This window comes from Thermobia domestica, chromosome 17 (genome assembly GCF_964235325.1).
Source record: "Thermobia domestica chromosome 17, izTheDome1.hap1.1, whole genome shotgun sequence".
Lineage (NCBI taxonomy): Eukaryota > Metazoa > Arthropoda > Insecta > Zygentoma > Lepismatidae > Thermobia > Thermobia domestica.
Window position 1 is genome coordinate 179,916,188 of NC_137470.1, and position 144,179 is coordinate 180,060,366.

Sequence of the window (144,179 nt, forward strand, 5' to 3'; positions counted from 1 at the left end):
TGTGTTGGAGTGTGCTAGTCGTACAATTTATATTGTAGTCTTTAGGAATTGCTGTGTTTCTATTGGTTGTTTTTGTTGGCCAATGGCGTGCTCTGATTTTGCTGGTGGAAATTGTACGACCAGCACACTCCAACACATAGCTCTGAAGATGTTGCCGTTGTATGGTAACGAAAGCTCAGCACAGCAACACTCACTCTGGCAGCAATCCCGTGAATATAGGATTAAAACAGATTATTGTCACATCAACGTCATGGAATCTTACGTAAACAGAAATATTCTATGGTGAAAAGTAAAAAAAAAAAAAAAAAAAAAACGCTCTATAAGTCAGAGGAACTTGACTAATTTAGTTTTTTTTTGTCTCTCCTGTAAAATAACGTTCGATGGAGATGACTAATTTTTGAACTCAACGATTCAATTTTACTCTGGTATTTAAAAGAGGAAAAAATAATGGAAGAAAGTAAATAAGAACTTTAGGAAACCTAAAAATTGGATTAAAAGATTGCGATCTTGGTCAATAATTAGTTATTGGATCGGCGGCTACAAATTTTTTGAACGGCCCCTAAATTGAGTTTTCGTATTTCTTACGGAATAAGCACATCACACTGAGTTAAGCAATAGTTTGAGTTTGGCTACGCTATATGTAGTTCTCCAGATTTAAGATGTACACGAAAATTTTTGATTGAAATATATTGGATATTTTGATCCAAGAAAGCAAATGAGAAACAACTAATTTCGGAAACATCTCACATGAAATGACTGGAGATTCTTGAGTCGAGAATAAATTGTTTCTATTATCAATACATTGAATAAAAGATAATGGCACAAAAGTACTAAATTCTGAGTATAAAAAACTACTTTTCCTCAACAGCTTCAATTTATGTTTTCAAGTAAAATTCCTAAGTTATTCCTAAATTTAGAAAGTCGAAGTTTATGGACAAATCAGTCATATATTGAAGAAAATTAGTGTCATAGAGAACCCTCACGTTTCATTTTTTAAAAATAAGCTTTTAAATTTTGTGATGTATCGTGGGAAATTCGAGAGCAAAATAAGAATTTCTGCCTCTCAACATGGGATTTCATAAAGTTTCAGGGACTTCTCACTACATTTGTATTGTTATGTTCCTTCCGGTGGAAGCGCTGTGTCCCCTTTACATTTTTTGAACGACAGATAGATGGAACAGACACTATACACACACTGTAGAATCAAACAAGAGCTTATTCAAGAAATAGCACAATACGTGTTAAGTATAGGAGACCGGTAATAATTTGTTAGCGCATTTTAAGTAATGGAATTTGTTTAAGAGACCTAATCACTGTGAAATTAAAATACCGCTAATTTTACAGTAATTATGTGATATCTTCAAATAGATAAAAGATAATCGAATGTGGATCAAGAGCGCACTAGACAATACACGGTGGCCCGAAAGTAGGTATGCAGTACCGTACTGATCAGCTTATTGCATTTTATATAATTTCTTACTGTTATCCATCAGGTAGACTTAGTTTTTATTATTATTATTTGTTCTTAATGTGTTTTTACTTACATCTTAAACTCGGAAGACGCGGAGCAAAGAAAACCATATACTAGAATGTTATACTTGATCAATGCAGGGGTATATACCTACTTTTGGGCCACCCTGTATTATTTTTCATGAGGTACCGTTATCACAAGTCACCTAGTGGCTTTCCGTTTTCAACCGTTTAGAAACGAAAGAATAAATGCCGATTTTCTAAATTGCTGGAAATTGAAAGGAGATAAGTGAGTCGTTATAACAGTATCCCATGTAAAATAATATTGTCTAGGGAGCTCTTGTTCCACCTTCTGACTATTTTTTATCTATTTCAAGATATCACATAATTACTGTAAAATTAGCGTTATTTTAATTTCGCGGTGATGGGGGCTCTTAAGTGGCCATCATTTGGTTAAAGTTAGTTTGATTTTCCCAACCACAATACAGAAACGAACCAATCTATTACTAGGAATGAATGTTAGGTGCATGTTTTAATCCAGTATTGCAGTTTAAGAGAGAATGCACTAGTTAAATGTATTCAGACAGAAACCAGATCTAAGTGTACAATCAGCACTCGTAGCACTGTAACCTGCACAATAAATTTAATACAAAATTAGAGATTGAACCAAACCTCATAAACTGTAAAAAATTGCAGCACATGATTTAAAATCAAATGCTATTTTAATAAATTGCAGCACATGATTTAAAATCAAATGCTATTTTAATAAATTACAAAGCACAATTTAAGATCAAATGCTATTTTAAGAAATTGCAGAACATGATTTAAAATCAAATGCTATTTTAATAAATTACAAAGCACAATTTAAAATCAAATGCTATTTTAAGAAATTGCAGAACATGATTTAAAATCAAATGCTATTTTAATAAATTGCAGCACATAATTTAAAATCAAATGCTATTTTAATAAATTACAAAGCACAATTTAAGATCAAATGCTATTTTAAGAAATTGCAGAACATGATTTAAAATCAAATGCCACTTTAAGAGGCTACATTAATTTCCTACCATTTTCTTTTTAACTTGTAAATGACTCAATAATGTCAAACAACACAACAAATTTGTATAACAGAACAATTAATATAAAATTCTACTAACGTTAATTTGTTAGATCATTCAAATAATGGAACATTTTGAATCTCCAAAAATCGTTGATAGAGGGTAATAAGTCGTATCTCAAGACTTCTGGCCCACAAGAAAAGACCTTGAAAAATAGTAATTGGTTTATTTAGTAACATTTTGTATATATCAACTAATTAATTTCATAATTGATTTGTTCTTTTTTATCTATTGCTTATCTACTATAAGTCAAAAAATGGCTTATTATTTATAGTGCTGGGGATCAAAGTTAACAAGTTGTCACAGTAAAATGTATTGCCAAATTAATGTCTATAGTAATTTCATAATTGACCCACTTCACAAAGAAATAGTTTCTGCTTGGCAAATAAATTTTAAAATTTTGGGGTCAGAAACTGGTTTGGAATAAGTTATCATACATTAAGTTTTTTATGGCATGTTTTGTATTGTAATCACTTGTTGATGTAAAAGTACTAAAGATATACACTCTGGGTAACTTACTAAGTATATTAGGTTCCCGAAAACGACGATGGGACAGACTAGTTCAGTTAGTTTTTCTTATAAGAGATGGACTTACTCCAATTAAATTAATATCTTCTTCGGTTGTCTTCAAAAATTATTACAGCAATTCTCATCCACAAAAGACGATATCTTCTCATTATCCTCTTCCGTGTCAATCCTTATCCACATCATTCAATATCTGAAAGTGAAAATAATAAATTCTAGGTACTCAGAATGAAAGTGGTACCCATGTAACGTTCATTTTACAGCCTTATCTACTGTCCTAAGTTGGTAATTTGAAGTCCATGGAAGATTTTGAAGGCAGTGGTTTCACCAAAATGTTTAGATATTTCGCAAATAAAGTAACATGTGTTTAGTGTATATTAATCGGAAGAAACAAAGATAATGAAATAAAACTAACACCAAGAATTATCTATAGGCCCTATATTAAAATGCTAGGTACGATTCCCGGAGGGAGCTCATGTGGTTCGGATTCCTCGTTAATCAGTAGGTCCACGTCTCATATAGCCTCGCTGCTGAACGGGACGTTAAACTCAAAATCAACTCAACTCGACTAAAATGCTAGGTTTATATGTTTGCCTCCAATCCTTTCGACAATGAGATCTCAAAAACCCCAACTTCCAGAAACGTACTGTTTACAATGATCGATTCCAAATTTTGTGTAGATTGTCCAATTCTAATTCAACATTTTAAAAAAATAGGCGTTATTTCTTTATTACCTTTTTAAGGGGTACACTGAAAGTATTGAATTTCTAAATAAGTAAAGCATAATATCCTAAGAGTTACACGTTCCAACACAACATAATTGCACACAGGGGTTGTATATCTCTCAGTCGTTTGTTTTATGGCCAAATGATAATGAAAAACAAAGGATAACCATTTCTCCAGGATAAGATGAATCTTTAGTGTTTGGAGTGTTTTGCCCAATGAGAACCACATATCATGGACATTATAACTCAAATCTTGCAAACGGTGCGAGATATTGAAAAAATAATCGAAAAAATCTCCCCTTTATGGTAAAATTTGCCGATTTTTATCAAGACGTCTCGATAGGGACATGTACAGATGTTGTGAGGAACGACAAGGAGATTCATGCTCATATATGAATGATACGCTGTGTAGAAAGCTCAAGTTCAGCTAGTATTATTTAAAAATGCATAAATTGATACACCAACGTATACAACTTACAGAAATTTTGATAATTATCCTCATCTTATTACGATTAACCCTTTGGGGATCCTGGCTTTTTGGCCTATTTTTTAGACTTTCATTCAAGCAGCTACTGTTTCGTCACTATTTATCCTAGGATCATGGTTCATACCTCGTTCTCTTCAGAATAGAGCTGGCTTTCAAATGGTACCACTTACATGCTCATACCATATACCAGAAGCGGGCAAAAAAATGTCAAAGTGAAAATTTCGGAGGGAAAAATTTTTTTCTCGAACTTTGGCCCCCCCTGGACCCACCCTGTGTGATCGTAGCCATCTAAAAAAATCTGATAAATAGTACTTGGTGTACTGAATGTGTGTGCCAAATTTCAAGTTTCTATCTTGAATAGTAAGGGAGGGAGAATTTTTATCAAAAATTCCCACAGTGCCCCAACGTACCATAAAACACTATGATCTGAGGGAAAAAAATTCCTGAGACATCCATAATTACCCTAGGACTATAATCCACCAATCATTCTCTTCAGAATAGAACTGTCTTTCAGGCGGTACCATTCACATGTCTCCATCATGTATCTAAGGTGGGAAATTCCTCAAAAAAGGGATTTTTTGGGACAAAATTTCCAGTTTTTCAAACTTTGCTCCTCTGGACCCCCCCTGTTTTTACGCAGAAATCGGAAAAAAACTTCTGGTAAATACTACTCGGTGCACTGAATGTTTGTGCAAAATTTCAATCTTCTACGTTCAAAAATAGGCCCGCCAGAAAAAATTCCCCTACTTTGCCCCACTTTTACCCTATACAGAAGTATATTTGGATAAAAATTCACTGAGACGGCCCTAATTACCCTAGAATAATAATTCGACCGTCGTTCTCTTCAGAATGGAACTGCCTTTCAGACGGTATGACTCACGTGGTCCTATCATGTATGTGTGGCGGGAAAATGACAAAAAACGGGATTTTTTGCGGCAAAATTTCCCTTTTTTCAACTTTTGCCCCTCTGGTTCCGCCCCTGTTTTAACACTGACATCGGAACAAAAAATCTGGTAAATACGACTCGGTGGACTGAATGTTTGTGCAAAATTTCAATCTTCTACGTTCAAAAATAAGCCCGCCAAAAAATATATATACCGACAATGCCCCATGTTTCCCTATATAAAAGTATATTTTTCAAAAAATCCCTGAGACGTCCCTAATTACCCTAGAATAATAATTCGACCGTCATTCTCTTCAGAATGGAACTGCCTTTCAGATGGTATGACTCACGTGGTCCTATCATGTATGTAAGGCGGGAAAATGACCAAAAACGGGATTTTGGGGGTAAAGAAATCCCTGTTTTTACCCCTTCGCCCCTCTGGTTCCCCCCCTGTTTTAGCACTGACATCGGAACAAAAAATCTGGTAAATACTACTCGGTGGACTGAATGTTTGTGCAAAATTTCAATCTTCTACGTAGAAAAATAAGCCCGCCAAAAAATATTGAACGTAGGCTTAGAAAATGAGAAGAGAATTTTTGACTTATGACGTCATCACCTCCTGTGTCTGGACGCAGGACGGTCTGAAACCATACGTAATGTCTTCTACAAGGCCTCTGGACTTGGAAAACAAAAAAAACCCGGACGAAAAAGCTCAAATAGAAGAGAAATAACGCAATGTACCATGAAAAGTGCATATGGTACAAATTGTACCATAGGATCCCCAAAGGGTTAATAACTAACATTTTAAAAAAAATATATTTGTGTAATTATATAGAAGTCTGAACCGCTTCCACTCTTTCCTCTACGTTTTGAAATGAACAAAAATCTTTAATACTCTGATCCCGGGTTCGATCCCAGCTCGCGCCAAGTGCTGGTGGACAAACACCGTGTGCGTGGGTTTCGAATGGCATGCAAGCAGTCACGTCATTGCCAATGACCTAGACATCCACCATCAAACAGTCATCAATGATTTGGAGAAAGTTGACTAGAAAGAGAAGCTCGCCATTTGACAGTCACATGATCTGTCTAAAAAAATACATTATAGAATTTCTATCTGTGATTCTCTACTGAAACGTAATGAACTCGAGCCGTTTTTAAGATGGTTGGTCGCGAGTGATGGAAAATGGAAACCCTAAGACAAGAATGTGCAAAAAGGATCCTGATCAAGTTGAGGTGAAGCTTTACAGTCCTTGGCAAAGCCTACACTAATGCCCAGAAATTTAATATTGTGCTTTTAGTGAGATTGGAAGGACATTGTACATCATGAGCTGGTTTTACCTGGCAGAACGATAGAGTTGGATATCTATCAAAGAAAATTTCCGAGTTCACCTAGGAATTCAAAAGAAACTGTCGGAACTTGTCAACAGAAAAAGGTGTCTTATACCACGCAGACAACGCCAGACCGTATACATATTTAACAACTCGTGTCAAATTGAGAGAATTTGAAAGGAGCTTTCGAAGCATCCATAATCTAGCCCAAATCTAGTACCGTCAAAAATAATTTTCAACGAACTTAAAAAGTTCGTTACTAATTCTCTATGTCTGTGTGTGTGTGTGTCTGTCTGTCTCTCCGTCTGTCTGTTATTTGCGATTCTTTTCAATTTTGAACCCTGCATTCGATAGAGCATCAAAAACTATCACAAAGTGTGATTAAATTTTTCGCGTTACTCATACTGTTCCCGAGATATTGGCCAAACAATGGCCGATTTCCAGAAATTTAAGGACCGATGTCTCAGGAACCGTAAGACATAGAGAGATCACATTCGTGTGAATCAATATCTGAAAGGATGGTAAATATTTGGTACAAAATAGTAGCTGGTGGCCACTGTCCAACTGGTCACTGGTTTCGCCAATGGCCATTTGGCCAGTGACCACTAATTAATATCGGTACCAAAATTCTTACCATCGTCTTATATATTGACTAACACCAATATCATCTCTCTATAGCTTACCGTTGTCGTGATATTGGCCAAAAAATGGCCAATTACTAGATATTAAAGGAGCCATAGCTCGGGAACCATAAGATGTAGAGAGATGATATTGACGTTGATCAATATCTAAGAAGATTGTAAATATTTCGGTGCCAAATAGTAACCGGTAGCTACTGTCCAACTGGCCACTGGTTTTCCCAGTGGAAAGTTGGATAGTGGAAATCAATTAATATCGGCACGAAAATGTTTAACATTCTATTAGGAATTGATTAACATCAACGTCATCTCTCTATGACTTACCGTTTCCATGATATTGGCCAAAAGATAATTCTGATTTCAGGAGATTTAAGAAGCCAAATCTCAGGAACCGTAAGACTCACAGAGATTATATTGGTGTTGGTCAATACCTAAGAGGATACTGAACATCTTGGTACCAAATAGTAACCGGTGGCCACTGATTAACTGTCTACTGGCCAACTGGGCAACCTTTCCCAGATGTTGGCCAAAAAGGTTGAATTTCTAGATATTTAGGCAGCCATATCTCGAGAACTGCAAGTCATAGAGAGATGATATTTTGCCAATTTTTGGGAGAAAGAGAAGAAGTTGCGGATAAAATTATTTACTTTTACATCTAGAAACAATCATAGTTATCCTTCCCGCTACATCTCTCCATTCTTTTTAAGTTCTATCTGGCAATACTCTTGGAGCATTCTCAACTGGTTTTAAATTTAATTTTTATTTATTATTATTATTATTATTATTATTATTATTATTATTATTATTATTATTATTATTATTATTATTATTATTATTATTATTATTATTATTATTTTGATTTGGTCTCTGCAAAACTCCTGGAAATGTGTTAAGTTGGTTCCAAAAAACAAAACAAAAAAAGCCGTGGGATGATCACAAATCACAAAGTGTTGACCTGAAACCGCAGATATTGTATAACAACTGGTTTAATATGTTGCTGGCAGCAAATCGTCGAAAAAAATGTTATATATGTGGCTTCATGTTACTTTAAAATAATAAATATCTTTTCAATCTTGACCTCCAAAGGCTCAATATTTTCTAGACAAATTTTATTATTATTATTATTATTATTATTATTATTATTATTATTATTATTATTATTAGCTGAAATACCCATTCCTCGCATAGGTCAGATAAAATATCTATGTAAACAAACTGAACAACGAAACAAAACAATCTCACTTTTACTATGTTTACATATCCAGTTAAATGCCCCTGAAACAAACCTATTTCGAATTTTGAAAAAAACGCCGCTGGCACCGAGCCGATGGGGACTGTATTTGGAAGTCAGTGCTAGTGGGAGTATCACCATTCATTTCAGTGACCACGAGAACTATGGATTTGACACTAATATCGGTCATTTTGGATTACGCCCTCCACTGAGACCCATTGATTTGAATATTGAAAAAAGCGCTCGTATTGATCTGGTTCCTGGACCAAGGTTCCCACGAATAAAATTTGGTAACTCTTGGTCCACTGGTGCGGTTCCCAGGCCACACAAAGGCACACAGACAGACATACATACAAATAAACTCTTTTATTTATATTAAACTAGCCTTTGGCCAGCGACACCCGCGATTTCTTGGCCTACGGCCTCGCATCTCATACGGTTCCTTTGCTTCTGAATATTCTGCTTAATCACTTGCAATTTACCTTTACAGTAGCCATTGCTTTGTCATTCTCAATTAGGTAAGATGGGCTTATTGGATAATTATAGGCTTATTGTATGATGATGATGTTGGATGCTAACTTCAGAGATTACTGTTTATTTGTCGTTTCTAGTTTTCAGAAAAGAAATCCGGAACTTTTGCTTGAATAGACCTCTTCTTAAAACTGCTCAAAACATTCACCTCTGAACGACTACAACTAGTTGAGGTACTGATTTGACATATAGTATACACCATAAATATTACATATAGCAACCATTTAAAAAAATAATAATAAACAAAATTAAACAATTAACAGTAACTGCAACAATGATAACATAAGATAACAATAACCGTGCAGATTAACAACATGATAGGTGTGACAAAAATAACACGAGGAAAATTTTTCAATTTCCCATAAAACCACTCTAGGCTGACCACCCTTTCCGTCCAAAGATATTTCGTCCAAAGGACATTTCGTCCAGAGACATTTAGTCCAAAGACATTTGGTCCAGGGACATTTGGTCTAAAGGACAATTCGTCCAAAAGACAATTAATCCAAAGGACATTTCGTCCAAAGGACAATTGGTCGAAAGAACATTTCGTCCAAAAGACAATGGGTCCAAAGGACATTTCGTCCAAAGACATTTGGTCCAAATGACATTTCGTCCAAAAGACAATTGATCCAAAGGACATTTCGTCCAAATACATTTGGTCCAAATGGCATTTCGTACAAGAGACAATTGGTCCAGAGGACAATTTGTCCAAAGACATTTGGTTCAAAGGACATTTCGTCCAAAAGACAATTACTCCAAATGACATTTCGTCCAAAAGACAATTGGTCCAAAGGACATTTCGTCCAAAGGCATTTGGTCCAAAGGACATTTCGTCCAAAAGACAATTGGTTCAAGGAACATTTCGTCCAGGGATGTTTAGTTCAAAGCGTATTTCGTCCAAAGGACATTTGGTCCGGTAACGCTTGGGGGATCCGGGGTTTGTTTCTATTAGAAGAGTTAAAAAATGATGCCTATAACATTATGACTCAGTAGCTTCTCATTTCTAAAGGAAATTTGAAATAGAGATTTATTCCGCAATTTTAATTTCGATAGAACAAATATATGCTGAGATATTCAGAAGAGCGTAAACACCTGAAAACATAATGGCTGAACAACAGAAATGAGGAAAAGGTTGGAGTGTGAAGTATGTTGCTACAATAACTGCTAACATGACATCTAAAATTTTAATGTTGTGAATGTAATAGTTTTAAAATAAGTGCTCGTAACTAAAATTAATGAAGTTTAAATTTGAGTACCGTAAGTTAAATATTATGTATTCAAACCCTTGTCTTAGGAAAGTGAAAAATGATGTGTGTGTTAAGTTTCTTTGAAGAAATACTGAGAATAGAAAAATACACATGTGTGAAACATTCTTTTTACCGTTAATAATACTCTTAAACAGTCACATTCTTGGCTGCAACATTGTGATAAGTGATTGACAAATATAGGAAGAAAGTTGGAACATTTCGTGTAGAATATAGGTATATTTTCAGGTTAACCACAAGTCTGGTTTCTATTCGTATACTATTGATAGTGTGTAACTTCGGCAGACATTTCTACATAATTAGTGAGTTGTATGACAAACCAGAATTGTTCACTTTTCTTGTATTTTTATTTCAGTGTTACTCCTCATGCAAATACAGTGTATACTTCGGCTTTCATATTAATTTTCTCGGTAGAGTACAGTACATTTAAGATATCCATTGCAAAGTCTCAAATCAAATAGAATATTCACATGACCATGCGGAGGCAATGTTGTCCTCAAATGAAGAGGGAGTTTGCTCTTCAAAGGGCAGTTTATCATTTCGGGAAGAGGTGAATTTCTTAACCAACGAAGCTACAACTGTTTTTCTGTGAAGCTAAATCTAAATTTTTGTAAAATTATTAATGAAAGCAAAGAAAGGTGGCCATTTTGTTTTCAGGCGTTTACGTTTTTCTGAATATCTCAGCATATATTTATTCTATCGAAATTAAAATTGCGGAATAAATCTCTATTTCAAATTTCTTTTAGAAATAAGAAGCTACTGAGTCATATTGTTATAGGCATCACTTTTACTCTTCTAATAGAAACAATCCCAGGACCCCCAAGCGTTACTGGACCAAATGTCATTTGGACGAATTATGCTTTGAACTAAACATCCCTTGACGAAATGTTTCTTGGACCAATTGTCTTTTGGACGAAATGTCCTTTGGACCAAATGTGTTTGGACGAAATGTCCCTTGGACTAATTGTATTTTGGACGAAATATCCTTTGGACCAATTGTCTTTTGGACGAAATGTCCTTTAGACCAAATGTCTTTGGACGAAATGTCCTTTGGACAAAATATCTTTGGACGAAACAACCCCCATCCCACTCTACACACAGAACCACAGACGCGTTAGTTGACAAAAAAAAATGCATAACTTTTGTGACTCCAGCAAAATGTTAAGATGCGTAATTTGTAAGAATGCAACTAAATGCATAATGAAAACTGTGTTAATTGATGCACTTGTGTGCATAAAATTCATTATGCAGGTAAACGTTTTGCTGAAATCACAATCCAAGGGTGTGGAAACGATTAAATAAATTTAGAACACTACTAAAAATATGTAATCGAGGCTTTTTGGGTGATGCAATACAGAGTGCAAATATTCCATATTACACGAGAACCTCTACGGCCATTTTGGAAGTTGTCTGTGAATCTTTCTATCGCTTTTTATAATATATTTTAGTATACTAATTTATGCCGGTTTGGCCTTTTTCCCTTTCTCCTTATGCCCTCAAAACATTTTGCCATACAACCGATAAGGATGTTATCTTAAGGCGAAAAGGGAATTCCTGTTTGGCCTTTTCCTGCTTGACCTTATAACATACAAGGGAATTTTCATTCTGTTTCTGTAACAAAGAGGGATTTATCTTATTCTCAACTGCAACGCCTCTTCTATTCCAGACAAATTAAACTCAAATATGTTAGAAGAACACAAATTTTATTATCACACCCGAAATAGCATATCGAGTTTCTATGTGGATATAATATAAAGCAGCATCAGTATATGAAATTACATCAATTTCAGTGTTCTTAAGTCTATCTTTTAGGCGGTGAATCCTGTCGTCAAACCGTCTCTACTTTAGCTTTCTTAGTGTTTCCTGATAACCCGCTTGAAGAAGTACTCGCAATCTTTCATTTTCACGTTGCTTGTCTTTCATTAATTCAATGAAAGAATGTATGTCTAAGTGATCCCTTGATGCCTTTCTTCGTAATTTGACGTGCCACTGTCCTGCATTGTTAGTCGTTCGTTCTTGATCGTTTTCCAAGTGATTCCACAAGTCACTACAAATAGGTAAAAATACATCATTAGCACATTAAAGATTCAAAGGATTGCAGGAGAATCTACGTTAGAAAGTCGAAGCAAAATTTTGGGTGAACCTAATTTATTTCTTTTGTAAATCAAAAGAATGTGTTCTTTTGATAATTTACAAATCAGTGTATGCAGAATCTTCAATACATGCACGTCGCAAGAAAATCTATATTACGCTTTACATGAGGTGTTAATGGGGAAAATGCCATACTGTAGAGTGCTCGGAATAGCTTAATTAATGATTTAATACTTTTAAAAAACTTGCACTAAACGCCATTTACTTATGTAGGAAAGAAAACATACTTACAGGGAAAATAACGTATCACCGTCATCCAGCCAATTGTCTACAAGATAATCATGGAACTCCTCCTTACATACAACGTCAGGCGCATCTTCTTGCAAACGTAAAAACACTACATCTAAATGGGAAATTAGAACCAGAGGTACTGCTGCTGCATGTCGAATCCATCTTTCCACTTCATTGCTTTCTTTGTACAACTGAGAAAGTCCTAACTGCTGAACCTTCCTCCAACAGATTGAGAAAAGTGGAAGGAACATCCTCTGATTTTAACCAGAAAATACTTTATTTACAGCATTGATTCCTACTTTCTCAGGATCAATAGAAACTTCTTTCAATTTGAAAGGCAGTCCAAATTTCTCAGCTTCTTCCCTGATTACCTCCTGTAATCTTACATACTGTATGTGTCTTGCTTTTTACTGGAAAATATGCAGAAGAGGAGAACAAATACCTGGCCGAAATATTTTCCGTGCAGGGTATACATTTGGGAGAAAAGGCGAGGTACATTCTTAAGTGTCCCATCCATTACAATCCTGTCGCACTGACAAAGAATCTCCAAATTTCCAAGAGTGCCGAAAACCTGTTGAAGATAGAAATAACACAGACATTCTAAAGAAAATGCTTTAATATTAATATTCTTACTTCTATTACTATTGTCATATCAAATTTTCACGATTTCAAAAAAAAAAAAAAAAAAAAATGCAAGAAGAAAGTAGGAAATGATAATCTATTTTCTTGATTACTAAAATATAACTCACAAGAATTCTACTGGTGTCAACGCCTTCATCCCTCAATAAAAGTTTTTGCCGTCGTGCGTTTCGCTCCACAATCCTTTCACCTTCAATTTACTCAATCATTGTGATAGTGGTGCCCGGTTCATGCTCATACGTTATATAGAGAGTGTTTGACGGCACGAAAAATAGGAACAACAGATGCAGTTTCACTACAGTAATTTCCCTTAGCAATCTTCTTCCTGGAGAGAAGAAATAAAAATTAATTTTAAACATCAACAGAAAATGGTCATACTTTCCCTCGAGAAAGTAAAGACAGACGGAACATTGCTTAACTACGACCGGTTAATTGTGTTACACTATAAATAAAAAAATGGACTATGTATTTGTGTGCTAGATAGGATGCTATTTTAGAAAAGTTCCACATCTAAAGTTCTAAAATAACTTTTGGAGAAGTTGCAAGAATAAACATTAGAAACATGCAGAGAAGCTTCAGTATCAAAATTACTTATACCTTATTACAAATATTATATATACTTGCCTATATGTCTTAGTAATTGTTGATGTTCGTTCTTCCGCCGCTCTCTTCTTTATATGTGAGGTACAGATACAAGGCTACATGAGCAATCTTTTAAACAGTGACGCTAATAACACATATTCTGAATACTTACTTTGATTATACGCTGTTCTGTTCGTTCAAACGTAAATACTATTAGCCTTACAAATGTTTTCCAAAATGACACTAAATTTCCCTATCATGATTTGAAAATTCCCTTCGCTGGTGTAAGGCGAAATGGAAAGGGCAAACATGAATTCCTGTTTCGTCTTACAATCAAATTAGCATATACTATCTTAGCATCATAGCCTGAAGTAATGAAAACAGGCACAAGGTGAAACGGGAAAAGGCCAAACGGGAAGACACCCAGAGTTTCATTTTAAAATCATCTGAAAGAATTGTTCACTTACATTTTCCTGTGTTTAATTATTAAAGATATATTTTGCAAACGGAAAAATACATGGACGTTTCGAATTACGTACAAAAATATGAAAACTGTTTTTGTGATGTATAATTACAATGTTCTAAAAAAGTTATATTTCTGAAACAAAAGTCTGTATGTCTATAGTAATTTACCATGTTAAATTCAAATCTGAAATCAGAATTTCGCTATCAAGGTTACTTTCTCTGTAATATATGATATTCTGAAAAAAAAAAACTGAGAATGGAACAGTAACTAAGACGTTACTGGTTTAGCCTTAGCATGTTTTGTAGTGGGTGCTCTTGTCTCTACTGACACATCATCAGAAGCCTTCTGACATGCTCAGTTATGTTTCTTTCATTTCCCATTCATGAAACTCTGAATTTTAATTAAAAAGAAATAACAGTCAGTTTAAATCTCATAATCAAATTGAATTCATTGGAAGAACATAACACTAGTGGAAAATCCTGTTAACCTCTGAAAATTTAATCTGATAGTGTTGCCAGAAATAACATTTGATATTTCCTTTTTATTAATAAACGCTGTGTTCAAACTGTACTATTCACATTTCCCTATCGTGTCCCTGAAACGGAAAGTTTGAGGGGAAAAAATAAGGCGCTTGGTAGAAAAATCCCTTTTTTCTATTTTGGGTCCTTCCGGAACACCCTGTGTTAACACACAGATCTCAAAATCTACTGAAAAATGGAGCACGAAACGTGTTACAAATTTTCAAGCTTCTATCTTGAATAGTAAGTATGAAAAAAATACCAATCAGCTAAGAACATCCCCACAGTGACCCAGATGACTCAAAAAGAACTGGATGTAATATAAAAGTTTTCTGAGACATCCTAGGGTCATGTTTTACACTTCATTCTCTTCAGAATACAACAGTCTTTCAAACGGTACAATTCATATGTTTCCGTCATGTATCTGAGGCGGGAAACATTGCAAAAAATGGGATTTTTATTAAAAATATCCATTTTTTCTTAGCACCTCTGGACCCCTCCTGTCTGTGTTAACACACAGATCTCAAATTCAACTGAAAAATATTAAGGGCAGAGTGATTATGTCTACAAAATTTCAAGCTTCTATTTAGAAAAGTAAGGTAAAAAAATATTAACATATGTGCTAAGAATATTCCCACAATACCCAAAATTCCCGCATAAAACGGAAAATTTTATAAGACATCCCTATTTACCCTAGGATCATGGTTCGTACCTCATTCTCTTCAGAATGGAAAGAACTTTCAAACGTTACCAATCACATGTCTCCGTCGAGTATCTGAGCGGGAAAATCAAGAAAAAGAAATTTCTTCTTCTTCTTCTTCTTCTTCTTCTTCTTATTATTATTATTATTATTATTATTATTATTATTATTATTATTATTATTATTATTATTATTATTATTATTATTACATTGTTGCACCTCTGAACTGCCCTTGTGTTAATGTAGAGATCTGAAAAAATATTAAGGGGTGCACTGAATGTTTGTGCAAATTTTCAATCTTAATAGGTGCAAAAGTAAGTCACCCAAAAATAGTAAAAATAGGCCTAACAAAAAATTATTTTGTTTTAAGTTATGACGCCATCACACCCTATTTTCGACCCAGAAAGGTGTGAAACCATACGTAACGTGTTCTACAATGCTTCCACGCTAGGAAAGAAAAGCTTTATTAGTACTTTTTAAATCGAATAATGAAAATACTACCCTAACGTATAAACATATACGATATATATATAAGGGTTAATGTCGTGCTACTGTTTTTAATCTTCAATTTATTTCCTGCTCAATAGTAGGCATACCCGTGTTTTGTCAATATTTACTTCAATATCACGAAATCGGGGCTTTTGGCCCGATACTGTAACCAAAACATCACAATTACGTGACCATGTGTGACCTTTAGTAGGTACTCTACTATTAGTATGTGCAGGACAAGGGCGTCGTTTTCTGTGTAACTTTGGGGGGCCGTATGAAAGATATGCATTAGTAAAAGGGAAAAGCTAATGACCATGTATTGTAGAAATAGGAGAAACTGCTTCAACTTAGCAAATTGGGCCCCCTCATTAGAGGGCCATTTCAACTTTGGGGGTCCCAGGCCACTAAACCCCCCAGGATCGGCGCCCTTGGTGCAGAACTACCAACTTATGCAAGCTAAATGATTTTTTTCTGAATAATCAACCTTCACCTAATAAGAATATTAATTATTATTATTATTATTATTATTATTATTATTATTATTAATAATAATAATAATAATAATAATAATAATAATAATAATAATAATAATAATAATAATAGCGCTTCGGAGTTCACGCATGCATCGGATATTTTTAATGAGAACCTAGCAGCCAGCACAATTTTTGTTTTAAAGCTAAAATTATTTTCGAAATAATTTGTACTTTTATGTAAATTGGTAGCATGAGTCACTTGCATGCACTCGTCACGTATTACTGGTGTGTTTATACGATGATTTTTGTCAAGTGATTTTTTTTTTCACTTCTTGGAAATGAATCACAAGCAAGTGAGATTCCTTATTTGTTCACTCCTTTGTGAATTTGTGCAGGAAACGAATTCCTTCTGAGAATCCCATATGGCTTTGTTTCTTTTCATGTTGCTATTCTTGTTTTGCTAACGGTACTTTTCTAAATAACTATATACTTCCACTACCTAACACAGTAATATAGTATTTTAATATACACTTACCTCCGTTTTTCTTAGCAGTTAGCACCCAAACAAACGAACACACACAATAACAAATCTGAATTCGCTCCATAACAACACGAAAACCAGTCGAGCATGCGCAGCAAGTGCTAGAGAGTAGCTTCAAACAAAACACGACAGATGACGCTCTTATCAAGAAGAAATGCATCTGCAAACAGATGCAAAAATCTGCATCAATCGAGTAATCTTAAACCACAACGCATTTAAATGTCTCAAATGACCCGTTTCTTATTTTTGAACGTTCTTTCGGGTTGAAAATGCTACGCATAAGTGACAAAAAACTAAATTTATACATATTAACGCGCCATTTGATGCACGTAAATGTTTCAAATTTCCTATGATGCACTTGTAGTTCTGTGTATAGAGTTTGAAGTCGTTATTTTTATGGATTTGCTTAGTAAAAACACTAATAAAAACGTACATGCATACCGAATTTCAAGTTCTTATTCCAATTTCAAGTACTTAAAACATAGGTCAAAAAAGTCCCCTCCTTTAGACCCAATGAAAATTAAAGATATTCACTTTTGGTAATTTTCTGTCGGTTAGTTCCAAAAAGCTACAATCATGCCAAATTTCAACTTTCCAAGATAACAGGAAGTACCCGCTATTTTATTTCAGTTCATGTAGTTTTATATAGAGTTAGGATATATGGTTAAGTACTTACGTAAAGAGCTTCTGGGATTTTTTTCGAACATGACTAACGCCTTGTTTTTAAAATGGATCGCAACACTGGGTATCTCAAATGGAAAACACTGCATATAGCAGAATCAATATGTATATTAGGATCCGGGTCAGGTACAGCTGGTTACTCATCGCTCAACTCCTTCTAGGATAGACCCAAGAGCCGAATAAGATGATTTTACGGGAGAATATGTCCCCAATGCTTTCTTCAAATTGGGATAGCAAAAAATAGAAATTACTTATATTCTCAGGAGGATAGAGAGTCTAAAATTTGAAAGTTTTAACTCATTTGGTCATTTTTAAATAGTCATGCTTCCTGTCCTCTCTTCGTATGTGCAAATAGAAAATTTCATTTTCTTTGTATTTTATCGTAGAGTGAGGTGCTATGAATCCTGCAAGTTTCGTTCCTATCGCTCAATTCATTCTAGCCTGAACCGAACAGCCGCACCATAGGATTTTATGAGGAATATGCTCCCTATGTTCCATCCAAATAGAGATAGATAAAAATAGGAAAATTATTTCTGTTCTCAGGATGATAGATAGATTAAAATTTGTAGCATCTATTCCATTTAGATAGTTTTAGAAGGCCATGCCTCAATCCTCCCTTTATATGTGCAATTAGAAAATGTTATCTTTTTCGCGTTTTTATTGCAGGGTAAGGGGCTATGACTCCTGCAAGTTTCTTTCAATCGCTTTATTACTTCTAGTCCAAACCCAAGATCTAAATCACAGGATTTAATGGAAGAAGTGCCTTCTATGCTCCCCATAAATAAATAAATAAATGAAAATTATTTATTTTCTGAGAAGGTCAGAGTGATTAATATTTGTAAGTTTTTTCTCATTTGGACATTTTTTAGGGTTATGCCCTTTGTCCCACCTTTGTATGTGCAAATAGAAAATGTCACTTTTTCGCGTTATTATCGCCGGTAAAGATCTATGAAACCTGCACATTTCGATCCAATCGCACAAATTCTTCTAGGTTAGATTCAAGAGCTGAACTATACGATTTAATGGGGAAATGTGCCCCCTCTGCCTCTCTAAATAGGGCAAAAATTATATCTGTTCTGAGGATGTTACACATTATAATTTGAACATCCCATTTAGACAATTTTTAGGGTCATGCTCCTCATCCTCCATTTTTATATGAAAATTCTTTTTTTTTCTTTCTTTTTTTATCGTAGAGTGAGGAACAATGAATAGTGGAAATTTCATTCCAATCGCTCAAATTCTTCTAGTCCGAATCCAAGAATCAAACCATAGAAATTAATGGGGAATATGCCCCTCTGCTCCCTTAAAATGCGGATAGAAAAAAATAAAAATTATACTGTTATCAGGACGTTATACTTTGAAATTTGATAAGTTTAATCCCATTTAGACAATTTTTGAGGGTCCTGCTCTCAGTCATCCCTTCGTGCAAACAGAAAATGTTATTATGTCACGTTTTTATTGTAGGGTGAGGAGCTATATGAAACCTGCAAGTTTCATTCCAATCTCACAAATCTTCCTAGGTTAGACCCAAGAGCAGAAACATCTGATTTAATTGGGGAATATATCATCTCTCTCCTTCCAAATAGGAATAGAATAAAACTTAAAAATTATTTCTGTTCTCAGGACTTGACACTTTGAAATTTGGTAAGTTCTATCCCATTTAGTAATATTTTTGAGGGTCATGCCCCATGGTCCCCACTTTGTATATGCAAATAGAAAATGTTATTTTTTCGCATTATTATCACAAAGTGAAGCGCTCTGAATCCTTTAAGTTTCTCTTCAATTGTTCAACTCCTTCTAAGATAGACCCAAGAGTTGTAGCATTGGATTTTATGGGGGAATATGCCTCCTCTGCTCTCTCCAAATATGGATAGAAACATTTATAAATAATTTCTGTTCTTAGGACGCTAGGGAGATTGAAATTTGCCAGTTTTATCCAATTTGGACAATTTTCGAGCGTCATGTCCGCCCCCCGTCCTCTTTAGGTAGGTGTAAATAGAAAATAGTAACTTTTTCCCGTTGTTATTGAAGGGTAAGGGGCAATGAATCCTGCAAGTTTCGTTGCAATGAATTTCTTGTAGACTAGATCCAAAAGCTGAACCATAGGATTTAAAGAAGCAATATGTCCCCTCTACTGCCTTGAAATAGGGATAGAAAAAATTAAAAATTATTTCTGTTCTCAGGATGTTATACAGATTAAAATTTGTAAGTTTTATCCTATTTGGACAATTTTTGAAGATCTTGACTGCCGTGCCTCCTTTGTATGTGAAAACAGAAAATGCTATGTCTTTTCGCGTATTTATCGTAGGATGAAGAGCAGAGGTGTCATTTAGGGAGAGCAGGAGGGGGCAATTGCCTCCCCCCAAGAGTTTGAGGAATACATATGCATTAATCGATTGTCTATTAACATACTAGTACAAAACATGTACGTCTTATGTCGGTGGTGGTCTTGCCCCCCCCCCAAGCGAAATCTGAAACGACGCCACTGGTGAAGAGCTATGAATTCTGCAAGTTTGTTTCCAATCGCTCAACTCCTTCTATTATCAAGTTTAGTGTTGTCAACACTCAACGAGAAAAAGTGGCTAAAATCAGTAGCTGAAAATGGCCAGAAATGGCTAGAAAAAACAAGTTTTCACGCTGAGACAAAGATAAATAAATCCGAATCCTATAACAACATAAAATTAAAGCAAAACTGCTCTCATAGAGATAAATATCATCACTTGCTTCTTCAAGTTGAGGCCAAGCTTCTTTTGTCTCGGTTGTTTGTACTCAACTGCTTTTGTTTCAACTACGTAGTTGCAAAACTGTGAGTGAAATTCCGTGTAGAGAATAACTCTTTTACACCCAGCGCAACCCAAATCTCAACATTAAAATTAAAGAAAGTGTTTTCGTTTTCAATCTGTACCTGAGCCTGTTTTTGACTTTACTCACCTGATAGAATACACGCTTCATTTCCGCATTCAAATGTGAAAGCATTAGCATAAACAAAACAAAACAAAAAAAAAAAAAAAACGAAACTAATTCTGAAAATAGATTCTCTCCTCCAGCATCTGTGTAGCGATTTACTTCTTGCAAAACTTCAACTGAAGACTTATTTCATGAAATTTATTTTCGCCACTGTTTTTCAACTCTCTATATATTATCTTGAACTTTGAGAGTGAAAGCTGACGCTAAATCAATAGAGGACTGTTTCACCGGTTTCAAATCCTTATTCACACTAAAAAGATACATTTTCTAAGGGACGCATAAATTATCAGGAAGTCTATTTTGAATTTCTTTAAAGAGGCTTTTACTAAAACTTGCATGTCTTCCCTGAAAATTTTACTCAACGTCTACTGGTAATCTACAGGTTTTGAGCTCATTCTCTGCTGTGTAACCAAGATATGAAGAGGAACCAATACGACCATCAATGTTTTATTTTATGGGGACAATTCTAACAGTGGGATTTAGAATGTTACCACTTAGAGTTCGCATCAAACTTCAGAAAATAGTACAATGACACACAGAATATATGAAAAAGTGGCTAAACTCAGAAAATGGCTAGAAATGGCTAAAAGCAAAAAGCATATGCCTAGAAAAGCCACTAGTGGCTATTTGAAATAGTTGTGGCTAGCCAGGTTCTCAAAGTAGCCAAAACTAGCAACAAAGTGGCTAAATTGGCAGCCTTAATCAAGTTACTGAAACTTGGCCTCTGACAGATAACTGCACATGTAAACAAAACGAGAGGGAAGAGTGTTTGCCAATCACAGCAGTATTACTTCACGCTGTTGCTAGGCAACGAAGGTAATTGACCGCGCTGTTGACGGTTGTTGAGACGACTTGATAAACGTCCTAAGTTTGTCGACAGAGCTTCTGTCTTTGTTGCGGAGCCTCTGGCAACAGCGCCTCCAATACTCCACGTGCTCTACCCAATTGTCAGAAGCCACCTTTTCTTGTTCACACAGTAGAATAAGCGAAAGAGACGAACCCTTCCCTCCAAAACATAATATTTTGTGTACAATCTGTGCCCTGAAACTCGCAAATGGACACCACTGAAATAGTTTCTTAATAAGAAATTTTAAACCATAATTAATGAAAAGATATCTCTGTTTCTACTTTCTTTTGTCGACAGCAAGCGTTTCGAGAGAAAATATTGCCTCGCTGCTCTTCCACACCAGCCTTATGTTGTTATTCCTTCCAGAGAGGTTGACATCATACGTAAACAAACTGTGTAATGCAAGTTGTTATTCATACGCGATTAAATATCAATTATTAGTTAATGCCACTCTTTTACACCTATGAAAAGTAGTAAATATCAAAAATAAGTGAGGCACCAAACACACTCATTTACATCATTTTTGTCAGAAATTGAGCAAACTACAGAATAAGAATATTGAGACATTTTAATATTACACAACACTAAAGTATTCCGTAGTTCACAGTCAGTGGCGGCGTTGGATGTTAAAAGTGGGGGGCAGACATGATCTGAATATTTGTATATCGATGTTAGTTTTCCTGGTTGTTTCTAACACTTTGTTTGACGAAAGGTTGTGTAACTAATAAGATACTATTTATTTTAAGTTAAAATACCGTATATCGTATTTCATATTCTATTAAGTAAATTGACAAGAGCAACGTAAGTGGGTACTAGTATAGCCCTTTGTACTCTTAAACAACGAAGGTGTAAGAAGAGATTTGATTCCTTGCTCATGAACATCTTAAAATTATGTCTGGAAAAGTCTGTGATCAGATTATTTAATAACAAATTTGCAAAATAAATAAATAGAAAGTATAATATTAATTATAGTAATGAATAATGAGGCTTGTTTCGCAAAAGTTATATTGAGACTGGGGTTAATGAACAACTTATGTACGGTATTTTATTCCACACATACCATTAAATGTATGTTATTACTCTGAGAAAATGAAAGAGTAAATACTACAAGTACATGCTACGTCATTTAAAGAAATACGCAATTGCAATATTAATTGTTTGAATTGTAATTAAAACGCAATTGCTGTAGCTTTCTTAACTGCACGGGAAGGCAAATACGCAGTACGTACTCAAACAACAGCAAACAGGCCTATATGACACCATTTTTTCTATGAACCAGTAATACATATACTTACAACAACTTTACATTTCCAAATGAAACTATATACATTAAAGGGTCACTTCAAAAAAGTGGGGGCAACTGCCCCCCCTTGCCCCCTTAAGCACCGCTCCTGGTCACGGTTGTTTTTACATAGGGCTAGTTATATTAATGGCCATATTTCAGAGCCAGTGTATTACTGAGGTATTTGAAAACAAATCAACGTGTAGATTGTAGTTGTTATCATGTGAATTTCTTAAAATTATATTTGGTGTATGGGAAAGAAAAATATTTGAAACTTACTTTCTTTCACTTCAGGTCGCTGGAGCTGTGGGACAAAATTTTTATACCACTGAAGTCTATATAATAATCTTCAAAGTAGATTTGTAGGCTCTGAAACGCAGACATCTTTTCACTGTTTTTCGTCCACAAGAACACGCTGAATGAAACTTTTGCACTCATCAGCTGATACTTGAGACAAACCCTTCACTGTAAGATGTCGAACATCTGCAAGCATATACATGTCGGAATGCATCCCAAATGTAACGTCCCCGCCTGGCTCCGAAAATTGGATTTACTTGTCAGCGAGAAGACAAAACACGTCCTCCTGACCACTTATTTTTAAATTGATCAACATGTTTTTCATATCTTTAGCGAGTAGAATTTGCAATGTTCAAAGTCCAATCTTTAAGACCTGATGAATCCTCGATCTTCTTTGCTTATAACCAACTCAAAAGGTTTTGTTTCGTTCACAATTTATTGACTTTTTTAAGTAGCCCAATAGGTGCACTGTTAAGAATTATAACGTTATATATATATATATATATATACAAAATTACAAAGGAACTTACCTATTATATCGTCATATCTTCCAGTTTAATGCTTTCTAGCCTAATTAAGACGATGATTAAAACAAGTGAATAGTGATGGAAATATTGGTCGAATGAGGATGTGGGAGGAACGGAAGTACCCTAAGAAAACCGCGAACCGCGATCATGTTGTCCATCACAAACTCAGTTGGCCGGGGATCGAATGAAGAACCTCACGCACCAGAGGTAATAATCTTCTTATCTATTTCGAATTCTGTAAGAAGAAACGAATTTTCTACAAAGCCATTGTCACTTTTATGTCACACAAAAGTAATTTTCCTGTTGGTGGTTTTAGTTCAGTTGATAATCCCGCCAAGAAAGTCACGTGGTAATCTGTAGCGGTTGTGTCTTGACATTCTCACTATTGGACTGCTCTAACCTAGATTTCACCTTGATAATAAATATTACGCCTTTTACTTCTGTAGTACTTTTATCGTTCTTAATGTTTTCACAAAAGAATCTTATCATTTTCTAAACACATATCTAATGTCTTTCGAAAAACGACACAAAACTTTCCAACGGTTACGATCAGCACGTACACTGCACCGCGCACCGGAATGACAACTTCCCCTGTAGTTTTTGTGTTCTATTGTGTTGCAAAAAAGAACAGTTTCAGAAACATCAGTTATATCTGATCGATTTTGTGTTTGTGTGTGCTTCTCACAAAAACTAGGAAACGCAAAATATTACTTGAACCTTTAGGCGCTTTCCCGGCACGTTCTTCTTGTGAGACTGCAACGCGCTTGCATTAGCCGTTGTACCACTCAGATGAGGGTTGTAAACTTCCGCCAACGGAGGTTAGTAGCGTCTGCAACCATCTTGTGTCCGTTGTTATTTTCAGTTTTAAAGAAAATATTATTAAATTAGAAACAAACTTAACAATAGGGTCTAACAACTTCCTTAATTAACAACAATAGGGACGCGAAAATCAACAAAACCTGTAAATTGTTTTGGGTACCGAAATCAACATCGACGGCACTATTTTCTTCGGAGCTGAAATATGTTCTCCGCCTTCCTTACAGTGTAGCAAATCATTCAAGATTTTAGCTAACCATGAGATGTTATTCTGAATATAATTCCAATACTAATATTTATAGAAGACCATGCAAATACAACATACAGCTTTTTAAAAAATATATATATATATATATATATATATATATATATATATATTGTTAAGCAATATAGTGTAATAGAATAAGGTATGCGAACCTACTAATAATCGACAATACTAATTCGAAACATCCAAATTCCTTACAAAGGAATGTTTACACTTGCAGTCATTTTGTTTTTAAGTAGTGCAAATATACGCCACAGGAAACAACAGAGAGAAATTAACCACTATACACTTAACTTTACGATATATAAGGTTTGCAACCATGACACCATTCAAAAGCCTTCGCTGATTCATCAGAAGAGAAAAAGAGTATATCGACGCGTATATGCATAAAATTACATCAATGACAGATAATGATCGATTGCTTAAATATAATGGAGAGTCAAGAGCGAGGCTATTTACATCTGTCACGACCAATAAATGGGTTAACCCTTTGGGGATCTCATGGTATAATTTGTACCATACGGGGTGTTTCATAGTATTTATACATTGCGTTATAACTCTCCTATTTGAGCTTTTTCGTCCGTTTTTTTTTTGTTTGTTTGTTTTTTCAAGTCCAGAGGCATTGCAGAAGACATTACGGATGGTTTCACACCTTCCTGTGTCGATACATAGGAGGTGATGACGTCATAAGTCTAAAATTTATATTTTCGTGTAATACTTTTTTGGGGGGTTATGTAAAGTATTTTTGGCGGGCTTATTTTTGCACGTAGAAGACTGAAATTTTGCACAAACATGCAGTCTACCGAGTAGTATTTACCAGATTTTTCTTCAGATTTCTGCGTTAAAACAGGAGGGTATCCAGAGGGTCAAAAAGTTGAAAAAGGGATATTTTTTACCCAAAAATCCCGTTTTTCCTCATTTTCCCGCCTTAGATACATGATGGAGACACGTGAGTCATACCGCCTGAAAGGCAGTTCTATTCTGAAGAGAATGATGGGCGAAACGTGACCCTAGGGTAATTAGGGATGTCTCAGGAAATTTTTTACCTGAGATCATGGTGTTTTACGGTAATTTGGAGCATGGTGGGAATTCTTGATAAAATTTCTCCCGCCCTTGGTATTCAAGATAGAAACTTGAAATTTGTTACACACATTGAGTATACCTAGTACTATTTACCAGATTTTTTTAGATGGCTACGTTCACACAGGGTCGCTCCAGGGGGGCCCAAAGTGCGAGAAAAAAAAATTTCCCTCCAAAATTTTCCCTTTGACATCTTTTTTCCCGCTCCTGGTATATAGTATGAGCATGCAAGTAGTATCATTTGAAAGCCAGCTCCATTCTAAAGAGAATGAGGTATGAACCATGATCCTAGGATAAATAGTGACGATGCAGTAGCTGCTTGACTGAAAGTCTAAAAAATAGCCCAAAAACCCCGGATCTCTTAAGGGTTAAAGCGCCCACTGTCATGTCGATTCAGGAAATGCGTGACTTTTGTATGGGCTACGTATGGGATGCTCAGTGCACAAAGAATTCAAGTGCACTTTTGGTAATTTTGGACATTTCTCATATTAAAATTCTCTACTCGAACCTCATTTCAGTCCTTACAAGATTCATGTCTAGATATTGTGAATCCTAACTAAATATAAAACCAGTGTGAGAATTAGATACTCTATATTGGGGGGATAAAATTAAGCCAACAGGACGTAAAGTCTGAAGGTGCAATAATTCAAAATGAGACAATAACCCCAAATACATATGTATATATAAATGACATCTATATATATAAAAGAGAACGTACAAATCCTTTGTCCGCTCATCACGCTAATACGGCTGAACCAATTTCTTTTATTTTTGGGGGGTTATTAGGATTTGGACCCTAGATGGTTTTTATCATATCACTTTAATTTTCAATTACCAGTGTCTTGAGATAATTGACCATTCAGGTGTCCATTACGTACAAATCCTTTGTTAGTTCATCATAGGTATAAAAATAAACGTATTTATATGCAACCCGCATGACCGTGTCACTCGGCGGGTTAACATAAATGACAGGCGTTATAATGGTTTTTATCATATCACTTGAAAGCGAAAAAGTAAAAATTATCTAAGTAACAAAGTTTATTGCGTTCGGGGGTGACCGCAGCGAAGCGGGGCGGGTTAACATAAATGACAGGCGATATAATGTTAACATTTACTGCAATCTTCTATGGTTTTTATCATATCACTTGAAAGCGAAAAAGTAAAAATTATCTAAGTAACAAAGTTTATTGCGTTCCGGGGTGACCGCAGCGAAGCGGGGTGAACGCTGCTAGTCTTTAATAAATAAGAGATTTATTAATTCAAAAATCTACGGACAATAACTATGTACGTATATATTGTCTGACATCACACACACACTGCACCTAATCTTTCTGAACGCGTTTAAATGCTGTACTCACTCTTGACCCTGTAGCTCTCTAAGGTTTATTTACTTAATAATTCGACCATAATTAGTCATGATCACAAGCTTATGTTAATTTTTCCACTGATATTGAAATCCTCCAATTCGCGTTATTACACACAACTTGCAAAAGATTTAGGATTTGGATATCTGGGCTTTCAGCATCTAAGGCCATTTAGCCCGTCACGTTTGAGGGATAACGTCCCTCGGCGAGCACACTTTCCGCGGAAAGGGAAGGAAGGAAGGATTGGGGTAGGAAGGAAGCGGCCTGGGACCTATAACTTAGGTACCACACTTCCATTTGCCTGGCGTGAATGATTAAAACCCAGGAAAACCTTATTCAGGGTGGCTGGCCTGAAAAAGCGTGATACACTTTTTCAACCGAGTGACCCCACCGGGAATCGAACCCGGGACCGCTCGCATCGAATAACTTGTAAAAGAAAACCCACTTCAGTATTATGAAAACCACTACAATTAGCAGTTAAACTGGACGTACTTAAAAAAAAATTCTAGGTACTAGTCTATCATACGAGAAAGGGGTTGTTGCTAGTCCCGATTTCTGGCATCAAGGTCAAATCGAAACGTATGGCAAGATAGCCCCCCCACTTTAGAAAATTGAAACAATGACTAGGTCATTCGTTTGTACTACGTTTGTACCGTTTGTACCGAAAATATTTTCGTTTGTACCATTTTCCTTATAGGGTTATTTGAGAGGTCAACTGGGGGGGCTATCTTGGCGCCAAGATAGCCCCCCCGTATCACAGCACAAAAAATTGAAATACACCATTCGAAAGCAAATCGTTTGTACCGTTTGTACCGAAAAACGTTTTGTTTGTACCCTGATAGTTTTCGAGAAACAGGGGATGACATTTGGGGGGGCTATCTTGGCGCCAAGGTAGCCCCCCGGTATCACAGCAAAAAAGATTGAAATACACCATTCGAAAGCAAATCGTTTGTACCGTTTGTACCGAAAAAAGTTTTGTTTGTACCCTGATAGTTTTCGAGAAACACGAGATGACATTTGGGGGGCTATCTTGGCGCCAAGATAGCCCCCCTATATCACAGCACAAAAGATTGAAATACACCATTCGAAAGTAAATCGTTTGTACCATTTGTACCGAAAAAAGTTTTCTTTGTACCCTGATAGTTTTCGAGAAAGAGCGGATGACACGTATGGCCTCTTTTGTGCTGTGATACGTGAGGGCTATCTTGGCGCCAAGATAGCCCCCCAAATGTCATCTCGTGTTTCTCGAAAACTATCAGGGTACAAACAAAACTTTTTTCGGTACAAACGGTACAAACGATTTGCTTTCGAATGGTGTATTTCAATTTTTTGTGCTGTGATATGGGGGGACTATCTTGGCGCCAAGATAGCCCCCCCAGTTGACCTCTCAAATAACCCTATAAGGAAAATGGTACAAACGAGAATATTTTCGGTACAAACGGTACAAACGTAGTACAAACGAATGACCTAGTCATTGTTTCAATTTTCTAAAGTGGGGGGGCTATCTTGCCATACGTAAATCGAAGGCCAAATATTTAAAACTCTTAATTCAAATTTCTAGCTTGCGCTTCTACTCCCCGGTAAAGCTGCGCTCTTCGCGCTTTTTTCTCCAAATATCGATTCCGTGACGGAATTCAGAAAATCAACACTTACAATTATTTTACTGTTAGATTACAGATGAGTTGCTTCACTATGTGCTACGTTATTCAAATAAAGTAAAACATTACATTGAAGTTTTCCGGACAATATTATTGGCATGGACAGCAAAGTGTACAGCGAAAAGAAAGATGGAAAAATGAAGGGTTAACTTAAAAAGCCCGCTCCAGTTGAAGTGCTTATACAGACACGGACAATGACATGGAGAACCAGTCGTATTAGCAAATGCTGAAAAGAATCTTCAATTATGCGCTTACTCACCTTCACTAATATGTATGTTCACTAAGGGCGCATCTCCAGCGTGTACATTAACTACAGGCCGGTAGCCAGCCCAAAAATGTAGGGGGGGGGGGCTGAAGTTAGGGGGGCCGATCCAACCATATCATAGTTCATCACCATATTATAGTTCATTTGCAAGCCTACCATGCAAATTTTAGGGTGGGGGCAGCCAAAAGTTAGGGGCCGGCCCCCCTGGACCCCCTTAGATACGGGCCTGCGTTAACATATATCCACGAGAGAATACATATATCTCAGATTTTTAGCACAGTTTCAAAAGTTCATTTCCGTAAACTGTAAAAGGCAGTGATTACTATGCAATTACCATAAATAAAATGCAATTTTTGAGTTGGATACTCCTGGAAAATGAAATATAACAAAAATTAAAATAAGATGATAATCGATACAAATGTAGAGGATGAATATGACATGTCCGACATACGCCAAGTATGGTGGAATAAGCTATTTGTTTATTTCTTCTTGGCCAACCGCTAACAGTATTTAAAAATGCATATGTGACTTTGTTATGCGCATTTAGTACATTCGAGTTCACCAACGATGAAGAACTGAAGGGTACGAAGGTACGGTTGCAAGTAACAACCGTAGTCATAATAAAACAGTTCAACTAAACAACGTTGGAAATAGTGGGTAATCAGGTGGTAAGTAGAAATGACCAAAACTGAATAGTTTATATCGCTAGTTTCGAAATACAGCTAGAAGATTAAACTTACAAGAAATGACCAAAATCAGTGAAATTTTACGTTATACTAAGCATACTTTGGGGGGGAAGCGAGAATCCCCGGTGGGGATACTTCAGGTGACTTGTTTGAAGGGGAACAAAATGCAATTGAGGGGGGTAAATCCCCCTCATCCCCCGGTAATTCGCACGCTGTATAAAACTACATGAACTGACATAAAATAAAGGGGTACTTCCGGTTGAGATGGAAAGTTGAAATTTGGCATGATTGTAGCTTTCTGGGACTAACTCACAGGAAAATTGATAAAAGTAAATATTTATACTTTTTAGGGGGTCTAAAGGGGGATGAAGAAATTCCCCCATGTCTTTTAAATTGGCTTTTTTTGAGCCTATAGTCTCATTTTTAGGTACTTGGAATAAAAACATGAAATTAGGTATGCTCGTACGTTTTTGTTAGCGTTACCTAAATAAATAATCAAATTTAAAAATTCCCAACTGTAAATTGGTTTTATGCGGAACTGAAAAATCTTTCCCATGTTATTTATATGGGACATCTTCCACACCCCAAAATGTTTAGACACTTTCGACAGGATTAGAATGATAAAATTTGGCACGATTGTAGTCCTCCGGGACTAGCCGACAGAAAATTTTCCAAAAGTGAATATTTTTAATTTTTAATGGGTCTAAAAAGGATTAAGTAATTCCCATGCTATTTAAATGTGCGTTTTCTTGGGATACAAAATCCTATCTTTTAGATAGTTCAAATAGGAATAGAAACTTGAAACTCGGCAGAAGTTTGGGTTTAAGAGATGCTAGGTCGTAGGCCGAACAAACACGGGGCTCTGGGGGTGGAGCCCCCAGCTAGCCAAAGTCTTTATAAAAGAGAAGTTCTCAAACAAGTCGTATCTTCTTAGTTATTCTTTCCTATATCGAAACTAATGAGTACTTTCTTATATATTTTTCCCTGATGAAAAGTAATATGGTACGTTACTCGGGTCTAAGCCTGGTCTGGTGGATAGTACTACAAACATTCCAAGATTACATTTAAGTCAATCGCGATCCTTAAAACATCAATGACATTTGAGTACTTTTCAAATCCTCATCTTAGAGACATCTATACTGTCTCCTGTATTTTGAAGATCTCCAAAAACGTGTTTCCCAAACATTTACAAAATTTCACATTTGCTCGCTTCTTTTGAAAATCCATTACGACGTATTGGAGCAGGTGTTCACTACTAACAACTGAAGAACGGGTCCGTAATCGCGGCTATTTCTCTTATTGCTAAAGAACCATTTTGATTGTAGAATGGATGAACAGTTGAATGTATTTCATTCAGCGTCACTAACTACATAGTTGTGCATTATCGGATGCACGCTGTAGACGAATTTATGGATTTTAGCCATTTCATGAACTAATATTTCATTAATAACGACTCAACTAACAAGGGGCATCACCAAGGTGTCCAGTTGCGATTTCAATGAAATATTGTTTTCTGATAGAGGGCATGTATGCATTATTTGTGATGACAGAATTTTTTTCCATGGTGCATACTTTCTATTTTTTCATAATTTTTAAGAGTTGTATGTGGTTGTTAGAGAATAGTGCAGAAGTCCCTTAATACCCTTGGTAAACGGAGTGTTAATGAAAGAAAAACCGTGTAGATATATATAACCCCTAGGGGAAAGTCGTACGGTAGGTATGACCTTGACGGGAGCCATCATGAATTAAGGCTAATTTTTTAAATGGGAATAGGGTAATGTGACACAAAATTTCGGGCTAGAATTTAATCAGGAAAACAATGGTGAAGTTAGTTTTAAGATAGTTACAGACATATTAATTCTTTATATTTACTGTGTGCGTAAGTCCATTACCTCCGCTTCTAACCCGCGCATTAATGATAATAAGTAGACAAAAGCTTCCGTAATACATATTATGCCTAGAGGCACGTGTTACAGTAAGGGTAACCTTGACGACAGCAATCTCCAAATCCGCCATTTTGAATTAAAGTGAAGTTTTGAAAATGAAAACCATAACATGTGACACCTCATTTTAATAGTAAATTTTCCCCCAAATGCCAATGGTATGCTTATTTTTGTTCTATAGTTAAACAGTATGAAATTAGGACTGTTTCTGATGTGCACCAAACGTCCATTATTCGACCTTTCAAATTGGCAACACTCCTAATTTTCACCGCAAGTTTTAAAATTCCAACTGCACTTTGCAACTGTCGCCATGGCTCATGCTTTCTAAACTTATTACATTTTTAAGAGTTGCGATTTGTCAGTTCCTGAATAGTGTTGGGATAAGCATCCAGCAATCTTTCTGAATTTTGAAGATTTGCAATGTAATTATTTATTTCAAACCAGAATACATGAGAAGCCTATGGACCTATGTGACGTAAAGAAATACAAATGAAATTACAACAAATTGTTGTTATTTGTGTACAAAAATATCAGAAAATGTAGCCTACATGTTGCGCAAACGACAAAGAATAAAATATTTTTAATAAATACAAATTTTAAAGAACAGCACGAATAGAAAATATCAAAGAGACATAATATAACTGTCCCAACACGTTGTTTGTACCATGAACATATGAAAACAGGTAACTTGTTTATAAAGAAGTGTAACTTAATCGAATTCCCGATCAAAAGTGATTATAAATTTTACAAATATGAACCTTCAACAACAATCGCTAGAAAACGAATGACATTTTTGTTTGACTAGCTAAAAAATTGCAATAGAATATAAATAAATAAATAATAAAGAAATAAATATAAAACAAAAGACCATTGATTTACACAACAATCATATTTCGTTTTCCTTTTCAGTGTGAATTTTCATTTGATTTCTCCTCTCATCTATTATCCATTACAAGCTAAGTCTTCGGTATTACCTGAATGCAAAGTTGGAGTTCTTTCGTTGTGTGATGATTCATGTCAGTAAACGAATTTTTTAAGGGCAGGCATAGGAAATAAATAATTACGTGGCATAGGAAATAAATAATTACATGACAAGTCTTCAAAATTCAGAAAGATTGCTGGATGCTTATTCCAACACTATTCAGGAACTGATAAATTGCAACTGATAAATTGCAAAAATGTAATAAATTTAGAAAACATGAGCTATGGCAACAACTGCAAAGTGCCAGTTGGAATCTTAAAACATGCGGTGAAAATTAGGAGTGTTGCTAATTTGAAAGATCGAATAATGCAAGTTTGTTGCACATTAGAAGCAGTCCTAAATTCATACTGGTGAACTATAAACCAAAAATAAGCATACCATTGGCATTTTGGGAAAAATGCTTTTAAAATGAGGTGTCACATGCTGTGGTTTTCAATTTTCAAAACTTCACTTTAATTCAAAATGGCGGATTTCAAGATGGCTACCGTCAAGGTTAACCTTACCGTAACACTTGTCTCTAGGCATAATATGTATTACCGAAGCTTTTATTCACTTATTATCATTAGTACGCAGGTTAGAAGTGGAGGTAAGGGACTTACGAACATACACTATAAAAAATCGTTGTGTTATTTCAACAACATGCCTATGTGTTAACACGATTGTGTTAAATTATAACACAAGCAGGTGGTTAGAAAAACTCACTCTCCATTTGGAGTTGTGTGTCAAATGCCGGTAGTTGAAATGCCACACAGCTTGTGTGTTAAATTAACACAAGTGTAGAATCTTCGGTGTTGTTTCTGCGTGACTACCAAATATATTGGGCATCTAATTATAAAGGCTTATGTACTGAAACTACAGACAAACACAGTAGAAAGAAATACTTAAACAAATCTAGGTATAAGCAAAATTTCAACGTGTAAAGCGCGCGATGTGTTTTCAATTGTTTTACATATTTTTTCTGAAGAAATATGTCAACAGCGAAAAACAACACCGTATTACTGTGTCATTTCTACACTGCAGCAGAGCTCACTAGTCAACAGCTAGGACTGTATTTCAAAAATGGCGGAAAACAACTAGAAACACGATTGAGAGGCAAACATACTACAAGAATATAGGAAGCAGTTTCCTATCATTCTTGATCAAGATATTGGTGAAGGTTGAGTTTTGCAACACTAAGAAATACTTCACAATAAATGTTGGGGAGGACGACAGAAAAAGTTTGTGAAGGTTTTCTAAATGAAGTGTTCTGTAGTTTACTATTCTTATTTTAAAAGTATAATCTTCACTAATCATAAGTATGCACACCACAAGCTTTTCCAACACAGAAAAATGGTTACATCAACACCGCACATAGTTATTTTACCACCGAAATAGGTGTCACAGTAATACAGAAGTGAAGTCGAACTAACACCAAAAATGGTGTTAATCTGGTGGTCCGACCTTGAATTTTAACGCAGACAGTGTTGAATTAACACCAAAACTGTGTTACTTATATGGCGTTGATCTTGAATTATGACACAGATTGTCTGTTGAAATAATACGAAAATGATGTTGAAATAACACAGGGACTGTGACATATTGATACTTGACATGGTGTAATATTAACACAAAATAATTAACACACTACACATTGTGTTACTTTCTTCGTTGTGGTGCAACACCGGCACAAGTAACACTCAACTTTTCCCCATACTATCGAACCTGACATGGTGTCGAATCAACATCGAAAATACTAACACAAATCAAAATTTAACACCGCTCAACACCAATTAACACTGTAACACACTCCCTGTGTTAATCGCCAACATCGCGGGGTCTGTGTTGTATTAACACCGCATAGTGGTAGTCACGCTGGAACCACTGCCCTGTGTTAAATTTGAGTTGAATTAACACATGCTTAGTAAATATAAACAATTAATATGCCTATAACTTTTCCCCAAATGTGCGTATCTTAAAACTAACTTTACCATTGTTTCCCTGATTAAATACTAGCCCGAAATTATATATCATATTACCCTATTCTGATTTAAATAACTTGACCTTAATTGAAAATCGCGGATTTTAAGATGGCTGCCGTCAAAGTCATACCTACCATGCGACGTCTCCCTAGGCCTTATATGTATCTACATGTTTTTTTTTTCATTAACACTCCGTTTACAAAGGGTATTAAGGGACTTCTGCACTAATCTCTAATAACCACATCGCAATTCGTAAAAATTATATATAAAAAGAAAACATGTACCGTGGCAAAAATGTCTGTCAACACAAATAATTCATAAATGCCCTCTATCAGAAAACAAAATTTCATTGAAATCGGAGCGGGACACTTAAGTGATGTCCCTTGTAAGTAAAAATAATTTCTGTAGAAAACACCCAGAAGGTTTAGTTTATTGGTAGTAGCAAATCTTTATCGAGGAAGTTTTCAGTTAATGGCTATAACTGTTTTAAGCATATCGCATACACATTTAATTCAAAATAATGTAGTATAACCGTTTTTGTATGATAAAATTAGAAACTTTAACACTTGCCTGTCAAAATAATCTTCACCGGGTCCCCTTGTTGAACTTGCAATTGCTAAAAAGAAGGAAAAAAGAAGGAATAAAGAAGAGCTAAATGCAATGAATAAAACAGTATTTATATGTGCACAGAAAGTTCATATGTGCAAAGATTCAGACCTGGAGTGGGCCTCTTCCACTAGCTATTAAAATTTCATTAACAATTTGAGCTCGATGATATTTAAATGCCGCGCTACCACTGTGTCGGGGGATTGAAAGGCTTCCAGGTGGTGTTCAAGTGTTCTGTCCTCTGAGGTTATACAGACACAATTTCTTACACTTCTCTTCTTCAACTTCAACATGTCAACGTTAGATGAATTCGTTGTTGTCAATACCGAAATCATCAGAATACGAATAATTGACAGAGCACCGTCGCGGCTAAGCGGTTAGAGTATGAGCCTTTGGCGTGGGGGATCCGGGTTCGATTCCTGGCGGAAGCTCATGTGGTTCGGATTCCACATTAAGCTATAGGTCGATGTCTCATATAGCTTCGCTGCTGAAAGGGACACTAAACTAAAAATCAAACCCGAATAATTGACCATTTCAATTACCTCCACCTTAGTGAGAGGCCTAGATCGAGGATAATATTTACAAATCCCACTCGGTCACACTTTATCCATCCTTGTTGCAAAATACCAATTAATGAAGTCACCACGTTCAAACGTTTCAGTTGTGTGTGGTCTGTGGTGCATGTCACAAAAATGAATACCTGTTCTTCGCACGGGGACAATAGTTTCATTTTGGATATAAAGGGATAAATTTGGATTTAAATACCATCGGAAGTGTTACTGTTCATCTCAGCGACCCCGGAAACTATGAATTCGTTACTAATATAGGTCATTTTCGATCATTATATATATCCCCTTGCCCCTTCCCCAAGTTGTTGGCCTGAATTTGGATAGACAGACAGACAGATATATAGATAGATAGATAGATAGATAGATAGATAGATAGATAGATAGATAGATAGATAGATAGATAGATAGATAGATATACTCTCAGAATGCAAAACAACCACACGAAAACAGGCATAAGTAAAATATCATGTGGCAATTTTAGCATTTACTTATTTTCTTTAATTATAGTGTTATCCTAGAGATAGCACTATACATTATCGCACATCGAAAGAGCACACATCTGTGTTATGCATAGACAAAGCAGCTGTATTATGTGTATACCACATGATGAAGTTTGGTTTGTTTGACGTTATATTTTCTTAATTAATATTGAAACTAGAAGTAGTAGTAGATCCAGTTGTGGTAGAGATACGAGTGGAGGCGTAGCCACCGATGTACAGGCCTGTGGACAAAAATGTGACGTCATCATCGGTAGGGCTCTCGTTTTACAATGAAGGAAAATTGAAAGCCCATTATATTGAAAACGCTTCTAACAATTTACATGAAATTTGGTGGTGAAACGTTTCTTGATACGAAAAATCGATCTAGCTTGATCTTAACTTTTGAAAAGCTTTTTTAGTGGCGTTTTGGACGCATCGATTTTGGGGGCGCATCACTTGTATTACAAAAGCAATAAAGAATATTCACAAAATTTTGTGAAAATGCGTTTTCTCGTACAAGAAAAGGATTTAGATATGGATCAATTACCCATAATTAGTTTAGTGGCATTTTTGGGCACTTCATTTTAGGGGTGCCTCAATTATATTTCAAAATGAACAAACTATGTAAATGAAATTTTTCACAAATGTATTTTCGCGTACAAGAAGCGTTTTAGCTAAGTTTCCAGTTCCTCAAATTAGTTCAGTGGAGTTTTCGAAACTCGTTTGGGGGAGAGGGAATTTAACTGAAAAGAGTTCTTACGATCATCATGAAATTTTGTAAAACCTTTGACAAAACTTGCTTAGCGGCATTTTCGAGTGTGTTTTATCTCGGGGACGCCTCACTTATATTTCAAAAACAAAAAGAACCTTTAACAAAGTTTGTACAAATGCGTTGCAGCGCACAAGAAAGCGATTTAGTTATCGCTCAACTACCACAAATCACTTTAGCGGAATTTTCAGGCGCTTCAAAATGAACAAACTATCCAAACGATATTTTGTGCACGTGCATTTTAGCGTACAAGAAAGCGATTTAGCTAAGATTCAAGTACCTCAAATTAGTCCAGTCGCATTATTTGTAGATGACAAAATTTTAAGTTATAATAGCTCTTACGATCATTATGAAATTTTGCAAAACCTCTTTGAGTACTAGAAATAGATTTAACTTAGTCCCAACTTTCGAAAAATTAACTCGGCGGCCTTTTTAAAACTTCATTATGTTGTTATTAAAATTATAACTTGGAAACCGGTAAAACGATCTTCGTGAAATAAAAATAATATGTTTTCTTGCCTTCAAGCTAGTTATTCGAAAGGTAAAAGTACGTAATTTATATGTCTAGAATATTTCGGCATACAACACTACTTGTAGGACCTACCCCCTACGTACGTCCCTGCTGTACTGTATAGAACCTAATACAATACGGAATTTAATTTACTCTTCAGGCCCCTCCACACACACTGTGCAAATTGACAGCGGGATGCCAGGAATTCCCCCATCTGTCAACACTTCATCCTCCCTCTGGAGAAGATAATATTCATCCTTGGCAGGGATAACTTTCCCCATTCTCTGTATATAGTTTACATATGATGGTTGGGTGAAACTCATCCCCGCTAGGAAAACTGTTCAATTCGCACACTATCTCCATAGATACAAAAAAAAAAATAGTACAAGCAGTAGTATTATACAAATAATTTAATGATTAGTAATTAACAACCTGTACTGTGCTTACTATTTAACAACCCCTATGTTCTATGGTTAGTATAGTGACTTACTATTAGTATGATTACTATGTAGGCCTATTATTATTATATTATTATGTATTTGTATATAAGTATTATTAACCCAGTGATACTATGTAATAAGTAGTTTGGTAGTAATAGTACCTTGAATTAGCTTAGGTTCTGTTATGTCAAATAATCGCGGCCACTCTTTCATCACGGAAAGTACTCCGGGGTAACTAGCTATGGAACTTTACCCAAAGCGACTACATACCATAAGCTCCTGAGTATTTTTCCCATAAAAGCGTTTTTTTTTTTTTTTTTAAGTAATAACGCCTATGTCTTCCTGAAGGAATTTGTATTGAGGAATGCAACACCGCATATTAAACGCGATCGTAGGTACTAAAAGTGTTTCTTGGTGAAAAAGGAAGGGTAAATAATTAAAGTCAATTTCGAACTAGGTTCCATATCTGCATCCAACTTAATAAACACCGGCAAGTCATTCATGAGAAAAATCAAACTAAATACGTACTCAAAAATTTAAATAACCATGATAGAATTGATACACTATATTAAGGCTGTTTTTCAACCACTTACATGTAATTTTAAAATGATTAATTTTCCAAGTGCATTTACTTAATTTAGTACAGGTATTGTAAATGGTGTAGCTGTTTGCAATGTTCATAATGCACCTTATGCACTAACCACTGTGGACTTTGTAGTGGACAAACACCGTGCTCGTGGGTTTTTCGGGGTTCTCCCGTTTTCTTCCACTTTCTTCATTCCACCATTTCATTCATTTCTCATAATCACCGTCTCCTTTAGCCTAACCAGCATAACCGTGGGACGTAAAACTTAAAGATTTCATTTCATTTCATTTACCCTATGTACTAAAAATTTGTACACATATTCTCTCAGTGTTTCACTGTGCACACTCCTTGCAAACATAATTTTTGTAGGTGTCTGGATGTACCATATTCAATTAAAGCCCATTTCAGAACTTTTGATTCATATTGGGTGCTTACCCTCTATAATAATGAATCTCTCTTATCCTACCAGGCTATAGTACACATGTAATTCACTCTTTTATTTCACGGGCAAGAATAAATAATTGTTTTGTCACTTATGAGTTTTACGATCCTTCTCGATAAATTACAAAGGCAAGAGAAACAGATTTCAAAATTAATCTCTTCTATTTATACTATAGATGAAGCTATGAAATCAAAGATACTGTTAAAGTTATGAACTTTTTATTATATTTAAAGATTAAGCTAAGTATATTGATTTATCTTTTACTTTCAACGCTATCTTCTAATGCGTTTATCACAATTGCTTTACTTTTGATTACAATTATATTTTATTTTCACAATTAACTATAAAACGTCAAACAAGCAAAGTACGATATTAACAAGATTTGGCCCTACCGGTTATTACGTATGAGCCTCGTGACGTCAGCGCTCTCAGGCTTTGTATATCGGTGGCTACGGTGGAGGTGGAATAAGTTCTTGAGACACTTAACTCAGTGCTGTATGGAATGTTCTCAGTTTCAAGGAGGGAGAATTAAAGTTTCAGGAGAAAGTCACATTTATCACCTAGGTACATGTTACACCTATATATTTAAGAAAATGCGGGAATATAAAATTTCCCCTAAAAAGTCTGGATAAATGCTCCCTAATTTATTCCAGAAAACTGCTTCTTCCTACCTATAACCGTTTTTATTCTATAGTCATCATCGATAAATCAGGAACACGTTGATTTCTGACATTTCCTCTTTAAGGTGAGGGTTGGGAGATAAGATGGTACATACGCATTGAACGCTCTATCAATTCAAGAAAAAAAGCTTCTCACTATACCTTAACGCTCTTACTTAGACCAATATTTAAACCGGAAGTTCTAGCATATCTCTACCACTTCCGGTTTTAGTGGATACTTAAGAATAGAGATTAAACATACTCTTAAAACGCTTAATCGATAGCAGGAAATCGCTTCTCGCTTTCGAGTACCTTTCTGCTCTATACTGATGAATGTTAAATCTGGAAATAGTTCCTTTCTTCCACTTGCAGCGCATGCATCACCTCCAATAACAAACTGCATTTCCATCTTTTAACCCTTCATACACTGGCCAAAGTTCATGCTAATCCATCAAGCAGTTTTTAAGTGTTTTCTTTTTCCGGACGGATGAATGGACACATGGACAGCATACATATACAATGGAGTTTTGGTAAACCAGAAGGTTTCACCTATCGAATGATGGAAAAGCTCACATCTATAATGCAGACGGTTCCTTATTGAATTTCGCTTCGCATCTTGTGCTACTGTTACCACAGAAAGTGCAAGGACTACTTGAATGCGTTGGTACTAGTACCACGTTGGGGTTCAAAGTGCTAATATTATCTTGATAATTAGTGGACATATCTCTTACCTGTCACTGTAGATATTCCTTGCGTGTTCACTTCGTGCTTTGATTTTAGTTTTAAAACTTGAGAACCGAAACACCATTCAAGTACAAATGTTTGGCAATTATATTGAATGTTAATGACAAGATTTATAAACAAAAATATCACTGATTTATATCTTGATTCACAAATATATTCCATATAAGTCATTATTATCTCGTGTCAACATTTCTTTAACGGATCTATCTCAGTTATTACTCCTGCAACCAAGCATCCCTAGGTTACAAGCAAGCATGGTAATCTCATTCTTTATATTTGTTTTACAAATGGTTAAAGAGTACCGTGACCTATCAAATACTACCAATATCTATCAAATACCATTATCTGCCAGTTATTTGCTGGCCCAATACATATTTCCCAATAAACATGTATGGAGTAACTAAATGTGTGTTGTTTCCTAGTATTGTCATTAACAAAAAATATAAAATTATTACAGCACTGTACAAAAGCTGACGTGGGCAACTTCTACTTTTCCTTTAATGAAATTTTCACGTATTTTCAGGCAACCTAGGCCGTTAAAAATAATGAATACGCGACAAAACGTACCACTTACCCTGAGGGCTGCTTGTGAAGGGTTTTCTAAAAACAATTTGAATAATCACAAGCGACAAAACGTACCACTTGCCTAGAGGGCTACTTGCGAAGAGTCTTCCAATCAGCCATCAAATAATGTCAGGCGACAAAACGTACCACTTGATAGGACGGTATATAAGTATATATATATATATATCGGCCAAAATAAGGTTAAAAGTTGAACAGATTGGTGGTGAGAAAAGTACCGATGCAAGACCAAGACTAAGACTAAGGCTAAGACTAAGACCATGCCTACAAGATTCTCGCAACACCAAGACCATACCTGTAAGATTCTCGCCAGACCAAGACCAGCAATATTTGAATATTTGAATATTTGCTGATTTCCATCACACTTTATCCAGGCTTTGGTCCAGGGACGAATAGGCATTATTAGAGGGGCGCAGGCGCTTTCTCCCACAAGGGCCACCAGCATCTCAATGTCACAAATCAATTGCACAGTTTTCTTTCTACAGTAAGTCAATAGTATTAACAATTGGCAATTAAAACCTGATATTCTTTCATCAGTATATTATTCTGAATTGTTCAAAATATTATATGAAGTTCAAGGAGAACGTATACTATATTACAAAATTAGCAGATGTTTTAGTGTACTAGTTTTTGATGCTACTGTATCTATCATTTTTGCATTCGAAATATTTTTTAATAAACCGTTTTCAATAGACATCAACAAAAGGTTTTCAAATGTTCCTGAGACATAGTACTCGTTAGCCTATTTTTAATGTATTTCAGTTTATTTCAATTTTGAAAAATTTCTTTCACATGTTACCTGAGTTACGGGCAAAGTCAATAAAAATTTGTATGCTGGAAACCTGGTTAAGTATTACTGCACAAATTACAATTCTGCACAATTAAAAAGCAGCACATTGACCAATTTTGCAACACGTTTTGCATTTGTTTTCCTTGTAAACAAATGTATTTTCTCCTAATTCTGAATTACTTGCACCATCAGCACAGTCATTTTTCTTCGGTTGTGCTCGTCATCAAGACCGACTTTCAAGGATATCCACGTCCTTCAAAAGTCCAAGAGAATACATTTATAGTATCCTTGGAAACTTCTTAACTGAATCTTTTCAGAAAATATGTAAGTTTATCGAAAGGCACGTCTGGAAGTTCTGTTACTTGGTTGAAGTGGCTAGGGTCCAAATAATCCATAAAGTACATTGCTTCTTGAATCTTGAAGAAATACTCAAAACTACCATGTCCAATATTGTATTGAATGCTTCGATGCAATTCCTGGTCATTGGATAGAAGCAGCTTCATCTTCATATTCACAGGAAAAATCTTTGTCCATCTCTGAAGGCGAATTGTCGACAGGTCAATAGAAAAAAAGAAATCACGTTCTAAGTCTTCAAACTTGTTATTGACCCATTCTGCAAAGCTTAATGCTGCATTCTTAACGGATTCAAAATCACCTCTCTACTCTTTCAGTTGGAACAGAGTAGTCTGCACCATCCGATAGGACTACACTAGCAGAACCCTCTATTTGGAGATAGTTTCACAGAGAGGTCGTCATTTGAAATATCTTAAGGAACATTTCTGCTGTCCGAATTGTTTTGAACTTGAGAAGATCTTTTATATATCCTTTCGCTTTACACCTAGCTTTTGGTTTGATATTTTCTGTAGAAGCAATTTTCTTAATTGTTATGGTCAACTCTATATACAAAGCACTTTTTGGGTTCGAAAAATAACCAAACTTTTTCTAAAAAACAGTGTGTTTTCTACCATCTTGTTTCCGCAATAACTGTAAGACGCCTTTGTTAACATTTGATCTTCCAAATGTACATTCGCTGATGAGACTCACGCATAAATATCGCACAGTCATTCAGCAGAACAATGACACAGAATCAATGCAACTTTTTGTCAGATCACATATGACATGATTGAGTATATGAGCGTAACACCACACGTGTAACTGAGTTTCTTAGTAGTTAAGCGGTTAGCCTTTGTCGTGGGAGACCTGGGTTCGATTCCCGGCGGGAGCTCATGTTCTTCGGATTTCCCGTAAATCAGTATGTCCCGTCTCATATAGCCTCGCTGGTAAAAGGACCGTTAAACTCAAAATAAACTGATCCCTGGTTCGATCCCAGCTCGCGCCGTGTGGACTTTGTGGTGGACAAACATCGTGCTCGTGGGTTTTCTCGGGGTTCTCCCGTTTCCTCCCACTTTCTTCATTCCACCATTTCACTCATCTCTCATCATCACCGTCTCCTTTAGCCTAACCGGCATAACCGTGGGACGTAAAACTAAAGATTTCATTTCATTTCATTTCAAAATAAACTGAATCACACGTGTAACTGATCATAGGTGAATTGAAAAAATCCGAATATTGTCCTTGCATGTTACTTGAGCCATCGGTTGAATTTCAAATACACTTCTTAATATCAAGGTTCAACTTCTGTAGAATTTCCAGCAGTAAACCGCAAAGACACTGGCCTGTGGTAGATATGCATTTTACAATGACAACAATACTTTGTTTAACAACCATTTTAACAACATATTGTAAAACAACAGAGCATTGGCCTGAAACTACTATATCTTGAGTAGTGTCTAATAGAACAGAAAATATTGAAGCTTGAGAGACTTCTTTCGAAATATCTTCTCTGATAAGTGTGCTGATAGCATTCAAAACATAATTCACCGTGTTTAGTAAAAGTTATGCGACCACTATCCTGCTTACTTCCTCGTATATGACTCTTCTCGGTGACCTTATCTAAATTACTTTTAAGTGGAAGATCAAATTTGCTTAGGAAAGGAATAATATCCAAAAAGTTTCCATGATCTATAGCTGTGTCTTTCAGTTTATAGGCTGCTACATTTCCTCTGTAAATGAGCCCTCTTTTACCAATGAGTTTCTGCACTTTGACAACTCGATACATTACCTGTCTGTTCTTCTCAACCTTATACTGCCGTTGTTTTACCTGTTCATGAGGAAGTAGTTTCTTAACATGAAGTAGTACGTTTTGTCGCGGATTAAATGTCCAAAATGTTTTAATTAGTCCATTACAGGTTGTAATTTATATAAGTGGTACGTTTTGTCGTGAAATAAATATCAGAAATGCTTTAATTAATCCATGATAGGTTGTCATTTATGACAGGTCGTCAAAAGTGGTACGTTTTGTCGCGAAAATTCAAGTGGTACGTTTTGTCGCTGGTACGTTTTGTCGGGACACCAAAAATAATTTCTTAAATTTGAGAAACCGTTTCTTATCTGATAATACCTTAGAAATGAGATTCGGCAATTCTCATTCATAAGGAAAGTAACAGCATATTTTCTCGTTTTGCTTTATACAACCTCACCTACTTTTCTTCATTTCTCATTAATGAGAGTTACAAACTGTTGTTTCTGAGAAAAGATATTCTCGGTGCACAGATAAGAAATGGTATCTCAGATTTAATATAAAGTATTTTTAACAGTGTAGGCTAACCTTAATTAGCATCACCTGTCATACCACACTTTTGTTTCAATAAAGCCCGTTATAGACGAACAAATATTCCATCATATATTGTATCAAATATTTCATCAAAGTGGAATTTGAACATCTATGATACCAAGTTGTATGCAACTTTTGCGTTGGGTACACCATTTGATACAACTGCTCTAAATTAGAACTTGTCCTATTTCTATCCAACATTGTATCAAAGAAAACAAACAAAAATCGCTATGCGGTGGTACTAAAATCGAGTATGTGAACACGGAAGGCAGTTGACATTCTTTTGGTGCATACTAGCAGTAATCTGTTTTGTATAACTATAAAATTAAAGAATATTAGGGCTAAGTACCACAGGCGACTTCCCAAAATTGGCGTAGATTGAGAATATTCCGTGATTTTTTTTTAAAAAAGCAAATATTTTCTTTCACTTTTCTTGATTTAAATGATTTCTTAAGACGTACTGGCATGTTATTACTTTGGCGCATGCTCAGATTATTGCGTACAGATTGACAACGTGCCTCTATATGATGTGTCTGGAATGATCATGTGCTATCTTATTATATGTAGTTATTTCTTCACGAAATTAATTCGTAATGCCTTAAAAAATTGTTTCTCAGGGTAGGAGTAGCATTCATGAGTTCAGATTCACTTTACGAGGACCTCCTTTAAGGGTCTTCACTTCAGCGAAATTAAACTACCGCTAATTTTAGTTTTTCTGTAATATCTTCAAAACTAATAAAAATATTCGAAAAGCAGAAACGTAGTGAACTAGACAATACAATTCTGCATGTGATACTTTTATTACAATTCACCTATCTGCTTTTGGTATTCCGCTATTTACAGAACCAGCAAAATCTGTTAAATCTATCTACAGCTGCAAATCGAAAGCAGATAGATGAGTTGTGATGACGGTATAACACGCAAAATCGTATTGTTTAGTTCACTACGTTTCTGCTTTTTGGATATTTTTATTTGTTTTGAGGATATTACAGGAAAACTCTAAAATTAGCGGTAGTTTACTTACGCAGTAGTGAAGACCTTTAAGGTATAAATACGCATCGAACGAATATCATTTAAAAAGAGACTGCAGGAAAAGCAACTTATGATAGGTGGCCATTAAAAGCGAGGATGATGTTTAACCGATTCAGGGCAGGAGCACAGCAAGGGACCCACAAGTTAGCACAGGGTTTTGTTCGCAAGAGGCAGAGGCATCAACGACTGAAGGTGAGAGCAAAAATGAGGATAGTGCGAAAAACACTTGGTGTTGCATAAAATCAAAATAGGTTAGATAGAATGCGTATTATTTTCGCATTTCTAAATATAAATTAGTAGTTTTCTACACTGAAAAATTCCTCCGGAATTTAATATCCTACAGAACCCTCTTTAATATGTACTCTCTCATTTTAACTGTAAAACCTACCATTTGGTAACTGTTTAGTAATGGGGGGCCAACACTAACGAAGACAAAAAACAACGTGCGAGACTCTAACCCGCCTTCACTCGTTAACATTCGCTCCAAAATACTGTGTGAATTAAATGGTATTAACCTAATCTAACCGAATGTCAATAGAAAATCGCAAAAAAGTCAATTAAAAACCTGGCCCCCCAAAGCTAAACAATAGCCTAACATTTTTGTGACGGACTATTTATTCTTAATCAGTGCCCCAAAGTTACAAAAGTTACTCGAAAATTAACAGAATTAGACGAAATTTAAGCATCGGACCAATAAATAGAATATAAATTCATACGTATTTACTGAACAAGAAAGGAACCGTGAAAATAAGATTTACTTGAGAATAGCAATAAAGAAGGGAAATAAGCCAGAAGTAACTGTGAATAGTCATTCCATTCATTTCTACAACCTTATTTATTATAGTTACACCAGCAGATGTCACCATAAATCTCACATATACGTTCATGTAACCTAACAAATGAATCAAGAAATATAAACAATTGAGCAATGATATTCACCTTTATATTCGGTCGTTTATAATGGGTGCAAAAGTTTTACCCGATTTATTTGACCAAATTACCGTCAAAGAAAAATTTGATACAATATTTGATGGAAAAGTTTGACGATGTATAATAGGCTTAAATGAGTTCTCTGATGGTTGTATGGTTAGTGTACGTGTCTTCAGCACGGAAAACACGGGGTCAATTTCCGACACGAGTTCATGTGGCTCAGATCCCACAATAATCTGTAAGTCCATGTCGTAAATAGCTTCATTGCTGAAAGGAATATAAAACACCAACTCAACCAACTATAGTTCCAAAATCTTTTCTTTGTAGTGGTGAATTTTATGGTGGACAAACACCGTGTGCGTGGGTTTCCCCGGGTTCTCCCGTTTTCTCCCACATTCATCATTCACCATTTCATTAATTTCTTATCATCATCGTCTCCTTTAGCCTAGTCCGCATAACCGTAGAACGTAAAACTTAAAGATTGCATTTCATTTCAATTTAATTTTCTGAAAATCAGAATTTGGAGTAAATGAGCTATCCCACTTGGTGAAAGATCGGTTAAACTGAAACTTGTCTGATCCTAACTATAACATAACAATTCAAATAATCCAAATTGGATGTAAAACTAAAAGGTATATTCGAACCTGATTCTCCTTCCATGACACCAGAGTCTTCGTCTTGATCCTCCAGATCAGTTGTGGACGGTGTGTTCGCTTCAGCCTGATTACGCTCACCTCCTGTGATGGAGGATTGGGGATCAATCTGGGATGATGGGCCCGCCTGAGCAGCATCGCCTGCTAAATATAAAATTTAAGTTCTGCAACATTACTAGTGTTTAACGGACACAAAGTTGTCCAAAGACAAGACATGTACTAATCCACAGCATCACAGAGCTAAAAATATATCAGTACAAAATCTGATGAATAGTTTTCTAGAATATGCAGAAAAATTATGTGTTTACAAGTCTAGAAATTTCTGTTATACAAAAGCTACCTTTTCTATCAAGCTGAAATTGATACTGATGAATTGAATATCTCATTAACCTCTGCATTGTGAGATTAGCAAGATGATGGTACGTATAGTATGGTTAATGACATAAATCCCGTTGATACAAGTTGATATATCACAATGATATGAACAAAATAGTGCTTGAGGATAAACACTCGTACACAGTGTAAAATAACTTTGATAAAATGGTAGGTACAGTAAGATAGCACAAGGAATTTGTCTTTTCTTACAACTTTTCATTATAAAATTTTTGTTATATAATATAATATAAAGTTATCATAAGTCGTTTTCAATCTAATACAAAGTTTACTGCTTAGTTTTGGTATAAAAATAGGGCGTTTCTAGGCCAGGCAGACAAGGAAAGTATTCCCATGAAGCTCCAAGTAAGCAAAGAGATGTTGCTGTCCTTCACAGCTCCGGAGAACCTAAGAGATTGCAGTTATGATTTTCTAAGAGCTCCAGGCAAGCTAAGAGAGTGGAGCTTTCCACAAAGCTCCAAGTAAGCTAGGTGATTAGGTTGCCTTAGAACTCCAAGCAAGCTAAGAAGATTGTCTTAGGTTAGATCTTTTAGAGCTCCAGGCAAGCTAAGAGAGGAGATTTTACCAGTCGAAACTGGTGTTGGTGGAGATGTTACATTGTGTTTTATATATTATTTTGAACAGTGGTTTGGCTGGTGTTTCTTTTCTGTTACATGACCAGATGATGACGAAGACGCATGTTGTCTGTTTTTCTTTGTAGTAATTGTAGTAGAAGAACACCAGATTTTGTTTATAAATAAGAAGCACGTCTTGGGGTTTTTCAAATATAAACTACGTGCAGAAGATGACACTAAGCTTCGAGACAATTCAGAAAAATAAAATTTTCTGGCTCTGAAATGTATTGTTCATGGCCAATCTGATACAGTTGATAGTTTTATATGTTTCTTTATGTTTGTACGGTATAAAAAAGATACAATATTAATTAACAAATTGCATCTATCGTTGTCTGATTTCTCCTAACACTAACGCACCCACTACTTGTAACCATCCATCACAGTTTAAAATATTATATTGTGATGAATATTTACAAGTGAAATAGTCCTAAAAAATCGCCCTTTTTTGATTTTTATTTTTTCTGTCCAAAACTATCTTTAACTGCTATTTTGAGTTGAGTTGATTTCCAGTACAGGGTCTCTTTTAGCAGGGAGACTATAAGAGAAGGAACCTACTGATGAACGTGGAATTCGAACCACATGAGATTACTATTTAAACGGTATTTATTTATTTATTTACTGTGTTTAAGGGTTTTGTTTTCGAAAATATTACAAAAATTAGGCCTTTTATAGTTTGGGAATCGAAAGCCTGCACAAAAAGGTGTTTTCCGTACTTATATCGAAAGCCAAATTATCCTACCATACTAACTTTGATCCTGATCGGAAAAGGTAGGCCGAATTCGTTGATTATACAAGCGAAAAATCAAACAGAGGACGAAAATAGACTGACTCATTACATTTGACACTAGAAAAAATGATTAATTGAACACTTCTTTAAAATTTGAAACGGAATGATGGGCGCTTCAGCAATCTATATATATAAAATTGAATATCACTATGTTTGTGACTTTAAATCTCCTGAACCGAAAGACCGATCTCGATCAAATTTGTAACAAGGATGAGGTTAGAGGCTGGGCTGGTTTTAGGCTATTCACTTTGATGGTAGAACTGAGAGGCGGGGGGAGGGTGTATAAAAAATTAAAACTTAATAACTCCCGAAACACTCGATCGATCTTGATCAAATTTTCAATATACATGAGGTTCGGTTCTGAAAACATTTTTGTAATTTCATTTTAACGGTGGATCCTAGGGGAGCCGTAGGGAAGGGGAAGTATGAATAAAAATTATAAAACCTAATACCTTTTGAACCACCCAACCAACCTCGATCAAATTTTTAATATATATGAGGGTCGGGCATTGGGTGTTTTTTATCGTTTCACTTTGACGAGCCAACCTAGGGGAGAGGAAGGGGCAGATATATGTAAAAAGAAATTAAAATAAGAATGACTGCCTTTGTGACTTCATCAATCTTGAACTACCCGACCGATTTCAATCAAATTTTGAACATACATGAACCTAGGAATAGGAATTACTTTAGGCTATTCACTTTGACGATGCAACGTAGCAGAGAGGAGGGGGAGAGAAATTTTAAAACGAACAAAATGACTGATATTAGTGTTGAATCCATAATTTTCGGGGTCGATGAGAGAAACTGACACTTCTGATGCTGTTTCAATCCAAGTTCAGAGTGATAGTTTGGGAAGGGGGAGGATACAGCGTAGGGAAGGGGAATAAACATTTTAAAATAATCGAAAATGACAAATATTAATGTCGAATCCATAATTTTAGGAGTAGCTGAGATTAACAGTGAAAGTTCTGATGCCGTGTGCAGCAGCACTTTAGAGAGCGAAAGGGGAGCTATGTATACAGAAGGAGAGGGGAAGGGAGAGAAATTTAAAAATGATCAAAAATGACTGATATCAGTGTTGAATCCATAGTTTTCGAGGTCAATGAGAGAAACAGTGACACTTCTGATGCTGTTTGAATCCAAGTTTAGCCTTGATAGTTGGGGACGGTACAACGTAGGGGAGGGGGATAAACATTTAAGAATATTTGAAAATGACTAATTTTAGTGTCGAATCCATAGTTTTAGGAGTAGCTAAGATTAACAGTGACAATTCTGATACCGTGTGCCGCAGCACGGGGGAGGGGGATATATATATATATATATAAATGATCGAAAATGGCCATTATCAGTGTCGAATTTATAGTTTTCTGGGTCGCTTAAATGAACAGGGATACTTTCGATACCGTTTAAATTCAAATTCAATCCCGCAACTTGAGAGAGGAGAGGAAGATATAGTTTAAAATGATCGAAAATGGCCGATATTAGTGCTGAATCCACATGTTTTGGGGTCGCTGAGATGAGTGAACGGTGACACTTCCGATGCCATGGCCTGCAACATGGGGATATATATAACCGAAAATGACCAATATTATTGTCGAATCCATGATTTTCGTGGTCGCCGAGATGATCAATGATATTTACGATGCCGTTTAAATCGATGCCATTTAAAACAAAAACAGCATATTTCAAAGGTAGTAAACACATGAGATGCGTAGTTGTGCATTTAAATTTTCATATCAACGCAGAGAAACGGGTAATATATGCTAGTTTATTATAATTTACTTCGTTTATGCAACTACTCTGATATTCTAGATGCTATGTCAGTCAAAATAAGGGAAATCGTATACTTGATCTCGCTCTGATATCAATTTATAACCAGCAATAACGCTACCTCTCTTAAATATGTATATATAGGATGTCTCGAAAGTCCCCTGACATAGGATAACTCTGTTATTAGCAGAGTTACAACAAAATATAAGAGGGAAAACTGTCTCCAAATACAATGTTTTCCACCTAAAGTGAAGATTTTTTTTAAATAGGACGAGTCCTTTGGGCTGTACACTCTTTATGAGCCCAATGTTAAATAGAAATGCAACGTTGATATTTACCTGGACTCACAACATAAGTGAATGATGTTACTGTCTTTTACACTAACGTGTCAATGGCCAGAAGCTATTTCAAACATGACCCTGTTTACTTTATGTTGTGTTTGCAGGTAAATGGCAACGTTCCATTTTCAAGTAACATTGGGCGCATAAAGCGTGTACATCCCAAAAGGCTCGTCCGATTTAAAATTTCCTTCACTTTAGATTGAAAACATTATATTTGGAGAGGGTTTTCCCTCTTACATTTTGTTGTAATTCTCATAATAGGAGTTCCCTCATGTCATTTGACTTTTGAGACACCCTGTATATATAAATGAGGGTAAGTCAATAAGTAACTGCAATATTTGTATTTTTTTTTTTTCAAATTGGTTCTACATCATAGTGTGTTCACCTGACGCTAGGTATCACAGGTGGCTTCGAATGTGGTAGGTAACAGCATTAACACATCAGTCTGCTTTGCGCTACTGAGAAGTAAAGATTGCCGCGCTACTCTCTGTGCGTACCAAGGTAGAACAGCGTTCTGTCACCCGTTTATTGTGGTCTAAAGTTGTACCCGAAGCGGAAATTCATAGAAGAGTTTCAGTACAATACGGGAAAAATGTGTTGACAAATCGAAGTGTTTACCAGTGGATTGAACAGTTCAAAAGTAGTCGAACGAGCGTGAAGGATGATGAAAGATCAAGGTGTCCAGTTACAACAACAACTAATGACAATATTGAACGAGTCCGTGCCTTGTTTCTGAATGACAGATCAGTGACTGTTGATAAAGTCACAATCCATATGGATTCATCCAGGGGCGGATCCAGGACCAACTTCTGGGGGGGGGGCGGTCGTTTGTCATACTGCTACTTTAAAGGGCACCAAACTTTGGAATGGGTTTTATTTATATATATATATATAATAAGAAAGTGATCTCTTCTGGGGGGGGCGATCGCCCCCCCCCCCCTTGGATCCGCCCCTGGATTCATCACTTTAAACCAGACATCAATGGTCAGAGTATGGATTGGAAGCACCCCGAATCTCCCGTCAAGAAGAAATTCAAAAGTCAACTTTTGCAGGGAAAGTGATGCTCACAGTGTTTTGGGACTCACAATGGCCAACCATGGTACATTACCTGGAAAAGGGTCAATAAATAGTAAAATGTACAGTAATAAGCTTGTAAGTAAGTTGAAGCCTGCAATTCGTAATAAACGCAGAAGTCGATTGTCGGAAGGTGCTCTTGTGTTGCATAACAATAAACATCCACATACTTCAATATGCCACCGCCCATACAGCTAAATCTCTTCAGACGCTGCGTTTCGAGGTGTTGGAGCATTCTACATACAGTCCCGATCTTGCCCCGTCGGATTACCATGTGTTTGGTCCAGTTAAAGATATTCTCAGAGGCCGTCGATTCAGCTCCGACCTACAGGTGAAGGAAGCAATGCGTCCGTGGCTTGCCACACAAACGTAAACCTTTTTTGCAGAGGGTGTCGAAAGCTTGTTCAAAAGGTAGACCAGCTGCATTGAAAAACAGGGTGACCTTGTTGAAAAATGATACGAATAGAAAAAAGTACTCTTGTGGTAATAAATAATAAAGATTGACAGCAGATACTTATTGACTTACTCTCGTATATATCGGGTGTTCTAAGAATGGCACCCGCGGAAACAGGGTGCTTTTATCCAGGTAAAAATAAAGTGAAAATGCTATATAATGATATACCCTGTGGGACCTTTATCAGCCGATAAGGGGAATCAAAATTTTACTATGTGACAACGTCGCATATTAGTTTGGAAAAATTGGCATTGTTCTTCGAACCCATCAAGAGGTTAAATCGATTTTTACGCTAATAGATAGTGTCAGAGTTGACGTCTATCGGCTTTAACATCCATCTTGAAAGAATTCATGTAACTATTTGATGGATGATCTTCTCTGAGGTTCTTTATCTGCGACGTTGCCAAATAATGCAATTCGTGTCGCCACACAATGACCCAAGAGATAGAAGCCCTTATGCAGAGTAATTCTAACACGTGATTAGTACCATATTAAGGAATTCGATTAACATATGTTTCCTGCAGTAGTCAGGCCTTTAGTATAAAGCTAACCATACGTCAAAAGGGCTCTCCATAAGGCGGATATAGTTATTGACCTATATATCGTTTTATTTTGACTTGTAGAATAATGCTCTGTGGTCAGTGGGCGATATTTTTAGACCAGCCGATATATATATATATATATATATCCGATCCCAAAAACTTTCTACAAATTATCTGCGTACGTTTTGGCAAACGTTGTAAAAGTGCTTGTTGGTGAACCATCAAACTATCAATGTCTTCTAACTCTGGAAGACCATCAAATTCTGTGTCATCTACTTGTAACTGTGCCGGATCAACTTCCAAAAAGCAAGAAAAAATCATGGGGTAACACAACATTTTTTAAGTCATGTTACCAAAACTGTTTATATATAGAGGTAGTTAGTAAGTAAGCAAACAAATATGTCCGTAGCCAAACTTCCTGTGAGTACTACAGGATTCTGAAACATGTATTTATGGATAGCACACATACGTATTAGTTCCTAAGTGAAGTCTTGACCCGACTGCTGTAGGTCCTATAGTATTGGAGATATGTACCTTTAAAGTTTATTTTTTCATATCTTCGTCAGTCTGTAATTCAGAAAGAAAGCATTTGTACAGTCCGCAGCAAAAAACCTGCAACATGAGCATGTAAATTTATTGTGAAACGACGAAGTCTTTTGCTCCAAAATAAGTGTGCAGTTGAGGACGTCCAGATTTTTTCTGGCGTGATTCGTGCCACTTAGCGTTATGTTGATTTCCTGCGCTGATACGCGTAATTTCACAATAAATTAAATGCTCATGTTGCAGGGATTTTGAGGCGGAGTGTACATCCAGGTTTGTCTATACTTTTTCTCTTATCTTGGTGTCAGGAATACGGGGAGTAACATAAATGCATAGCCAAAAGTGACGAAGTGATTGCAGACACCCAAATAAGTAAAAATGTTTCTATAAGCGTGGCTCCGATGCCGCTTCGTTTCCGGGATACAGGATGTTCAAATGTGGAGTCCCTTCAATGGCGCAGTATGGGAAAGTGAACGGAAATGTTCAATATTACAGGGATAATAACATCAAATGGAATTGTTCCTGTGCAAATACATTTACAATAACATAGAGAATTAAACTAATCAACATTTGAGGTTATTGAATTGTCAGTGTTGCCAATCAGGTGCGAAGTGTTACGTTTTCAAATACCACCTGACGTCCATACGTTAGGGTATCATTGCTGACATTTCTATGTTAGCGTGAATGTATTTGCACAGGCTTAATTCCACTTGATTGTATTATCCCTTTAGTACTGAACATTTCTATTCACTTTTCCATAGTGAGACATTGGAGGGACTCAACATTTGAATACCCAATATCTCGGAAATGAAGTTGCATCTTAACCATGTTTATAGGAACATTTGTTACACCTGTATATATATATATATATATATATATATATATATATATATATATATATATATATATATATATATATATGTGTGTGTGTGTGTGTGTGTGTGTGTGTGTGTGTGCCCCAAAACAAAAAAATATCTTTCTACAAACTATCTCCGTACCTTTCGACAAAGGTTGTAAAGGTGTTCGTTGGTCAACCATCGATCTTAGAATCTCTTCTATCTCTGGATCATCATCAAATTCCGTGTCATCTAATTGTTGTAACTGAGCCTGATCAAGTTCTGGAAAACATGAAGAAAAAAAAATCACAGAATCGCAATACTTTGTCAGTCATGTAAGGAGTTTGGTTTCTCAAAAGTGTTTTATTTATATATATTTCTTGTCTCTTCATCCGTCCATCCAGAAGATATAAAAACTTAAGAATTATTTGATCGGTCACCATCAAATTTTGGCCAGAATATTGAGGATTGAAAGTAAGAGACAGAGTTCGTTCATAGAGATAATACTAAAATCGAAAGTGGTATAAAATTAGAGGAAAAGTAGTAATAGATGCCGAGAAGCGGCTTCCTGAAGTCCATTAATCATCGTGAAGTCCATTATTTCCATCCATAAGTCTCTACTAAAACAAAAAGTAATAGAAATTCACTATAACTTACGGTTTCAATACTGATTTACATGAAGCAAAAACCAATCAGAAATAACGAGAAGGTTCTTTTTTTTTTTTTTTTGAATTGATTTAGCGTTTTAAGAATAGGTTCTACTTTCTTTCTTAACCCGCACTTCAAAATAGAAGTGGCAGAAATGGACAACTCCCAATTCAAACGTTGATCGCTATAGATCAGTGATCGCCAAACTTACGAAGCTTTTGAGCTACCGTATCGTTTTTAAATCCTACTGTGAGCTACCGTACCATTTCAAAATCCTACTGTGAGCTACCGTACCATTTCTAAATCCTACTGTGAGCTGCCGTACCATTTCAAAATCCTACTGTGAGCTACCGTACCATTTCTAAATCCTACTGTGAACTACCGTACCATTTCTAAATCCTACTGTGAGCTACCAACCAAAAGAACTACCAACGTTTTATTGAAAGAAATCTTACATTTGTTTATTGCCTCTCAACTGGAGGAAACAAGGTTAGCAACCGGAGCGTTAACGCAATCTACCGAGAATGTCAACGGTTTGGCGATTACTGGTATAGACTAAAAACGATAATAGCGAGAAGCTGTTTTCTACAGTAAATCACATGTCCCTAGAATTTACTACTAATCATCCACTGCTAATCATCTATACTAAGGCCTGTGACAAACATCTTGGCATTTCAGCTAAACGAATAAAACGCAAGCTCTGGCGCGACGTTGCCAAATGGTAAAGGGGTGTGGCTATGGGTAAGCAGAGAAACTACAGCGTGATCAGGTGGCAGGGGATAGACGTGGATGTGTGCAAAATAAACGTGGCAATACCGCTGGCCTGATAATGAGATGGATGGCAATTGTGGAATAAATAAAGTGTTTGTGTACCACAAAACATACTTGGCGGGAGCTGGAATCGAATCAAAGACTCCATGCACTAGGGCGACTTCCAGCCCAATTCTTCTTACGTTCTGGCTCAAAAGTATAAAGGTTCGATTCCCGGCAGGAGTTCATGTGCATCGGATTCCACGTTAATCAGTAGGTCCACGTCTCATATAGCCTCGGTGCTGAACGGAACTCAAAATCAACTCAACTCAAAAGTGTAAGTGTAACATTCAGAAAGAAATATTAATGTGTAAAAGTCAGTGTTTATACCAGCTTTTTCCAGTAAAATACAAATAAGTTATTGGGGACATAAAAATGATTTAAAAGAGCGTTAGAAAACCTTTGAAAAATTAGTTTTAAAACCTTTTTTTAACCAGAAACTATTTACGTTTTCAAAACCTGTTCATTTTTAATGGAAAACAATTTTGGATACACAACTAGTTTCGTTTTTTTAACAGACTGGTTTATATTTTTCTCAAAAAAGAAGAAAGATTAATCTTAAATATTCACGGGCGATAGGAGAGAAAAAAACATATTAGACACTTTTGCAAAAATCGAAGTAGCTATTTTAGCATTTTCACATGATTTACTTATTCATGCAGGGAACTACACTAAATTCCTAGTGGTATGACAAGAAAAAATAACCAATATGTCTACACTTCATCCTGTTTACTATTTAAGCAGATTTTACGAAAATTTTTCCAACTTGAAAGTAAAAAGTTCGTGAATTATATAGTCCCCTCCCCCCCAAAAAAAAGTTATTCCTGAGTAATATTTTCTTACCTTCTGATGATGTTTGTGAAGTTGTTGATTGGTCAGCCACGACAGTTAGAGATACTAGTTCATCAATGACATCCTTTACTAACTGGTCAAAGGCGTCTTTTGCCTGTGGCAACGTTACACCAACTTCTGAAAAAGAAAAGAAAATAAAAGAACTGAGCTTCGAGAAAAAAAACACACTTGAATTAGAATTAAATTGCATATGCTTTCACTGAAGTATAAAGGACTCGGTAAAAAATGACATATTTATTTGATCAGGTTATATGGTTAATTTATTTGTTTAGTTTAATCAAATATTTGGCCATTTGTACCTAATATGTTTAGTCAATACTTATGTTTTTTGAGGAGCCGTGGTGGCTCAATGGTAGAGCGTTCACATCTGGTGCATGGGGTCCCTGATTCGATTCCAGCTCAGGCCAAGTGAACCTTGTGGTGGACAAACACTGTGTGCGTGGATTACCTCGGGGTTCTCCCGTTTCCTCCCACTTTATTCATTCCACCATTTCATTCATTTCTCTTCATCACAGTCTCCTTTAGCCTAGTCGGCATAACCATGGTTCATTTTTATATATATTTTCGTTACAGTATATGGAATGTCAATTTTATCATGTCAACTATATCTTCACTGATTTATTTTTCCTGACAAAAATATTTAGAGACAGTGGCCATGTTTATCCAACTGACTTCTGGGTATTCAGAAGGGAAATATATAGTGAACAGATTGCTACAGAAATAGGTGTATGCTAAACATTAACAAGTTCCTGCTACGCAATTACCAATTCATTAAACTAACTCTATGGCCTATGAAACCCTGGAGGTTCAATGAAGCGTTCACAAAACCTTTGCACTCACTTCTGTCCTTAGCCAACTGGATCCAGTTTCTACTTTGTATTCCTCTTTCTACGGGATCCACCGTAATATTATTCTCCCACCTGCACCTAAATCTTCTTGATTGTCGTTTTTCGATTGGATTTCCAGTTAAAACTTTGAAACCGTTCCTACTTGGCACGTTCCTACGTGCCCACTTGAGTCTCCTAGAATTGATTACCCTAATAATGGTTGGTAAACGGTATAAATTATTCAGTTCCTCATTATGTAGTTTCCGCCATTCCCCATTCCCGTTCTACTTGAGTAAGAATATTCGTCTAAGGGTCTAGTTCTCGAATACTTTCAGTCTACGTTCTTTCCTCTGAGTAAGCGACCATGTTTCGCAACGAAAGCGGACAACAGGCCTGATTATCGTCTTATGTATTTTAATCTTCAATTTTTTTGACAAAATTCGCGACCACAAAAGATTTTGAACTGAATAATAGCACGAATTCCCTGATTTTAGCCGACATTTAATTTATTCGTGAATACGGTTTTCGTCTGTTAATATTGATCCTAGATATTTGAAAGTACCCACTTTGTTTGATATTTTATCACTTCCATAATTTGCAGTATTATGATCCCGACTAACTTCCACGTATTTAATTTTATTTGCATTTATTTCTAAACCCAAGTCCCAACAAACGTTTGATAAGACCTTTGAATATATTTCTTTTGTTCTCCTAACATCCCCTGTTTACATCATCAGCATACGTGATGAATACCATTCAGTTCTAGGCCCTGGCTGCTATCTTTGACTTTCCTTATAGCGTACTCAAGAACAAAGTAGAATAATAATAGCGATAACGTATCTCCTTGTTTTAAGGCATTCTCGACGTAAAAGCCCTTGGACAAGAACTTTTCTACTCAGACTTTACTTTAGGATTTAAACATATCTTAATTAATCTAATTAGCTTTCTTGGTATTCCAAATTCTGCAAGAATGTTATAAAATGTTTCCCTCGTCCTTTCTAAAATCAATAAATAATTGATGTACCGGGGTATTGTATTCCCATTTCTTTTCGAGTATTTGCCGAATGGAAAATTTCTGGTCAACCGTTGATCGGTTTCACCTAAATCCACACTGATGATCTTCAATTATTTCATCTTCAGATGGGGTCAATCTTTCTAATAGAATGTTTGAGAGGATAGGATAGGAGAGCAATGCCTCGATAATTATTACAATACCAAGTGGTTATTAAAATAAGAACTAAAACAAGCAAACTCACCTTACGTAGTAACCGGTAACTCCGCAAATATGCATTTCTGATCCAATCCGTTGCCCATATCTACACATAGTTAAACAGCATTTGCGAGAACTTTTCTTACTTGAAAGTAAAAGATCCGTAAACTAAGATATTTAGGGACCAGAAACTTATTTCTGCAAACAATTTGCTTACCTTCCGGTGATGTTCGTAAATGCGTTGATGGGGGAGTCCGGACAGTTCCCAATAGTACCTCACCAATCACTTCCTTTACGAACTGATCAAAGGCGTCTATTTCTTGCGAGGACGTGGGATCACTTTCTAAAATAAATAAATAAATAAATAAATAAATAAACTTCAAGAAAGAAACACATTTGACTTCTAGGATCAAATACCATGTGTTCTGCCGAAGTCTAATATCCTCTCTGCACAGCTGTGTTTCACGTAACACAATCTAAAATAATTTATTTGAATTGTACATTCTTTAAAGCTCCTCAAATTAAATTAAAACTTTTTTCCTATTAGCTCAAAATGTAAGCAAGTACCAACTACAATAAATAAGAAGTAATCATAACCAGTTTAAAAATTAAAAAAAAAAACTTTAAAAAAATAGATAAATAGAATAATATTCTGGCTAAAAGGCCCTCAGGGACCAAAATTCTTTTCTATTTGGTCTCATATGTGGTCACCACATCGGCTTCCCACGTCCATATTTATTTATTTAGACCGGAGTTAGCTAATTCTTTGTTTCAAGTAGCTCCCCATTTGTCTTCATGACGCCGAGTGAATGCTGCAATGTCAATATCACCTGGTGAGTACAAGTGGTCAGCTATCTCTCTTTTGAAGTAGATTCGATATTGTCTGATTCCGCTGACCTCATGAGAAGCGGCATTCCAGTGTGGCTAGAACATTTTCAAAATGACCAAAAACTATTTGACACAATAACTGTCATCTGAATTGAACTGAAGTCACAGTGGTTTTAAGCCCGGGACCTTGTGAGCCATCACACGTACAATTTCTTTCAGAACTGTGTGGTGCACAGGTGAATCACGATATTATGCTCTAATATATAGCCTATGTGATCTGATCGGTAGCTCCTTGCCCTAGTAGCAAAATCGGTTGGCCCAACGTTGGGAAATTAGTGGCGATGCGACACACCAGCGATGTCCTAACGTCAGGTTTGGCCACTTTGGCAACTATTTCCCATCCATTTCTCAACCAAAAGAGCTGTTCCCTGACATTTAGTCAACGCTAAAGTAACGTATTTCTTGGTTGGGAAAACAGTCAATTCTAATACCGTTCCGTAGAGGTCGGGAGAATATTGGTTGGCCAATCATACATTTAGCCAATGTTGGGCAAGGTAAGGTTTACCGCTATAGGTTCCCATCGACCATCACCCCAGTTTTGACCAAATCCCACTCAATCCCCAACTGCGGGACAGCGAATCTTGCTACTAGGGTTGGCAAAACCATACATCTCGATTATTCACAGACTACAACAAGAGAATAAAATTTATTTCTTTCATTAAAGTACGAAGGTCGTTTATTTTCTTGAGAGTTATCACCCATTTCAGTAATAAAATGTCATGGTCCCCAGGGAAGATGACAGTCAATGTACTAAAGACATTTGCCTGGTGGTGAACGAAGCGAAGTCATTGTTACTAGCTGCGTGGGTTATACCAAGATACTTTCCATTATAAGTGAGAGTGTAAATCACTTTCTTAAGCGAAAAGTTCTTCATTTTCATTAATATCTTAAGTATACATATTGTAGCATTTGAAACTCTTCCCACCTACCTCTATGCGAACCAAGTACATTGAAACCGACATTTCGGCTCGTTACACCACCATTTTCTATGTCATCCACATCATCAGCTACAGTTTCAGATGGAATCCCGGTTTGATTACTGGTACTGGCTGCGTTCCTTTCAATCTGGCAACACTCACTACATTTGATAGACTCCATGGTACCCTTCAGCTGAGCAAGGTACCCTCCAGCTGAAGTCGATTCCTGCGTAGCAGTATCACCTACAAACAAAATACTCATAAAATAACAATACACCGTAATTTACCAAAAAACAAAAAGGTTTCAAAACAAATTAAAAACAAAAACAATTTATTAACATTCATTAGTCAAAAGACAAATTTTGTATGCTTTTTATAATAAAAAGTGAGAAACTGAATGAAGGCTAAAACAACGTGGGTTTTCTCGGAGTCGTCCCGTTTCATCCCACATTTGAATTTTTTAATGATTATTCGTCTTCCTTAAACTGCAGAACACAACTATAAGAAGTTAAATGAAAGATTTAATTTTATGTTGTACCTGAGTGGGCAATAACATAAGAAGAAGCAGCGAAAATCCAAAAATTGCATCTGTTTAATAAATCCGGTGCAATAGAGAAAAGTTCTTTGACTTTTGAAACTCGACAGCAGAGAAGGAAGTATGGTGCTTGTAAATATATATGGTGGGTTAGACAATAAATCTAAAACGTTTGCAAAAGTGTGAAAATCATACCTAGTATGGTGTGTTGCCTCCTTTTGCATCCAAAGCAGCTTGGATCAGACAAGGAATGGACATATGCAGCTCTTGAATCGCGGTGTGTGGAATTTTGTACCAAAGTTCCTCCAAAATATGCTCCAGTTCCGTAAGGGATGCTGGTGGAGGGTAATGAGAGTGAACACGCCTTTCTAACTCAGACCAAAATCTCTCAATGATGTTCAGATCTGGTGATTGTGGGACCCAGGGGGGGGGTGATAGCTCTTGGTCATGCTTCTCAAACCATTATTTCACCGTTTTTGCAGCGTGACAGGGTGCCAAATCATCTTGGTAGATGCCATCACCATCAGAGAACAATATTTGATCCATGGGTAGAACCTGGTCCCCCAAAATGGCCTCATACGCCTTAGCATTCATCATTCCATGCAAGGCTATGATGAGATCTGCAGAAAACCACGATTTCACTGCCCATACTGTAACAGACCCACCCTCATGCTTTACAGTTGGGAGCAGTCAGTCTGTATCATAGGCCTGCGACGGTGTTCTCCATACGTAAACACGACCGGTTGTTGGAAACAAGGTGAAGATCAATTCATCGGACCACATTACGTGTTTCCACTGCTCATGTGTCCACGCCTTGTGGTCCTTGCATCACTGGATACGCCTCTTCGCATTTACTACTGTGACCAGGGATTTGGCGATAGCGGTTCTGCCATGAATTTTCATTTTATGAAGTTCTCATCGCACTGTTTTCGATGAAACCGGATCTGTAGGCCGGAATTGAGTTCAGACGTAATTTTAATTGCTGTGGTATTCTTTTTAACTGCTACAATGCCCTCCGGTCCCTATCTGACAGGATTGTTTTTCGACCACTGTTGTGCTTTGCAGACGTCGTTTGCGCGAGAATTGTGTATGCCCTCGTGACATTGAACACTGTGCTATACGATACCCTTACAATGTTCTCCACTGTTGCCACTGAAGCTCCAACCAGACGGGCACCAATGATCATGCCTCTTTGGAAGTCTGTCAGGTCGCCCATTTTACCGCACCACTTTCACACCACGACACTCACACGTAAACTGGTTACTGCTGGCGGAAGAGGAAGGTCCACATGACACATTGAAAAAAAAAAAAACAATCGGCAACCGCAACACGTGTTGTACAGTAGAGGGCCTAATTTATGTGTTCTGTATGAAGTGTTTTTAGATTTTTTGTCCACCGCCTGTATATATAAAGGTTCCAACTAATTTCCACATTTTATGGCTCCTATATGTCCAGAAACAAATTGAGTATACCTATCCATCTGTTTGTCTGTCTGTCTGTCTGCCCGTTCTTCCGCCCAGACGAAAATATGTTCACTCTCCTAGAAGCCATACCATTCAACGTATCGAAACCAAATTTTAAACTCAAGGTTTTTATGCGATTCTCTATGAGAGGTATTCGAATTTTCTTTGTATTACCAATGTGCGATTATCTCAAAAGTGGCTCAAAGTATCTTACTTATATTTCAAAAATCAACGCTGAGAAAAATTCGTTATCCGGACACCAGTATATTGTACAAGTATACGAGATCCATATGTTTACTACGGAACTCTGTACGGAGTATACGTTATCAATATGGTACATACGTACAGCCTTTTACCGCTTAGATGTTATAATATGCCGCTGCAGGATGTCTGACATCTAAGATTTTTCCGTATATTATATACATATACATATGTTGATACGTCAACTATATGTTATATACGTCCATTTGTATGTGAGATCCTGACCACCTACATTGTTTCATACGGAAAGTACGTTTATTAGGAACACTTATACGGAAAGTATTATAAAACATAGGTTTTCAGTTATACGTCTGCTGTATGTTAAGTCCAAAAACTACAGGAATTACGCATGTAACCTACGTTTTCTCGTAAGCCACACGCGTTTCTTTTCTCAGTGATTGTATTATTAACAACCCTACAATACGGTATAACCTATCTTTCTAGAAAAATCCAGAAATAGTAGTTTAATCTTATGAATTTCTTCTTTTTGGACGATTTTCTTACAAATGGCTCTGACGATTTAAGGTCTGTGACAAACATCTTGGCATTTCAGTTAAACGAATAAAACGCAAGCTCTGCCGTGACGTTGCCAAGTGGTAAAGGGATGTGGCTATGGGTAAGCAGACAAACTACAGCGCGATCAGGTGACAGGGGATAGACGTGGATGTGTGCAAAATAAACGTGGCAATACCGCTGGCCTCTCATTTGCTAGCAGCATTTTAAGGGAACTTGGAGCGCCGCCTTCAAATGCCAAGATTTTTGTGACTCCGTTTAGTTATATATTTCATAATTAAATGTGACATTAGTAGTCTGATAATAAAGAATACATATTTGTCCAAAAGAAAAGATTAATAAAAAGGTAGGTTATTCTAAAAGGTGTTTTTCTTTAAAACGACTCTGGGGACTTTGTTATAATTCATAAATAATTGTTTCATTAATAAAATGATAATGTGGTGTAGCTGATGTGTGCTTAAACAAACACAAGGTATATTTTATTCTTGGGCAGAGCTTTTTTTCGGGTAATTATCTTAAAAATAATTCTGATGAATTTGATGGTATCTCAAAGCAAATAGGTCTATCTTATTAAGAAGCGTAACATGTGGCATATGCAGTGGCATATTTAAGGGGGGCTTCCGAGTTGAAGCCCCCTCGAAATTTTATTTACTGTTTTGAAGTAAATGAAATGTCTTGAAGAATTTTCACATTTCCAGGAATAAATTTAGCAAAGTTCCCCGAAACAAAACCGTGAATACGCCAATGAGTATAAGTCATTACTAATAAAAATGTACACAAAAGGCATCTTAGATTTGGTAGTGGCTTTTTTTGGCAGGAAATTTCTCGAAAATAAAATTTTGCTCATGTAGTAGCTACAACATGCCATGGATTAGTTTAAGAAATTTGAGCGAGAAAATTTACTGTGCTAGGCTGTAACCTATATTAAAATTTATTTGGAAGATATCTATTCCTGCGGTTATTAATAAATATACAAAATAAGAAACAATCAAAAACAATAAATATAATAGTAATAATAATAATAATAATAATAATAATAATAATAATAATAATAATAATAATAATAATAATAATAATAATAATAATAATAACAGTAGTAATAGTAATAAGTTAGTTTCATTTCACAGTATGAAACCATGCAGGGTAAGATCAAAGATAGAACCTGCTCCTAGTACGATGAATCTGTATTAGAACCATTGCTCGCTTTGCCTTATTCTTTTTGTTCTATGACGATAAAGGTTAAAACAGGAAATAGTTAATTTGAACAATTTCCGGTATAAATAGATGGTTAAGGGAGAAGACAGGACCTATTCTTTGCAAGCTTAATCTATTGCAAAGAAAAAAGAAAAGAAAAAGAAAGAGAAAGAGAAAGAGAAAGAGAAAGAGAAAAGAAAGAAAAGAGAGAAACTGCATCACAATATCTCTGACAGTTTTTGCTCTACGGAAGTCAGTATTGAAACCGGATGTAGTAGTAAATTAGAAACACTTACAGTTTTGGTAGAGTGTTGAGGGTTATGGTGATATGTTCTCTTGACACGCTGGATCGATTGGAAAAAAACCTCTTGTCGCTATATATTACCATTTTTGCTCTATGGCGATAAAGGTTGAAGCAAGAAATAATCAAAATGAAATGAAATTAAAACTTTAAGTTTTACGTCCCACGCTTATCCCGGATAGGCTAAAGGAGACGATGATGATGAGTAATGAATAATATAGTGTAATGAGGAAAGTTGGAGGAAACAGGAGAACCCCGAGAAAACACACACACAAGGTGTTTGACCCCCTGAAAAGTCATTTGGCGCGAGCTGGGATAGAATCAAAAGCTGAAAACTCCAGTGGTTAACACTCTACCACTGAGTCACAGAGGCCCTTCACACTTTCGGTTTGAATTGAGAGTTAATGAAGATGGCGGAACTTACTCTTGGGAAGTGGAATCAACTGAAAAAGAAACTCACCTCGATACTTCATACAGTTTTTGCTCTGATACATGTCAACAGACGGAAGGACAAAGCCGTTCTTTAAGACTTCTGACACTTACGCATAGCACTTGGAATGCTAATAATAATAATAATAATAATAATAATAATAATAATAATAATAATAATAATAATAATAATAATAATAATAATAATAATATGAAGAAGAAGCAGGAGAAGTACGTGGTACTCGAAAAAACAAATATTTCTTTGAAAAAATAAAAATTATAAGTTACAATATTACCTTTTCTTTTACAGTGCTACACTAACAAGAAATCATAAAAAATATTTTACAAACCTAGAAATTTTAGTTCATCATCTTCAGGCGTTCCATGCGATTTCACGTCACCTGGTGATTCCTCCTGAAAGAACGCACTCAATTAGTTGTTTTTGAAAATCTTACATATAAAAAAGTATTAACTATTACTTTTTGACAAATCATACGTGTAGCGATGCGTACGAGACAAGATTCGTGGCTGTCTCGTCTCGAAAATATGCTGTAAAAGTGATGTCTCGACTCGAAAAATGTATATTACTCTATTGGAAGAGCCGTGTCTCGACTCGAATTTTGTCAGGAAAATCCTGTCTCGACTCGTCTCGTGCGCATCCCTACATACGTGAAAAATATTTGTATTACTTCTTTGATTTTATGTCCTCTTTGGAAGGAGTTAAGAAAAAGGTTCAAACCGAAACAAGTGAGAAAAGTGAGGAAGATGATTCAAAATTTTTAGGCACGGAACTTCGCATGAGAAATCTAACGAGTCAAAATCTTATCGGTCAAAATCTCGGAGGCCAAAACCTAACGAAATCTCATCTGTCCATTACTTCGCGTCACAAAATCTTCCCTAGGACAAACTTGCCGTCCAAATTCTTGCGGGACGAAATTTCGACATAGCGATCCTCCATTAACAGACACCTCTATAATATGGAAAGATTTTTTTATCCCGGTGAGAAGGTATGTACGCCCGAAATAACGAGATGCGCTGTTGGCATTATTATTCAAATTTGTTCTAGAGTACCCTATAAGGGAAATCAAAGACAGCAACCAGGGTTTAGAACTGAATGGTATTCACCAGGTTATGCTTACGCTGATAATGTAAATTTAATAGGGAATGATAGGAGAACAATAGAAAGAAATGCAGAGGTTTTATTAAACGCTTGCAGTGAAATGGGTTTAGAAGTAAATGCAGAGAAAACTAAATACATGGAAGTTCGTCGGGAAATCATGGATCCGATAAAATATCAAATAATACTTCCGATAAACTGGATACTTTCAAATATCTAAGATTGATATTAACAGAACAAAACTAAATTCACGAGGAAATTAAATCACGTCTGAAAGAGTGGGAATTCGTGTTATTATTCAGTTCAAAATCTTTTGTCGTCGCGAATTCTATCTAGAAATTAGAAGCTTAAAAAAAATATAAAATGATAATCATGCCTATCATTCTGTACGGCTGCGAAACATGGTCGCTTACTCTGAGGGAAGAACGTAGACTAAGTGTCTCAGAACTAGATCCTGAGACAAATATTCGGACTCGAGAGGTACAGGAATGGGAAATGGGGGAAACTCCATGACGAGGAATTGTATAATTTATATCGATTACCAAACATTGTTACGGTCATCAAGTCTAGGAGGCTCAGATGGGCAGGTCATGTAATCAGCTTCAAAAAAGTAATTATCAGGGTTAGTATTAAATTTAATGAGTTCTTTATTTCTTTATGAACTTATGCGCTGGGGAGTCAGTAAGCAGCACAACTTTTTGAATATTATAAACAGGTCAAATGTGCATTATTTAAGAGTAGTATTTATTTATTACTTACCACTTCTTCTTGTGACTCTACAGGGATAACACTTTCGTCTTGATGTAATGTAGATTTGGGCTCATTCATTCCTGTATATTTCCTACGTTTCGCGATAGATAGTGCTTCCATTGCTTCTTCCTTCAGTGTGCGGATTCGCTTCACCTACGTTAAAAAAAAAAATCAAGATTTTTGCTATTACAAATTATATCTTTCATTAATACAATTATAAGAGCGTCCACATTTAATTTCCACACGAGGTTCCGGGTTCGATTCAAGGTGGGAAAGCATCGAATGCACTACTATGGTTACTATCTTACTTTAAGGATAATGTAAAGCTTCAGAAAGTTTGTTTCTGTGATAAGAGATGGCGTTGCTATCGCCCTATCTCTTTAATCTAAATTAATATGTACACTCATGTCCAAAATTATTGTCGCATGTCTATAAATATGTTTTGTAGGAATATAGTTTGATAACGAATTCGCCAGGTATTTCTTATAATGTTAAATATATGTATAATCGACAAAGACATTTATGTGATAAATTTCATGTCAAAAGAGCAGTAAATAAGAACAATAAAACGAAAATAAAACTTCCTTGTCCATTTAGCAACAATTTGTTTTACTCATTCTAATTTTCGTGTTTATAATTCTTTTCCTATGAAATTTACCACAAATATACATTTCCCGATTATACACATGGTGTCAGTATTAAAAGTGCCCTGCAAAATCATTATCATATTATATTCTTACAAGAAGACAGCTATAGATATGCGACAATCATTTTGGACATGAATGTACAAGAAGTCACTAATATCTCCATGGCGGATCAAGGATACGATCAAGGGAAGGGCGAAACCATAGTTTACCGCTTTATCCAGTGTGAAGCGGGATTGAAGCCCATTTTAATCCAGTATATACCTGAGCGTTAAGAGGGGGGCTATAGACCCTATAGCCCCCCTTGGATCCGTGCCTGAAATTCTCCTACAAATACTAAATTATGTTCTTTACTCTCAGTCTATTTGAAGATTACAACTGTACACAATACTTGTCTCGTACAGATTTTGGAAGTTTTGACTCCTTCATTGTTGAGTTCAACTAATTGTTGCAGAGGAATTCAATGCCTGCCCCGTTAATCTTCGTTTTAGGAATCTGAAATTTTGGCATTTAGTACAGCGTGGTGTGATCTATGAACCACAAGTTGACAATTTTTCGACATTTTGTTCTTTCCATTGTTGTAAGCATTTAATTCATAAGTTTCATTTGGTTTTAAGCATTTAAGTTTCATAAAAACTATTCCCCCTGCGAGCAACGAATTGTACTTTTTTCGGACGATGCTTTTCTATGGCTTCAGAATGGCCTTAAACTGTAGGTTTTCTATCATATAGCCTAGCTGTTGCCAAAATAACGTAAATAAATTTAAATCAGTCAATCAAACAAACAGACATTTCTGTAGGTATTATACTTCTGTCTTTTGGTTAGATGTCGGAAAAATTCGACTTTTTTTGGAAAGGAATTTTTCCCGCAAAAATTGGCTTTTTTTAAAAAAAAGAAATTTGTGTTTTTTTCATTCTATGATCTTATTAAAGTCACGTTTCTTCCCTTGTAGTGGATTCTACAATTAAAAAGTGTCTTTAAAACACGCACTATTTATGAGTACTATATTCAACCCCGAGCTAGCTATTGCGACCGGTGACAAAAGTACAATGAAATGAAATCTTTGAGTTTTGCGTCCCACGATTATGCCGGTTAGGCTAAAGGAGACGGTGATGATGAGAAATGACTGAAATGGTGGAATGAAGACAGTGGGAGGAAGCGGGAGAACCCCGAGAAAACGGTGTTTGCACGGTGTTTGTCCAACACAATGTCCGCACGGCGCGAGCTGGGATCGAACCAAGCACCGGAGGTGAACGCTCTATCACTGAGCTACCGCGAATGACAAAAGTACTTGAGATTATTAATTATATATTTTTGAAAATTTATCGTAAGCGTTGCTTTTTATTCTTTATCGGAAAATTTTTGAAACATTAACTCACGTTATTAGTTGCAGTTTTGGACCTCAAGTATTAGTTGCAGTTTTTCATTTATGCTGTGTTTTTAAAAAATTACTTGAGGTCCACAATGTGAACGTCCAACCTAGCCATAATACTCATAGGGAGAGAGTTAAGTTGGGAAGTTACGCAGGAACCATGAAAAAGTGTAAACTTATGATACCCTTATAATATTCTGGGTTCTGGCTGCTCCCGTTTTTACCTTCTAGATCCGCCACTGATTGTGACATGCAGATATGCACATCTATATTTTGTACACTAATACGTAAATTCTTATGTTAATTTTTACATTTGAGTATTTAATTTGCATATCTAATTTGATTATAGTTCTCAGATATTTTAGCCTTATTAAGTAAATTACTTCTAAGAATAAGTACTAATATTTTAATCATGCTACTTAGTAATCGTTGTATACTGCTTTGCAGGGGCGTACCCATGAAGTTCTAACGGATCCGACCATCTCCCTTCCAAAAAAAAAACTTCCTAACTCAACATACAATTGTATACTTCTCCATAGAACTATACATGTTTAACAGGGAAATGATTAATGTAGCACGAAAATTTGGTTTTACACTTTATCTGTATTCTTTCTCTCATAAGAAGAATCAGGTGCAAATCCAGGGGGGGCATCGGAGCGATCGGCCCCACCAGAGGAGCAAACTTTCTTATTTTTTATATAAATAAAACCATCTGAGAGCTCTTAAAAGTAGCTCTAAGTAGCAGTATTACGACCTACCACTCCCCCAGAAGACCGTTCTGGAGCCGCCCCTGAGAAGAATCAAGTTTTATCTTTTTCTTCTGAAAATATAGGTGGAAGTGTTTTAAAATTACTTGTATCATATTTTCGGCTGCAAAATAATAGAAATTTAACCCTTAACGGTGCTGATAAAAAAAATCACTTTTGTCTGCTGGTGGGATATCTGAAAATCCCACATTAAAATTACACCATAAATCTTATAGTAATAGTTAAATTGCGCGCAATAGTTGCAGATATGGTTGCACATAGTCAGGACAAACGTACAAATGATGTTCCTTGTAAATACTTTCCTTGAAATTACATTGAACAACAAATGTATCTGCCTACAACGAGAAAATGTATGTTGCTTGAAGAGAGGCCATGAGATATTTGAATACCTCACCAGCACAGTTAAGGGTTAATACTCCATAGACGTAGTACCCCATCAGGATCCTGCCGCCTACAGTCGGACAATTTGTCCATGCCGACCAGAAGCAGCGGTCGGATTGCCGGCGCCGGACACTGGCGTCTTTCCAAGCGATTTTCGACCGCGACGAATAGTTGCGTTGCCGACAGTAAACAGCCATAATTGAGCATTAAATGCGTTGGCGCCGCCGTCGAAAAGAGACCGGCATAAGGAGTCGGCAGAGGGTCGGAAAGAGGCCTTTCCGACTGTTTTGGCGACTCTGACGGTCGGCAATAGTCGGCAAAGAGTCTGCAAAGAGCATTTTATTAAACGATTTTCGACCGCTTGCCGCCTTGGCAAAACGTCGGCAACTTTGAGCAAGTAGATCGTCGTGCCGCCGCGGACGGGTGCCGGCTGTCTCCGGCGGCAATGTCTCTTTCTGACCGCGACCTCCTGATGGGGTAGTTTGTAGAATAGGACCCCCCAATAAAAAAAAATCTGAGTTCGTACCTGCTGCTTGGTTTCACACTTTTATTTTGTAACGGTGTGAAGTATTGAAAGGTTAATATATAATATTATTTAGATTTCGAATCTGTAAATTGAATTATAATCATTTGCTTTGAAAATACCTCGTTACTGAAAATAGCCGAGACAATAAAACAGTTTTTTTATATATATATATTTTTGGAATCATTCAACATTGTAATTTAATAAAATAAAATACATCCTTTTGTACCGCATTCGTTTGACATACGATCAAGTCGTTTAACGTTTCAAGTACAGTGACTAATTTCTTCATTGTCTGCAAGGATTTGTCTTCCGGGTGTTAGAAAAGCCAAGAAGCAAGTTTCATTGTAAAATAAAGGATTTATCCAAAATAGGATTTCGCCGGAGTGAGGTGTCCTATTTTGTTTTGAAATTATGCTGACCCTGCGTGCTCACCGTAATATTACAGGTGCTTATTTATACGGTCAAGAACTATCGCCATAACAACTTTCATTCTGATCGGATGAGATTTGAACTCTATGAAATATACAGGGTGGACCATTTACCTCGACACAATACGCTGAAATTTAGTACCATGCAAATATCGACAGGGTGACACGTGAGCCTATGAGACGTGAGCCTACACTTTATCGCTGGATCAGAATAAAATGAGCTACCGCAAGGAATCGAACCCAGTTCTCCGTACGCTAACGGCTTAGCCACGAGGAAGATCTAACTGTGTTGTCAATCCAACAAAAAGTTTTTTTTAATGACATAAAGCAAAAGCTAACAGTTCTATGCTTTTCATGCAGTGTTGCTAACTAAGGGCGATTGAGGATCATACTGAGGAAAAAATGTATGTGGCGTACGTAGAAACTTAAGTTATATGCGTAAATCCTGTAGTTTTTGGACTTAACGCAGGATTACAACCCTATGTAACATACTGCAGTAAACGTATTGGCCTAACTGAAACCATATGGTTTATTGATAACACTTTCTTTGCAGACAGAGGCAAACATAGGTGTTAGTTGTAGCTGGTGTTCAAAATTGGTATTATTTCAGTTCATAGATGCATAGTCCCAGCGTTTTAGCCCACTTTTCCCTGCTCCACCTCCTTCCCCCATTAGGCTATACGGACTTTGCTTGGAGAGAAAACATACTTCGCAGTTCTGATATAAAACAATTCGTTGTTCTGACATATTTTGTACGTACTACAGCGATTGCCTTAATATAAAGCTAGTGCTTACCTTTGGAACATTATCATCTCCTTCTTCTTTGAGAGTACTGGTAGAACCTAGTTCCTCCCTAGGTCTTTTTTGAGTCCCTGGGGAAGAGGTTGTAGGCATCGGATACATCTCCATACGGCATTTCTTTGGTGCAGGTGCGTCGTGAGGGTCTTGACCACCACTTGAAGAGCTCGCCGACGCCACTGTCTTCTTCTCCATTTGGATTTCTGGTAACTCTTTATGAGTATCAATGTCCTGTAGTAAGAAAATATTGTCAAATACCAATCTTAAATTCATGTTCTTAAATAGTAACACAAAGAGACTCTAGACCTACGCAAACCACTATTAGCAATATAATAATTTGATCATGAAACGACAATAAAACAAAGCTTTAAATTCTCTCATTAAACAGAACCACCCGCAGTTCTGCAGACGTGATCAGTAGTAAGAAGTTTACTTTGGAACTAGGAGGAAGATAAATTAATTCAGGAAATAATAAATGAAGAAAGAAACCTGATTCACAATGAGTGACCATTTCGTAAAGTGACCAATAAGGAAAACCTTTTCCTACAACTTCTTTAGCCTTTCCGGACTAAACGTGGGACGTAAAACTCAAATTTCAAACCTTTTTCTACAACACTTGTTTATTTTCCTTTGATGCTTTCAATGATGTATCAAATTGCAGACCTTAGTACTTAAAAAATTCCACTTGTCCCGCAGAGAATCATGGTAAGGAGGTCTGTGGGGCTAATTAAGTCTTCCATTTGATGCGTCTTCTGTTATTTTCTTATCTTATTTTTGGTTTCATCCCTTAATCTCCAGCTATTTGTCATTTATAGCCATTTGACTTTTTATCTAAATGCAGCGGAACTCAATAGTAGCTATTTTGTAGATGGTAACTCGATTTTTTTCCTACAAAAGTTGTTTGCTTTTCCGTGTTCTTTTAGACGATGTAAAAAAGTACATACTTCGCTGTTTAAAATTCTCGGTGGCCTGACGGAGCACGATGATAGATGACCATGCGGGGCAAGTAGAGTATTCCATTCAATGTGCGATAGGACATTCTTCTATTTCACTCTTTCTATCATATTTTTATCTTCATCCATCTAATCGCGCCGCTGTCGTTCAGTAGACCCTCCTCGTTCTTCGCCTTTGGTGTACGGGGGCCCGGGTTTGACTCCCGATGTGAGGGCCTTTGGAATTTTAACTGTCCTGGATGTTTCTGTGTTCGTGTCCCTGTCGTTTTAGGTTAATAGAAAAACGAGTTAAGCGAATAAAACAAGTGAAAACCTAGTAATAAATAGTTAAGCAGGTTAATCTGGCATGTTCGGTGTATCAGTTAACTTAAAAAAAAAAAAAAAACAGAAAAGGATTCACCTCTGGGGAGCGGGGTCCTTGGTTCGATCCACCTCGCACCAAGTGGACCTTGCGGTGGACAAACACCGTGTGCGTGGGTTTTCCCGGAATTCTCCCGTTTCCTCCCACTTTACTAACTCCACCTTTGCATTCACTTCTCATCATCACCGTTTCCTTCAGCCTAGCTGGCATAAGCGTGAAACGTAAAATAAAAAGATTTCATTTAATTTTTCCCATCCACCTGTATGATCACTGGACTCTTTTTTTCTGAAACTCCTCTATAATTTTATGAGGTCCCATAGCAAATGAAGCTTTATCACCATGCAAGTTTGATCCTGATTCAATGAGTAAGGTTGAACTTATTATTATTATTATTATTATTATTATTATTATTATTATTATTATTATTATTATTATTATTATTATTATTATGAAATTCCGGCTGAGTTAATTTTAGCTGGAGGCGAAAAATTGTGGAACAAGATACACAAACTCATTTTCCTTATCTGGAACAAGGAAGAATTGCCACAAGAGTGGAAAGAATCAATCATTGTTCCAATCCACAAGAAAGGCGACAAAACTGACTGTAATAATTATCGAAGCATTTCTCTTCTGTCAACATCCTATAAGATCCTTTCAAATATTCTGTTAGCAAGACTGACCCCATATGCAGATGAAATTATTGGAGATTATCAGTGCGGATTTAGACGAAATCGATCAACTATCGACCAAATATTTACCATTCGCCAAATACTCGAAAAAAAGTGGGAATACAATACCCCTGTACATCAACTATTTATTGATTTTAGAAAGGCGTACGACTCGGTTAGGAGAGAAACATTATACAACGTTCTTGCAGAACTTGGAATACCGAGAAAGCTAATTAGATTAATTAAGATATGTTTAAATGAATCCCAAAGTGAAGTCCGGGTAGGAAATTTTTTGTCCACGAGCTTTCACGTCGAAAATGGCCTGAAACAAGGAGATTCGTTGTCGCCATTATTATTTAACTTCGTTTTGGAATACGCTATAAGGAAAATCAAAGATAGCAACCAGGGCTTACAGTTGAACAGTATTCACCAGGTTATGGCATATGCTGATGATGTAAATTTAATAGGAGATGATAGGAGAACAATAGAAAGAAATGCAGAGATCTTATTAAACGCTTGCAGGGACATGGGTTTAGAAGTAAATGCAGAGAAAACTAAATACATGGAAGTGCGTCGGGACCGGAATACAGCAAATTATGGATGCGTTAAAATACTAAATAATACTTTTGATAAAGTGGATACTTTCAAATATCTAGGATCAATATTAACAGAGGAAAATCATATTCACGGAGAAATTAAATGTCGACTAAAAGCAGGGAATTCGTGTTACTATTCGGGTCAAAATCTCTTGTCGTCGCGAATTCTGTCGAGGAATTTGAAATTAAAAATATACAAAACGATAATCATGCCTGTTGTTCTGTATGGCTGCGAAACATGGTCACTTACTCTGAGGGAAGAACATAGACTGAAAGTATTTGAGAACAAGATCCTGAGACGAATATTCGGACCCAAGAGGAACGGGAATGGGGAATGGCGGAAACTTCATAACGAGGAACTACATAATTTATATGGTTTACCCAACATTGTTAGGGTCGTCAAGTCTAGGAGGCTTAGATGGGCGGGTTATGTAGCTAGAATGGAAGAAAGTAGAGACGCTTTCAAAGTTTTGATTGGAAGACCAATCGGAAAACGACCATTAGGAAGACCTAGGCGCAGATGGGAGGACAATATTAAGATGGATCTCGCAGAGATTGGAATACAAAGTAGAAACTGGATGCAGTTAGCTAAGGATAGAAGTCAGTGGAGAGCTTTTGTGAACGCGGCATTGAACCTCCGGGTTCCATAGGCCATAGAGTTAGTTAGTTAGTTAGTTATTATTATTATTATTATTATTATTATTATTATTATTATTATTATTATTATTATTATTATTATTATTACTTCCAAATCCCAAATTTGGTGGCCCATAATAATGAAACCAGAAATCTGCAGACAATAATACTTAATAAGCTTGTGTAGGGGATCAAGATCAAACATTATACCAAGTGTGATCGACTTAGTATTAGTTGTGTTAAATTCGTAATTTCTTGAAAATACAAATACTAAGGGTCTTATGCAGAGTCGTCTTGACGCTTGATTAGTGTCATACTAAAGAGTTTGACTAGCATATGTTTCCTGCAGTAGTCAGGGCTTTAGTATGACACTAATCATACGTCAAAACGACTCTGCATAAGGCGGTAAATGTCTCACTACTCGTTAACCAAAAATCTGCACACCATAAATTCTACAATCTTTTGTAGCAGGTATACAAGAATGCCAAGTTTTATCCAGATGTGATTAGTTAGATTGAACTCATGATTATTTTTTTTTTTTCAAAAATGTAGCTGAGATCAAATGCTTAATTTGATGGATTATAAGCCAGAAATCAAAAATAATATTGCATAAGCTGGTATAGCATGTTCAAATATACAATTATGTCAACTTTGATCCAGGTCAAATGAGTACGGTAGACCTTTTTTCACATGTTCAACTTCCGAACTTCGTGTCCTACATCTCGGGAACCTAATGCCTGCAAACGAGAATATTTCTAAAACTTATATGATAGTTCAAAGTCTGTCACCACAGATATTGTAGTTCCATCTTGATCGGATGAGTGTGATTCAACTCAAGCTACAAGTAGTGTTTTCGATTTTGAAAAATAAAAATTCGTGTAGAACGAAAAAACTGTGTTGCAAAACTACGCTGAATTTACAAGATTGATAATGAGCTAGAATTCACAATTCGGTTTATATAAGAATAGAACTTAGGTTAATTATTAGCGCTTAATGGGAAAAAAATGTACAAAGATGGTACATACTATCTCCTCTTGTACAATGAATATTTCTTATTGTGCTAAAGAAAATGAGGGTTAACTGCTGTATCGCTGGACTAATTTTAGAAAAATTGCAGATGAATTGAAGAATTTATTTTGGTTTGTGAGGAAGAGTGAGTGAAAGTCAGGTGAGGGGCATAGTTGAAGTTAAGAAAATACTTTTTGTTGTTAGTTGTTTTTGATGTTGTAAGCGACACTATATGTGGAGGCGGAAGGGACTACTTGGCGGAGAGGTACAATTGTAATGACTTATGGGAAAGACAATGTGGAAATGGCACGTAAATGAAAAGATAGTGACATTTTGTGTTTGAGTTTTATAGAGTTATCCAAAAACAAATTGTCAGTTGTTGAAATTGTGTGAAAAGCATAGTCTAATAAACAGCCAAAAAGTTTATCGTAAGTGTAGAAACAAATTGAAAATACAGAAAAGAAGGGGTACAGCTAACCAAACCTAATCGAATCTAACCTAATTTAGCATATTTTGGTGCTTTATTGGATGGCATTTAGTATCTACCCCAAAGCTGTGCAACACATAAGCCACGCATTGTGTGACATATAAAGTGTTTTTCCACTCTCCTCGTCTATGCTTATACCCACCGCCGCTGACGCGCCTGCTCCTTACGAACGCACCCCTTCGCTATCGCACGTACCCCCCTGCACTGAGTCGGTTAGATTGCATTCGTACTTTAAGTGGCCACCTAGCACAAGTTAGTTCGTGTTTTATGCACTAGTTTTTATGCCACTCTTCCATACTGTATTTTGAACAATAATCACTACCAAATGAAAGAGAGTCACAACCTAGTATTTTGGGGAAGAAAATAATATTCCTTTTTTTTCGCTTTTTTGTGGCAATCAGAGGCGGATTAAGGCTTTTGGGGCCCTGGAGCTGAATATTTCAAGGGAGCCCTATGTTATGAATAATTCCAGCGAGTAAATTTTCTTTGCTGCCTTGTGGGAAGTACATTTACAGAGGAAATAATGGTCATCGTGTAAAATCCTCCATTACTACACGAAATAATATAATCTTAATTCCATTATTGATTGAAGGTAAGAACGCTGTTGCTGTATTAGATTCTGCTCCTCAGATATCAATAATTAGAGACGATTTAGTTTCACCTAAGGCTAAAATGTTGAATATCGACTCACAAAAAAAATATTATTCAGAATTCTCGTTTGATAAACTAGATAGCAATTGTACGTTTCAAAATTAATAGGAGAACATTTCATTATGCGTTTTGCGAGTTAAGTAATTTTTTCCAACACGTGTTGTTGGGAATGACCTTTTAGTATCTCAGGGAGCGCAAATTGACTTGAATAGGAACGTTTTAATGTTAAGAAGTTTTGGAAAACATTCTAGATTTGCTCTAAGTAATGATAGAGATATTCCAAAAGAATTGTTAGTACAAGCCAATAATTTGGTTTGTAATAGAAGCCCAAAATAGCACACTCTCTCATAAAATAACTATCGTGAAGACGCTGGTGGAAGAAGACTTAACTCTTGCCACGCGAGCATAGCGAGCGAGAAAAATTAGCATGGGTCTGAAGCCTATAATATAACAAGTTGATTGTTATATTTTAGTACTCAAAAGAGGGATTTTTGGGGTCCCCAGAGCCTGGGTGCCCCGGAGTCTGGGCTCCATTGGCTCCGCCCTTAGCCTGCTCCTGGTGGTAACTAATTTGTGAAAATAAAATGTTAATGCTGTGAGCGGAACATGTCACTTATTGAGTGAAGTGTATGGTAAAATGTTCCCTCATTAATCCCTTTACTATGCCACTAGCAAGACGACAGCACACAGTATGATAAATTAGATAATTATAATTTAAAGTTATCATTAAATCTTAGGTTTTAATTTCACTTTAAATATGATATAAGACATATTTCAGTCCATTGATCACATTGGGTTTAAAAGAATAGCATGCTTCAGGGTGAATTCTCATCTATAAGGTACTCGTAGTTCCAAACAAATCCACAAACAGCATTCGTGAAGATCCATAGGAAAAACATACTTTGTATTCGAGACATAGCTGTGGTGTGTAAATAATGCTCTACTCTTCTATTACCTCAGCATTGAAAGTAGGAGATTGGTCAGCATCACACTCGAATCGCCTTTGGCCTCTAAGCATTTCCAGTTATCTTCTTGACAAAGACTAACTAAACTAACTAACTCTACGGTATATGAAACCCGGATATTCAATGCCACGTTCACAAAAGCTCTCCATTGTCTTATATCCTTAGAAAACTGGATCCAGTTTCTATTTTGTATTCCCATTCTTTCGAGAACCATCTTAATATTGTTCTCCGATCTGTACCTAGGTCTTCCTAGCCCTTTAACCCTTTTGAGATTTTTGGCAACTTTTGTTACCATCGCGTAGTATCGTCTTTGACCGCTTACTTAAGTTCTATAACAGGTATTTAAGCTTTATTATTCATTCTTTTATTAATCAAGCCAAGGATGGACCAAAGAACACCCGAGATATGTTTTGGAACCGGATGGTCAATTTGGAGGCGCCAGTGGGGACGGAGGGGCGCAGTGGCGTAACTAAAGGCTTGGAGGCCTCCCCGCATATAGCGTAGAGCGGTGCCCCTTCTCTACGTTCCACTTCACTATTTCGGGGCCGCTGATGCCTTGAGGCCCCCCGCAATGCGGGGTCTGCGGGGCCTTTATTTACGCCCCTCAGGGGAGCAACTTTTTATATTTTTCTTAAGGCAAATTTCAAAAATTTTTCACACCTTTACTTTTCAAGACATCAGATTGAAACTTTACACACGAATTGTATGTACGTTTGGGCATTTCTCATTTTTTTAAATCCCTACGTGAAACCAGCGCGTGGCCCGAGGGTCTTAAGTGATCCGAGGGGGTGATTTTTTCTGAAAAATTTCCATTTTTTTCGATTTTTTTTTTTTTTTTTTTTTTTTTTTGTTTAAGTGTATGATACGGACGTACGAGTATATATATGAGAAATGGGTCACCTTGAGACTTTCAAAAATTTCTCCGGTCCTTAGTTTTCAAGATACAAAATTAAAATTTTGCACACGTATTATGTACATACCAGTGTATCCTTTTAAAAAAACATCAGATCCTACGTGAACCCAAGCCCGTGCTAGAGGGGCGCAAAAATTTTGAAGAAATATGTTTTTTTGAAAAATCTCCTGGTTTTACCCAATTTTCCCGTTTTTGGTGTATAATACGGACAAAGCGAATTGTGCCATTAGAAAGTATGCCTTATCCTGAAGCAAATATTTCATGAACTATGATCCTACAATAAACAGTAAGGAAGCAGTAGCTGTTTGAGTGAAAGTCTAAAATTTACCTCAAAAAAGGGAAATCCTAAAATAGTTAATTGGCAGCATTGGATTAGCAGTTAAAACTTTGGAACCGTTCCTACTTTCTTGTATTCTGGCTAAATAACCTGCCCACGCGAGCCTCCTATATTTTATGCCCCTAACAATGTTCAGTAAACGGTATAACTTATGCAATTCCTCGTTATGTTGTTTCTGTCATCCCCCATTTCCGTCTCTCTTGGGTCCGAATACTCGTCTCAAGATCTTATTCTCAAACACTTTCCGTCTAGGTTCTTCCCTCAGAGTAAGTGACCATGTTTCACGTCCACACAGAACAACATGCATGATTTTATATATACTATTTTAAGCTTCAAATTCCTTGACAGGATTCGCGACTACAAAATATTTTGAACTGAATTACAACACGAATTCCCTGCTTTTAGCCAACATTTTATGTGAATGTTTATGAACAAGTGCCTTTTTGTAGGATGAGGACGTATTCTCTTTACATTAAAACTAAATTAGATGTGCCAATCCACACGAGAAACAGTATTTCTTCATGGTTAAATGGTTAGTGGGTGGACGATTCTACCTCAATACAGTGTTGCCAATTCAGGGGGAAAGTATCTAAATCTAAGGTATGCGACTTCCAGGGTAGTGACAAAATATTTTTTTTCGATTAGCGACTTTCTTCGTGATTTTAAATGACAATTTTTTCGACTTAAGAATCTAGCGACTATTCTGCTGGGAATAACTTGTCCTGTAATCAAGCACTTCTATTTCGAATCAGTTTAGGTATATTCTAAAGTACGAATGCTATCTAACCAATTCAGAGCAGGGCAAAGTTTGTAGGAGCGCGCGAAGTACATCCGAAGAGGACGGGCTCGTTAGGGACGGCGAGTATATGCGTAAGCGAGGGTAGTAAAAACACATGGGTTTTAGCTGTGATACGAGTTTCTGTAGTACTTATATTGGTTGCATACTAGAAACGCTACACTTCTAAAATACAACTTTTATAAACTTGCAGAAATACTACGCCACCGGAAAATTGTACTGTACCAAGTACATTCATCTTTCGTGTGTATCTACTTATTTCAATCGTCGTACAGCACCTATAATGATTTTTCACTAGTAATCTTATAGTGGTAAACATAGAATACAGCTGTATAACTTACTACTTAATTCTGCCGCCTGAAGAAATTTGTTCCTTATAATCATGTCTTTCTACAGAAAGTGTTGAATTTTACCTCTAAAGTTTGCAAAATCTGGTGTGTCTAAACTTGGCCAGCACCTCTGTCTCTCTCTCTCTCTGTGTGTGTGTGTGTGTGTGTTTGTGTGTGTCTTTCTCTCTTTCTCTGGTATATATATACGAGAGAGAGAGAATACGGAATTCTACGAATACACTTTTAGTAACTTTTCACCCAAAATTTGAGCCATTTCATCTCCCATTTATCGACTTCGTGTGTCTATTTGTTGGCAACACTGCCTCAATACCTAGTGTGAGCTCATGTGGTTTGGATTCCCACGTCTTACAGTGTATATTTGAATGCATATGTCATATACAAATGCAATGTTGGTGCTCAAAATGAACCAACTCGAAATCAACTAACCAGGATATTAGAGTGTTTGCTTAATTACGATACCGGTAATCCCAGAACTAAAGTGAAAAACCTACAGCTTTCCTTACTTTGCGGTCATTCATGATCTAACGTTATATTGAGTGTAAACAAATCATTAGAAAATCTCTCAGTTTCAACATATTTTAAAATTAATTGAAATACAGCGTAAGTTGTGTCGTACAGTTTTCGCAAACAAGAGAGAGAGAAATATGCTGCAAACTGAATTAACCGTAGAAATACCATGCAAGGTCAATTTTTGCGGGCGTTCACGTTTTCATTTTTTTTTCAAGATAAAGTGTTTCTTAAGACCTTTTGATTTTTTTACATTATTCATTGGAATCTAATATTCACTTTTGTTAGTTTTATATTCTAATACATATGTTTTATTTTTATTAAAAATAATATTCATTTGCTGTGTGACATTTGACAATCCGTTGATACTAGGAATAACCTTTCTTTTTGCCAAAATTCATTTTTATTCCATGAACTTTGTCTCTGACAAACACCGTGTGCGTGGGTTTTCTCGGGGTTCTCCCGTTTCTTCCCACTTTCTTCATTCCACCATTTCATTCATTACTCATCATCACCGTCTCCTTTAGCCTAACCGGCAAAACCGCGGGACGTAAAACTTAAAAATTTCATTTCATTTGATTTGTATTCCAAACTATACAGTTTTTCAAGTGTGACTAATATTTCTTATTTAAGCACCGAAACTTACAAAAAAAACGTGACAAATTTTATTCTAAAAGTGAACATAAATGCATAGTCACACCACCAAGACAAGTTTTGACTGTAACATACCACATGCCAGTGTTTTCATAATGTAAACAATGTCATGTATGTAATAATTTACCATAAATGTAAAGGAAAACTACTTTAAAGGTTTCTGTTATTAGTTGAGTTTTAAAGTGTTAACTTAAATTTAATAAAGTGTATCAATCACTTGAAACAAAAGCGTGCAAACTTGAGTTCTCCTTGGTATTTACGGTTGAAGCCTCTGGAAAATAAAATTACACTGTTCAACAACGAAAATGTAAATTGAACAAAATCAGCTAATTCTTATTGATTTTGTGGTGCTGATCACGAATTTGAAAGTTATTTTCGAATATTAGCTCTACTTTTCGTTTTACAGGCATGTCTAATAGTAACGATTTAAAAATAAATATATTCGCTTCGCTTGGGGTAAAATATTACACTGATCCGGCAACACTGCAGAAACTATATGAACGCTTGGTTTCATTGTGTTCCTTATCTCAGTAGTGTTCTGCTATTGTTAGAAAAGACAGATTTAGTGCAGTTATCAGCGTTTTGGGTGTGACGTTTGTGTAGTGCAGGACATAAAAATACAACTACAAGTACGCAAAAATACCGGTATTTCGAATGTATATTTTTAAATAGTTGTCGGAACTATTTCAAGTGACATTTTGAGGATTTCAATAAACAAAAATGCCGCGAAATTGTGTAAACAGTGCGGATAGCTTCTGCTACGTGTGTGGAGAAGTGACATTTTCCTCACAAAAGCAGACTATAACACCACTAATAAGAAAAGCCTATCAATATTACTTTGGTTGTAAAATTGGAGACCAAGATAAATCTTGGGCACCCCACATTATGTGTAACACTTGTGCCAGCAATCTAAGAAATTGGATTAATGGGAAGGGGCGCTCAATACCTTTTGCCGTGCCCATGATTTGGAGGGAGCCAAGCGACCACATCAGAGACTATTTTTGTATGGTTCCTTCCGTCAAGAAGAGAATTTCCACGAAGAAGAAGCGAGCCTTGATCTATCCTAACATTCCTTCTGCAATGCGCCCTGTTCCACATGGAGAAGGACTACCTGTTCCTGACCCACCTAAAGAATACGATCTTTTTTCTGATGATGATGAAGAAGTTGAAGCTCCTGAATCAAATACTTCGAAGGACCCTACGTTTGTTGTAGAAGAACCTCCATGTGAACCACATAGACTTACTCAAGAGGAACTAAGTGATCTAATCAGAGACTTGGACCTCTCGAAAAGCAAAGCCGAAATTTTAGCGTCTCGCTTAAAGCAATGGAATTTATTGCAGGAAAAAGTAAATATTTCAGTGTATCGGAATAGGGAGAAGATGTTCACCTCATTTTTTACTATGGAAGACACACTTGTGGCATGTACAGATGTAAATGGTCTCATGAGGGCACTTAAAATTAATTACGAACCTACGGAGTGGAGGATCTTTATAGATTCGTCCAAGGTGAGTTTAAAGGTAGTGCTTTTACATATTGGAAATGAACTTCCTTCAATTCCTGTAGGTTACGCAGTTCATATGAAGGAATCTTATGACAACTTGAAACGTTTACTTCAAGCCATTAAATATTACGATTTTCAGTGGCTCATTTGTGGTGACTTTAAAGTAATAGCACTGTTACTAGGTATGCAGTTAGGGTATACAAAGTATTGTTGCTTTACATGTGAATGGGACAGTAGAGATCGTTGATCTCATTACCGCAAAAGTCATTGGAGTACCAGAGAAACTCTTCAGCCGGGAATGAAAAATGTGCAGCACGAACCACTGGTAGAACGTAACCGAATTTTGCTTCCCCCTTTACATATTAAATTAGGTCTTATGAAAAATTTTGTTAAGAGCATGAACCAAGAGGATGAGGCCTAGAAGTACCTAAGAGGACAATTCCCTCGATTAAGTGATGCCAAAGTTAAAGAGGGTGTTTTCATAGGGCCACTGATTAGGCAACTATTCAAAGATCACAAGTTCGACGAAATTCTCCAAGGTGAGGAGAAAGCTGCGTGGGAAAGCTTGAAGAGTGTTTGTTCACAGTACTTGGAAAGACACCGAGCAACAAATTACAAACAACTGGTAGCAAAGTTGTTATTGTGCTACGAAAATCTTGGTTGTAATATGTCTCTGAAACTCCACTTTCTTCATTCACATCTAGACTTCTTTCCCGAAGATTGTGGAGCAGTAAGTGACGAACATGGTGAGCGTTTCCATCAAGATACTGCAGGCATGGAGAAGAGATATGAGGGAAAGTGGAGTTCTAACATATTGGCCGACTACTGTTGGATTATTGCAAGGCCGACTCCAGATGTAACCTACAAAAGGCAAGCCAAGCGAAGACGCTCAAAATAAAATAAACATAATCCTGTACAAGGGATTACTTGAAACTTTTGTCTACATTGCAGTGTAGTTCTTGTACAAAAAGGTATTTGTACATATTTTTCATGTTTTGATGTTAATACTGATTTTTATTACGGAATTGTTAATGTTTAACTTGACCACGGTTACTTTCTGTATCGCTGTGAAACTGGTATTTGCGCAATTTTGAAAAAGGAAGTACAAGGGTATAAAAAGCTATAGATTAGGGTACTTCTTAACTCCCCAGCTTATCACATCACAGTGAAATAGATAAAAAAAAAGTGAAATGTAGGTTTTTACAAGGATTTTGCTTAAATGTTCTATAAATATTAATACATTTGTATATATACAGCTACTGTTGTACAAGGGCCTTTTTTACACAACCTGAGCTAAAAAGATTCTTCTATTATCATTTCCTTTCATATTATGCTTAAATGAATGGAAAAATCGCAATTTTAAAGAATTTACATACTTTCGATCAAAATTTGTTGAACAGTGTTACCAGCACCTCCTCAAAATTCTCTATGATATAGGTCTAAGTTTGAAAAGTCTATGTTCGGACACATCCATGGGAACGGAACGATCTATCGTGGACGAATGTGCATTAGCACCTGTATTCTCCATATCCATAGTACTTTCGTTAATAAACTTCATAGATGCATTGTGCTAAACAGGCTCCAACTGGCCAGGGTAGAAGGGCAGGTATCCCTGTCGGAGCCCTCTCTCTCTCTCTCTCTCTCTCAATATACATACATACATACATACATATACATACATATATATTCATTTTATATAAAATGAATATTGAATAACATGGAAATTAAGATTAAACACGTCTGCTGTGTTGGAGCATGGTTACCCGTTGTAGTTCGTTCTGTTCACAGAGATCGGTGGTCCCCAGCATTGAATATAATCTTGGGGTCCTATTATTGGCATGAAACTAACAGTATTGTAAACTCCTCTTCGGAGCCCTTCGTTTATGGTCTAGTAAAAACATATTTCAACAATATGAAGAATGCGGCCCCAGCAACATATTGTCTAAATGTGTATTGGGGCACCATTAATGCCAAAATGAGTCTGATTTCTATAAAGTCCTGCTGGGGTTCTCTGTTATTCGTTTGACAAGTTATTGCAACAGCATTAATAAACAGAACAGGTCCACACCCTGGAGCCCCATTACCACTTGTAAATGAAGCTGACAGCTTTATGAAGAAAAGGCACATCCCCTCCCATCGCAAAGATTTCACCAGACTCTGTTAAACATTTTCTTTTTCCTTATTGCTAATACTACTATTACTACTACTACTACTACTACTAATAATAATAATAATAATAATAATATGGATCCTGTAAGTAAGGCTCCTGTAGGGGCCCTATCCCCCCCCCAGTTCGAAACTGGTGCTAAAAATGAGAAACTGAAATCGGTATTGATCCTTTTAATGTATTTACCAGTAACTGCCACTTTGAAATTATAGAAACAGATGAACAAAAGTCTATTAATGTTTACGTAACAATTTTGGATTTACAAAATGAAATTTACTCTTTAAACTTACACTTCAACTAGAGGAAATTGTTTTAGGAAGTCCTAAGGAAGGAAGTTAAAAGTTTAAGGAAAGTTGTTATATGCAACAGCTAGGGATGTGAAACTAAACAATGCTACAAACATTATACTAACGAAATGCCTAAGAGTTATTTACCAAGAATCAATGAATAATTTTAATATACATCTATATTTATGCTGCACAAGTAGGATAATTTATACACTTCTGTCTCTATTGTTGAATACAATGTTTCAGAATAAAATCTAATTGTTATCAAATTTCTTATGTTAAATAAATGAAAAAAACACCATAGATTAGAAAAAAATATCGGAAATTTGTATTTGTAAAGGCACAGTTGAGGAATTTTGATGGTCGATGTTTTATTCTGAATTATAGATTTCAAAATACCGGTAAAATGTTTGTACCGGTAACCGTCCTTAATGAAAGTAAAAGCAATAGTTCCGGCCAGTTGGCAACCCTGTTGGTACTACACGTAGCAGATGCGGGGTTAATAATTCTAGTGTTAATGCCGAACAAAAAGGAAAGCAATGTAGTAAGACAACGTATCTCTTCAATGAGTTAATCATAGATTTACAGTATTTTGAGGTTTTCTTCTACTCTGTGTAATCTATGATGTTGAAATTACTAGTTTTATTATGTTCCACCGGAAACGCTAAAGCATACGAAAATTTGAAACTATTTGTATTGTTATATGGAAAAAATATAGGATTGTACGTGTATAATGCACTACTAGTATAATAATATGGAGTAGTTTCAGAAATGGGGTTTGCATTCCGATTATTCGAGACATAAAAAATTTAATCAAACGCGGGTACCACACCATTGCACCACACCAAGTTTTTTTTTTTTTTTTTTAATTCAGGTAAATTGATTTTCAGACACAATTTTAGAATAAACTTTGTGAGTACTTGCTTTTGCATGGAAAGCGTTGACTGTACAATTCCGTTGAACGTTCAGGAATGCGACTGCACATGGCGAATACGGATGTTGCATGACGTGGCAAAAATAAGCGGTAGACCTACACTTTAATTTTACAGAAATAACAAGTTTTCCCTAATCTGCCAGTCTGTTGTAAGATTCCCTAAACTATTGTAAAGAAATCGGTTTCTTAAATTTTAGTAGTAGCATAATACAATGATATTTCATGTACGAAATAAGTTCACACAACGGTTTCATACAAGAAAGAACTTATGCACCTCCATAAAGCATAATTACTATTACTTATTTTAGACTGTTATTTACATGTTGAAAGTAAACTAAACACTTGAATAACAAAATAATAAAATAAGCCAAAACCAGAATTTTTTTGTTTACTATGACACTGGAAACATTTTTCCTAACCAGTAAAGTTGTTTCAAAATGGAGTAGGTTTGTCGTTTCGTAACGACAGACCCTTCAACACGCGTCGCAACAAAATTTATTCACAAATATTTGTCGACCAGCATAAAATATACCGTATACAGCTAGAGTCACAGCTGGATTTGATTACGGACTAGAAAATTATCATTAAAACTTTTCAAATACCTGATATTTTCTCGAGAATACTTCCACTACGTCAATTCAGTCACAAGTAAGATGGACGCAACAGGAAGAAGGGGATTATGGTAGTATGTTGAACAGCGACGTCTAGCGTCGTCTGCGTCCTTTCTCTTTGCTGTTTAACAACTTTGTTTTCTTATGAACATATCTTTAAATTAAGATGAAGAGTACAACATGAATTAATAATTAAAATTACCTTTGCGTTGTAAATACTGCTTCCAAAATTAATATTCATCCATCTAAGGAAGTGAGCAAAGAAAAACTTCTATTGCAAGCTGTCGACGCCTCCCAGTTACAAGACGCTTTAGCTGGAGGGAAAGGGGGAATAAGCGCCAAGTTGAAGGTTAACTTCAAGTGTCAGTTGTACAGTCAGCGACAAAAAAACTCTTTCCGTTTTATAAAGTTAGTTTCGTAAGGAACTTCAGAATAGAAGGATAATTTCAGTACAGTTTTCAGTAATATAAAAAGAGTGTACCTTTCTGTATGTTCCAACCATAGCACCTATTCCTTCTAAAATAAATTTACCAAACGCAAACGAATTTTGTTGCTGACTGTACAACCCTTAGGACAACCTCTCTCTCTAGATTTCACCACCGTCTTGCGCCTGCTTTCTTAATTACTTGATCCTGAACAATTTCTCAGATTATGACCATGGAGTGACATTTTAATTATAGCTCTTTGTTAGCTAAGTGGCTAGTGCGGTTACCTTTTGTGTTTTAGATATGGCTTCGATTTCTGATAGGAGTAGATGCTATTTGATCATGTAAAAGCCATACTTACAAGGGACTTCGATATCCTATGTAAAACTAAATGAACTGGCATAAAATAAAGGGGTACTTCGGTTGTCGTAGACAAATGAAATTTGGCATGATTGTAGCTTTCCGAGACTAACCCACAGGAAAATTGCCAAAAGTGAATATTTTCTAAAGGGAGTATCTAAAGGGGGATGAAGAAATTTCCTATGTTATTTATTTATTTTATTTTTTTTTTTTATTTTTTTTATTTTATTTTTTTTAACCAATAATCTCATTTTTTAGGTACTCGGAATTGGAATGAAAACTTGAAATTCAGTATGCTTGTACGTTTGCGTTACTGTTACCTAAATAAATCACTAAAAATAAAAAAATGCAACTGTAGAGTTGTTTTTATGGAGAACTGGAAAGCCTTCCCAATGTTATTTATATGGGACATCTTCTACACCCGAAAATGTTAGGCACTTCCGGCAGGATTAGAATGATGAAATTTGGCATGATTATAGCCTTCTAAGACTAACCCACAGAAAAATTGGCAAATAGTAAGTATTTTTAGTTTTTGAGGGGTCAAAAGAGAGGATGTAGAAATTCCCATGTTATTTAAATGGGTGTTTTCTTGAGATACAAAATTTTATCTTTTTGATACTTGAAATACGAAAATATATTTGAAATTTGGTAGAATTGTGGGTTTAAGAGGTGCAAGACCATAGACCGAGCAAACGCAGGGGTCTTGGGACGGAGCCCCCAGCTATCCAAACGCTTGTCTACTGATAGAAACTCAATTATTTCAATAGTATCATCATCATTATTATCACATCTTAATAAAAACATTTTACTACTGGATGAAAATCTCACAACTTCCCTCCACAACCTTCTTGACAATTCACTTTGAAGTTCCTCAGCAGTGTTACACCAACTCGTATTAAGACGTCTGTATGTATCTTTATCCACTTAAGAATTGGTTTTGTCCACGCTGATTATTTATAATTTTCTTGAAATGTACCTGGGTCCATTGCTGCTTTATGTTTTTACTAGCTGAATATACCCATTCTTTGCATGGGTCAGATAAAATATCTATGTAAACAAACTGAACAACGAAAAAATTATCAGTGATTTTTTACTATTTATACATATCCCGGTAAACGCTCCCTGAGACCCCTGGTTCGATTTTTTTTAAAAAAAAACGCCTTTGGCCCCCAGCCGATGGGGGCTGTATATGGAAGTCAACACCTATGGGAGTATCACCATTCATCTCACCGACCGAGAAAACTATGGATTTGACAGTAATATCGGTCATTTGGATTGTTTTTACATGTCTCGATGACCCCTCTATTATGATCCCCGTTCCTGAGCTGATGAGGGCTAAATTTCAAAGTAAACGCGATCTTGAGTTTCACCATTGAGCTCAGCAACCCTGAAAATAATGGATTTGACACTAATACCTGTCATTTTGGATTATTTTTACATGTCTCCGTAACCCCACCCGCAGACGAGCCCCGGCTTTCATACAATAGTAGCTGAATTTGCAAGTCATCGCTAATGGAAGTGTCGCCACTGCGAAAACTATGGATTTCGCACTACTATCGGTTATTTTGGATTATTTTTGCATATCTCGAAACCCCCCGGTGACCCCAGGCAAGCAGACGAATGCGATGAATGCGATCGGAGTTTCACTATTGATCTCAGCGACCGCGAAAACTATGGATTTGACACTAATATCGATTATTTTTTACTACTTTTACATGTCCCGGTAAACGCCCACTTTGAGACCACCCTGGTTTGAATTTTGAAAAAAGAATGCTTCGTCTCGGCCTGGAACAAGATACCCGTGACCAAAATTTGGTAACTCTCAGCCCAGACTCCAGGCCGTTCCCGGTAAATGCTTCCCCTGAGACACCCCTGGTTCGAATTTTTTTAAAAAAAGAAACGCTGCGTCTTGGTCTGGGGACTGGACCAAGGTACCCCTAACCACAATTTGGTAACTCTCAGTTCACTCGTCTGGTCCCTAGGCCGCACACAGAACACAAACTCTTTATTTTATTCATATTAGATTATCAACCAAATCTATTACGTTCAAAATAATTTGGCTCATTTCGTACTTGGGGGCACAGTGGTTCAGTGGTAGAGTTTTTTTGCTCTGGAGCGACGGATTTCTTTTTTTCAATCCCTGACCACATGAGTTCGTGGTGGACATCTTGTACACAGATTTTCTCTGGTAAAATATCCTGTTTCCCCCCCCCCTCATTCTCATTCGACCAACTCTTTTACAATCACTCAGTTTCATTAGTCAATCGCCATCTTTAATCTAAAGCGTGGAATTAAAAACTTTATTTCGGGTATTATTATATATATATTTTTTCGTATTTTTGCGGGCAATTGATATCCTACATCTAATCCATGCTTCTGGCATCTGGTTTGTCTTCGAGTGTTTCGTCACCGTCCTTAAACTTGTTAAACCACCCCTGTATTGTCTGCGTATTCACCACACTCTCACCAAAGGCCTGGTATATCTTCCGCCCTACTGCAGGGGCATTTGACCCCAGTTTGAACTCGTATAGCATGCATATCCTTATGACGCTCTATGGAAGTCCCATGTTCACTCTGTCCTTACGCAAGTCCACTGCATAACTGAACTGCCACAACCATTTAGTATCTTGGATATACCCACACCAACAAATAACCTTCGCTTTATCTCTATTCGCAATCAACTCACGGTATAAGGACCAATTGAACACAAACATCCACAAAAAGTGACAGAAGTTTCTTGGTTACCTTTATCGGACCTTATTAATTCCTCAAGAACACTAGTGTGGATCAATTTTTCTTCATGTTTTCTTTATCGATTTCACCTACTTCATTCACTGATTTATATATACATCTTTCATCAACAGCGACGCTATTTAGGAGAAGACCTACAGCTTAAAGTGGGATCCAGCTTAAAGTGGGATCTAAACTACTGATGCGTTTAATGCTCTCCCACCGAAAATCTAACCTGGGACTTCATGAATTGCAGACCTGCACACCACTCATTAGTCCAGGGAGGGTATGACAACTACGTTATTTTACATCTTCCTTAAAAATTTTAATATTTTCAAAACTGTGTTTCAGAAAAGCAAAATATTTACACACTACTTTCTGCAGACTAACGTTCCAGACGAGACCTTGCTTATAGTAAAAAGAAAATAAGCTTCTCTCAAGCAGGTCGGAGGAAGGGAAGATAACCCATTAATCTATATAATTGGCATGCAATTATGTCTGTATGTATGATTCAGCATAACTCTGGAACGCCTAGAGCAGTTTCAACCAATTTTAGTACACGTATGACTTACTGTCTAGGAAAAATACTGTGGGGGTAAGACACCCCTATCACCTCTAGCGGTGGTATTTCGAAGGGGTAACACATAAAATAGTCGAAAACGATCAATATTGGTGTCAAATAGATGATTTTGTGGGCCGCTGACGTGAATATTGACACATCCCGATGCCATTTAAGTCCAAGTTCAATCCCAAACAGCATGGAAGAGGTTTAAAGAAGATGCCAATGAAGTCGCCAATTTCCAAACAGAGTTCCTAAACTCACTTGATTCCTCTGGATTGCCACCGCATCGTATTTTGCTTAAAGTAGGATCTCCAGTTATTTTACTACGAATCCCGTGAAAATCGACCCGTGAAAACTTTGCAGAGCAATGCAATTGAAGAAACTAGCTTAACAAGAAAGGGGTTACATTTTTATTGATACATGTATCCTAAGGAAGGCAAGAGAATTCAGGTATTTGCATAACTTATTTTCCCCATACGAAAAATGTGCATTTCAACCAGTTGGTCTCTAAAAATGAGGTTACTTCACAGTAGGGTGTATAACCTGCTCTCTACCACTCAAACAAAGTGTATCAAATTATTATTTAATGCACATATATGCGTCTTTTGACATGGCTCATTGTATATTGTATGTTTGTTCAAAGACTTAACAAATCAGGGAATCTGAACTGTTTTAAATCTTAGCACAAGTACGGAGTTATTGATATAACGCCATAGGTTGGATAAAGACTAAAAAAAAACCCTGACACAAAAACGAAATTAACTGTTCACAACTGAAATGTAGTATAAATAAAATATGTGGTACACTGTACTATACTTTCTCACTGCACTCTCATAAATTAAATCAAATTATGCTGAAGTTACTAATAAAACGTTATTTTTGAAATCTGAATAAAATTCTGATAAGCATTTTTTTTAAAGAAAAACCTCTTCTAAAGAAAATTCACCTTAAAACCGCCTGGGTAACCTCCAACAAATTCAGCTACAAAGGATAAACTACTCCTTGTGAATTTTTCATGATAAATTACTTGTTCTTCACGATGCAGACGAGACAAGCTATGTATCGTATCTCATCTCGTCTTGTCTCAAAAATAAGATGAAACTCGATTTGTGGAATTCTAGCCCACACAACTGGAAAGTCTCATCCCTTCTCGAATATCTCGAGAAGACTTAGTCTAATCTTTAAAATTATTCCGGAGTAAGTATTCAGAAAGTGTCTTAGAACCAATGCCAACATTTATGACTTTAAAAGGTCAGAGAATTCCTAAACTTAATAGTTAATCTTTCGAAATGAAGCTTTAATTTTAATTCCATTTCCATCAATCAAAACTAATAATTGTATGTTGTGATACTACTCTCAATCTAAGCCCAAGTATAATACATTAGCATTTGTTCAAATATTTATTTTATATAAGAATATTGTGATAAACTTTGTAAATTTCCTGGAGAAGAAACTAGTGGTCTATTGTAATTTTGCGTTGTGATAGTTATTCTCATTTACTTCCCATTAATCTAGTGTTTAATATGCATAGTAACATATCAGCAAGCACGGTAGTGCTTGGCAGCCAAGTTCAGCGAAGAAAACTCGTCGAAAATGAAAAATTGGCCTGCACTGCTGTAAGTAAGCATGTCATACACGAACAAGAGTTTTGGGTAAATTCGTCGATTTCGAGGCTCTGTAAAAACGATTCTATTAAAGATAAAAAATATGAAGTTTAGAATTTACGGAGATATCCAAAACATGTACTCATATACCAAACCTCACATTCCTAGCTTTAAAAATGTTTGTGTACTAGACCCCTAAAACATGCACTTTTCAGGTTCACTGATTCACTGACGCACTCATCAAATTGATTAGGTACTCCTCTAAGAAATAGAGACGTTAAACTCTGATACTTTATAATGACTTGAGTATGGAAAACGTTCGAAATTTAAGAAATGTACTATGGGGATTTTTATGGGCAACAAACTGTCTGTAGCCATTAGGTACTTCTTAATGAGATAAAGATGTGAAACTCTTCATAAAGGTACTTATAACGGCTTGAGTATGAAATTTGAGGAATTTGCTATGGGAAATTTTTAATGGGCGAAAAACTGTCCTTACAATCAGAAATCGGGAACCAGTTTCGTTATTACACATATCATGTGCGTAGTGGTAATGTTGTCAATCGTCTGAGTATCGAGTGGGCTAAGGCGCGTATGTACTGTCGTAAATTTGGTGGTTGGAAACCCAGACAAGGAAAATTAATATTTTTTTTTCTTTTTTTTCGGTGAATACATTTTCCCATTTCGCAGTCTTTGGTATTAAATAGATTTTGAAATTAAATTGTTAAGTAAGGGAGTAGAGGTGGTTATATTTAGAATTAATGAAGTTTCCCAAGGAAATGAAACCAATTGTTCGATTTTTATATTAGATATGTTGGTGGCAAATATAATTAAGTTTACAAACTATTAAAAAGGTGTATGTCATTGGAGGAAAAACTCAGGCAGTATGAAACGACGCAACATGCACGTCATGTAATGAACTCCGGAATTTAGAAATGTGGAAGGGTAGAAGACGACTCAGTATGTGAAGCACCAGCCATGTCTGATGATATAGCATGGAGGGTTCAGCACCAAGGATTTCGGGGCCTGTTGAAGCTCTTCGTATTTAGTTAATGAAAAATCAAATGTTAGCGATCATGATTTTGTAAATGAATTAGAATCTCGTTTGGACCTAGCTCTTTGACAGATATTTAATATAAGATACCCTGCCTGCTGGTCACGTGGCTAACACGTGCGTCTTTGTTGTACGGGGTCCTGGGTTCGATTTCCGGTAGAGGAGCTCTTGAGAAGTAATGTTGCATGTGGCACATTATGACTTCTTTGAAAATGTACAATCCTAAATTTTAATCTAACAATATGCCACAATTGATAATCGCAATATGTAATATTGATATTGTGAACTACAAAAAAGCAGCAAAATCTGAAAAAAAAAAACACCAGAGGTGCAAAAGTGCAGCCAAATTCGTCAGGCTCAGAAAGTGTTGAGATGAGGATGCATAAGCCAAGTTTCTGGGCCAACGTGTCCATTAAAATTACGTTAAGGAGCCTTACGGATAGTGGTGGTGGGCGTGGTGGGTTTGGGACCACCACCAACCTTAGGAATATCAACATCGCTAATGTGCTAAGGCAGATATATACTGCAATAAGATTGGTAGTTCGAAACCCAGACAAGGAAAACTTAAATCTTCCACGAGGTGTCAAAGAAAATTATGTTGACGAGCCTTTGGGATGGTTCAGGTGAGCATGGTGGATTTGGGCGCCACCACTAGCCTTAGGGCTGAAATGAAACTAGGAACAGACATCTTGGTGTATTCAAATATGTTAGACACCTCGCGCCAAGTTCCAGTGTTCGTTTCAGATGTAGTGGCCAAGAAACTTGCCTCATCCATCCTCATCTCAACACTTTTTGAGGCTGACGAATTTTTCTGCACTTTTTGCACCTCTGGTGTTTTTGTTCAAATGAACTATTCATTTGCTGAACCAGGCACGTAGCCAAGGGTAGGAGGTCCGGGGGGCTCCGGACCCACCCACTTTGGAAACCAGAAATCAGTGTTGGGAAGTAACGTAACGCAAGTAACGCGTTACTTGTAACGCGTTACATTTTAAGTAACGTTTCCTAGTAACGCGTTACATTTTTTCCAAAGTAACTGTAACGGTAACGCGTTACAAATTTTTAAGTAACGTACCTAGTTTGCGTTACTATTTTCGCGTTACATTTCGGATGGGTAACTACAATATATGTATATAGTTTTTTTTTCGGAAACAAATGTTTCTTTCCTGTAAGTGAATTTCTCAGAATGAAACAATCGAGCATGAACTACGTATGTCAGTGACCGACAGTCACAGACACACAGAGAAACAGATAAGTTCGTAGTGTCACTTGCTTTTTTTTTTTTTTTTTTTTTTTTTTGAAGATGAGGACAACCTTAGGGAAATCATGTGTACTGATTGCAAGCACCTGGAAGATTTTGTAGTAGATTTTGACAGCTCCAAATCAATACATTCAGTGAGTGAACTAGGAGTGAAATTATACCGGTAGTCTATTTTACTTTGATTGGTGTTGTTTTTATAAAGATGGATATCGAAAATATTTTACCGTTCGAACATTTAAAAGAATACTTTTTTCTTAAAAGCTGAGGATGATGGTTGACAGAATTTAAAAGCAAAGTGTCTGAAGTGTCCCGGCAGAAAATATTTATCATCAACTAGGGTGCCACAATTAACGATTTACAATAAAGGGTTAATATGAATAAACTGTGTTCTGATGAGCAGGAGTACTTTATTACTAGAAAATAGTTTGCTGATGGTATGTAATGTTGGAGTTCTTTCAGATCACTTTGCTTATCCTACAGTCCAGTTGATTATAGAGTAGTGTAATGTTTCTCTATATTCTTTATTTTTAATTTTACATAACAACATTGTCGAGTTTCGAATTCAAGTCGAGTTCAGAGTCAAGTCAAGGGTAATATCCTCAAGTCGAGTTCCGAGCCGATTCAGTTTTTCGCATCGAGTTTCGAGTCCAGTCGAGTTTGATAAATGACTCGTTCGTTTTAAGTCGTCTTGAAATCATGGCCTGATTACACTGGAAAACGAAAGCCATGAGAAATGTAAGCTAAACAGTAATATGGATTACTTTTAGTGTTGCTCACGAGAGGGGACACTGCTTGCATCTCGTCTCGTCTCGATAGCGAGACCACAAGAGATTTTTTTTATAACAAGCTCAGCTCGGCTCGGCTCAACTGAGAAGATGGCTCGAGCCGGCTTACTTGAGGTGAACGATCGGCTCGAGCTGGCTTGGTAGGGATGCTCAGTTCGGCTCAAGGGAGCTGAGGGCTGTAGCCTAGTCGGTTGGGTGAGCTGTTGGCTCGGCTCACTTCTCGGTTCGGGTCGATAGTGAATGAGCTGTGAGCCGACCTGCTCGAGTCTTTGACAATTCTAAACCCGGGCCGAGCAGCTTTGAAGATATTTGGCCAGCAACCTATAAATTTCAACATTGTTTGGCTCGAGCCCGAATACTCAACCTAGACCCTCAACCCAAATTCAGAAGCTCGTGAACAATGTCCTTGACTCCTAGATTTCACGACTACCGAGGATGACAATCAACTAGTTTTTTAGTATTCAACTATAAGCCGCCTATCTTTCATTTTTGTATACAGTGTTGTTATAATAATAATAATAATAATAATAATAATAATAATAATATAAGTAGTAGTAGTAGTAGTAGTAGTGTCATTGATAATAATTATGCTATGTAATATACTTGAATGTATTCGAAACTACATACCGGATTTGGCTCGAGTCGACTCGAAACTCGACCCCAATTCGAGTTGAGTTGGAGGAAACTTTTGGAGTCGAGTTCTCGGGTCGAGCTCAAAGATGTATGTTTCTAGTCGAATCGAGTGTCTAAGAAAACTCGCTCGCACTCACTCGTGTCCATCCCTACAAGTAACGCAGTACGGCATTTTATTAATGTTACATTATATGAAAATGTTCATGTATCAAATAGAAATTTGTCCTTGCATTTACATAAAGGGATTCAGAACGTGCATTATTATTATTATTATTATTATTATTATTATTATTATTATTATTATTATTATTATTATTATTATTATTATTAATAATAATAATAATAATAATAATAATAATAATAATAATAATAATAATAATAATAATAATAGCGGTAGTAATAGTAGTACGGAAAATTGAAGTCATATTTTTTCACATTTTTAAAGTTTCGGACCTAAAAGTAACGCGTTAGTAACGCGTTACTTTCGAAGTAAAGTAACAGTTACTTTTTGGGGGCAAGTAACGCGTTACTAACGCGTTACATTTTAAGAGAAAGTAAAGTAACTTGTAACGCGTTACATTTTTATAAGTAACTTACCCAACACTGCCAGAAATGAAGAAAATTAAGGAATTATGAAACAAAAAGAAATGAGAAAAAGAAGAATCAGCGTTAAAGATAAAAAACTACAGCAAGCTTTTAGTTACTCTTTTATTATGAGCAGATTTGTTTTACTTGCAATGCATGGTGGCCAATGAACGGAATACCCCGGAAAATTCAGGGAATTTGAAATTTATAGACAAGTTAAGGAATTCTCAGAATTTCTGCTGCTAGTCAGTGAAATTTCAAAGTTTCGAAAGCATGTTGCCGTTCTGTAACAGTGTGGACATTTTCTATCATAATTTTTCGTCATCGCTTCTCTGTAGTATCAAACATGTTATTTCAGAGAGTTTTCTACTGCTCCTTTAACCTGTCATTTGGAACAGACAATAGTCGACAGAAATACGAAAACAAAAGATTATGTGGAGAGGAAGGAACGACGATATTGTAAAATATTTTACAAGGCATTATTGGATATCTACTTTTTATAATAGTTCAGGTCATAATGAAAGGAAAATTGTTTCATTTGAATGAACAAAGAAAGGAAAGTAAATATTGCAAAACCTTTTTCAATACATTTTTATTCTTTTTTACTCGAGATTCTTTCATAGTTTGTTAAGGAATGCTTACTAACATATCCTCATTTTATTATTGTAACAAACCAATATATGTTGCCAGTAAAATAGTTTAGAATGATCGGACCCCTGCTATTTCACCAGTATTTCACGCCACAGACCCTCTCCTCCCCTATTACGAAATCCTGGTTAAATGAACCAATATGTTGCCAGTAAAATAGTTTAGAATGATCTAACCCTGCTGTGATGGCCACAGTATTTTATGTCACGGACCCCCCCCCCCTTTACGAAATCCTGGCTACGTGCCTGTGCTGAACTACTTCGAAGTTTTGATTTGTTGCAGCATGTCGTGAGTTACGGTAAGATTATTTAGGTATATGCTACTTTGTTACTTTTAGTTCTATATCACATGCTGTGGCATGGATATAAGAATATCTTAGTATACTGTGATGTATTCATGTATACCATTAGATATTGTTTAAATTTTAATGGGGACGTCAGCAACGCGGCTATATAAGATATTAAGCATTCGTTACATGTCTAGTGACTAGCACGCGCGCCTTGATGTGCTTGGTCTTAGGTTCGATTGTCGGTGAGAGAGCATTGAACGCAAGCGGGTGCTTTGGATCTGACATTAAACTGAACGTCCATGTTGTTTGCATTTTGACTGGCCGCCATTTTGCGTATGGTTGTCGTAGAGAGTCGAGACTTGATTCATCTTTCATTTCACAATTTCTTTCAAATGATGTTTTACTTAACCCTCTTTGCCATTTGAAACTTTTGAGTTGGATCCCGTCTGGGAAACTGCAGGTGACCCTGGGACACCTTTTTACAACGAAAAGTGTGCCCCTGAAAATGATGAGATACGCGTTCGTCGAGTTTTTCATCTACGCAACCGTTTCCGAACAAATGACCTGGTTCAAACTATACTGCCAGCTAACAGCTTTTACATTACATAATATGTTCTGATTCACGATATTCTAACCGATGGCACTTATAACTTTGGGATTTGTCTAGTTATAACATATCAAATGCAAACACAATGGTCTCGTTCGGATCTCAGAGAAGCCAGTTCGTGACCCTCCCTTGTCAGTATAAGACTGATTTACATCGTGTAAATGTTGTATTTATTTTGTCGTGAATTTAACTGATGACTGGCAAAAGTACTGAAATATTTTATGATTAAGATATATGACATAAGTGGACGGTGTCTAACGATTTTTCTTTACTTACAAAGCAAACAAAAATTTTAGGAATGGTCTAAAAAATTGATCAAAAGATTGTGATCTTAGCAAAGAATTTAAGGAATGATCCAAAAATTGCATCAAATGATTGCGATCTTGGCCAATAATCAGTTTTTGGATCAGGGGTCACAAAAGCTTGGAACGGTTCCTAAGTCGGGTTTTCGTATTTTTTTACGGAATAAGCACACCATTCTGAGTTAAGTGATAGTTTGGGTTTGGCTACAATATATATAGTTCTCCAGATATAAGACTTACAAGAAAATGTTTGGCTGAAAGAAATATATTGATTTTTGGGGGGGGGGGTTAGGGGCACAACATTTTGAACGATCCTTAAATCGAGTTTTCGTATTTTTCACAGAATAAGCACATCGTACTGAGTAAATTGGTTGGTTTGGTTTGGCTACACTATATGTAGTTCTCCAGATATAAGGCCTACAAGAAAATTTTTGCCTAAAATATATTGGATCTTTTGATCAAAAAAGTAGAAATAAAGGATGCTCGAGTAGCCGACAGGCTAAAGCATATTATTTTCTAATGAGCGTAATCACCGAAGTGATCCCAGGTGGTAAGCACCGGGATTCGAACCGGGGACCACGCGCATTAGAGACGAGTATGCTAACCAGTCGTCCACTCGAGCCTCCTTTATAAATGTACGTAATGTTCTGCTTATATTCGACGCTCATGAGTCATCATTTCCGCTGTCACCGCGTCGCGACGTATACCTACGCAACCGCCAATGCAGCCGACTCTAACATTAGTGCTCAAAACTTCAAGAACGCGTCACTTCTACTCACATATCTTTGACGTAACCAGTGAAGTTGTATTCCAGAATAAAATCAACGTATGTTGTTGTTAAATAGTTATTTGTACATATTTAAGTCAATTCAATCGTCCCATTATATTTTTGATTAGTAACACCACGTAGTCATAATATTTATAACTTCTAAATTACGGCTGACAAAAAATTCTCTTTTTTGTTTTCTCATACCTCCATGACTATTGCTCGTCGTGGCGATTCTTTGTTTATAATTTTTATGGATTTCCCTTAAAGGGGAGTGTCATTCTGACTTTTCATTTCAAAAGCTGGTCTTGCTAAGGGGCACAAAATCAGTCACCGCCGAACGAAATTCACACACTTTCTAAGTACTAATAAAACTCCAAATGACCAAAGCAGTATATATATATATATTTTAAGATTATATATTTGTGTTACAGTTTCGGCTATGTAACAGAGCCAAAACTGTAACACAAATATATAATCTTAAAATATATATACTGCTTTGATCAGATGGAGTTTTATTAGTAATCTTGAATTTTCCAAAATACAAAATACTAATCATTACTATTCATAGGAACCCATTGCTAGAGTTTAAAGCTAAACTATTTTAGTAACATAGAAATAGTTAATTTGTAAATATATTGCACTTCATTTTCCCGCTGGAAAAGATAGCTATAGCCTTTTGGTGGAAGAATTACGTCTGCTTTCCTCTTTTGATGCTAATAGCATCGTTCTCACAGCTGAAAAATGTCTTAGAATGGCCAGAACTGAAAAGTGGCGTCACATTCTTATCTCTGATTGGTCGAAAGGCTTCCTAGCATATTTACGGGATACTTTCCGAACGATTCTTATTTGGTTTCTCTCACAGCTTCCCAATAGTAAAATTTCAATGGTTACTCAAAGTTGAAATAGGGGGCCGCGGTGGCTCAGTGGTAGAGCCTCTGGTGCTTGGGGTCCCGGGTTCAATCCCAGCCCCCGCCAAGTGGACTTTGTGGTGGACAAACACCGTGTGCGTGTGTTTTCTCGGGGTTCTCCCGTTTCCTCCCACTTTCGTCATTCCACCATTTCATTATCACCGTCTCCTTTAGCCTAACCGGCATAATCGTGGGACGTAAAACTCAAAGATTTCATTTCATTTTTATTTCAAAGTTGAAATACAATATTATTCTTCCTTTGCTACTAATGTATTGATTTTAATTAGCAAACTACAGCAGCTTCTTACAAGGGAACCTTCCGAAAATGATAGTTGCAGTGAAAGATGTGACCTATGCCAATTGAAAGAGCTGTAACAGACATGTTCATTCCCAAAAAATTAGCTGCCCATAGCAATAGGTTCAAGAAATATAAGGGGTGGAACTTTGGGAAACAGCAAGGTTGGACAATTGGGCGAAAACTGAAAATTCCGCAAAAAAAAGGGGGTCACAACAAAATACAATGCTGACAAGTGATGTATAGAAAGACACTTGCCATAATAGGGAACAAATGAAGGCCACCAGTGGGGTTAACAGTGTTGCCAACTGCAATGAAAAGTACGTTTTGCAAAGAGCACTATATGAAGTGAGTGCAATATTTAGTGTCAATCTGTAATGTAGAACTTAAGATATGACGTGTATAATTAGTGGTACAATCTAACAAAAGAGAATAAAAAAAACAGAAGTACGAAAAATGCGGAAAAGACGAAGTTGGCCATAATGGGCCACATTTGATCACGAGCTGTGCATATTAGAATGAACAAAACAAGAAGCACCGACTATGCAGGAAACCGACGTACCTAGAGTCGAAAAGAAAAACGAGTTCCAAAGTTGGCAACACTGACCATGAACATCGAGACAAGTCTAATATAGTTAGGCCACTCGCTTTACAAAAAGAAAATTCCGGCAACAGGTATTAGCCTTCGCATCATTTGTACATGCCCGTCAACATATTACGTACAGTTGGTCGATGAGACAATGGTCCAAACAGAAGATATATTTGCAGTGAGCACAACGGAATACTGCCAATCCGTTACACGTGGTACAATGATCGCCTGTGAATGTCTCGAAACGGTACTCTAGAGGTGTCGGAACATTTGGTGGTCTTTCTATCACATATCCACACCTGTATAAAGCAAACATAACCAAAGGCTTGATCTGCTGTGTGTTTCTGTCTGCAGTACCATCACCGCCTATATGATATATCCAAAGTGTCCCACCTAACTCTGCGACTGAAATAGTTTCAAAACGCAAAAAATGTGACACATCGAGTTGTGCAGGAATGTACCCATGTCAGCGGGCGACAAACTTCTGTGAGACGCAAGTGCCCCCAAGTCCCCATCATAGGGTCCCAGGGGCCAACTTCAAAATTTCAAATAGCACCATCGGTCGAGTTATATTTCTTTCGATAAATCTTGGAATATGCAACAGCGCATATCAGAAATATTTACTATATGGGATTTCAAAATGGCCGCCAAAAATATCTGCTCGGTGACAAGAACAACGTGCATTTTGGCGGCCATTTTGAAACCCGTGCTTCATATAGCAAATGTTTCTTATAGGCGGTGTTGTATCTATCCAGAGAAATATCATCCGCCCCCTTTTTCCCATTTGAAATGTTGCGTTTGACCCCTCGAGCCTTATGATGGGGGCCCTGGGGGACTTGCTTCTTACAAAGTTTTCTTGGCCCTCGACATGAGTACATTCCTGTGTAATTGGATTTGCAACATCTCTCTTCGTTTCGCAGCAATTTGAGATCACAATGTGCGATGCCATGTTAAGACACAACACATATTTGTGGCAGCCATTTTGAAAACCATGCTTCATATAGCAAGTATTTCCTATAGTAGTTGTTGCACATTCCATGATCTATCGAGAGAGGTACCACTCGGTCCCTGTTGCCATTTGAAAGTTCAAAGTTGGCTCCTGGGGCCCTATGATGGGGATCCTGGGGGCACTTGCTTCTCACAGACTTTTATCACCCCCTGACATTGGTACATTCCTGCACAACTGGATCCGTCACATTTTTGTTCGTTTCGCAAATCTTTCAGGTCACAAAGTTTGGTGGGACACCCTGTATATTTCTACATACGACCCAACCATGACATAATGTTCACTACTTCTATTATCGCTTGCTGGCTCAACCCAACCATTTCATGTTCCCCGACTTGACATTGCCTCAATCACTCTAGCATTGATGCATTCCGAGTGATGCCTGTTGCCGGAATGTTCTTCTTGTGAAGCGAGTGGCTTAACTATATTAGACTTGTCTGGATGTTAATGGCCAGTGTTGCCAACTTTGGAACTCGTTTTTCTTTTCGACTCTAGGTACGTCGGTTTCCTGCATAGTCGGTGCTTCTTGTTTTGTTCATTCTATTTGGTCTAGGAATTAATTCGTGCGGTTGGTACGCACACATTGAAGCTGTAGTACAAACACAAAATACATAAATACCTTAAGAAAAATATTGTCCATCGCTAGCCACCACTTTCGCCCATCTGTCAGGCAATGTACGGATTCCGTGGCGAAAGAAGTCCTCATCCTTGGAAGCGATCCAGTCAGAGACCCATGTTTCGATATCTTCTGAAGAAGTAAACCGCTGTCCAATCAAATCGTTGTTCATGCAATCGAACAAGTAGTAGTCCGAAGGAGCAACGTCTGGTGAATACGGCGGGTGGGGTAAAACTTCCCATCCGACATTTTCTAAATAGGTTTTGACCGGTTTTGCGACATGCGGGCGAGCGTTATCATGTTGAACAGTAAGTTTATCATGTCTGTTCTCCCATTCTAGTCGTGTTCTGGCCAGAGCTTGCTTCAAACGCATTAATTGTCGTCGATAACGTTCTCCATTCATAGTTTCACCCGGTTGCAGCAGCTCATAGTACACCACACCTTTCATATCCCACCATATGCACAGCATAACCTTTGCACAGTGAATATCTCGTTTTGGTTGTGATGGACCTGGTTCACCTGGTTTCACCCAGGCCTTTTTTCGTTTAGGGTTCTCGTAATGGATCCACTTCTCATCACCCGTAATAATTCGATGCAGAAACCCCTTTCTGCTCTGTCGTTGAAGCAGCAATTCGCAAATGGTTTTTCGTCTTTTAACGTCTCTGTCTTTCAATTCATGTGGAACCCAATGTGACATCTTTTGAATCATTCCCATGGCTTTCAAGCGTTTGGAGACTGTTGTTTGATCAACGTCTAATGCTGCTGCAAGTTGTTCCTGCGTTTGACACGAATCCTGCTCGAGTAATGCTGTCAATTCTTCGTCTTGAAATTTTTTTGGCTGTCCAGCTCGCTCTTGGTCTGCCAAGCCGAAATCACCACTTCTAAACCGTGCAAACCACTTCTGACACGTTCGCTCAGCTAGAGCATGGTCACCATACACTTCCACCAAAATACGATGACTTTCAATCGCACTTTTCTGCATGTTAAAGTAATGCAGCAGAACACCCCGCAAAAACACTTTATCAGGCACAAATTGCGCCATGTTCACTTAACTACAAACTGGTGTTGTTGACGCTTTAATCCACTGCCATATACTACGAACGATACGCAATGACAGGGGTTTGCAACACATGTGTGAATACACGGAACTGTGGGACGCTCCGTTCGTTGCGCCATCTCTTGTCCACCCGCACGAATTAATTCCTAGACCAAATAATATGCACAGCTCGTGATCAAATGTGGTGCATTATGGCCAACTCCGTCTTTTCCGTATTTTTCGTACTTCTGTTTTTTCTATTGTCTTTTGTTAGATTGTACCACTGATTATACACGTCATATCTTATGTTCTACATGACAGGTTGACACTGAATATTGCACTCACTTCATATATTAGTGCTCTTTGCAAAACGTACTTTTCATTGCAGTTGGCAACACTGTTAACCCCATTGGTGGCCTTCATTTGTTCCCTATTGTGGCAAGTCTCTTTCTATACATCACTTGTCAGCATTGTATTTTGCCATGACCCCCTTTTTTGCGGAATTTGCACTTTCACCCCCCTGGCCAACCTTGCTGTTTACCGAACTTCCACCCCTTATATTTCTTGAACCTATTGCTATGGGCAGCTAATTGTTTGGGAATGAACATGTCTGTTACAGCTCTTTCAATTGGCATAGGTCACATCTTTCACTGCAACTATCATTTTCGGAAGGTTCCCTTGTTAGTGGAAGTGATTTAACAAAATCGCTCCATTTCAGTCATAGTTGTGCCTGGGCATGAGCAAATGTAACTTTTTTTTTCTCAAATCTGGCTCGGGAAGTACACAAATTTCAGATAAATTACAGGATATCAATAGAATTATTTATCATGAGTAAAGCAGTACAAAAAATAATTGAAATTGAAATGAACAGAAGGGGAAGAGAATATATTTCTGTGAATTATGAGTTTAGTTTCTTTAATTTGCTAACCAGCAAATATTATTTGACAATATTTAGCTATTTGAAAAAAATCACAAATTATGCTCATCTTAAAAATTATATAACAAATGAGGTTACAGTGTTATATAACCATCGGGAAAGATCTATATCAACAGAAATAATAGAAATTGCTATTTTTCTCTCATCTCAAACGTAATATCTAAAATATATGGCTTTTTACTTAAAATATAATAAATATACTTTCTTTCGACTATCAAGTATCGCATTCCGTTAAAGACTAAAGAAAAGTAACTTCAAATAAGTTCTTATCTTGCATAGTTTTCCTTTTGTTCACAATTCAAACAGAACCAGAGATTTCCCAGCAGTTGGACTCTGACTCATAAGTTTTGTGGGAAATAACCACGAGTAGAAGACCAGAAAGGGTTAAAACCACAGGGAAAACTTCACGAGGGGGAAAAACAAAGCAACGTTAGTCACATAATATTCGATTTTATAAAAGACTAGCCTTTGGCTAGCTGGGTCTCCGCCCCCAAACCCCAGCTTTTACTGGTCTACGACCTCGCATCTCTTTATACATATATATGTATATATAGTAGCTGAAGCTGCGTTCTCTACACAGCGCATCATTCGCATATGAGCATAAATCTCCTTCTCATTCTTCACAACATACGTACATGTCCCTTTACAGACACAAGTGAAAGATGTCTTGATTAAAAAGGGGAGATTTTTTCGATTATTTTTTCTCAATATCTCGCACCGTTTGCAAGATTTGAGCCTGCTTCCGGTTGGAGTTTCTAATTCATGTATTCTTTCTTCTTGCATGCAGTATGTAATAAGCAAATACATTACATATACAATTAATTATAATGTCAGTTATATATAGTGTTCATTGGGCAAAACACTCAAAAAATAAAGATTTATCTTAAAACTCGAGAAATAGTTATCCTTCCTTTTTCACTATTATTTGGCCATGGAACAAACGCCTGAAACATATATGGTAAGGTCGGCCGAATAGGGTCAACGTCTGAATAGGGTCAAATTTGCGTTTGACGCTGTGAAATGTGGAACAGAAACGGGCGAACCTGTGTTGCTGTCTGGTGACATTCTTTAGACATAGCTAGTCTCAGAAAACAGAAAAGAAGCAGCTTGGAGGTACATTCAGGAAGAAAAGTGGGCGCAAATTACTCTCTAAAAGGTAAGTAAACGGAAAATTTAGTAAATTTAAATTTCGAAGGTAACTATTTTATGTTGTTTCTCTCATGTGCTATATCGTATCAGTAAAAAAATTTGTATGTAGTTACTTCATAGTGTGTGTGACCTGAGGTAGTGGAGTCATGCGATGCAGATGCATGTCAGTGTTGCCAATACTTATAAAACAATTTTTTACGGATATGGGTGATTAGGGTCAGTAAAATGTGGGCGAAAAGGGTCACACATTTTCGACAACAAAATATATTATAAGAGGCATTTAGAATATAATTCTTGATTTCATGTATTTTTTTTGCCAGTTCGAGTATATCAATGTTACTAACTTACTAAAGTTACCGTAGTTACTAAATGTACTTAAGTGTACTGTAACTTACCGTAGTTACTAACTTGCTAAAGTTACTTACTAACTTAAACGTAAAGAATTTAATGTTACTGATTAATTTTATTTTATATATTTTTTCTTTTCAGATGGGGAGATATCGGCGAAAAACGCAACAACAATGAAAAGATCAGATGAAGCTGGCATTGAAGTCATATAAAGAACGAAGGAGCCAAATACATGCGGTAGATTTGTTCAATGTGCCACACTCTTGTTTCCAGAGAAGGCTACAACAACATGTACGTGATCCATTGAAAAATATAAAACAACGTTGAGGGCAGACATTGTTTTCAAAAGAGCAAGAGAAGGAACTAGTATCCAGAATTCTGAAGCTGTCTGGGTGTGGTTTTGGGTTAGATCATAATGACGTACGACGTGCTGCGTACTTATTTGCAGAAAGTAACGGGTTGAAGCACAACTTTTCACGTGTATATCGGCTGGCTGGTATTGAATGGTTACAACTGTTTCGAAAGCGCAATCCTCAGATATCCTTGCGCAAACTAGAAGGATGATCCATTGCTAGAAGTGGTGGTTTGAACAAAGAAACCGCCGCAAAGAACAGAAAAAGATCACAACCGCCTGGGAAATATGCAATCGATCGAACATTTTCATTGTCTGATGATGATCTTTTAGAAAATGGTGAAACACAATGTTCTAAGCAATCGGAATAAAATACACTGTGAAAATTTTGCTTTGAGTCTTACTACGATCCTCGTTCACAAGATTTGGGTTCTTGGATCAGATGTCAAGTTAAAGGTACAGAATGGTATCATGAAGTCTGTGTCGGAGCTGAAGGTAAAAAGTCTTTTATTTGTGGCAAGTGTAGGCACATCTAAGCTTGAAATTTCTATGTTACGAAAGTGTACTCGCGTAAAATCTACCAGAGACTTATTACATTCTTGAACACTCGTAGCGAAATAACGTGTCAGGCTTTATTAAAACATTACTCTTTTTTTCCTTTTTCTTTTTTTCAACAACAAATAGTTATCGCCTTCTATCTTATGTGTCAGTATAAAACTAATATTTATCTTGAGCAACTAATACAATGTACAATTTGTATCAGCTACATTTTTAAAATTTCGAATTTATTCACCTCTTAGATTTAAATCCGAGTTTATAAAAATGTAATACAATTTTCTTAACAATGAATAGTTCTAGGCTCCTATATTGGGTCGTCAGTCTGTCAGTGTGTTTTGTAGAAGTGTTATTATTTGTATCTTGAGTAAATATGTTAATATTTGTATGTATTTTAACAGGTTTCTAATGACCCCTTTCACCCTATTCATTGACCCTTTTCACCCGACAGAGATTGGGTGAATAGGGTCATGCTCAACTTTTATAATTTTAAAAATAACGTTTTAAGAATTACGAATAAGAAGACCAAACGAATTGAGAAATGTAAAGGAAGGATGTGTGTATATAAAACAAGCAAAAACAAGAAATTAATGTATCATAATTCTGAGCAATTCTTCTTTTTCTTTTTCCTGACCCTATTCGGCCGACCTTACCCTACAACCCAATATACAACATTGTGGTGTTGGAATGTATAACGCATAGGATATGATGCTTTAGTTTTTTTTATTTCAACGCTTCCAGCGTACCCCTTAAAAATGTAATAAAGAAATAATGGCCATGTTTTTTTTTTTTTTTTTAAATATTCAATTAGAACTGGACAATCTACGCAAAATTTCCAATCGATCAGTGGAAACGTCATCTTTCTAGAGCCTGTAGTTTCCGAGATCTCATTGTCGAAAGGATTAACCACAAACATATAAACATAGTTTAAAAGAACTCCGAAGATGGAAGCACAATTTACATGAATTGATTTTAGAAAAGCCTTATTAAAATACAAAGGCTTTGAACAATAATTTTATATCATAAACTTTATGTAAAAGATATAGTTAACTAATTTAGACTATTTAAAGTACAAACACTTAAAATGTTTGTCTCTGTTAAACGTGAAATCACACATAACCGTAAACGAAAGATTTGAAAGCCAAAGTTATAGATTGGAGCTCAGGTGCTTTTAATTGCTATTGTAGCATTTTAATAGATAGATTAATCAGCCTTTACATCAACAGTGAATTTCGGGCATTGTGCATTTGCTCTTCATATTTCCTGATTTTGTCCAGTTGGGGACTTTGCCCCCACACCCCCGCCTTTGCTCGGCCTACGACCTCGTACATCTGAAGCCCACAATTCTACCGAATTTTAAGTTTATTTTCCTATTTCAACTATCTAAAAGAGAAGATTTTGTATCCCAAGAAAACGCCCATTTAAACAACATGGAAATTTCTTCATCCTCCTTTAGACCAATAAAAGATTAAAAATATTCACTTTTGGTAATTTTCCTGTAGGTTAGTCCCGGAAGGCTACAATCATATCAAATTTCATAATTCTAATCCTGCAGAAAGTGCTTAAACATTTTGGGGTGTAGAAGATGTCCTATATAAATAACATTGGAAAGATTTCTCAGTTCTCCATAAAACCACTCTAAACTTGGAAATTTTTATTTTTACTGATTCACTTATGTAATACTAACGAAAACGTACAAACATACCGAATTTCAAGTTTGTATCCCAATTCCAAATACCTATAATATGAGATTATATGTCCACAAAAAGACCCAATTAAATAACACGGGGAATTTCTTCATCTCCCCTCTAGACCCCTTAAAAATTTTAAATATTCACTATTGGCAATTTTCCTGTCGGTTAGTTCCGGAAAGCTACAATCGTGCCAAATTTGAACTATACACGTTAAACTGAATTACTCCTTTAGTTTATGTCAGTTCATGTAGTTTTATATATAGTTAGGGTACCACATGCTGATAAACAAACCAATGTATTATCTTTGTATAAATCATTGTAATTTCAAAATATTTGGAACTTAAGGTCAGTTTGAAAAAAAAATCAAGATTACACGGAAAGAGAAACTAGGATAAAAAGTTGACTCAATATTGCATTAGTCTCTAAAGAAACAGTTATATGAACAAACAATTTTTTCAAAGATTTCAGGACAGATGCACGAATAACACAGCAGATTATTTTTAATTCCAAGTCCAAGGAGACACGAAAAAATTCGAATTATCCAAAATTTGAAATATACAGAAATATATATTTCTAAATGCCTAAAATCAGGTGGACAAAATTACTGTACCTAATAAAAAAGAATTAGTACCTACTAGATTTTATCTCTTAAAAAATATATTTTTGCCTCATACAATACTGAAAAAAGACATTTAATTAGACACAAATTAAGTCACACGTATTCTAGAAAACAGTAAATCAACACAGAAAACTTCATGCATGAATAACTTTCTTAATTTTATGAAACGCACTTAAAGAAGTTAGTGGTCTTAGTTTGTGTTTACTTGATTGTTTTTACAGGATCAACATAAATCTTCGATTTCGTTTATTGTGTGACATACGGTATCAACAACACTTAGTTTGCATTCACTAAATCTTAAATTTTGAATCATCTTGCAATATTCAGATGAATTTGGTACATACTCTTCCTTTATTCCATCGCCTTAATCTCGTCTTCATCTTCTTTATCGTCATCAGATGGATTCTGTTTTAGTATTAGCCTTCTCCACGGTTGCTCTTGGATTGCTGAAAGTGCATTGTTCTCTTTGGTATCTCTCCAATGTAATTACTTCGAATTATAAACACAGGAGGTTCAAGGTTTTGATTCATGAACGATCTTTATAATTCTTTTTAATACAGTTTTCATGGAGAATATCCTTTTGTTCAAATTATCCAAGTTCAAATTAACGAAACTATGCTTTTTATAAAATCTTGTGCTTTGGTGTAATACTTAATACTCAAAGGATCGACATCTTTGAGCATAGGAGGTATTTTGAACCCATTTTGGAGTTACCAAGGTTAAATTGAAAAGAAGTGGAAAGTGCAGGAACATTTCCAACACAATATGAAAATCCTTGTTGGGACACTTCTTAGAAATGACTTTTGATCATTATATAGCACGTTCTAAAATGTTCTGAAGCGTTCTGTCAACAAACAAAAGAAAATCTGGATTTCCTCCTAACAGTGGTTAATAGAAACTGTCCTAAGAGTGTTCAAAATGAATCTGAACTTGTGCCTCCTAGCAGTGGTTAATAGAAACTGTCCTAAGAGTGTTCAAAATGTATCTGAACTTCTGCCCCCTAGCAGTGGTTAATAGAAACTGTCCTAAGAGTGTTCAAAATGTATCTGAACTTCTGCCTCCTAGCAGTGGTTAATAGAAACTGTCCTAAGAGTGTTTAAAATGTATCTGAACTTCTGCCTCCTAGCAGTGGTTAATAGAAACTGTCCTAAGAGTGTTTAAAATGTATCTGAACTTCTGCCTGCTAGCAGTGGTTAATAGAAACTGTTCTAAGAGTGTTCAAAATGTATCTGAACTTCTGCCTCCTAGCAGTAGTTAATATAAACTGTTCTAAGAGTGTTCAAAATATATGTGAACTTCTGCCTCCTAACAGTGGTTAATAGAATTCTTCCTAAGAGTGTTCAAAATGTATCTGAACTTCTGCCTCCTAGCAGTGGTTAATAGAAACTGTCCTAAGAGTGTTTAAAATGTATCTGAACTTCTGCCTGCTAGCAGTGGTTAATAGAAACTGTTCTAAGAGTGTTCAAAATGTATCTGAACTTCTGCCTCCTAGCAGTAGTTAATATAAACTGTTCTAAGAGTGTTCAAAATATATGTGAACTTCTGCCTCCTAGCAGTGGTTAATAGAATTCTTCCTAAGAGTGTTCAAAATGTATCTGAACTTGTGCCTCCTAGCAGTGGTTAATAGAAACTGTCCTAAGAGTGTTCAAATATATCTGAACTTCTGCCTCCTAGCAGTGGTTAATAGAAACTGTCCTAAGAGTGTTCAAATATATCTGAACTTCTGCCTCCTAGCAGTGGTTAATAGAAACTGTCCTAAGAGTGTTTAAAATGTATCTGAACTTCTGCCTGCTAGCAGTGGTTAATAGAAATTGGCCAGAGAATGTTCAAAATGTATCTTAACTTCTGCCTCCAATCTTAACTGTCCTAAGAGTGTTCAAACTGATACTAATATGTGTTCAAAACGAACAAACAAACAAAAAGATAAAATTACTTCGAAAGAAGCTACATTAGGGTAATACCTAGAACACGACCGGGGTGTATAACATGTGTCAGAGAAGCAATACTTGATCCCAATTCTTTTTATATCCCCACATTCATGTCCAAGTTACATCTAAAGAAATTAAATACAATTTTGTGTCAGAACGTTATAGTACTAGTTTATGATTGAATTCCGGATATATAGAAGACCATAAATATGCAAATTTCCGGTATGGGCTTCTAAAATTAGTAGAATACACATTGGGCCGTGGAAAAAAAATCGCGTGTGAATCAATTTTACATATGAAGGGTAAGGGGAAAAAGAAGGAATGTCACAAAACTACATTTTCGAGAAAACGGCGTTTTAATATTGAAAACCGCGTACAAAGAATAGGATTATTAAATCTTGTCCTTTTTATATGGACATTTCTACATCTACGCATACGCGGCATATACAGTCAAATAGTACCAAGAGTTACCAACAGATAGGACAAAGCACCCGATAAAGCACATACCTGGACATTCCTTGTTTTTTCCCCTTACCCTTCATATATTCTGAGGGGACGCTTCACGATTGTACCCTTGTAAATCAAATTTATTTCGGTGAAGCTGTAAACTTGGCAACTTCGCAAAAGCCCGTTATGCTAAGTCAGTGTGCATCAGAAACAGGCCTGCCAACTATACGATAATTTAAGACTTAATGCTGTATACGATAATGCTCTTGCCATAATAGGTGAATATGCAATAATTTTGGATACAATAATCGGCAAATGCAATCTTGTATCAATTCTTTATATTCAATTACGTTTACGACGAGGTGGAAATATTGTAGTTGTTCAGGGTAGTGTTAATAAGATTTAAAAAAAATAGTGAAGGAAGTGACGTCTATTTGGATTTCAAAACTTAAGATTGGTAGATACTTTTAGTATATAATATTTCTATTATTAGTAGTATTATACTAGTTTCTACAATTATCAGTGCACAACGAATACACGATAATTTTAATGACGAACATCAATAATTTTGTTCTCTGAGGTTGGCAACTCTGATCACAAGAACGCATCATGACATCATATACATGTGACAGCTGACAGTCACATCCTGTTTACAGTTACCAGTTAGCATTCGATTTTTTTTCTGTTACCTTCAAGACCACATTACTGCTGAAGAGAGGCACTGTTTGTCATAAAACAGAACATATGCTAACAGCTTTTTCGCAACAATTATTTATTAAATGTCTTTGTTTTTGTGCAAGGAAGGATACTTGTTCAGATAGTGATATTTTAGTTTGACTATAGCTCTATACTTGTAACGTTAAACAAAGAAAACTGAAAGGAGAAAACTAAAAGAAGAAGAAAAAGAAGTAAAAGACTCAACTGATGAGAAGACTACGTATGAGCTTAAGCGTTCCGTGATTGGTTAGTTTTCGTTGTCGGCCATCTTGAATCATGATGTACAATGTTTGCCATTGCCTGCGCAGAACTAGAAGAACTCTGAAATGAATAGCGCATTTGATAAGGCTTGATTTTCATCTGCAGTGTTGCCAATCTACTTCATAGTTGTTTAACATTTGCACATCTCAATTAATAAACAAATAAAAGTGGTTTAGATATTAGGTTTAGCTTTCAGTCAATTCTGCATTCATTATTGACATTTTCAATTCTTTTTCCTTAGGAATACAAAAATCTGTTCTTTTAGCAAAATGTATTTTAAATTATAAATTAAAATAAGGATCATTCACTTATTTGTCTATCGTTTTGCTTGCTGGAGAAAGACAACTCCAGCCTCCCTCTCTGGAGAACCTTATTTCAAACAATAAATTTCAAAATTTCATTCGTACACATTAAATAATGTGGACTCCAGGCGAGTGCGTATTCATAGGATATTCAGCGCATATTCATTTTTATTTTCTGTCCCTACACTTTCTACATATCTATCGTCGCTTGTGAGTTTAAAGAAAATGAAAGTTCTATTTTATTTAGCAGGAATTACAACTCAATTTCTTCGCCCACATTATTAGGATACATAAAGTAATTTTAATGATAGATCAAACAACAATCTATGAAGCATTAGAGATAAATGAAAGAATAAAAAATTTCTTTATTTTAATATACATATTTATATACAGGGTTTATCCGTAATGTAGTGATACTGACCGCTGCGCAACGCTGCAGACACCAGCAGCACATTTCCTGGCGGGGAATCTGTGGTGTCGGCTCTAAGTTAGGCAACGCACCGGGCGGTAGTTTCGTTCAAGCCCTGACGAAGTGAGGATCACGCGTGGCGTAAAAGTTGTAAATAATGGAGGAAGAATTAATGAAATGAAAATGTGGGAGAAAACCAACGAACGCGATGTTGCCAGCAGAGCCTTACTTGACCAGGGAGTGAAAAAGAGACTCCACACACCAGAAGTAAGAGCTCTACTCAGATATCGTGATTTCCAATTTTTACTTAAAATCTTGATGCAGACTTCAAATTTCTTGCAAGGAAACAATTATTCATAATATTTTTGAAGCTATATATTCCTGCCCAAAGCATTCAATGCGTTCAACCAAACAAGCGTCATTTGATATTTTGAAACTACTCCGAAATATAAATATCGAATATCGAACCTGGAAGCGGTCTCAACATAGGGATGAAGGGTTAAATTAAAAACATTCCTTTTTCTCTGAATCTACATCTAAACAAGATTTCTTGCTATCTCCTACTGTGTTTCATTTGTTACACGTCGACACATAACCTAGCTCACACACGGACGAATCATGTCGTTCAATAACACTTTCTATATTTTGCAATATGCCTGTGTATTCAAACTTTACTTTTATGCAACCAGTAAACATTTCAAGTTGCACGTGTTGCATAACTTCGTCCAAATCTTGTACGCGTAAAATCAACCTTGTTCACATTCCGCAGAATGTAAAATAAATCATTATTTTTATATGACACATATGCTCTTTAATACGTATCATGTTAATATATCCTTCAATGAGGACATAATACACACATATAGAACCAAGAACGTAGTTTTTGCATTTTATCTATTTGGAGCTCGAAACTTTTTGTGCTGCATAGTGGGGACAAATCCCAGAAAGCTGGTCAAAAAGACAAAACAATCGATTTCAGAATTTTTAGGTTTTGGGTCGATAGTAGAATATTTGAAGTATGAAATTTCTTTAACCTCTACAGTCCCGATTTTTTCCAAGCAATGAAAAAAATATTTTTGCTAATTTTTTGAGTGTGCTAATTTTTTGAATAGAATAAACAAAAAAACGCATCACTTGTAAAAAAAATTGCTTTCGGATGGACTTTATTGGTTAGTGCTCATTTGGGTACTTTGGGTTTCAATACAAGCTTAGTAACAAATAGTATAATTTAATGTAATTTTAATTTGACTTACTTTAAACAAAGTCGAATTCCTTATTCTAATTACAGTTGATTACAAATCGCGAGAATACTCATACATGAAACAGTTTAGTTACTTTAGAGCATAATTATGATAATATATTTTTTTGTTTTCAAAGCAAAGAATAATAATATTAATATTCATTTAAATTCTGATCTCCTTGAACAACCTTAGAAATACATTGTATGTATAATTGACTCTAAATAAATGTTTTTATGCTTGTAAAAATGGACTATTGTACTTTACATGGAAATTTTCGAAGTATTTTCTGTTTTGAAGGCAAAGAAACACGTTAAATTTTTTATCTTACTCGTGATCTTTCTGAACATCCCACATGGCTAGAATGAGCCGAGACATCATCGTACTCCTTGGATGGGACACAATATTGCATTCACCATACTCCCCAGACATTGCACCGTCCGATGATAACCTGATCCATTTCTTGGACAATCACCTTAGAGGACTTCAGTTCAAACTCCTAGTAGAGGTGGAAAATGCACTTTGATACCCTCTTCACTTCACGGCCTACAAAGTTCTACCGCGATGGAGTCCATGGCCTTCCAGAACGTTGGCAGAAGGTCGTCGATGCTAATGGCGATTACTTTTGATCTTTCAGATACGTCTTAGGTGACATATCGATGTTCAAAGGTGGTGGGTGAAAAAGCGGCAGAACTTTCTTGGTTACCTTTACACTCTGTAAAGAAAAAATAGCGACACCTCAATTCTCAAACTAACTTACACAGAAAACCATAGTTGCAGCCCGTTAGAAGAGGAATAGAAGGAAATGAAGAGTGGGATAGTTCATTTGCGTTATCTGTGACACCAGTGGTGTACGACATCGCTTGGCAATTGTTTGTGTATCAGTAATATTTTCGCTAGATGGCACTGAGTGCGTCTCGTAAATTATTGTAGTGAGAATTCTGCATTACATTTGTGATGTGTATGCTGAGATAAATAGCATTTTATGATTGTTCTTTGCTTTCTCACTGTTTGGACAGTGTCAAGTTTCAATATTGTTGTTGTGCAGTGGTGTGTTTGTATGATATTGTTGCTACATGTGGACTGTAAACAAGAATGATGGGTAAGAAATGTAACTTGTCGCCATGTGAACAAGATATAACTCTTGCTTTGCACAGCTAAGGCAAATCTCTACGGGAGATAGATGGAATAGTAAAAATCCATCATTTGACGGCAGGAAGAATTATTCACAAGCAGAAACAGCATAACAAATCGTTCCTTCGTCAACAGTGTGAAAGAAAAAGAAAGCATCGCCCAGAGCAGATCGCTAAATGAAATCAATAGCACTGCAGATTTAAGGAATGATTTCCTCAAAAATCGCTTCTGTAATTTGACATAATCTTGGAATTGTAGTTACTCATTCAACTTTACTGTCTTGACTGCGTGAAGAGGATATTAAGAAGAAGAGACCGCGTAGAAAGTCGAAACTGACAAAAACACAGAGGACTTCAACATGTAGGTTTGTGAGTCGATATGCAACTTGGACTTATGATAACTGGAAGAACGTCGTTTTCTTCTTTGATAGTAGGATAGTGGGAAACGATGGTGGTGTAAAGTTGTGGATACGAACGAGCAAGAAACTTGACACGGGTTTTGTTTAACAGATGCAAATATTCAGTTACTGAGTGATGGTATGAGCTTGGTTCACCGTTAAATACGTCAGAACGATGGATATATATGTGAAGGATCGTTTGATGCAGGAAAATATCTTCAAATTCTGGTACCGGTACGTAAAGTTTTTACAGCAGCTAAAAATGACTTCTCTGAAGAAAGCATACATTACTTCCTTTTCCAGGATGATAATGCTTCATGTCACCTAGAGAAAATCGTTAATACATGGTTCAAGAATATGACTATTTAGAACCTCATGTGGCCTCCGAACTCACCTGACATGAATCCAATTGAAAATTTGCGTCGATAGGAGAAGAAGATTCAATAGATAACTATCTCGAATAAAATGAAATTCAAGGAACAGATAATCCGGGTGTTATTCCGTGAAATCGAGGTTGCATTTTACAATAGCCTTGCTACCAAAGGGCCCCGATGATTCGCTGCACTGCAGAAAGCCCATGGTGCACATACAAAATATAGTTTGCTGTATTGTACTTCCCGATGTTCGTACACAGTATATCTTAACCTTAAGAAATTCCATTTATCGTTTTCTGATGTTGATCTTTTTCACTTTTATGTATAACTTTTCCTATAAACGATTTTGCTCAAAACACACATATCTACTTATATATGTATCTAAATTCATTAAATTAATGTCAAAAGCCTGCAACTGTGGCGCAAGTATTAAAAATCAACTGCTCATTGGGAATATGCATTGTAGTATTATCAGGAATTCATGTAAAAAATCATATTGGTTAATGTATGTTGCGAAAACCATATCGGAGCAAGTGTCGCTATTTTTTCTTTACAGAGTGTATATCATTTCAGTTAACGAAAAATAAAGAAAAAGTAAGAAAAAAGTAGATAAATGAGAAAAGCAAGTTTGAATTCCGCATAATTCTATCAACATATTGATTTTGTGACACATGTAATACTATACGCTAACGGATTCCCCCCCCCAAAAAAAACTACCCCTAAGTGCCCTTGTAAAATTTATCCACCTGTTTCGCAATACATGTCAAGAACATCAATTTGTAACAATTAGTAATTTAACACTGTAGCAGTTATAAATGTACGTTATTTTGTTATATTGAAGTTTACTTCATAATCATTTTGAATTCTGAAATTTTGAATTCTGAAATTCTGAAATTCTAATCGTCATCAGCGACCTTGAACATATGATGAAAATAATCTTCAGCCTATTTCGAAAAACTTTAAAATATTTCGCCAGCCATATTGGATCCGCCATGTTGATTTTTTATTTTTGGCTTCATAATTGTTATCAGTGACCTCGAATACCTATATATTCATAATATGCAAATTGAGCAATGTTTCCATCTTTTGACCAGCTTTCTAGGATTTCAGCCCAATGTGGGCTGGTTTAGTGGCCATGACCCATACGCTTTTGTTACACTTCGTCATGGGTACGATTTCCATTGAGATTGTATTAAAATTTGAACTGCTTATGATTGAAGTATTGTACATTAAGCTGTAACTCCACATCTAATATAGTTTCTGGGCTGAAAGCGATGCTTAACTTAAAAAAAAAAAACTACTTGGGCACCCTGTATATATTGGCAGTTCAACTCTAAAGTAAAGCAGCAAAGACGTGCGACATGACAGTTAATATTACTATTTGTTCAGTGGTCAACACATATTGTTCTAGCATCAGGGCTGTATTGGCCAAAAATTATACTTCAGAGTGGTTATCGAACCACATGAAGTTTCTCGGAAGAGTCTCATTCCATATTTTCAACGAACTTAAAAAGTTCGTTACGTTACTGAATTCTCTATGCCTGTGTGTCTGTGTCTCTCTCTGTCTGTTTGTTATTTAGGATTTCTTTTCAATTTTGAACCCAGCATTCGATAGAGCATCAAAAACTATCAGACAAAGTGATTAAATTTTTCGCTTCACTCTTACCGTTCCCGAGATATTGGCCAAAAATGGCCCATTTACAGAGATTTAGGATCCATATTTCGGGAACCGTAAGTCATAGAGAGATTATATTGGTTTTGATCAATATCTGAAAGGATACTAAATATTTTGGTACCAAATAGTAACCGGTGGCCACTGGTATGGCCAGGGGTCACCAATTAATATCGGTACCAAAATGTTTACCATCATCTTAGGTATTGATTAATACCAATATCATCTCTCTATGACTCACCGTTTTCGTGATATTGGCCAAAAATGGCCAGTTTCTGGATACTTATGGAGCCATGGCTCGGGAACCTTAAGTTGTAAAGAGATAATATTGATGTAGATCAATACCTAAAAGGATGGTAGATATTTTTTTTTAGCAAATAGTAACTGGTGGTCACTGTCCAACTGGCTACTGGTTTGGCCACGGCCACCAATTAAAATCGGTACCAAAATTTTTACCATTCTCTTAGGCATTAACACCAATATCATTTCTCTATGACTTTCCGTTCTCTTGATATTGGCCAAACAATGGCCAATTTCTACATATTTAAGGAGCCTTAGATCGGGAACTCTAATTTGTAGAGGGATGATATTGATGTTGATCAATACCTATGAGGATGGTAAGTACTTTGGTACCAAATGGTAACTGGTGTCCACTGTCGAACTGGCCACTGGTTTAGCCAACGAATACTTGCCAGTGGTCATCAATTAATATCGGTACGGAAATGTTTATCATTCTATTAGGGATTGATTAACACCAATACCATCTCTCTATGACTTACAGTTCCCGTGATATTGGCCAAAAGATAGTTCCGATTTCGAGAGATTTAAGGAGCCAAATCTCGGTAACCGTAGTTCACACAGAGATCATATTAGTGTTGATCAATGTCTAAGAGGATGGTGAATATTTTGGTTCCAAATAGTAAACGTTGGCCACTGATTAACTGTCCAACTGGCCACTCTTTCTCAGATATTGACCAAAAAGTTAGAATTTCTAGATATTTATGCAGCCATATCTCGAAAACTGTAAGTCATAGAGAGATGATATTTTGCTAAATTTTGCGAGAAACAGAAAAAAATGCGGATAAAATGATTTACTTTGCATCTAGGAACAATCACAGTTATCATTCCCGCTCCATCTCTCCATTCTTTTTAAGTTCGTTCTGGCAATGCTCTTTGAACATTCTCATCTGCTATTACTTAAAATTAATATCCTTCATTAGCAAATAATCTATTTAATTCTTCTAGCTTTGGCCCATTCCTAGTAAACGGACGTTCAAACCTCAAAGAAATCAAGACCAAATTCCAAAGGTGAGAGAAAAAGAGACATTTATTTATACGGTATGCTGAGGTAAATGGAAAACTTAACACTATTTTTTATGTTATAAAGAGTTATTTACGATATCCAGAGATGATTTCTTTGAGTTGTGAAAGGAGCTTCAGATACAAATCTTAAAGATGAAATGTGTACAAAATGAACAAAAGTAGACCTGATTCTTTCGTGCCATGAAATCATCATATTTTGGATCAAGTATTTTTCTGACTTACAACAAAAATGTAAGTGAGAAAGTCTACAGTATTTTAAATTCTAAAAGATATCGCCTGAGATTTTGCTTTTAATTTCTTTGCGCTTTCGATACCACTGGAACATATGTGTCCGACGATATATTCTGAGAACCAGTAGTAATTTATCGCATGTTATTACTATGAATGAATGTCCCATTGGTAAATAGAAGCCTGCTAATGTTTTACAGAATTCTCATAACTACATATTTCACTTGTAGCTCGGGTTGTTGTCAAGTTTGATTGTTAACTCTTTGCTTACTAGATGTCTTCCTGTTTATTATTCAGTATGGTAACTGTTTCACGTTTTATTTTATTTATTTGTAGTGACTTTTCCATTTGAGAGTTTTCAAACTATTTAATTTTTACATAGATGTACTCAGGAGGGACATGTTTTTTAGCTACTTTTTTACATTTGGGACAATTGTGTCCCACTGGTATTTTTAGTGGGACATATTTATCCCAGTGGTTGTGAAAACCATACTTATTTATAAAGGCATTCTTCGATCATCGAGGAAAAATCAGTTCAGATGTCAATGACGTACGAAGTCGTAAATGCAAGCACGGTGCAGATGAAATTCAAAGATATCTTAACGACTCTGACGTTGAGTGTGTAAGTGATGATGTCGTAGCTGATGAAGATTATCTATTAGACAGCAGTGGAGGTCAAAGTAGAGATAATAGAACAGATGAAAGTGAAGAACAAGCTGCTTGCGATAAGGCAGTGGTTGCAAGTACTAATAAAGATCTAGCAGTTTGGAATAAGCTCTCGAAATGTAAAATATCTGTAATCATAAATACGATGCAGGTGTTTTTCTGACAATATATCATAATTGAAAATACAGGATGATCATTCGTTTAACTACCACTGGGATATATAGATCTCACGTAAAAATACCAGTGGTACACATATTTCCCAACTCTCCCTACGTTGTAAAACGAAACAGCGGGAAATGCTTTTTTTATGTTTATACTTTTCACAATAATTTTTGCTTTTTTTATGTTTATACTTTTCACAATAATTTTAACTAAAATAACCATATATTAATATCTTTCACACCGAAAAAAAATGGTAGTGAGAGAGTTATGTGTTATTGTTACATTTCCATTCCTCGTATATTTTAGTACAGAAAGCTTGAATCTCCAATTTCATTTTTTTTTTTTTTACATCATGAGAAAAAGTAAAATCAAAGGTTTGAAGGTTTGTCTTAGGTTTCAAATCGTCAAAGGTATTCTGGCATTATTGGCAGGTCACTTGCTTCAACTGAGAATCTTCCATGTTCCATGGTTTTCCGCTAATCTCTTCGTCCTCACGTACCATTTTTGCGTTTTGATATTGTCCATAATTATAGTCTAATTCTCCCTCTCCCTCTCTTTCCTGCCACCATACCCTTTAATACGTCTCTCATGATACAGTTCCTTCTTATCCAATGTCCCAATCAGTTTCTCTTCCTCTCCTTAATATATCTAAAATAGTTCTTTTCTCCCACACTAGTTCTAACACCCTCTCATTCGTTTGTTCTCGACTCTGTCAATTTTATCCATTCTTCTCCACAGGGGAAATTTTTAGTTCAACGCACTACAGAGATACTCCGTAGAGCAATGATTGTGAAACATTTTTTGGCACGGGAATGTGGTAGACAATATGAGAACTCCATAGAAATCCATGTTGTATACTACAAATTCATATTGCCTGTGATAGAACCAGAAATGACCGTTCTACCACAATGCCAAAAGACTCTCACATTTAATATTTAGTGAATTAGTATAAAATTTAAGGAATTCAATTGCGGACTTTCAACCGTTTAGCAATAACCAATTTAATCGCGGAATGTGAGCAAAATGTATTTCATATGTATAAATTGGATGAGGTTATGCAACGTGTAAAACATGAAATATAAATTAGATGAGGTTATGCAACGTGTAAAACACAAAACATAAATTTGATGAGGTTATGCAACACGTAAGACATGAAATAATGGCCGGTTGCATACAAGCGAAATTTGAAGTAACGAACATGCTTTTCCACTTGAGAAACTATCTATGTTAAGTTCCTTATTATCCTTATCAATTGCTTAGATCTTTTTGTAAGAAATGAGTTAAAGTTTCCAGAAAAACTACAACAACTAATACTTTTCTGATGACGAACGAGTTATAAGAAATAAAAATAATGATCCCATAAGTAAACAAACTGAGATAACATCATAGGTGGTAAAAGAGGAACGTAATGTACACATCAGTAACCATCTTTCTACTGAATCTGATGATGAAAACTCAATAGACTTATTATTACAGTACTGTGCAGTATGTCTCGTCCGTTGTTGCAGCTCAAATAAACGAAGTAAAATTAAAATGTAGGGAATATAGAGCTGACAAGCCATTCCAGGATTTTGTAAACAAAACTTGTAGAGCAGAGGTAATGAGTTCAGAATCTATGTTGTTTTCTAAATGAAGTAGAAAGTGTTTAAATTGGAAACAGATTGTGATGTTAAGATGCTGACATGTTAAAAATAAGTACAAAATTTACCAATCTTCTTTTGCTTGCTTTTAAAAGTGAAAAGAGATAATGAAATGCAACTTACCACAAACACGTAAGATAATAACAATAATGTTATTCTACAACAAAAAATATGAACTTGAAGAATTTTCAGTGTTGCTATCCATACAAATTACAGAATTGCCAGAATAACAGTTTTCCCAAAATCTAAGTTAAGCAGCGACTAGAGGAACGAACTCAACTGCATTTGGTTACATTTCATGTTGCCTTGGAATCCTGTGAACTACCTTTTAAATAGCATTATTATTTAATATCAATAACTGTATGTTAAAACTGTTTTGTTTATTACAAACTAAATACAATTAAAAAGTAGTTCACAGGACATCAAGACAACATGTACGTACGTAATCAAATGCAGCTGAGTTCGTCTCTCTAGCCGCTGTTTTAACTTAGATTTTGGGAGAATTCTTATTCTGGCAACACTGTAATTTCTATGGATGGCAACACTGAAAATTCTTCAGGTTCATATTTTTTTGTTGTAGAATAACATTATCTATGATTGCATTAAGTTGCGTTTCATTATCTCCTTTCACTTATCAATAAACAAGCAAAAGAAAAATTGTAAATTTTGTATTATTTTTAGTAAGTGAGGCTCTTATGACGTGTCTATCAACACCTTAGATGCTTCGCTAGGACTTGAAATTTTGGAAATTAACATTTGAAATAAAATATATCACAATATGATATATGTGAGAATGTTCCAATATCCATCTAAAAGTCTACATTTTTCTGCAAGTATATGTTGCATTTTGTAGCTCAAAGTACTAAAGCATATACAGACAGAGGCGGCGCCAGGATTTTGGTAATGTGTGTGCAGGATAGGATTGGACAACACATCCTAACATTGTTGCCAGAACACTCTGCACTATCCAGCCTTAAGATCTCAAAAATAATCCCTAAGTTTTACTTAAAAAATAGAAAAAACGCTGTATGATAGCAAGCAACTTATGAGAGATTTAAGAAGTCACTTAAATATATCCAAACATAGGAAACAACAAACATACAAAATAGAAAGGATTGTTGTAGTAAACCTGAAAATACAAGTTAATGTGGGTGCAGGTGCACCCACAGCACCCACTGTAGCGTCGCCTATGTATACAGAAGTATCTTTCTTGTCACATATAATGTATACAAGAATCTTGAGACTTTTATTTATTTTTTTTTTTTTAATTTTATAGTTTGGACACAAGAAAATTGTTATTATTACGGATATTACCAATATCGCTTCCCTTACGAGATGCCACTAACCAAGGTATTTCACACGAATAAGTGTAGTTTGTTGCAGGGTAAAAATCAAATATCGTAAATTTTTGAGAAACAGCTCTAACGATTTTGATTACATTTCAGAAATCTCTCGATATTTCATTAATATCCCTATATTATGGTGTTACTAATTGTTTTCTGGGAAATACCCAAAGGGGTAGATTACTCATGAGGAAAAGTTCTTTAAGAACAATTTTTCTAAAAAAATAAGTCAGGCAGTTTTAAAAATAATTTATAAATAAATGTTTTATTAATAACCGTACAACATGGCATAAGTGGTTTCTCCTGAAAATTAGACGCTAAATAGGTTATTCTTTGGACATAGTTCATTTTCGGAAGATTTTCTCCATAATGAGTTTTTTCACGTTTCATAAGCCAGTGGTTATGCAGAAAGACACTGTTTAAGAAATAGGAGGGAGAATGTTTAGTGTGGTGTACCCTGTCTTTTATTGTAATGTGTTTGCAAATACAAATAACAGAAAGTTTAGAAATCAGAGCAACAGATACAGAATACTACTTCATTGTAAGACAAGCGCAAATAAGTCTATTGTATAAATGGCTGTTCAATATGAAGCCACCCAGAGAATTTTATTATTCGCTTTTCCTGATAATCGTTTGATATGGAAGATGAACTACCAATATTACACCGTACATATGGCAACACTTGTAACAGTACTCCGTATGCAGGGTTCTCTTTAAGAAATTTCGTGATGATATGCACATGCCTTCTAAGCCCTCTGGTAGCGTTTACACCAACTATTGCTAGCGTCGCCGTCGTCATCACCGTTACTTCTACCATGGATGAGTACGTCAGTGTTGCTAATTCAGCCATTTTTAACGCCTTTATTTTTACATTATGATTGTGTAGGAAAACTAAATTTTCGATAACGTATATTTTTTAAAAAATCAATTTTGCGTTCATTTCTTTCAGTTTTACATTTCAAAAAATTACCTTAAGCGTGACAAAAACGGATGATTAAGAAACAGGAATGATTGTAAATAAATGTGGGCGGAAGTAGGAGAATCCTGAGAAAACCAGAGGAAAGGATAATTTCTAGAATAAATTCACATTACCTGTAATCGAACCAGGTGCCTCCTGCACCAGAGATAAGCCTCCTTATCAGTAAGCCTCTATGCCTCTCTGCGTTATAATCGTCAATTCCTACCCATTTGTACTTAGCAGTAGGTCAATAACTTTTCCAATTTAAAAATCTTTAAAACCATAAATAAAAACAAAAATAGTGTACGATTTTGGTAAATATCGTGCTTATAATAATATTATATTGCCGCACCACAATCTATTAAAGTGAAACCTCTCCTAACGAAAACCTCTTAATAACGTACACCTTCATAACAGGATCAGATTTGTTTTTCTTCCGGTAAAAATATATGTATTATTACAGGAGAGAACCTTCCATTTTACAGACACATTCAGATACGGAGGCAAACAGTCTTATTCCTTCTAGAGCATTTTAATAACTCCTTCATAATGAATAGGAATTGTTCTCGGTTCATTTATGTGAGACACAAAAAATATTTTGTGTCATTAGAAAATAAATCTGCAATTCAGTACAAAAAAAAAACTCCTTCCATAACAGCCATGATTGATGAGTTCTATATATATATTTTTAGTATTTAATAATAATGCTATATACTCTTATTGTTATATTTAGTATATTCTGTATCCGGATTCAGGTAATTTTACAGGAAAATGGCATGTACTTTCCTAGAAAATTAGCACAAATGCAGTGCACCCCATACGAATGCATTCCTGACAATATTTTCGTTTCTTGACACAGGGCGAATTCCTCCTAACCCCCAACAATTCCATTTGATTTGATTTTAGTTTAGTTTAGCGTCCTTTTTCAGCAGCAAGGTTTTATGAGACGTGGACCTACTGATTAGCGTGGAATTCGAACCACATGAGCTCTCGCCGGGAATCGAACACGGGTCTCCCACGCCAAAGGCTCTTACGCTAACCACGTAGCCACAAGGGAACTTCCCTAATAATTCGAACCCCCCAGTATTATGATATTAAGCTGTATTTACAATTTATATATTTATTACATATTTACTGTAAGTAATCTAAATTTGTATAACCTCGCATTTGAGGACATCATGTCCTATCGATGTACACTATTCAAAGGTTTCAGTGTATACGTATCTTATATGTTTTATTATCCGTTAGTTGTTCGATCTCAAACTAAATTGCGTTTCTAGAAATACCACTTTCCTAAAGGTAAAGTCGACATGTGTTTAATTTGAGACGACTATTTTGAGTGCATGCTTGGCACGGACTGTAAGTGATGTATAGATCAAGCCAGGCCCGTATCCAGGGGGGGTCTAGGGGGGCCGGGCCCCCCTAAATTTTTGCTGGCCCCCTCTAAAGTTTTCACGGTAGGCTTGCAAATGAACTATAATATGGTGATGAACTATAATATTGTTGGATCCCCCCTAACTTCAGCCGGCCCCCCCTAAATTTTGGGGCTGGCTACCGGCCTGGATCAACCGATATATCGCCGCCATTAACACAAAGACTGCAGACAAAGAACGTTTTGCTCCCATTGTCAATAAACCAAGCACAGCATATTGTTAATGTTTCAAGTGTGAATTAAGGATTTAAAGTGTTTGAGAATATTGCAGTATTAATATATCTACAGCAAAACTATGAAATATTTTACATGCTATACTATTAAATTCTTCTATCTATAATTTTATTCATAATTTTACAGACTTAAGCCAGATCTTGTAGGTAGATTTAGCCTTAGCAACACCACTAAGACTGCGATGCAACATATTTCGTCATTTGATTGGGCCATGGACTCAAACGGAAGCGTTTTCACATATTAGGTAGAGACCTGCACGGACCGGGCCTGAGCGGGCCGACTTTATTATTTCTTTGGGCCGGGCCGGGCTTGGGCGGGCCAACACTGATTTCTCTTCAGGTCGGGTCTGGGCTGGGGCCGATTAATTGAAATTCTTTAATAATTATTGACATTCGTTAAACGATAATTAGAATAAAGGCAAACGTTGAAGAAGTGTGATCGTGAAAAATTTTACAAAATGAATGTTCGAAAATTTATCGGGCCCGGGTCGGGCTTGGGCCAAAAATTTAAAAAAAAACTTATCGGGCCGGGCCGGGCCGGGCTCGGGCCGAAAATCTCCAAAACTTTTCGGGCCCGGGCTGGGCCGGGCCTACGTACATTCGGGCTGGATTGGGCTCGGGCCGAAAAATTCGGCCCGTGCAGGTCTCTAATATTAGGCTTTCTCTACAGCCTATGTCACGTTGATTTTCCACTATTCCTTCAACTTCTGTGCATCGGGCTTTCAAAGATCCAATTGTTGAGTTGTGGCATATACATGCACAGTCAAGCTCTCAAGTTTTGATTTGCAATATAGCGAGCAAAAAAAAAAAAAAAAAAAAAAAGAAGTACAGAGTGCAATTATAATAACATGGATATTAGCGAATTTTAATGTTACATTAGAATATGATTTCACAAAACACATTGAATGCTCCAAAATTCGTATATTTTCATCTTTCAGTTGAACGTCCCACAATTATGTCCTTTAGGCAAAGGGAGACGGATGATTAGGGCAAGCGAATTATGATGGAAGAATTGGTGGAATGAGAAAGTGGAAGAAATCGGGAGTACTCCAAGAAAATCCAATAACACAACGTTGTCCATCACAAAATTACTTGACCGGGAACCGAACCAGTGATCCCATACACCAGACATAAGCACCCTATCATGGAGTGACAGTGCCCTCTCTCTAAAATTCATATGCATAACTTTTGAATTAGTTACCCGAATGGATACTGAAGAAATATTTGAAAGATTGTTTCTTTTAGAAAAATTCAATCGCAATGTTATCTTTCTTCTGCCCGGAATAGGCAGGCGTTTCTTTGTTTATTTGTTAAATTTTAGCGTCTCTTTCCAGCAGCAATTAGAATCGTTAGCGTAAAGTTTAAGATGGAATGTGAACAATCGTGAAGCGTTCTTTTTCTCATGCTCTACCATCGAGAATCGAACTCTGGACCAGATGCACAAGAGGCATACGCTCTAACCACTAAACAAGCGGGGAGTACAGGGCTTCTTGTTGTAGAGCCTATCTATTTCAGGTGTGCCCTCGGAAAATATGCGAAACATACTTCAGCCCCATCCCTGCCACATTCTGACGGAGGAAATCCTGTCTTTGCTCAGGGGAAAGAAATGAAAGACCTCATCTGTGTTTCCAATTTGCCATTCAGTCGTTTGGTCTTGCCGAGTGAAGATCGTAGGCTACTTAGAATGGCTAACAAGACAGAGCACGGCGAAGTCTGGGAAATAGTTCATTGTGGCAACGCTTCCGGATGGAACAGTTGAAAAATCTCGGCCGCAGTAGGAAAACACACATCGACAGCAGCGCCAACAGGAGCACACCTGAAATAACTAGTAGAAAGATTAAATAATCTGTATAGTGCTCTAGTGCACAATAAAAAAAAATCACTAAATATCACTTAACAGATTAAAACTCCAATATAGGAGTAATTCTCAAGCATAAAAGAAAACACCTGACATACTTAATGAAAATATATTAAATATAGGAAAATTATGAGCTAGACTCATTTAAGTTTAACCAATGGGCTCCATTGAAAAACCTTAAAAGAAAATGCGCCCCATAAGAAAATGATGGAGTTCTTCGCGTCACTCATACCGTTCTCGAGATATTGGTCAAAAATGGCTGATTTTGGGAGAATTAAGGAGCCATGTCTCGGGAACCGCAAATCATAAGGAGATGATATTGGCATTGATCAATACCTAAGAGGATGGTGAACATTTTGGTACCAAATAGTAACTCGTAGACACAGGCCAACTGCCCACCGTTCCTCAGATATTGGCCCCAAAAGTTCGAATTTCGGGAGATTTAAAAAGCCATATTTAGGGAATCGTAAGTTTTAGAGACATGATATTTTGCGAATTTTTATGAGAAAGAGAAGATATGGATACAAAGATTTACTTTTACACGTAGGAACACTCAAATTTATCCTTCCAGCTCCATTTCTCCATTCTTTTTAAGATCGTTCTGCCAATGCTCTTGGAGTATTCTCAACGGGTTTTTATTTGTTTTAACGCTGAATGCTGTTTTTTTTTTTAATCTTTTTTTTTATTCTGAAACTTCTAACACTAGTAGAGCACAGTGGCGTACACATAATTTTATCAAGAGGGTTTTAAGTGCCCAAAATCATACCGTTTCAGGATATGCGTGATTTTTTAGTACATATGTTGTGCTATACATATTTATCTTCCTATAATATCTTGTTAAACAGAGGGGTTAAGCTTTGAACCTCCCTATGCGTACACCCTTGATAACCGAATAATGTCTCGTGTTCTTAAGGAAAGGTGACAGTCTTCTGAGAATAACGTTTCATTTTGCATGCCTGGTGGGGTCTCATTGTATGTCGGTCTTTGCAAAAAAACTAACGACAATGACACAATTAAAGTTCTTGTAGATAAATTTCTAAGTGCGTTGTTTTAAACTAATTTGACTATGCTGAATACAATGGAATTAGCTTCAAACTTATCTGGCCATTGGGTTACGATTTAAAAAAAAATCACAAATTAGTTACCTTTGGAGTACACTTGTGCCAGTCGTAAAGTTGATCACGCTTTGATGTATTTCCAATTACAGTTTTTACACCAGTTTAAGGCTGCTGAATTCAATTAAATTATCATTTTTTTAAAACTTATTCGTCTATGGAGTCAGGAGTACTTTTATCATTGGGCATAAGCTGTAGCCTACTCCAACATCGTGACCTCATGTCCAGATTTTTTTTTTTTTTTTTTTTTTAATGTTTAACTGCATTCAGCTTTTTCAAATTAGGAATGTATCGAAGTTACAATTACAATTGGTTACAATTAATTACAGGAAGTTGCAATTAGGAATCTATCGAAGCGTGGACACCTTTGTCATTCATAAGTGGTATACTTCAATGGTCTCAGGTTTAAGGTCAATTTGTCTCGTGATATAATTGATGGATAAGTTTAAAAGTAGTTCCATTAGATTTAGAATACTCAAATTAGTATAGAAAGTAAATTTAGAAATGTCCATGTGTGGGCAATTTTACTTGTGATATGAGCTAGTTCTTCGCAGATAGTAATGCAACGCGAAAATGTAATAAACAATTGTAATTATCGGTTAACTGCTTTGCAAACTAAAAAGCAAATTTTACGTGGCGTCGACTAGAAACAGGTACGGAATGAGGCCTACGAAAGAAGGACAACCAACCATAGTGGCTTTTGAGGGAAGTAACATCTGTAAAATCAAATGTTCTCGTTTCAACTTAATGTACTAATGTTTATATTCTGCCCACAGCATACAGTTTCATTCTCTGTCTATTGAAATTACCCCTGGGGGAAAATCTTTTGTGATCTTTTATCCCTACTGCTTGTAAGGATAACACTCAAATTTTTAAACACATTACTTCCCTCAAGAGCCGCCACTGCGAAAAGCAAAGTTACTAAAACTATCTGCTCGGCAATTAAGAGCTAAGGAATTTTTTTGTTCTCATGGACTTTCACGTCCACTCATACTTCAGGTGCAGGACCTGAAGAAATCTCTTGAGACATTTGGTTTGAATATTTTCTCAATCGATGTCCACATCAAAAGTGCCTACGACATGGATTTATCACTCAACCTGGCAACAGTGTTTACGCTCAAAGCATGTGTTGGCTCTTCGGTTTGTACTATCAACTGTACTTGATTTTTTTTCTTCTTCTTTTTAGCCAGGCCTTTCACGAACGGTGGCATTTCCTGTTTTCTACTACCCTGATGGTTTTCTAGAAAACTTTTCTTTACATTTTCTTTCAGCTTGTTTTAGCGGCTAAAACCAAGAAGACTGCAGGAACATGGAGAAAGAGTAACCTTTCGCAAAGCAAGACTTTTAACTTGAGTACAAACGCTCTGTAGGCGGACGGCGGGAAGGTAACAACGGACGGAAGTGAAGCAATGTTATTGAAAACTGCCCGTGTTTGCTGCTAACCAAGGTTGCTAAACAACAGCAACACACGGATTATATCCCATTTCTGAAGTACCGGTATTTCTTAATAATTTTGGTTGTACTGGTTTCCTCTTCAACTTTATTTAAACTAATTTATCTGCATACTGCCGATATCTCTTGGCATCATGTTAGAGGTAGCAAATTTAGCGACAATTATTAGCCTCACGGCAAACTATTAAAAGCGAGACTGGCGGACTCAGGAGTCTTGTTTTTTTCAAAGAGAACGTCCTTCACTTGGTGAAATTCGGATACCGTTATTTATAATTTAGTGTTCATAAACAAAATTTATTAAATTAACATTATGCACTTACCATATAAATTCATTCTTTCAAAGCAAAGTACACTCTTGTTTTTAAAAAGAGTAAGGGCGATGGAATGAAAGAATTTTTTAAAAAAAAAATGACCAGCCACCTAGCCTTATACAAGGCATGTATTCTGGGTTACATGCGTAGGATCGAAACTGCGTAGCATCGAAACTGCGTACGACCGAAACTGCGTACGACCGAAACTGCGTACGATCGAAACTGCGTACGATCGAAACTGCGTACGATCGAAACTAAAACCGGCGTAGGATCGAAAACAGATAAGGTCTTATGATCGAACAATAAAAAAACAATTATTTTATAATCACAGAATATTAAGTAATAGTATTTTTTTGAAGTTATATAGGGAAAAATCGGAGTAGGATCAAAACTGTATACGACCGAAACTGCGTAGCGTCGAAACTGCGTAGGATCGAAACTGCGTACGGTCGAAACTGCGTAGCGTCGAAACTGCGTACGATCGAAACTGCGTAGCGTCGAAACTGCGTAGGATCGAAACTGCGTACGATCGAAACTGCGTACGGTCGAAACTGCGTACGATCGAAAGTGCATAGATACGAAACTGAGAAATAAAATAGTGACAAATATAATTAAATAATCATACAGGGGTGTACCCAGGAAGTTTTTCTTGGGGGACTATGACTTATTCAGGAGGACCAAAAAAGCTAAGTCTTGTCTCAGCAGGGAGAAAGGAGAATCCTCCCCCCAAAAGCCACTACTTCTGATCAAGTTGGCAAATTCCTTGTTCAGAAGATTGCCGTTAAGTTCAATTGACTTAGCTTAACATTTTCTTAGTTACCTAGTTGCTGTGAATTGTCACTTCTTTTATAGACTTTGCAGATGGCACAATCGAAGGTTCATGTAATTAGTTCAAGTTTTTGCTAGTTTGGGCTTCGTCCCAAATTTACTAACTTCCAGGGTTGTTTTGTTTAAAACAAAATATTTAAAACAAATGATTAAAACTTTTTTTTAACAATTGATTTTGTTTAAAACAAATTCTGTTTATGTTTTAAACATTTTGTTTTAAACACGTTTATTTTGAAGACTTGTCTTAAACATATGTTTATTTGCATTTTATTTTATGTTCGTAAAAAAAAAGAAATCTTCCAGAGCAAGAGAACTGTCCAAAAGTGCTCCCCAATCAGAAGACTATTTTCTTCCCATGTGAATGGTTTGATTTCTCGTGGCTACAGCAGGTCAATGTGGTGATCTACAATTTATTTTGTCTCTTTTCCCCCTTATTTTTAACGTATATTGTATTGTTTAAATGCTTCTCAGTTAACTTGCGAGAAAGTGTCGTAGTCGAAGGTTGGACTACTTATAGAACTGATATTAAAAAATAAATAAAATAATTATCACGGAAACAAACTGTTGTGTTGTATTCATTGCGACGTTGAGGTTCTGAAATTAAAATATCGCAAACATTCGTTTGTACAGTACATGTTAGTTCTGTCTCCGTACAACATGGAATCGTTTAACATGGATTATGCGTGAAGAAAAGAAGGACATGATTTGATACAAATTTATTAGAGTAACTCAAACTCAATCAGGTAAGTAAACGATCAAACGAGTTTGTCACAAAACGTGTAAGAAAGAAATGGGTGGTTTAGTTCCAAGAACGAAAATCATTATAAAAAATGAAATGCTTGGTAAAAATGGAAACCCAAACAAATGGTAAAAATGTTGATCCGAAAATTGCTTCTGATGAATCTAACGTCAGTGGTGTGGCTGAGATGCAACTGGAAACTTCAGGTAACAACTAATTTTGTATCAACAATATCTTTTTCATTATATTATGAAAATTTTATTTCGTACCTCTTCCCCACCACAGTTCTAAATTTTCTTTGAAACTTTACAACTTGGCATAGCTTGTATGAAGAGACCAGGTGAGAAACGCAAGGTATGGCAGTCGATCACGTAACTAACCAAGTGTGATACTTATTATAACGTTAGTGCTGAACGTCAAGGTCTGGGACAATTTGATCTCAATTTGTTTGTTTGTATGTATGTACCACGCTACAGGGTGCAATATTCAGTCTTTTAACATTAATTTTTGAGGATAGAGACACGAGGCGTCGGAATTTGCTGTATAGATTTTGACTGCGATCCCACGTAAAATTTCAAAATTAGTGGGTCAGATCCCACTTTAAACAAAAAGCCCTGTCTAATATAGCCTTGCTACTGATGCAAGATGTAATCAATCAAACTAAACAAACTAATTTTATATGTTTCGAACAAACTTGGGTTGCAGGATAAATTTGGCTTCAACTCAACATTTAGAGCACAAGGGACCCAAGTTCATTTTCAGAAAGGTTCACTTTTGCTCAGCAAACGTAATATCTTCGTAGCATAGGGTATGAAATAAATGAAACAAAAACCACGGGAAAGCGTGTGGACTAGAGTTTCATAGGACAACCGCTAGACAAGGGCGTTGACGGAATGGGGAGGAGAGCTAATTTTCCCTTCCCCCTCCTTGCTCATACATTTAAGATATTAACATTATACTTGTATTGTGTATGTTGCAGCGTTGGAATGATTAACAAGTCAAGCTCCGAATGTCATAGTCAATGATGCATAATTACGTTACATAAATGCAGAATGTGTCCAAAAGAATACATCGACGTAAAATGTCATATTTTCACAACCACGAATCCGAGATGAAAGAAAGAAAAACTACCTGAAAAAAAAGGAATCTAGAATTTTGTATGATTGCCGCTAGATAGGGGCGTTCGTTTAGAAATCATCCGTCTTCTACCCTGAATTTCAGATTTTTGGGGCAGTAATGCAGATTTAGAAACATTTTGCTTAGCAAAGTCCAACATTTAAAAATTGAAGTCCTTGCACCGAATAAATACGGATTTTGATCATTGGCCGTAAGGAGCTATAGGCCTATATTGCTTTCTTGTATAATTTTTTTACCCAAGGATTTCAAAGGTGGCTCTACTTTCGAGTTTCGGGCCTGCTTAAAATTCAGGAAATTGGACCTAAGCAACTTCCCAGTTTTAATCATCTGTATGTTCTTCGTATTTATTCGGTGTAATTACCTCAGGCTTATTCTGTTGGACTTTGCTTATCAAAAGATTTCTAAAACTGTCTTACCGTCCCCAAAATCTGAAATGCAGGGTGCGGATGAGGGTGGTTGCCCTCCTGTTCCACTGACGCCCTTACTAGCGGCTGTCATATGAAACTATCCCACGCCTTTTCGCATGGTTTTAGTTACATTTGTTTTGGATTCTTGACTGCGAAGTATTATTTTTTGAAATAGAATTCATTTGCTGAGGAAAACTGAAGTTTATTGAAAATGGATTTGGATCTATTGTACTCTGAACGCCCCAAATATTACCTTTCGTCAATAAATTTTTGACTCAAAAAACAACCAATTACATAGACTTGCAGAAAATATAAAGTTAGCACAATATGAAGTGTGCTTCAAACATTACTTTTCGAAAACGTAGCCCTATTATTATAAAATAATTTTATTAGCACCAGTGTTATGAAGTAGTAATCAAATTTTGCAACAAAAATCTCACCCGCCTCCACGAAACGCTAGCTTAGCCCCTAAAGGCATAACTACAAAACTTTTAGAAGCGGTAACTCGAAATGATTTTCTTTATGGTTAAAATAACCGCACAACAGCATTTCTGGTAAAATTCTAGCCCTCATGTAACATGACACCATTTGCATTTGAAATTTCGAATACTAAGCACAGATGTTCGCCATGATGCTTGATAGCACCATCTGATGTGTCAGACCACTTCCAAGATTCATCATTCTCCCTCAACCCGTTGTCAACGCACAAGGATGGTGAGGACTTTTGTTTTGCCATGTATATTGATAGATTGTGTGAAACCTCTATAGTTGGTAAATTTTAAAATCTACCTTTAAAGCTTACTATATCCAAGAAAATACTTACTGTATGAGAGTCACTGGCAAGAGGGTGTAATAAAAGGGGTCGTTATATGAAATAAGTTGAAAATTACTAATCTATACGGAAATGTTCTGTACCCAACACTGTGTAGTCTTAAAGAGAATAAAATAAATGAAAAGATCGGTTGAAAGAGCAAAAAGTCTTAATAAATACGTGATTACACGATTTTGAAATATGTTTAAAATAATATTTTAAACTGTTCAAAATGTTTAAAACATGTACTTTTACTATTTTGTGTGTTTTTTAAAACATCTTTAAAACATTTTAAACACTTTTTTTCATGTTTTAAACACGCGTTTTGTTCTTTTTTTTTTTTTTAAAAAAAACTGTATTTTTTCCAACCCTGCTAACTTTTGACCAAGTTGGAAAATTAGAATGCGTTGCTGCCAATATTTACTTAAAAGACTTCCGTTTCTTTCAATTGACATTTGGATTAGCATTTTCTTACTTACCCAGTTGCTGTGATTTTCAATTTCTTTATGAACTTGGCAATTGGCAAAATTGAATGTTTATATAATCAGTTTAGTTTTAAGTAGGTGGGAATTTGTCGCCAGATACAAAATTTCTCATCCTACGGCCTCGCGCCTCATAAACCTACTAACATACCAAAATTCCTAGTTTTTATTCCGATTTCAATTACGGTACCTAAAATATGAGATTTTGTACATCCAAAAAGTCTATTTAAATTACACAGTTTTTTGTCTCTTTAAAGCTGCTAAAAATGGAAAATATTCACTTTTGGAAATTTTCTATATAGTCCCAGGAGGCTAAAAACTTTGCCAAATTTAATCCTTGTAGTTCTACTGGAAGTACCTATACTGTAAAAAATTGTTGTATTATTTCAACGACATGCCTATGTGTTAGCACGATTGTGTTAAAATATAACACAAACAAGTGGTTAGAACAACTCACTCTCCGTTTGGAGTTGTGTGTCAAATGCCGCTAGTTGAAATGATACACAGCCTGTGTGTTAACACAAGTGTAGAATCTTCGGTGTTGTTTTCTGCATGATTGCCATATATGTTGGGTATCTAATTATAAAGGCTTATGAACTGAAGCTACAGGCAAACACAGTAGAAAGAAATACTTAAACAAATCCAAGTATACGCAAAATTTCAAAATACAAACCGCGCGATGTGTTTTCAATTGTTTTACAAAATGTTTCTGAAGAAACCCTAACAGCACAAGATGTGCTAGGCATGTACCATTTTGGTGTTCTAAATTCATCTCCCACATTTGATGCATTTATTGCTTCTTTTTCAAAGCGGTTGTGTACTAGAAGCAACAAACGCATCAACTTTATTAGATGGCAACTGGCGCCGATCATTTGAAAGTGAATATGGAAGAACTACAAAATAAAGTAAATAGACAGTCGTCATTTTGTAATAAAATTAGGTCTACATGGCGAGCAGATTTTATCCCGAACGGTTATCGTCGAATATACGCGGGTTAAAGGAGCACTCTGATTAGCCAAATTCAAAAGACCTTAAGAATTTATCCCTCTACAAGCGACGGTTTACGTGTTATAGGCTGCCAAAAACATGAAAAAAGGAATTTTAAAGGTCCATAGCTCCAAAACTATGGGACCTACCGCAGTCGGGTCAAGACTTAACTTAGGAACTAGTATGTGCCCTATCCAAAAATGCGTATGTCAGAATCCTGAGGTGCTTCCACAACAATTTTTATAGAGGGAGTTTAACTACGGGCCTATGATATAAAGTATTCTCCAACTACCTCCATAAAAATTGTTGTGGACATCTTAGGTGAATTGAATTTTGGACATCTTAGGTGAACTTTGGACATCTTAGGTGAATTGAATTCTGTATGGAAATGGAAAACATTTCAGTTTTATTTAAATCTTGGAAAAGAAACATTCTCTGTGTGCAAGAGGTTAATCTATACACATGACGATACATCACTCCAAATGTTTTAAACATATTAACTGGCAGAGTATATAGTTATCCTGGGGGCAAGAAAACAAAGGGATTTTTACTGAAATTAAAAATCGTAGTATGGTGGTACGTACCATACGCATGAACTTACTTTGGAGGAGGGGTCCAAATTCAATGCGAAGATAAAGTATTTTCAGATTTGTCAATTTTCGAAGTTTATGTTTATAATTCCGTACCTATACGTCCGAGCGCAAGTGAACTACGTCAGTCAAACATCGGTCCTTACTGAACAAACTTGGGCACAGATCGTTGCAATTGCGTAATTAGGAGGCGCACCATAAATTCGTATTTAGGTTCTAAACATCGTGTGTGTGGGTTTTATCGGGGTTCTCCCGTTTCCTTCCACTTTTTTCATTCCACCATTTCATTCATTTCTCATCATCAGCGTCTACTTTAGCCTAACCGGCATAACCGTAGGACGTGAAACTAAAAGATTTCATTTCATTTCATTTTCGTATTAAGGTTCTAATCCTTGATTTTTCTCACTTTTATATTTACCATAATCTATTAATTTTTAATTACTAGCTTCGTTTATTCAATATCGACATGATACTTTCAGGATATATTAGTGGTGGGCTAAGGTTTATTTGAAGATAGTTGCATCTGTCTCTTAGCAGTATTTCCAGCCATAGAACTATTTATTTCCAGACTTTTTTTGGTAAAAATTTCCTTTTTTCCCTTCTAAAATTTGCCTCTTATTTCCTTCTCTTCTATTGGCTACATTGGAACGAACATACCAGATTCTGGAAGCCTCATCCTTGACTTACACAACGCACTATAAAAAGTTTCACTTGGATAATTGGGGACACTACAATTCCGGTCTTACAGTATACCATATTACATAATTTTAAGGATAATAGTGACTTTCTAGGAAAAATGATATACTTTTTAAAATTACATGCTTAATTTGAGAGATATCATCATGATACTAGCTGAATATATTATTGGTGGGCCAAAGATTACTTTAAAATTGTTTGCTTCTGAGTGGTAGCAATGTTACCAGCTACAGAAAATGTTAATTGTAATTGTTTGTAAAAAATTTGGGAAGTTTATCCTTTCCCCCCTATTATTTCAGTGTCCTTGGCTATATTCAAACCAACGTACAACTGTCTGGAATCATTCTTGGCCTACAAAACGCACCATAGAGGAGCACGATTGAATAATTAGGGAAGACGGTGAACCACCATGTATGCTGATTTTTGCTTCTGACGCGTAAGAAGTGCCAAAATTTGACGTGTATTATGAGAGACTTTTTTTTTCTTTCTCTCTTTGTATGGCAGCCAGCGACTTCAGGTTTTTACTGTACCTTGTCAACATACCAGAAAATTCTTTTTAGGTGACTTGAACCCCTGTGGCTTCGGTGTTCCCAGCTAGAAAAAATCATGAAATTCGGCTAGGGATTTTTTTTTTTAAATTTCACTCCTACATTTTTTCAATAATCCCTCCCGTTAGCAACACTGCAATCTAACTTACATCAAAAAATAGCCATGTCCCTCTTCTAAAATACAAGACGTAAACGATATCAATCGGGATAACAGTGTTTGGGCAATAAATCATTAACTGAAAGTCTACCAAAAACCCCAAAATCGATTTTGTCCCGAAAGGGTTAATGAGATATGCGCGCCAAAGATTTCGGGCTCTAATTTAACGTGAGCCCCCCCCCCCCCCCAAAGTTTCTGGGCTGGTCCAGAGAATGAATGGCCTACATAGTACTGTCTACGGGCTGGATAGGCTACCAAATTTCAGCTTTCGTTCTCCCATAGTTAATGTGATATAGGCGCCGAAAATTTGGGGGCTAACTTCACCAGAGCCTCCCAACTTTCTGGGCTAGTCGAGATAAAGATCGATGGGCTAACAAATTTCATCTTTTGGGCCAATATAGTTAATAAGGTGTGAAAATCAAAGTTTTGGGGCGTTAACTTAACGTGAGCCCTTAACTTTTTGGGCAAGTTGAGATAATGAGTGTACCAGGTACTAAACTTCATGGGCCTTCCAACCCATTATTATTTAGCATTTGGGGCACTCAAGGAACACAGATACAGGGTCTCCAAATGTGAAAATGAAAATGCAATCTTTAAGTTTTATGTCCGACTGTCATCCTGGGTAGACTAAAGGAGACGCAGATGATGAGAATAAATGGAATGGTGAAATGAAAGAGTTGTGGGAAAGGGTAACTCCAAGAAAACCCTCACACACGGTGTTTGTTCACCACAAACCCCACTTTGCGCAAGTTGGTATAGAACCAGGGCCCCGCAGCATGTGTGAACCCTCTGCCACTAAGCCACTGCGGCCCGGAAGTCCTCGAGACGAGACACATAGGCGTATACCTAACGTGTAATTTGTTCGTAGCGGGAATTTCTGTTATGGTATAGTTAATTACATACAATGAAAAACCGAAAATGTGATGTGGACAATCGCGAACAAGCAATAAACAATCTGCGTGATTTGTTTTAGATTTCGGAAAATAGGTTCTGCCAGATTTACGCTTATCGACTGTAATCGTTTATTTATTTATTTATTTATTTGGGAGGGAAGCAAAGTATAATACATTTCAGTCATTACACATGCAAAGAGATGTTTTATGGTAATTGTTTTTTGCTGAAATATAACTTCGGTATCTTTTATACGTGTTTAGGAGCTGAGATTATTATCTAATAATTATAAGGAAGATACAAGTTTTTTTTTTTTTTTTTTTTTTTTTTTTTTTTTTTTTTTTTTACGAAGATACAAGTTTTTCACCTTCGTACAACAATTCATGTTTAATAGGCGTATAGAAGGGGCTCATGCCCAAAACATTGGGACTCCATTTCTGGGGCCCCATGTTGGGGGCCCGGTTCCTGACCACCACTGTGCTGAGGGGAATCGGATCTTTCCAACGTCACCATCTGTATGCAACAACTCCATGCTGAAACGAGAAATAGAGTGGACTCAAGCCCAACATTTCGGAACCACATTTTCTGGAGTTTCGAGGCCAGGGCCCAATTTCTGACATTACCGCTTTCGTTAATCGACCCCGACCTTTCAAACGCTAACACTATAGTACAACACCATGTTAAATAGGCAAATAAAAGAGACCTGAACCCAAACTTTTGGGATCTCATTTCTGGAGTCTCAGGTCCCGGAGCTTTCCAACACCACAATATGTATCCAATAACTCCATGCTTAAAAGAAAAATATAATGAAGCCAAGCTCAAAATTTCGGGACACCATTTTTGGACCTTTGAGACAAGGGCCCAATTTCTGACGTTAACACTGTGCTCAGACGACCCGAACATTTAAAAACTTCACCACCCACCCACATACAATTCCATGTTTAATAGGCGTATAGAAAGAACCCGCGCCCAAAACTTCGGGACCCCATTTTTCTGGAGCCTCATGGCTGGGGCCCGGTTTCTGATATCACCACTGTGCTCGGGAGACCCGGACTTTTCCAATGCCACCATCTGCATCCACTAACTCCATGTCTAACACGGCTTCCCCATTGTAGGAGGATTTTGACGAATTTTCTGCAGGTTCTTTACAACTATTTACAACGTTTCAAACTATTCATAAGAAATGAAATTTCAATACATTAGAAACTATGTTCTTTTAAAATGTTCAAAATGGATGACAGCATTGATTTCCAGTAATAGTTGTAAACTTTCGTAATTTTATTCTCTATTTGAATAGTAGTTTAATTTCGAATCTTTTACGGTTAAAAATATTTTTGTGAAATGTAACGGAATACATTGAAATGCTCCTACCCCCACGGGTACGTGTTCCAATTATAAATCGATTTGAGGTTCAGCGTACAAATGAGAAACTCCCAAAGCGAAGTACAATATTGTAACGTTGTTGACATACATATGAATAACTGGTGATTAGGTCGTTAAGCTGTACATAAAATCATATAAATTTTCATTCATATTACGCAGACAAGTACACACAGAACAGCATATGAATCTTTATCTGACTTTTGTTTCTCTAACTTTCTGATAGCCTTTAGAAATAATATCTTTACAATCGAAATATTCGTTAAACATTATTATTATTATTATCCTTCAATATTCATTATACATCATATTCTTCATATTACATAACTATTTTACATTATATTCCGTCGAAGCTGTTTCAAAGTTAGTATTACACTTCTGACATAGTCATCATTACAAATCATAATTGATTCTCAATCCATACGCCTGTAACTTGTCCATCCTACCTGCAGTGTGGATCCTACGCAGTTTCGACGCTACGCAGTTTCGACCGTACGCAGTTTCGATCGTACGCAGTTTCGACGCTACGCAGTTTCGACCGTACGCAGTTTCGATCCTACGCAGTTTCGACGCTACGCAGTTTCGACCGTACGCAGTTTCGATCCTACGCAGTTTAGGTCGTGTGGAGTCCATGAATATAACCCTAATTTATAGCTGCACAGGTTAAACAAATTAAAGAGAGAGAAAAAAAATATATTTTTTGAGCGCATGATTAAAACTTAAATTATTTCAGGGCAACTGCGTAGGATCGAAACTGCGTACGGTCGAAACTGCGTAGCGTCGAAACTGCGTAGCGTCGAAACTGCGTACGATCGAAACTGCTTAGGATCGAAACAGGTTTTGAGCTGAATTTTTCGATCGTACGCAGTTTCGATGCTACGCAGTTTCGATCCTACGCCGCATTCCCTGTATTCTGACTCACAGACAGAAGAAACCAAATAGTAAATGTTGTTTGACAATCTAAGCTGTTTACTTTCAGTTTAACGTCCCACAACTATGTCCTTCAGGCTAAAGGAGACGATGATTAAAGAAAGTGAATGATGATGGAAGAATTGGTGGAATGAGAAAGTGGGGGGAAATGGATGTATCCCGAGAAAACCCACGGACACGATGTTGTATACTATAAACTCACTTGGCTTGGAATTTAAGCTGTGTACCTAGGTACATCATACCAAAATACCAATGTAGCTCAGTGGTGCTCACTTCTGATGAGAATGGTTTCTGGTTCGGCCCCAGGTCAAGGGAGTTTATTTGGTTGGTTGATTTGGAGATAAGAGACTTACGTTCAGCATGAACGCTATATGAGACGTGGGGCTACAGTTTAACGTGAGATCTCAACCACATGACCTTTCATCAGAAATTGAACCCGGGTCACTTGCGCGAAAAGTTCATACTTTATGTAGCCATGAGGGCGTTGGCCAAGCAAGTTTATAGTGAACAAAATCAGGTTCGTGGATTTTCTTGAGACTCTACCGTTTTCTCTCCATTTTCATTCCACCAATTATTTCATAATCATTCCTTTTACTAATCATCCGTTTCTCACAGCCTAGCATAAGCGTAGAACATTAGATTTATATTCAATGATTTTTTCACCAAAATATCCTACAACATTGCATTATAAGAGCAGATAAGTTGCTCGGATTTTTGAACAATGCTGTACTTCTAACTCTGGAGGAAGAAAATGGCACAATCAAATTACTTGAAGTTCAATTCATATCAAAGAAAATCGAATATTTTCTAATATCAATTCACCAAAACGACATATATTTACAACCTTAAGGCAAGCCACATATTCATCAAAGAACAGGGCTGTCAACCCAAGACCAAGTACAAGCAAGAGACTGTTCCCAATAGAAAAATCCTCGTACCGCATACTCACCCAACTACGTGGTAGACAAAGTCATGTCTAACAAAATGATTTAAGAAACACGGTCAATATATTCAGGCATGTATATTTCCATCATGCTGTGGTAATAACACACAATCCTGTCTTCTCTTTTCTCTCTCTCTCTCTCTACCTCAACTAGATTGACCTGTCCTTTGGCCAATTTACTTCTAGCATGAATATGTATATATTCTTTAGCAAACGGATGAAAAAATACTTCGTAGCGCCTTGTTGTGACCACTAGTGCTTTTATTATAGTTGAATGTTAATTATTGATTGATCTCTGATCTTTACGTCACACGCATTTATCCTTAGGCCAAAAGAAACGATGCTAAATGAATGACAATACTGAAATGAATTGTGGAAAGATAATATTCGTCGTTGTTTTCACGAACTGACGAATTTAGTTGTTCCAAGATATCACGAACCGGAGAATATGAAAAAAATGCACTTTTTTAGTTTATATTACAAAAAACTGTTCGATACATGAACTTAAACCCGAAGTCTGATTATTTTATGAGACATTGCCAATGCTGACATGTGAGAATATTATATTATATTATATTATATTATATTATATTATATTACATTATACTAAGATAATGAGAATCACAATTTCACGAACTGGCGAATATAAATCGCCTCTTCGTGAAACGTTTACGTATAGAATTTTCAATTCGCCACATTCTTTACTTTTATGAGCAATAAGTATCGAGGTTGTATTTACTAAAGTAAATGAAGCAACCTGTAGGAAAAGTAGCCTTTCCTCCTTTTTACTTTATTTTCTTATTTGTAATTAAATATTTACGTTGCACTTTGTACACCAACAATTGTTACAAAATGAAAACGTTTCTAGCATTATATTCTGTCATATTGTAAGTACTT

General features: G+C 36.3%; 1 protein-coding gene across 1 annotated transcript; it reads right to left on the reverse strand.

The window, feature by feature from the left end:
• Positions 1 to 12,580: 12,580 nt before the first annotated feature.
• Positions 12,581 to 87,556, reverse strand: LOC145674255 (uncharacterized). Its single transcript, XM_081744090.1, has 11 exons — positions 87,433 to 87,556; positions 72,056 to 72,289; positions 67,152 to 67,295; positions 65,626 to 65,689; positions 60,592 to 60,822; positions 58,992 to 59,117; positions 56,729 to 56,854; positions 54,590 to 54,709; positions 47,068 to 47,220; positions 35,181 to 35,226; positions 12,581 to 12,803 (listed from the first exon to the last, which is right to left on the reverse strand). The coding sequence occupies exons 2-11, from the start codon at positions 72,251 to 72,253 to the stop codon at positions 12,581 to 12,583; spliced, it is 1,431 nt and encodes a 476-aa protein (XP_081600216.1). The 5' UTR covers positions 72,254 to 72,289; positions 87,433 to 87,556.
• Between the last annotated feature and the right edge of the window lie 56,623 nt (positions 87,557 to 144,179).

Coding starts and splice junctions, on each gene's coding strand:
- LOC145674255 (XM_081744090.1), bottom strand. CDS start 72,253: ATGGAGAAGAAGACAGTGGCGTCGGCGAGCTCTTCAAGTGGTGGTCAA. Junction 65,690..67,151: donor TAGAGTCACAAGAAGAAGTG/GTAAGTAATAAA, acceptor GCGTTCTTTCAG/GAGGAATCACCAGGTGACGT. Junction 54,710..56,728: donor TTCACAAACATCATCAGAAG/GTAAGAAAATAT, acceptor CATGTTTTCCAG/AACTTGATCAGGCTCAGTTA.